This window comes from Leiobunum rupestre, chromosome 4 (genome assembly GCF_980474605.1).
Source record: "Leiobunum rupestre chromosome 4, qqLeiRupe1.1.hap1, whole genome shotgun sequence".
In the NCBI taxonomy this organism is placed as follows: Eukaryota; Metazoa; Arthropoda; class Arachnida; order Opiliones; family Sclerosomatidae; genus Leiobunum; species Leiobunum rupestre.
The window spans coordinates 44,334,744-44,478,922 of record NC_143387.1 but is presented as its reverse complement, the minus strand read 5'-3'; the positions used below and the strand labels follow the sequence as shown (position 1 = coordinate 44,478,922).

At 38.4% G+C, this 144,179-nt stretch overlaps 2 protein-coding genes across 6 annotated transcripts; one reads left to right on the top strand and one right to left on the bottom strand.

Annotated features, from left to right (window-relative positions):
* The first annotated feature begins 55,508 nt into the window (after positions 1 to 55,508).
* Positions 55,509 to 62,245, top strand: LOC149947945 (uncharacterized). The gene is made up of 3 exons (XM_090171858.1): positions 55,509 to 55,775; positions 56,569 to 58,051; positions 62,092 to 62,245. Exons 1-2 carry the CDS (start codon positions 55,746 to 55,748, stop codon positions 57,724 to 57,726), a joined length of 1,188 nt encoding a protein of 395 aa, XP_090027984.1. The 5' UTR covers positions 55,509 to 55,745; the 3' UTR covers positions 57,727 to 58,051; positions 62,092 to 62,245.
* An 11,790-nt stretch (positions 62,246 to 74,035) lies between these two features.
* Positions 74,036 to 139,297, bottom strand: bt (projectin protein bent). Of its 5 annotated transcripts, none has more exons than XM_090172319.1 (115): positions 139,198 to 139,297; positions 129,748 to 130,089; positions 128,786 to 128,807; positions 115,209 to 115,371; positions 112,217 to 112,358; positions 112,007 to 112,142; positions 111,754 to 111,938; positions 111,664 to 111,682; positions 111,290 to 111,500; positions 110,901 to 111,218; positions 110,739 to 110,829; positions 110,029 to 110,340; positions 109,426 to 109,957; positions 109,094 to 109,142; positions 108,831 to 108,907; positions 108,584 to 108,750; positions 106,741 to 107,096; positions 106,569 to 106,678; positions 106,131 to 106,486; positions 105,911 to 106,044; positions 105,133 to 105,228; positions 104,361 to 104,462; positions 103,317 to 103,587; positions 103,122 to 103,261; positions 102,921 to 103,062; positions 102,720 to 102,861; positions 102,525 to 102,649; positions 102,180 to 102,449; positions 102,017 to 102,103; positions 101,729 to 101,935; positions 101,361 to 101,663; positions 101,138 to 101,295; positions 100,930 to 101,074; positions 100,714 to 100,858; positions 100,516 to 100,652; positions 100,130 to 100,435; positions 99,763 to 100,065; positions 99,110 to 99,694; positions 98,736 to 99,038; positions 98,529 to 98,653; positions 98,309 to 98,465; positions 97,936 to 98,241; positions 97,565 to 97,867; positions 97,212 to 97,493; positions 96,571 to 96,876; positions 96,190 to 96,492; positions 95,544 to 96,125; positions 95,180 to 95,482; positions 94,818 to 95,099; positions 94,141 to 94,743; positions 93,791 to 94,072; positions 93,427 to 93,726; positions 93,057 to 93,359; positions 92,708 to 92,989; positions 92,340 to 92,639; positions 91,918 to 92,220; positions 91,260 to 91,847; positions 90,894 to 91,193; positions 90,515 to 90,796; positions 90,143 to 90,448; positions 89,918 to 90,053; positions 89,690 to 89,856; positions 89,339 to 89,620; positions 88,974 to 89,270; positions 88,607 to 88,909; positions 88,237 to 88,518; positions 87,866 to 88,165; positions 87,498 to 87,800; positions 87,030 to 87,414; positions 86,764 to 86,969; positions 86,106 to 86,696; positions 85,936 to 86,043; positions 85,684 to 85,875; positions 85,318 to 85,620; positions 85,063 to 85,250; positions 84,130 to 84,829; positions 83,775 to 84,077; positions 83,589 to 83,707; positions 83,340 to 83,505; positions 83,124 to 83,266; positions 82,895 to 83,054; positions 82,645 to 82,833; positions 82,458 to 82,571; positions 82,284 to 82,388; positions 82,022 to 82,219; positions 81,676 to 81,960; positions 81,152 to 81,603; positions 80,947 to 81,076; positions 80,574 to 80,876; positions 80,390 to 80,501; positions 80,141 to 80,313; positions 79,789 to 80,076; positions 79,525 to 79,690; positions 79,322 to 79,443; positions 79,213 to 79,251; positions 79,063 to 79,128; positions 78,895 to 78,985; positions 78,627 to 78,830; positions 78,410 to 78,551; positions 77,809 to 78,008; positions 77,588 to 77,740; positions 77,392 to 77,518; positions 77,226 to 77,331; positions 77,031 to 77,148; positions 76,790 to 76,962; positions 76,659 to 76,704; positions 76,439 to 76,586; positions 76,188 to 76,365; positions 75,634 to 76,122; positions 75,424 to 75,566; positions 75,085 to 75,361; positions 74,818 to 75,015; positions 74,625 to 74,738; positions 74,313 to 74,563; positions 74,036 to 74,213 (listed from the first exon to the last, which is right to left on the bottom strand). In XM_090172319.1, the coding sequence occupies exons 2-114, from the start codon at positions 130,058 to 130,060 to the stop codon at positions 74,364 to 74,366; spliced, it is 25,941 nt and encodes an 8,646-aa protein (XP_090028445.1). In that variant the 5' UTR covers positions 130,061 to 130,089; positions 139,198 to 139,297; the 3' UTR covers positions 74,036 to 74,213; positions 74,313 to 74,363. The 5 variants fall into 5 exon arrangements, with proteins under 5 accessions (XP_090028445.1, XP_090028446.1, XP_090028447.1 ...); XM_090172320.1 differs by having other exon boundaries at positions 106,741 to 107,063; XM_090172321.1 differs by lacking the exon at positions 105,133 to 105,228.
* Between the last annotated feature and the right edge of the window lie 4,882 nt (positions 139,298 to 144,179).

Sequence of the window (144,179 nt, the reverse complement as noted above, 5' to 3'; positions counted from 1 at the left end):
CCCACCAAGATAGTTCCAAATGAAAATATAGACATTTACCTTCGTATACGATAATGGATATATGATGCATATTTTTTGGTTCATAACGGAAGTACGACCGACTTTAGGTTTAAATGTAGATTAAACAAGGTTTAAAATTAATTGTATTTAGCAATAACTTCATATGTGCTTCAAATAGGTTAACAAATAAGATAGGAGATAACGAGGAATCTTTTATTCAGTGATGTAGCTGACTACACCACTGGGGGGGGGGGGGGCGCCAAATTGGGAAAACAAAATTGAACATACAAGCGTACGTTTCCGGGGGAGCACGTGCCTACCTTTTAGAAATGAATCCCCCCAAAATAGTCAAATTGCTCCGTACGGAAATTTCCAGTGTCTATTTTCGTCGTGGATAATTGCGAAATAATTTCTCGATCGAATGACGTGTTTGAAATTTTGGGGTCGGTCCCCAAATGAGAGCAGGTTGGCGGGACGATCGGCTCGCGCGTCGACTCTGGATTGCGGTGATTTGTTTTGACCCTCGGTGTCACAAACAAAAACTATCCCTTCGGAATTCGGCTCGCAGTGTCTGGCTGGCAGCCATCATTTGCGCCAAACTCGTCTCGTCCGCGGGGGTTCTCTAATAACAGTGTTCGTTCGTGGCAATGACGCTCGTCTATCCGCGAGGATAGAATGGCATGCGCTAGAGACATTAAGACCATTAACGATAATAATTTCGGAGCCAGCGGCTACAAACCAATCGTATTAATGCGCGTGCAGTCTGGGGCACCGCGGACGGATACCAAATGATATACCCGCGCGCTCTTTAAGATATAATTTTATTTCCAGTTCCGCTCAAAGGGTCGAAGGTCATTTAAGTATCGCAATGACAAGCGGCCAAAACAATTTCCTCGCGAGGCTCTGGTTCCGCGGAATTTTAAACGCCGATTCTAAAAGTTTCATTCATCAGCCGTTGAAATCGAGTTACGAATATAATGAAAATAAGACTTTTAATTTAAATATGCATTCTGAAATGAAACGAAAACGTTAATTTCCGCGTAATTGCGGTAATAATACGCCAGTATACGAGTTCTTTGTTATTGTTAAGGGCGAATAGCTTCTGGATAAAATGGAAAGCGGCATTCGATGGAGTGACTTATGGACCACCGTGTTTCGCGTTTAGATTTTCCAACGACGGAACGAGTACTTAAGGTGCACCCCATTTCTGGGATCGCTAAACACGAGGGAATAAAAACTGTTTAAAAATATACGGTGTACGTCGAATTCCCAAGGCTGGGGCGAAGCTTATCCTCTCGCATGTGGACAACAAAAAAGCTAGACTCGTAAACGCGTAAAACGTTAAGTCGCGTCTTGGAAGTTTTCGCTGTTTAGCGAACGTAATTCCCCGAGCAATATATTGTTTTACGACGCGGATACCCTTAATTCCTGGCTCGATGCCGACGACAAATAATAGTCTAGCTCCAAATTGCGAGACTGATAGACATCTTACAACCAGAAAGGCAAAATATAAATTCACTCCGACTTGCCTTCTTGTCGGGCCTCAGTGTTAAAAACATTCAATAAAAAGTAGAAAAACATTATAAAAGTCGAATGGCTAAAAAATAAACTCTGGGTATTTTAGGATTCTATCTCGCGATTCCCCACTTCGCTTATTTTGTAACTGATGGCATTTTTTAGCCGAGCATTTATGGCTGACATTAATGTACTCGGACTGTTAAAGGAGCCAAGGACAGAAATTAACTGTCAAGTGTGCACCCTAAGATTAACAGCTGCCTTATAATCGCGCCAATCTGGTGGCGATCTTAACTCCCCCCGCGTTAGTCACTACAAGGGTTGCGGATTCCATCCGCTAAATCGTGGATTGCCCAAGTATTTAGTTGATGGCCACCTATTAGACTCAGGGCCCGGATTGACGTATTAGGCCTGCGGGGAATGCTCTTTGACGGGGAATCTTCAGCACGCTGAAAGTCTAGGCAATTTGCGAACTGTTTCAAAAATGAATTACATCGAATTTCTTCGAGGTTAAAGAATTGAGCTTGTTTTTATGGAAATTGGGTAGCCTCTCATTTTGAAAACTTAAAGTTCAGGATAGGTTAGAAGAAGTTGTAATCGAAGGCCCCCGCTGATTTATCAATATATATATTTCTGATGAAAAATATCACCATCTTGAGAGTTTCTAAAATTATTGCCTCGAGGAAAGATGATTTCTAAATAAGTACATTTCTCTACTCAGTGTAATTTTAACATTTTTTCATCCTCTGGCGAAGTAATAGACGCGGTAACTTTCCATCTTTGATGTGGCGTACAGCTGCAGCCAATGTAAGGTGTATTTTTCATTTTAATGTCCTGGATGGATACTTGATAAAAACTTGTGATACGCCTTTAGTCTACTTGAAAGGAATTTCAAAAAATCAACGAGAGATCTCGTATGATTAATTACAGCAGAATAGGCCCTTATATAAAACATCTTTCCTAAATCACCAAGTAGTAATAGATCCAGAACCTGCAAGTTATTTTTAATATAGTGTCAACTGTAAATAGAACGTTGTGTTTTTTCTAAGCCTTAATATATCGACAAAAAACTATACGTGATTAAAAGGAAACACTTCTTGCATACCTTAGAGGTTAAAAGTTTCCATTATTTCAACAAGCACTATATAAACAGTAACACGCGGGTCCTGGCTCTCGGAAATATTACTTCTTGGCAATTTCCTTGAAGATGTTTTATTGAAGCGTCTATTAGTTTGGGAATACGCGAAGTAAAACGCGTATCGCGTAAAAACACGTATGATGTGACACGGCGGCGTTCCGTCGTAGCGCGGACTATTTTTTGAGCCATGGTGATGGAATATCCTCGGCAGAGCGGGCTTGATGTCGAGAAAGAACGGCAATTCACCTCCGACCTTTCTTTAGTTTGAAGGGAGGGTTTGAGCTTCCCGCGTTGCTTCGACTTAATCTTGTTCGGAGATCTTTCGCACGCGCGCGTGTACCCGCTCGCTGGCTTTGAATGGAGGTTTCCCGTTTTGCAGAGTGGGCTACCGCGGACGTTCTTCCGTCTTCCGCGCTTCGTCGCTGTTACGAAATATGCCACTCTTCGTCGCTCGCATTTGATGCGGGAATGAAGCAATCGGATTCGCGGCGGGTGGGCATCTTCGCAATTAAATATCACGTTGAAATGAGCGGCCTTACCCTCAAACACGCCTTCGCCAATACTTGACGCGCCGAGCAACGAAGCTCAACGGTTGCCGTCGATCAACATGTTGGATGGGTTACCATTAGGCATTTCCATTATCGTATAGTCATATATCCCCGACCGCTCGAAGATAGATTTGAAAATGACTTTTTACGCGCCATATTCACTTGAACTCGCTTTATTAAGAAGGGTTGGCTACCTAATTAGCCAACCTCGATAACCGCTATAACCCGTCACCGCGTTATTGAAGTTTGTCGTGTGTATTTTACCCGTCTTAAATCGATTACAGGCCTAGGTTTGCTTCTGCCTGTCCCCCTTTAAAATAACTTGCCTGGAAAGCAAATACCCTGGTGGTGGGCCAACATGTTTAGCGGTTGGCCTACCACCAGGGTATTTGCTTTTCAGGCAAGTTATTTTAAAGGGGGACAGGCAGAAGCTAACCTAGACCTTTAAGTAACCATTTTCGCTATCAGAAAGACTACGAAAACAAATGATAAATGCAATTGGAATTTTGTTTCTATCTATAACCGGTAAGGAGTTACAATCATTTATATTTACTACTAACTGCAACACTAAGGTCGCGTCGTTTATAGGCTGGCGGAGACCACGCGGAGTTCGCTGTTGTACTTGTTGTTTTAAATTTCTCAGTGTCTTTCTGATGGCGAATCGTTTTTCGGCGACTAAACCTTACCTGTATGAGCTAAAACTCAGGGTTAGCCTTTCACTGACCAAATATTTTAAATTGTTCGTACGAATTTTCACATTCGTAAACGGGCCAATGTGAACCAATTATTTTTGAGGGCCTCAGTAATAACCTTATAGAACGATCTTCGTAATCCGGTACCAAGCGATCAAACCTCTTTTTAATGCGAGGAAAAAATTTCCAAGGTTTTCCGAAAGCCCTGTGGTCTACTCTTCATGAGCAATTACCATTTCCAAATAAAAGATAAGGGACCGGGATTTCGATAATTTCCAGATAGTTCTACGTGATTTTGTATCCCACTTGCGATTTCGTCCTAAAACGTTCGTATAAATCTTTTCGTTTTATTTCGGTGGATAAACCTATTACGGCTCTGCCCCCTCCGCCCCCACCCATAATAGTGGCCGATTCAATAGATGGGCACCATAACCTTTCCTCCAAATGTACGTATCCTGTTTCCTTTTCAGATTTTTTCGCGGTTTCACTTGGTTCTGAGAGATCACTTGATGGTATTAGGCTAATCATACAACTCCGGGTCTTTGTCTGTCCACTAGTGTTTCGATTAGCAGGAATTCTGCGGAATGATTCATTCGAAATAATCAAGAAGTACTGATCCTGCGTCAGTAAAGTGATCATTCTAACGTCACTGTTCAGAGGGTCATGGCCTTTGTTGTCTTGTAATCTTATTTATCTCTCGTACTAACATTGGACTTGGAAGATTTGCAAATTAACCATCAATGTTGATCTTCTTACGGTACTTTCATTGAGTGTTTGAAAATATTTTAAATTTGTTTCGGTGAACCTAAGGAAATTTCAAGGAAATGTAGCCACATTTAATGAAACCCGTGACCCTTTCGGAAATTTCAGGTACGCTCTAGACTATCTCAGCCTATACCTAAAGCTCGGAAAATATGCAGGGATCTCGTACGCGACTATTTGTTTAGTCCAAGAAGGCCACGCTAGTGTGGGTGCAGTCGCCGCTCTTCAGAGAAAAAAGGCCGGCACAGGAAATTAATAATGTTTCAAGAGTTCGGTGCGGTATGGGTCAAGTTAGCTGACCCTTTGCTTCATCTTTTTTTTTGGTGGCTCGCGCCACCTCCTCGTTTCCTCGCTAGCCGGCGCTGGGATCGTCCTCGGCACCCCCAAGAAATTACGAATTTTAATCAACTATCCGAAAACACATTTTTAAGGTAGTATATGAAACCGGAATTTGCCTCCCCTGCCTACCTTCGCGCGAGTTGAAGAGAAAATGTCTTGATGTTGGTATATAGAAGCGCCCGAAACACTTAGAGGCCACGGCGCTGGATGATCTAGTTATTGTACGCGGACGTAAGGGGCGCTGTTTTCGTTACTATTAACGATGAAGGGAAATTTAACCCTTGACTGTAGCCGCCATCATTTTTGATTCGCCATTTATCAGTAGACCCTTCCCTTTTCATTTCCAAAAGTTTTCCTTCATTTAGTTTATAAAATATTATACGCCGAGAGTTCGAAAATCAGAAATGATATCCCGTTTCTTTGATCCTTTCAACAATGGGATAAATGAGGCTACCGCGAATCGCCACGCGCCGGACTTTCCCCAAATTATTTTTGGACATTAGGTATTTTGGCTCAAAATGTCCCTTCTGAAAATGGACTAATTTCGTCGTAAGACTTTTATCTAATGAAAAACTTTTACCTCTTGGCGCGATAATCTCCTCCCCTCTCCCCTCCTTTCTCTGTTTTTTTTTTTTTTTATCTTTTACACACGGACCATCGCGGGCCTCTGGCAAGTCCGCCCCAAAAATTGACACCTATAAAACGCGGCATGTCGGTCGCCTGTAATTTCCTCACCTTAAATGACCACTTGCATTTTAAAATTTTCTCCGAGCACGTGCTTTATCCTATTATGGAGGCGCGCGTTTGGAAACTCGCAATTATTTCTTTGCCCGGCCAGAGCCGCGGATTCCGAAGCGTGGGTGGTTTTCGTTTCCTGGTGAAAATATACATTAGTCAGACGCGGAGAATTTGATCCATCTTTGAAGGCTGGGCTGACGCTGCCGCTGCCCATGCAAGAATATCGCGCTGGCCCCCGTCTCAAATCGTAACCTCTTTACAAATGAACAAACAAAATGGAATTAATTGCGAAAATGGATAAACCCGGTGATCTTAAACGACCTACATGTGGTCTGTAAATGCTAATGCGCCGCGCTAATATGTTTTGTTTATTTCTTACTCGTAAAATAATACGGGATGTTCGACTTTTACCAATTTCATTTCAGTTTAACTTTCTAAATAGGAATTATTAAAATACGGTTTTAGCTAATTTTGTCCATCTCTCAATCCCGAAATAAGCAACGACCTTTGATAATAACACTTACAAAAATTGTGGACTAATTTCAAAGGCTTATTTAGTAGAGCTTTGGTGGTTAGAACCACCCCCGAAATCGATCAAAAGGAATTTTTTTCCGTCACACAGAAAGTTACAAAAGGTTAAAGGCTTTGAATTAAGAAAGGGTTTAATAAACCCCAGCCGATATGAATACTGGATACGCCCCTGATCAAATCTGATTGAATCAAAATGATTTGATCCAACAGAATTGGATTCCAACTGGATGTGTTTCGATTGCAGTTGGATCCAAATTTGAACGTTGGCTTAGGTCATTTTCATTAGCCAGGAAAATTCAAAATTTAAATATCAATAAACCAGCCTGACTTTCAAGATTTATTTCTGAAACGTGTCTTTGTCGTCAAAGTCTTTCTGAGACTAAATGTTGGATTGGAAAGGTAGCTTTACTTCGATACGCTCTTATTCTTTATACTAACGAAATCTAACATATTACTTACGGACTATACGGAACCTAAGAATAATTTCGAGCGGGCCGCCTTTTTTTCTAATCTTTCTATTAACACATTATCGCGGGTGCCCTTTTGGAAAAACCTTGAATTTTCGTTCGGGACGTTGCTTTTTTCGACGTTTATTTCTTTTTCTAAAAAAATTAAAAGCAGCATTTAGAGAAAAGGTGTTCTCTCTCTATTTTTCAGTGTGTACGTGTGAAGGGGGAAATGGATGTTGGAAAGTCGATCTTGATTCTCCATTCTTCCAGGCGCCAGTTCTTGTCAAGTTTGTCTGAAGTAGTTTATTCTCAAATATATGGACGCGTGCGCGCGCGCTTTCGCAGTTCACTAAACTCCGAAAAGGAGTCCCTCTTTTTCTAATCTTTATCTACCCGTGTCTAGCTCGCACGGAGGGAGAAAAGGACCAAATTTTACAGATTTAATTAAAGAGATAAAAGTGTCTCCCTTATCGGGGACCTGTTCCATCCTGTTGCGCGGCGTGACTTTAAACCACAATCGGACACCCCAATGCCGCGAGACTGTAAAACACGCTCTCCCCTATTCGTTGAAATTTAATTCGTACAACATTGTTTTTGGGTATCCGATTAAATATTTTGCGAATAGTGATCAATTGGATCAGATCAAGTTAGGCAGATCGAAGACAGCAATTTCAACTTATGTTGAGGAATACTAATTCGGTGGAAACTAATAACCATAGAGTAATCCACTCACATAGAGTAGAAGGTTATCAGCGAAATTTGTTAACACTTTTGGTACGCAACGTCTTGTTTTCGAGGCGTGAAATAAACAAGTTGGCCTAAAGTTAATGTACAATATCTGGATAAAAAAAGTAAGTTTCTACTCTAAAAAGTTTAAAAACAACACCATTGCTCTGCGCAATTTATTTATTCACGTCTCGAAAACAAATTGGCCCGTTAGGTTTAATGTTTCACGCGCTTCCAAAGGGCATTCCACTATATGTGGGTGGTTTACTCTATGCTATTAACACGACTAGTGTTACACGTTCAGCTAGTGTTTGCGCGACTTCAAACTATTGTTGAAAAGTGTACCTAGAGCAAAAATACATACGCAAGAAACTATTGGTCAGTACTACACCTTTTGCGACGTAGCTTACTCTATTAGAAAGAAGTGCGGAAATCGGAACTGACACGTTTCTATGACGAAAATGTCGTATTTCAAAATCATCATATCACCTCTTCAAAGACGTTTTGCGTTTATAAAAGATTTGAACTATAAAGCTTGGCTATTAGTGAATTATTTAAAGTTAAAGAAATTATGTTATTTCCAACAAAATTTCTTTGCTTAAGATGTTCTCAAAAAAATTACACCAACATAAAGTTAAGCCATACATATAATTACACCGAAACTTCAGGAAAAAAATTAATCGCGTACTTCACCAGAAAAACGTCATTAAAAGTTGATTACACTTTCCAATCTATACTGTATCAAGAAAGAATTCAGGTGAGTAGAGAATATGTGACCACAACCAAGTTCGCATCGTGATTTCCGACAGAAACGCCACGTCTACCTAAATATCAACCATATATATATATATATATATACATATATCACCATACTCTGGTAATATACTAAAAGGTCTAAAATAAAGTAAAAACCAACAATTTCCAGTACACTACGTAAAACATTTAATTAAAAACAATGAAATATTCCGAGGAGAAAACATGGTTTTTAACCATTCTTCAACATCACTGATAGAAAAAACAAAACAGAACTCCTCTAAGCAAGTAAATACGAGGTTACCATAGAGCGAGACAATAGAGTCGAAATTATATCAATTTAGCGAAAGAGGGGGGTTAGATTCGTGATTTTCGGTCTTATTTTTCGAGCCGGGAACATCGTCGTTCGACCAGTTTTTGAGTATTTGGTAAGAATGGTCTCTCAGGGCGAAAACCCCCTTTTTAAAAAAGCGAAGTAGTGAATGAACGTAAGATGAATGAAAAAAAAAGGATTACTATTATAGTATATGAAAACCGTCGGAGAGCCGGTTTAACAATTTTTTTTCTTTCCCCATTTTTGTCGAATAATGTTTCGGGAGTGGTGTCGAATAACTCGAAGTCACGAGTAGCGCATTACTGCAATGCCGCTTCCTGCATCGGCCAAAAATGTGGGGGAGTTCAACTATCACTATAGATATTTAACGCGATACTATTACCGCTTGTCAATGACGTTTGTTAGCTGGAAAGAGACCCTTTTGAGACGTTTAAAAATAGGTTTTAGGTCGAATTGTCATTCTTACCTTTCATTCTTACCTTTCATTATTTTCTTACAGATCTTTAATTCATTCTCTCCCCTCTCGACTATTTCGTACGAAAAATTCCCATTTTTATCAAATGTGATAAAACAATTTTCAAAATAACTCAAACGCCCATAAATCCCTAATGGTACTATTTTTCTGTTTATGGCTCTTGTAAAAGATTATTTTTGATTGACTGACGATTTCCTATTGCTTTCTGTTGAATAAAGCAAGTATTTTCGCTTAGCTTTGTTCAACGGAACGCGAATAATATCGATCAAACACGAGCGTTGTGGGGTGGCGGAGTGGTTAGCACTTTCGTCTCGCATTAAGAGGAGCCGGGTTCGAACCCAGAATGTGGCACTGGGTGAAACCTCGGAACTACTCATCCTGCATGGAGTTTGAAAGTTATCTCTCCACTGGTTAAAGGGATTTTTCCCCTTCCATAAAAACTTGTTGAGATTAACGGTAATAGTTAGTGGCGTGAAGGGCTTGCCACCACCCTCCTACGCATTGTGACCCGGTCACCTGAATTAATTGCTTTAAAAGTCGCTTGATGACTTAGGCCTAAGCTGGTGCCTTGGGTATTAGCCTAGCTGATTATTATAGGCTTTTTTGATACTCATGTATCCAATGGACTCGAACAATTAAGGCATTATGGGTATAACCAACCAATAGAGATCTTCTAATTTAAAGAGGCTTTGTATTCGTCTTGTATATACATAGATATATACGAAAGCCCGCGTTAAATTTAATGAGGCGTGTACTTAAAAAGATGAGGGTCGGTTTCTATATATTATTTGCGTTCGCAATTAGAAAAGGCGACGGTAGAGCACCGCGAAACTCCCTAATTAATCACTTACGGGAATCGAAAGACGACAAAGCGGGGGGGGGTGAATTTGACCTTTAACTCTGGATGGGTGTGTGGTTTTAATGATTCGAGCGGGAATGCTGGGCGAAAATGGCGGCTACGTGTATATTATTATATTTTCCGGTTTGTGTTTTCTTCTTCTGTTCGTTCATATATATAGTTTGTGGAATGTGTTCAGTGTTTTAAACCAGTTTCGTTTCCGATTCGCGTGAGTCAATTTTGTGTACTGGCATTTCTTTCTTAACGACTCGCGGTTTTAAATTATAATTATAATTATAAACAGCCAACTACGGGGTTTACCAATTTTAAAGAAAATCTAACCCCAAAGGGTAAACTGAAAATTACAATGTACTTTTCATACAAAGATCCATTTCCTATACGATTAAAGCGATTTTAATTAAAGACTTGAAGCGTTATGGTAGGTTAACTGTATACAGAGATTTAATTCGAAGGCCAAGTGGTACTTTCTCAAATTACTGTAATTCATGGTTCAAAATGTTTGGCGCTCGGGGCTTTCACTCTAAATATTCCGATTACGAATCTTTTCATCTTTTGTGTAATTCATTTTTAATTAATTCTTAGATTTATTTCTGCAATAAAAATCGCTAAATCAATGTACATATATTAGATTATATGGCTAAATCGATGTCCATACATTAGTTTATAAGGCTAAGTTGATGTGCGCACATTATATTACAAGGCCAAATCAATGCTCGCACATTAGATTATAATGCCAAATCAATGTCCTTACAATAGATTAGAAGGCCAAATCAATGTCCATGATTATAAGGCCAAATCATACATTAGATTATAAGGTCAAATCAATGTTCATATACATTAGATTATAAGGTCAAATCAATGTTCATACATTAGATTATAAGGTCAAATCAATCTTCATACATTAGATTATAAGGTCAAATCAATGTTCATACATTAGATTATAAGGCCAAATCAGTGTTCATACATTAGAGTATAAGGCTAAATCAATGTTCACACATTAGATTAAAAGGTTAAATCAATGTTCATACATTAGATTATAAGGTCAAATCAATCTTCATACATTAGATTATAAGGTCAAATCAATGTTCATACATTAGATTATAAGGCCAAATCAGTGTTCATACATTAGAGTATAAGGCTAAATCAATGTTCACACATTAGATTAAAAGGTTAAATCAATGTTCATACATTAGATTATAGGGTGAAATCAGTGTTCATGCATTAGATTATAAGGCTAAAGAAATGTTCATACATTAGATTATAAGGCCAAATCAGTGTTCATACATTAGAGTATAAGGCTAAATCAATGTTCACACATTAGATTAAAAGGTTAAATCAATGTTCATACATTAGATTATAAGGTCAAATCAATCTTCATACATTAGATTATAAGGTCAAATCAATGTTCATACATTAGATTATAAGGCCAAATCAGTGTTCATACATTAGAGTATAAGGCTAAATCAATGTTCACACATTAGATTAAAAGGTTAAATCAATGTTCATACATTAGATTATAGGGCGAAATCAGTGTTCATGCATTAGATTATAAGGCTAAATAAATGTTCATACATTAGATTATAAGGCTAAATCCATGTTCATACATATATATATTAAATAAAAAATGCTTTTATCAAAGCAGTTGGAAGGTTGATTTAAGGGGTAGTTCGGATCTATGAAGGCACAGATATTGGAAATGTTTTAGAATTAAAGAGTTATTTTTCGGAATTATTTTAAAAAGCAAAATATATTTCTAAAATAATTTCCATCAAATTTTTCTCCCCTTTTATATATTTTAAAACCCTTTCCTTAAATTTGAGCCTTGAAACTGTAACAGTAAACTGAGAAAATTTTAAATTGTAAAGAGTACGCGTGTTTAGTTCAGAATTATGTATATTCTAATGGAAATATTTAAAATGAATTTTAAAATCGGCCGCCATGGATATAAAATAGGGCTGTGGGATAAAAAATTCGAAAGAAAAAGACATACTACGATCTGAGTTATGTTGCTTGATAAGGCACCATATTTTTGAAATGCTTATTTCTGGCATTGATTTTCAATGCTATAGATGCAGTACTTCCATATGCAGGGAATTTTTCCTTTTTCCGGAATTTTTCAACCTTTGAAAACGCTAAAAGGGAATAATGCAATTTAGGAGGGAAAACGGGGAAAACGATGGAAATTTAATAAAGGGTCATTATAAAAGTAATGAAAGTCACGATCTAAATATCTAAAGCAACTTTTGAGGATATTTTCATGGAAAATTATTCAAATGTAAGTAATTTTGTAATAAATAAAACCTTAAATTGGATTATTTTTAGAATTAATCTGAATATCTATATAAATTCGTATTAAGAGCGAGGGATACAAAATGGAAATTTCTAGGTCAAAAACGCGAAAAACGAGATTTTTTCATTTAATGAAATTATCGCAAGATTTAAATTTTAGATATCAAATGTGGAAGCCCTGTATAGACGTATGCTATCCTGTCGTAACTGGATTCTGCAGTTTTATGTTTCAAACTACTACTCGCTAAATATTTTAACCCTTAATTAATATGCTGTTTTATATGTTAAATTAAAATTTTGTATAAATACATATGAAATTAAACGGTCAAAGGAGTTTGCAACTTTCTATGTAAGCTAATTCTCTTAATGAATTTATAAAACAGACATGTACTAAATTGTATCTATTCAAGTGTGCACTTATTATTTTAAACTTTTGGTTTAAAGTAGAATTATACATCAGTATTTAAATTTGGCATGCATCGTGAAAAACTGAAGATCCTCACAAGTACCCGCTGGTAGTAAAAAAGAGACATTAGAGTTACATTAAAATGACCACATTTCCTTCTAGAAAGGCCTGATGAAATGTGTGCAGTTACACTGCAGTAGCCGGTTTGAATTGTTAAAGGGACTTTCAAGAAAGTCCTAGTTGAATATAAGTCATTCAATCGTAACTTTGGGTTCACAATGTACGGCAACTGAATTACGTATTTTAAATTGACTAGAGGGTCTCTTGAAAGTCTCTTTAATAAAAGAAAATTCATGACTTATCTTTTCTAAGCTAAAGGACAAGACACATGGCTCTCTTTGCACTTGCAGGCTCTCTCTATAGGTAGAGAATATCATCTGTTGATTGGGAAATTGAGGCTCTATAGCTGCACCCAAATTTTCTGTTAACTTTAATAACTTTCTTGATTAAATTGATTGCAAATCTCTTTTATTGATGACTTTTTTACTAGTTTAGTTTCTATAATGAGTTTCAGCAATTTAAATGCTGTAATTTTACACGTAATCCTTTAAAATTTTAAATTTTCTCAGTTTACTGTTACAGTTTCAAGGCTCAAATTTAAGGAAAGGGTTTTAAAACATATAAAAGGGGAGAAAAAATTGATGGAAATTATTTTAGAAATATATTTTGCTTTTTAAAATAATTCCAAAAAATAACTCTTTAATTCTAAAACATTTCCAATATATGTGCCTTCATAGATCCGAACTACCCCTTAAATCAACCTTCCAGCTGCTTTGATAAAAGCATTTTTTATTTAATAGCTGTCCCTTTGCTCTGCCTCACAGGGCATATTTTGCCTAAAATGTATAATTGAAAATAAAACCCATAAGTTAGAAAATAAATAGGTTTTATTTTTAAATATATTTTGAACAGACATTATTATATTTTTGAATGTAATTTAATATATTGAATATTAACTTAAATATTTTACTTAACATTTTGAAATAATGATGATAATTGGTTATGTCAAATTGAGTTTTAATTTCCCATTAAGACTTAGATAACAAGATAATAGGTGTATAACTGGTTCTAGTAAGCAAGTGAAATATGCTAATTTTGGTAAAACTTTCACGTACGTACAGTACACAGACATTGTAAATGAAAATAGCCACAAAGGCAATTAATATGAAAATATGTTACATTAAAAAAATAAAAAAAATCTATCGCGCTTAGTGTAAGTAAGCACATTTATCAACAGTACTTGAATGGTGGGTCTCCAGTCCTGTTCTGGCTGTACTAACTTACAATGGTATGGCTCGTACACTACTGATCCTCAAATAACAATAATTTCAGTCTAATCACTCTTTAAGCTTTTGAATAATTAAGACGCCTTTACATAGAGGATTAAGTTTGAATGCCCAAAACGTTTATTGTTATGAAAAATTATTCAAATATTCACCATACTTCATTACTGTAATTAAAATTCCCTAAAATTATATACACAATTCTAGATGGATACACCTAAATCAAAATTCAATTATTAATTTTTTTTAACTCTGTAAAAAATCAGCTGGGTAAAAAAAAGTTATGGTAGAGATAAAACAAAATTAACTTTAAACTAAATTTCACTTTCCACAAAATTCTTTTTGGTACTACTAAATACGTTGTTTTTAACCTAGAATATATCTTGGATTAATAATAGAAGCTAAAGCTTAGCTTCTATTATTAATCCAAGAATATATGATCGGGTTCTACCGGCTAATTTTCCCTACGAAGCAAAGGTTAAATGTTAATTACTATTCAACTGCAAGTAAATTAATTACGATAATGATAATTTTTACTTAAAAAATACTTAATTACGTATAAATAATGAGATTTAAATAAAGTTCCCATAGGAAATGGTTTATTATTTCTTGAGTAAAGTGCGAAAAACAACGTTAACTCGAAGACGGACAAAATTTGATTTTTGCATTTTTCCGCGAAACTGGCTACGAGCTGATCAGTTGGCCTTCCATGTCAAAAATAGTACACTTACTCATTACAGTACGAAGCTTCTTATCTACCGTCGACTAACTTTCGTTAAAGGGAATATAACCTCAAGTCTTTTTTAAGGTTTTCTAATGTTTTTTATGTTAACAATTTTGGCGGGAAATAACTAACCAGTGCCAAAAATATTTGAAGCCATAGGAGGGAGCGGGAAATGGTCGAAGTGTTGGTGTTCCACACCAAAAAACCTGAGGTTATATTCCCTTTAAGTGAAGGGATTCTAATACGTTTCTCGCTGAAGTTGAAAGTAGCAACAAATCCGTATGGCTATCTCTGTACTGTACACCAGCGCTGATACATTAATATTCATTGTAGTACTTCCAGACAATAATTGTTGACAGTAAGAATAATCCCGCTAGGCATCCACAATACTGAATCTTGGGCATGAAAATCGCTTAAAATAAAGTCTTAAAATTTTTAGCGACCTGAATATTGATTCTCCTGCGCTTGGCTGTATTAATTTTAGCCATAGGAAATCGCGCTGACACCTTAAATAAGAATGGCCTACCGGCCATTCTTAATACAGTGTATATTAGATAAGCTTTTCTTAATTTTTTAGACCATTTTATTTCTACCGGATATTTTTGTATTTATAAAAATTCAAAATGTTTAATACTAGTTAATAATAAATAAATAATTATAACAATCAGCTAGGCTAATACCTAAGTCATCGAGCGACTTTTAATGCCATTAATTCAGGTGGCCAGGTTACAATGCGTAGGAGGTTGATGGCCAGCCCTTCATGCCGCGCGAGCCAACAGCTCCCTACACTAACTATTACCGTTAACCTCTACAAGTTTTATGGAAAGGGGGAACCCCTTTAACCTGTGGGGAGAGAGCTGGCAGAGTAGTTCCGAGTTATCACCCAGTGCCACAAGCTGGGACGTATCTCAATTTTCAATAAAATATCGGCTCCATAAAGAAAAAAATATTTAAAAAAACTTATAATTTGCGCGATGGCGGCTGGGTGTGTTGGTTTACGATCGCGGTTTACCTAAATAAGGCTTCCGTCCCTGTCTGGAAACTTCGAGCGAAAATATAAGTTCATCTCGAGAACAAATGATCAAATGATGTAAATCAAAGGCATCGGCGTCTTTAATCTTCCAAAAATAATAATAGCCGCGCAGCGTTGGCTCCGAGGTGTTACTTCGAATCTTCCAGCGCGGTCTACCTGGAACTAATTTGACCAATTTGCGGGGGCCATTTGCCCCTAAGAAGAGACCGAGGGTGGATTTCGCTGGTCTAAAAGGTCCCCTAAAAGGTCTAAAATGTCGCTAAACGTTTTCGGCGGGCCATTTATCGATACCGCCCTCAGTGGGCCTGACACCCCTCGAGACGCGTTCGGAATAAATTCCAAGTGGCTTTATAAAAATTCAAATTAAAGGGAATATTTATTTTTTTTATCCCTGCGCCCGTGAAAAATAGAATCGTTTTAAATTCGAATTTGAATTTAAATCACTGCTCTAAAATGTCCCGGCAATTTTCAAAAATTCTTATTTTCTTATATTTAACAACGAGTATATAAGGTCAGCCAATTTTCTCGTCAAATTTTTTCGAGTGTTTTCGTAAGTTGTCAAATTGCGTTGAAGCCGCAGTCCTACGCTTCGATTTTTTTCTCGTTAAATTGAAACGACGATCCCAAAATTATTGAAGATGAAGGAAACGCGAACGCGAACGGTAAATGACAGAAAATGCCTACGTAGGTAAACACGAACAATGTACCCATTCTGACAATAAGCAATCATTTGCGCTCCCCATATTTGCGGAATATATCGCCAGACGAGTGGACCACCTATGGAGATTCCGTATTTTCATCAACTCAACAACGCAAACTTTAGTCTCATACTTTTAGGCAATTGTTTGCATTTATGACCGTTGATGTCATTTTTTGTACATCGTAGCTTCGTGAAAACGAGTAAGGGGATACATATTTACATTTTTAAAAATATGATTTCATTTCATTTTGAATGACAACAGAGATATTTTCAACAGAAAAATAATTTTAATTTTTAAATTTGGAAAATGTTCTTCACGTGAAAAAATAAAAGTATGATAAGACACGAAATCGTTTACATAAATCGTTTGCTTCTTACCCATAATCAGAGGCGTAGTGAGGGGGCAGGGGGCATACGCTCCGGGCGCCGACGGCCAAAGAGGCGCCTAAAGTATTAAAGCGGATATTGGAAACTTGATTTTTTTTTAATATATCAATTAAATTAATATTATATTATTATTTATTTATTTTATGATTAGGTTTCGTTTAAAAACAAGAAATTTGATGGCGGGGGGGCGCAAATTTTGGAGTTTGGCCCTGGGCGCCAAATAACCTCACTACGCCACTGCCCATAATACTATAACATATTACATTTAAATATAACGAACTGATGAACCGATTATCCGATACATTTCATCAACCTTTGTAATTATTATTTTTGTAACTAATCTCTAGTACATTTCTTACAGCATCACAAAACTCGAAAATACATTTAAAAGTAATAGGCTAGACTTTTGAATAAAAAACAAAAGTTAAGTAAAATAATCACAATAAATTACTCAATTCAATTAGCAAACGGGCATTTGAGAAAATAGTGATTATACTTTCGCAGTCCGCAACTCGTTTCGTCACAAACACGAGGTGTTTTGTATACAAACTAAACACATTTCTCGTTACCGGTTTCGAAAATGTTTCTCCAACGAACGTGAAGCTGGAAAACACGAGCATCGGTGGCCGTAACTCTCATTTTCATTTCGAGGAAAATTTATCTTTGTAAAAATAAAGCCCAAATCGGCGAGTAAAGGAAACCAGCGGGATGTCTTTGAGTCCGCTCCGAACAGTTTCCGAATAAACTAGCCGCGCATGCTCAGTAAGGGGAAGGAAAAGATGGTGTTAAGGGTGGGAGGAGATGGCTTTGGTATCTAGTTATCTTTATTTTTACGGTTCCCCCCCAAATTCGCAGTCTACATCATTAAAATCGTATTTTACACCTCAGCGAGATGAAAAGGTGTCTGGCGTAGAGAGAAAAATAATAGACCTATAGACCATCTTTCTGGGATATCGCGCGTCAGCCAGGCTCGGATCCCGCTGCGACCGCGAAAGCCGTTGGCTTCGGCTACCTTCCGTTCGCTAATCTTACATATTTTCGCGGAGCGATAAGAATAGGCCGTATTATACAGGTACTCGCTCGCGTACGGAAAGAAGTGAGACTCGTTCTGAAATGAGAAATAATTGCGTAACAGATTGAGGTTAGTGGCTGCGAAAGTCAGTTGGGTGACCCAAATGAAGCTGAAACGCACTCTCTCGCCTCTACGTCGCTGGGGAATTCCGAGTTTGCAGAATGTTTGTACTCGATTTAGACACGGATACTCGCTCGCTATTTAGACAGAACTATTTGTAAACGGATTTGTTTCGTATCTTACACGTACGTCCTGCTTCGATAAACTACCACTAAATCCCTAAATCGTATCCTATTTAAAGCGCGCGGATTCTACCTGAGCTAATTTTAACCCCAGTTAAGTATGAAAAAGAGCACCGTGTTACCGTCCGCGTACGTTTTAAATATTTTTAAACTAATTTAGGATTTATTCGTGAAAAAATTGTGGATTGAAATTATTTTCTAAATTTGACTTTCATCGAAAATTACAAACCGAAATATTTGATCCAATTACAATGAATTATATTCAACTTTATTATGATTTGAAATTGCCAAACAGGTCCATAATATTTTAAAAATTATTTCAATAAAAATATTTTTATTTTTATGGTTATTTCTAATCACGGGTATCCTTCTTTACAAACGTCTACATTTTAACTTTTCTATATTTGAAATTAATTTAAATTTGATTCTAATTTGTTTCAAATTTGGATATTGGATCGTGTCGTTTTCATACGTGACCAATAGAACCATAAGTGTATAATATTGTTACATATGTGTAGCAAAATTTTAATGAGAGCTATTCACAAAACAGACTCCATTACGGACTTCGTCGCCATTTTGCGTCCGCTTGCTCCCGCCTCGCTAGGGGGAGATTTTATTTTTGTGATGACGTCACTTCGTTACTAGCTCTCAGTAAAATATTCCCCAAAGTGACAAACTTATGGAACAATATTATAGACTTATGATATAACCATACATAATGACATAATTATGACGTTAAATTCTTCCAACGCATTTTAAAAAATGAGAGTCGGTTTGACCAATATTATTATTATCATTATTAATATTATTGTTTATTGTGCAAAAAAAATAATAATGTACATGTACATCATCGTAACATTTAATCAAGGCACAATAGGTGTTTCCATAAGATAAAACAATAAAAGAATTAAAGGTATAAAATGTTTTTCTCCGCGTTCACGAGCTTAATCTGTTTAGTACTTTATTGGTGCGCGCGTTTCGCACGTGGACTTCAAATTCCAAATGCTTTATCGGCTCGAGCGCTAGAAAAGTAGAAGAAAAAAACATTTACACGTGACCTCTCGTGTTTTATAGAAGCACCTTTTCGTTTTTACAGGTAGTAATTTTCGAACTAGAAACAAACACCTTTTCCCTCGTATTTATCACCATGAGTGACGAATTCCCTGCCATCGCACTGTGACAGACTTATGATATAACAAATAAGTAGGGGAATGAACTTCCTTATTTTTAGTGGAACCAGCTTTAACAGAAGCTAGAAGTGGTTGTCGCTAGTTACCTTAATAAACAAGATTTTTCGATTTAGTTCACACTCCCTTTAAGCTTTCCTAACCTTTGTTACTCGTTCATAAATGCGATACTACCTCCAATGTTAAAATAGCATTTGTTAAAAATAGCGGATTTTGTTACAAAGTTTTACGAAAGGACCTAATCGAAGAATAGACAGCGCTGTTGCATTTGAGCGTGCCATTTTTGCGTATCGCGTTGGATTTTATCCCACGAACAGAGCCTATAAATTACATTGGCGAGGAGCAAATCAGACAGAGCTAACCGTTGTTTTAACGTTATTTTTCACGCGTTCGGTAGGCTCATTCGTTGTCATCACTCACCCTGTCATTGAAATCGTCTGCGGGGTCAACTGGAGAAAGGGAGAAAAGGAAAGGTCAAAACGGGAGGTCAGGCGAGCGCGGCGTCCCGGTACCGCTCCCCCCAGGTACCAATTCCATTTTGAAACTAACTTCTCGCTTTTAGACGTAAGCTTCGCCACTTTGTCGTTGTTATTTGTAAGATCGCTTCTTAGAAAGACTTACGCTCGCTTAAGTTCTGTCTGTACGTTCAAGACAGTGCTTCATCGTAGTTTTCGGAATATTTTAGAAAATTAATATAATTATTTATAAATGCGAATTTAAAAAATAATATTTCATATACCGGGTGTTTCAAAAGGTTATGCAAAAATTTTAAGGAGTTGAGTAGTATGCCTATTTTTTCCCCCATTTTCCTACGATGAGTGAAATATATCTACAATATAGAAATTCAAATTGGGCGTGTTAAAGTTGTTCAGAGTCACTTGATTTAAAATTAAAGAACTATTTATCGTACAGCGTGACTCGCTGGTTCGTGTTTTAAAGCCATTGATAATATTTTTACAAATCGAGCAACTTTTTACTTTTCATTCTTACGAGAAAGAAAATACGTTAGTACTCGCCAGAATCAAAGCGTGGCAGTGAGTCATAGTCGGAGACATTATCCAGGATGTTTCAAAAGGTCATGCAAAAATTTTAAGGAGTTGTAGGGGGTGAGTTGAGAAGTGTGCCTGTTTTTGTCCCATTTTCCTACGATGAGTTAAAAGAGCGCCAGAGAGCTTCAAAGTGTGGCCAACTAGCCCCTGGAAGTAAGCTGCGACAAGCGCAAAACCAAGCAGCAGGGAAATCCGAACATTATTTAGGGTTTGGGTTCGTGTGATAGTTGAAAAAGGAATTTGTAAACAAATCGAGGTAACCAGCGTAAAAAAGTAAACTTAAACAGTATTTAAAGTTCCTGCTGCTTGGTTTTGCGCTTGTTGCAGCCTATTTCCAGGGGCTAGTAGGCCACACTTTGAAGCTCTCTGGTGCTCTTTTAACTCATCGTAGGAAAATGGGACAAAAACAGGCACACTTCTCAACTCACCCCCTACAACTCCTTAAAATTTTTGCATGACCTTTTGAAACATCCTGGATAATGTCTCCGACTATGACTCACTGCCACGCTTTGATTCTGGCGAGTACTAACGTATTTTCTTTCTCGTAAGAATGAAAAGTAAAAAGTTGCTCGATTTGTAAAAATATTATCAATGGCTTTAAAACACGAACCAGCGAGTCACGCTGTACGATAAATAGTTCTTTAATTTTAAATCAAGTGACTCTGAACAACTTTAACACGCCCAATTTGAATTTCTATATTGTAGATTGGCTTGATGTTAAGTCTCGTGCATAATCGTTTCGGAAATAGAAGGAACACTATTTGGTTTACTTTTTAGACTTTCAAAAATTCAAAGAACTATATTAAATAGTGTAAGGTTAAAAGCACGCGGGTTTTTTCCCGTAACTTACATTCTAATTTGCTTACGCGAATGGAGAGCGTAGTGAATGCGCATATTTATAGGATATATAAAAGAGCAATTGTGATATTTGAACTTTTATTCGAGCCACGGCTTAATCTAGAATCGATACCGAGTGTAATATATATCTCGGCGTAAGCGAAAAACTTACCTTTTCCAGGCTAATCAGCCACACATTCCAAGTGTACACGTATATTATTTCCTGGTGGAACCGAGTATTCTTTGCTTTTAGACAAATTGATATTTCGAGAATGATTGGATGGAGTTATTTCATTTTGGAAACACAGTCAAACGTTACTCACGGACAGGGTTGGCTTTTTTGAGAAAAAAAAATTAATCCAGTATGGTTTAAACCGGTTAACCCTATTAATAAAATATTCTCAATTTACTTATATCTAGCCCTCAATACTTCGAAAATGCTCAAATTGCCCGATTTCAAAATGACGTTTTTGCGCGTGACAGTACCTTTACATTGTGAGGTATAGCAGACTTATTTACCCGCTTTTATACCCTAACATGGCGGCGTATTTTCACGCGCAAAATGAATTTTAAGATCCCCTAATTGCTTATATCTAGCTCCCATACTTACGACAAAAAGTAAAGGTTAAGTTTTGGTTTTTTCAATAAATCTAATTCATTTCTCAATTTTTTTTAATAAAAAAAGTGGTTTTAACTATGGATTTTTTTGGTGGTTAAAACCAGGGTGGATTAATCCAGTCTGGCTGGTTCGTGCCAGCCCTGCTCAGTGCTCACGGAACACCTTGTTTCCTGTGGGCCAAAATGGACACAATATAAATAGTGGAAATAACCGTCAGTTGCTCCGTCTCACCTCTTGTTTTTCGCTCGCTTGGCACCAGGGAGATTTTTTAATAGGACAACCACGACCCCTGACCCGTGTTAAATCTAAGATAGCGATCTGTACGTGTGGGCTATTGAGCGATCTGTTGTAAAAATCAACGGGATCCCCTTCTTTTGAGGGGCCCGCGAGCGGTGCCAATTTTTCGCCCGTGTTACGTTCGCGGAAAAGACAAATTCGCCATTGGATCGCTTTCCGCTTCTTGGATTCGCTGGTCCATCTTCTTCAATGGATTGATTCGGATTTCGTGAGGAAAATAGTTTTAGATTGCTTTCTCTGAGCCCATCGCGCGAGCAATGAATGACGCTCGCAATTAATGATACCTCTGATGCGAATAAAGGTACGCGCGGGAAAGAAACTTGACTTTCTGACGTCGGTTTCTAATCACTATAAATCACTCGAGGAATCCGAGCGAATTCCTTCCTTTAGGACAAAATAAACGCGCGCTAGACTCATCTTTTGGTGCGCTTTAAATTTATATCTTTTGTATCGTTGCCATACTAATCAAAGCTGATATAAATTAGATTGGTTTAAATTTTCTTTTTACTCATACTCATTTTGCTTAAAAACTATCGGGTTAAAAATTAAGATTATCCTGTTAAAATTATTTAAGGTTATTTGAAAACCCTAAATATTATCGGGTTAAAAAAATTTAACATTATCTAGTGAAAAAAGTAAAGATTATCGGGTGAAAAAAAAAAGATTATCGGTTGAAAAATAAAAGATTATCGGTTGAAAAATAAAGATTATCGGGTGAAAGAAATAAAGATTATCGGGTGAAAAAAAAAGGTTATCGGGTGAAAAAATTAAACATTATCTAGTGAAAAAAATAAACATTATCTAGTCAAAAAAATAATGATTATGGTAAAAAATAAAGATTATCGGGTGAAAAATAAAGGTGATCGGGTGAAAATATTTTAAAATTATCTGCTGAAAAATATAAAAATTATCAAGTGAAAAATATAAAGATTACCAAGTGAAAAATTTAAACATTATCTAGTGAAAAAAATAAAGATTATCGGTTGAAAAATAGAGATTATCGGGTGAAAAAATAAAGGTTATCAGTTGAAAATATTTTAAAATTATCTGCTAAACAATTTAAAGATTATCAAGTGAAAAATTTAAACATTATCTAGTGAAAAAAATAAAGATTATCGGTTGAAAAATAAAGATTATCGGGTGAAAAAATAAAGGTTATCAGTTGAAAATATTTTTAAATTATCTGCTAAACAATATAAAGATTATCAAGTGAAAAATTTAAACATTATCTAGTGAAAAAAATAAAGATTATCGGGTGAAAAAATAAAGGTTATCAATTGAAAATATTTTTAAATTATCTGCTGAAAAATATAAAGATTATCAAGTGAAAAATTTAAACATTATCTAGTGAAAAAAATAAAGGTTATCGGGTGAAAGAAATAAAGATTATCGGGTGAAAAAATTTTAAAATTATCGGGAGAAAAATATAAAGATTATCTAGTGAAAAATATATTGTCAGGTGAAGAAAATTAAGATTATCATGGGACAACATTAGAGATTCAAGGGTGAAAAAATAAAGATTATCGGTTGAAAATATACCATGTACAAGCTTTTTCAATTTCGAAGCTTCAAATGCAGATTACGCAATTTCGAAAAGAACACATCCTGTAAGAGGCTCAATATTGGATATAATGACTAATGGTGGTATCGAAAATTATAGCGCTACACGCGAAGCTTTTGTTTTTGCAACCAAAAATTCTATTTATTATAAATTTCTCTGGAATATACAAAAATACTTTTAATATCGTAGAAGCTTCGCGACAGTCTCCGGCCTCTGGCCACGTGGCCACGTAAATCCTCGGTCGTTCATCGTCTAATAATCCTTTCTCATCAAAACTATCGGTTCCGATCCGAAGAGTAATCTCGCCAAAAGGCCCTGTCCTTTATTTTACGACCGTCTTGCTATAAATATTTTGGTGGCTGTATTTTTTTTTTGCCTCTTTCCACCCCACTTTCGCGGTATAATATATCTATCGGTATATATATATATATATATATATATATATATATATAAAACCTACAACGCTTTTTTGTCAACGTCAGAACTCTCCAATTCAGATACGAGCAAACTCAATCATGCTATAGACAATAGAGGCCTACCTGTGGTCTTTTGAAGGGGAAAATCATGTCTCGAGGGACCAATATACTCGTGTATTAGTGCATTAAGGAAAGATCCAATGAAAAGTTCCGTTCGCACTACGCCACACTTATCGAGTTGGCTAGAAACATTGCGGGATTATGAATTGGTCTACCGTATTTGCCTGTTCTTGATATTAAAGAGGAAAATAAAGTAAAACAATGGTAACTGGACTGATAATTATCATTGTTTTAGTTTAATCATAATTCAATCACGTATGGTGACTTTTTCTAAATGAGGAGAGTTGGTTTTAATAATTAATTATTTGTATATATATATATGTATATATATATATATATATATATATATGTATATTTTCAAAATTTACCCGAAGAAGAAATATTTGATAAATTTCGTGTTTGTGTTTTGCTTATATAAGAAGGAATAATGCGGCTGAAGCCGGCTTCGTTCCATTGTCTCAAAAACGAAGCGCCTTATATGCTTTCTCTCTCCATTGTGCCGCTGGCCGGTCTGGCGTCCCCCGTAAATCCACCTTTCCCTTAAAGCACGATGACAAACGACTGGATTCTCCGTTAATGACCTCTCATCAAGCGCTCTTCTCCGGACGACCCCACCCAAAACATCCGTGATTGATTCTCGGCTCACCTCCGCGGCTCGCAGCGCCTCCTTTGGGGACCATTTACAAATTAACCACGTTGTTTTACGAGACAGAAGGAGCCCCAAACGCGGCCCCCAGCCCAGCGTCCTCCCCGCAGCCTTCACTCTCCTCCCCCTTTGATGACCATTTTTTGACCCTAAAAATGGCCGCGACGTTTTGATGTTATTGTGTATAGACTCGAAGCTGTTTTAGCGGCTCTAGAAAGTTACCAATGCGGACATATTTCAGTGTTTTCTCTTTTCACTTTTATGGTGATATAGCCTATGCTATTTATAATTTGTATATAACTACCTTTCGTTTGCTCCACGAAGGTTGCGGTAAACGACTAAAGTTAAGACCGAAATAAAATAGAACTTAAAGGGAATATAACCTCAGATGTTTTGGTGTGGAACGACAACACTTTTCCATTTCCCGCTCCCTCCTATGGCTTCAGATATTTATGGCGCTGCTTAGTGATTTCCCGCCTAAATTGTTAACATAAAAACATAAAAAAAACCTTAAAAAAGACTTGAGGTTATATTCCCTTTAAACCAAGACTATATTTATTTATACTCAGCCTTTCTCAAAATTTCCCTCAACGTCCGTTAGTTTGCCTTCCCTTAAAAATCAACGAAATCGAGCCTTTATCTCGTTATTTCAATGAAACTTACGTCTATCTATCTATCTATATTTATTTTCCTTTTGGGGTACAAATCCGTTTTATATCACGGAGGAAACCATTATACAATGGATTCGCAGGAATTTACATTTTTTAAAGCGAAGTAATAAAAACATAATAGTTCATCACTTAAAGTCATAAGGTAACCAGAAGCAGTAAATATATATAATACAATAACATATTTACAAAATTATTTACAAAAAGAGTTAAGGCTCTACATACATCCCAGCACTACATTAGTTTTTCTTTTTTAAACGTAAGCCATCCCATCGGCCGAGAATTCGTTTCGTCACCGTAAGATCCTGGGGACCCGCACAACCATCACCTAAGCCAAGCAGAAAAGCCACCCAATCTTCTGATTTGACCAGTTCATCCGAGTAAACATAATCGCGTCTCACTGGATCGAATCTCGGACAATCGACGAGAATGTGAGGGACTATGGTTTGCGCTTGTTGCAGCCTACTTCCAGGTGCTAGTAGGTCACACTTTGAAGCTCTCTGGCGCTCTTTTAACTCATAGTAGAAAAATGGGGAAAAAACCGGCATACCCTTCAACTCACCCCCTACAACTCCTTAAAATTTACGCGTAACCTTTTGAAACACCCTGTATAAATAAATAAACACTTACTTAAACTAAGCAACATTTTTTTATACAAATATATCTGTTTTGAATATGAATATCTCTTCAAAAATTTATCCGCAAATTTCAATAATAAGTTGGAATGCTAAAATATCAACTGCCGAAAGTATCTGCAACGTTTGCAGTGTTAAAATAATCAAGACGACAGCCCCCTGGTTTGACAAAAGTAATAGTAATTGTAAAACCGAGTTTACTGTTTTATCTTAAAAAAAATTATTTCCAAATTGTAAAAAACCTTTCTAGAATTATCGAAAATTTTGTCTCAGTTATTCTCATTAAACGACACGGTAATGATGTAAAAAAACAGCCGTACATTTTTAAGTACGTAAATCTCAACTAATGTTCTGGAACATACGAAATAAATCATAGCGTATTTGGCGTACCGTGTAAACGAGAAAATACATTTTTGAAAGGCGATTTCGTCTCAAGATTTCTTTGAATGGACGAACAATGGTTCATTGATAGATATGACGGAATACCTTTAATACATTACCCTGGTATTGAATAAGCGAAACCCCCTCCCTCCGCTTGGTGGCGTCTCTTCTCGACTATCATGGCCTATCACGGATGTTCGCAGCCCTTCGATTTGACCCACTGTCCCCGTATCAGGGAAGATCGGTACCGACTCGAACGCCTACGTGAATCGCCGAATTGCGGGTCTCATTCTCTGGGGCTCTCGCCGCCAGTGCCATCAGCCTCGCGGACAGAAGAGAAAGTCTCCCCTCTCGGAGGGCGCGGATATTGACATAGAAAACGCTGAGGGGAGATTTGTCAGAAGTGACATTCCAAGATTTCCATCCATAGCCAATAAGGGGAGGGTGGAAATTTAATCAACGTTCTGATTCATTTTCTTTTTCTTTTCAATCTGGCTTCGAAATGAAAAAAAGGTAAAGAAAACCATCGTTCATCATCTTTCCGCGCTCGATCGTCATTTTGACATCGTGGTTCTCCATTCCCCGGGTCGTTCTGTTCCCCCGGAAACCTCCGGTCGACGCTACCAGAGGTCGTGGCTCCAGTTTTGGCGCTCACTTAACAACGTTTCTATTTTTCCGAGTTCCCGCGTGACCGTTCTCGGGAAGACAATTGTAGTTACAGTTTTATGGAATTTTGCAAATCGATCACGTTAAATTCCTCGACCATCGATTATATTGAAATTAATAATTATAATCAGCTCTCTAGTCTTAAACCCTAGGCACCACCTAAGGCCTAAGTCATCAAGCGACTTTTAAAGCCATTAATTCAGGTGGCCGGGTTACAAAATGACGATCTTATCGGTAAAACCAAAAGGTGGGTGATTGAAAACAGATGTATTTCGTAAGTATCATTTCAGAAATCTTTACCAATGACTTTTGGTAATATTATACGGAATTATCAACAACCGTTCATGCGCAGTATTAGAATTGGAAAAATTTCACACTGAAATACATGTCGTTAACGGAAGTACGATGTTTATGGTGGATCATCAAATCTCAAATTTTTTCCACCAGATGTAACCGAAACTAATGTTGACTGGCGCTAGTTACGTTAAAAACAAGTCGTAGCACGTTTTTAGCAGACAATGTTTAGACTTAGTGTCCACTCCCTGTACATCATTCGCAGTTAGACCCTTTTTTCAAGTCTTTTTTAGTCCAGACCAAGCTGGTAAAATAACGCGTTTTAACAAACAGCAGGCAGGCAGTCTGCGAACGGTCTCGTCTCTCGATTGCTGTTTGATGTTTTTTACCTTACTTGGAAGTTGGCACACTCGGTGATGTATGACTATCCTGGCAACTGACGGGCCGCGGATGAGTGTACCTTTATGGTCGGGCGGGGGGTGAAAAGAACCTTTTTTCAAAAAGTGACAAGTCTGCATTCTCTCCGATCGAGCTGGCTAAATGGGGGAAAAACACAAAGGGCTTCCAGTCGGGGCCGAAGCTCGAGCACCGCGGCTGATACAGGCATACGAGGCCTGTCTCTAAGCCTACGGTCGAAGAGAAAGGAGAGGATTCATCGGCGGTAGGCTGCTGGGACGTAAACGCGCGTGGCTGGCCACGGAAACGGGTAATTAATGAGCCAGTGATGAATGGGACGACGTCCACGGCGTTGCGAATTAAAAAGTAGGGAGACATCGCGTCAAAAAATCAGGATGAAGCCAGGCTCCGGTCCTAGTTATACGAACGGGAACCGGTCCCGCGATATTGTTATTACTTTTTAAACGAGGCAGGGGTGTTCATCTATTCTAGAAATCACACGCGCGGTCCTCGCTGAAAAAGACGAACATCCGAAAGGGTCGATCTCGGGGTCACCTCGTTTTCGACAAGAAATGTAATTTGAAATTGCATTGAATGGTTGCGAGTTTCACGTCCGTGGCTGCTTTGAAAAAATGAATTAACTAGCGACTCCCACTTGTTTTGGATGTCTTCCAGGAACGAATGTCATTACAAATAATAGAACGCTCGCCTTTTACGCGTTGCGCGAATTCAATTTCGATCGGAGGCAAAATCAAGTATTCGAGATTAAAAAAAAACTTTCTCTCAATTCATCAAGAGAATGTCAAATTAATTGTTAAATAGCGGGCCTATATGCGTCATGAATTCGCTACGTAAATTGAATTTTCCCCATCCATATTAGGAAAATACAACCATACCATATTTTGGCGATGATCACGAATGAGAAATTGCTAAAATGAAGCGGGAGCAAATGGTTAAAGATTGAGCTCTTATAATTATTATTGTTCAAGATTTTTAAAAGGAGCTTTTCTAATTTCAATACCCAATATTAGGATCAAACATAAATGTTCACGTTGTTGAGTATTTCTTTTCGCAATTTTAAATCTAGAGTAATTTTTTTAAACTAAATAATTGCTCTTCCCGGTGGCGTATTGTTAGAGGTGAGAAATAGTGACACCTTTCGGTTCTATTCAAAGGATCACCAGGTCCTTCTTTAACTCGAACGCGCTGTTTACGCGTTTGTCCACAATAGCTTTTCTTGTCATTGATAAACTAGCCAAGGGAATTCTCTTCACGCGTGGCGCCCTCTGGCAAGATGGCACGCTGGCGTGACGCGTGCGCTCGAGCGACCAAACAAGTCACGCGACCGCAACGCGTCCGCTGTCAACGGTCTGCACGCGCCACTAGCTCCACGCGACCCTTTTACCACTCGTCAATGATGCCGATTGTTACCTCCCACGCTTGGCTTAGTTTTGTACACAACACTTAAACAACGTCTCTTACAAACGCTAATAAATTTTATTTTCTTATACGCTTCTGGACGTACGCAATTCTTTTTTATTTTAATTTTGCGATATAGAACGCAAATTTATCAAGTGATGGGAGATTTTCAGTGTCAGCACCAGGATTTTAAGAGGTGTATGGTTGAGCTTTATTAGGACCCGTCTGACCTTGGCCACGTACTCTAGCCTCGCCTCGGGGCCCCTGCCTTTTGGAAAGTTCCGGGCCCTTAGGCTTAAGCCTATCAGTGTTCCGAGGTGGAAAATGGCAGGTGGACAATAGTGTGGGAAATAGTGGAAAATTCCGGCCAAAAGTGGGCAATAAATATTTTTACCACAGAAAATTATAAAATAATAATAAAACATTATTTTAATAGAGAAATTTCAGATTTGGGCTACTGAAGGCAAATATATATGCATAGGAATGGTCAGATACTGAATAACATTAGTAAATAATTAATTATAACATTGTAGTTCGAGGTAAACTACGACATTTTTACAATAAACTTCTTAAAAATTTAATTCCAATTACTTTTTGAAGCTTTGAAATGCAATTTTTCTTTATTAGCCACTATTTGACACTTTTTGCCAATTTTCCACTATTTGACACTTTTTGCCAATTTTCCACTATTTGCCACTGGCCTGGACTTTTCTCCAAAAAGGTGGCTTTTTAGGAACACTGAAGCCTATTCAGTCTATTGGTTAATCCGAAACTGGGTGAAGGCTATTATTTTTCTCAAAATTAGGCTTCATTTTGAAATTTTATAAATTTTACCGAATGTGAAATGGCCTTGCTTGATGTCCCACATATTAACTAAAATGTATTTGTGGGCACTACCACTGGAGATTTTTAGATTACACTGACATTTTTTCGTAGTTTCACTCTTCTTTGATATATTTAACCTTTCCATCTGGTTTTTTTACTACTTAATAACTCGTGTTTTTTATTATTTAGATTATTTCAAACATACATTTCTTCAAACGAATAAATGGAGTATATTAGATTTGGTATACCTCGTTAAGTTATTTTTTAACCTTGTAGTTTAGCGCGAGTGCATTTTAGGCACCAGAAATGAATGCGTCAGATAAGGAAGTATCAGCGTGGACACGCGAGGTTAACCAACGGTCAAGCAGATTCGTCCGAAAACACTTAACGGACACGGACTGTTAAAGCTAGTCAGGCCTGCTGAGTCTTCTTCTTCTCGCGCGGAGTACTTAAGGTCCCTGATGTCGCGCAGGATGCCGTATCGTTTTCTCGCTACTGATCCTTATCGGTCGGAAGCCGTGCTCGTGTAACCGCAGTACCGGTTGCATCCACAAATTGGAATTCGTTCTAGGAACGACAACAAAATTAATTATAAATAGTACGATTTTATTCGTGATTCATAACACAAACGCGAGACGGTAGTGATTCAAAGATTAGCCAACTATAAAGCGTAGTGGACAGTTGAAATAAAATACAATAGTCGAGAGAAACAATGTTAACATTCAAAATGATAACATTTATTGAAAAATTTATAACTTTAGCGTACTTTCTGATTGCGAGGCAAATTAGTCAAACAAAACTATCGGTCATATTTTGGGAATATTCCACTCACGTATGTTCGAACTATAGCAACTGACAATAAGTGACACCCTAAAAATGATGGTGTTGTTTTCGCGTCGAGACTCTGACGTATAATATTACTGGCAAACTAATTTGAGCAACGGCATTTCCGTCAACGAACGATGATTAAACCTCAATTGGAAATCGTTTTGCTTTGAAGGTCGTTTAGGGTCAAGCGAGTTCTTCTTGTTTCTCTCGACTATAGCCTACATGAAAGGAACGTTTTTTTCTCCCTTCGCGTAACAATTACTCTGGCCAATGTGAGGGGGAGTCGATCTCAAGCGAAATATTCTTATTTCTTGACAGCCGTCCAATTTTCTAATCTAGCTCGCGAGCATTCGTAACCTTTTCCCTTCCTAATTTTCTGGGTAACTATCTGTTGGTCTTTTTTTTGCGCCCACCTATTTTCCCATGCAGGTAATTTCCTCTAACAATTTACTTCTCTAAATTTTTAAAGTCATAGCCCGATAATTCGTTTTAAAAATAGCACCGACAATGAGTTTACGATTTTGGTGATTGGGAATTGTACACTTAGCGTATTAACTTCAACTTGGTTTCATTACCAATATTAAATGCGTGGATTTATTTTTGTTTGGATTAAGATAATACTAAGGCTCGCTTATACCTGTTTTTAAGAAACATATACAATTAATTTTATTTTTTAACTGTTTACAAAGCATTAGTAAACAAATTTAGTTCTTGTAGTGCAGATAAATTACTTTAATTTTTGCAATTATAGAATCATCTGTACCCAATAGTTCCATAGTTTAATTTATGCTAAATACGCTGTTAAATCAACTTTGCTTATATGGAATTTTTATATATCACACTGAAAAATCGGGCTACCATCAATATACTTTCTTTGGACTACCAAAGCCACGAGTAAACAGGCATCGGATGTCCTACAATGTTTGGGATGTATGGTAGCCTAAAGGTCGCTGGTTCGATTTCTATTCGTTGTGAACTGATTTTTTTTCAGTCACTCTGATACTTTAACATACTTAATTCCATCCTAGGTTAAAGAAATTTCCTATTGTAATAAATCACGCGCTTTAAAAATACCTTTCTCGTGTACCGTAATATTGCTTATAAGAAAAACCGTCCTGAAAATCCTTCTCTCGTGTACCGTAATATAGCTCATAAGAAAAACCGTCCTGAAAATACTTCTCTCGTGTTCCGTAATATTGCTTATAAGAAAACCCGTCCTGAAAATACCTCTCTCGTGTACCGTAATATTGCTTATAAGAAAACCCGTCCTGAAAATACCTCTCTCGTGTACCGTAATATTACTTGTAAGAAAAACCGTTCTGAAAATACTTCTCTCGTGTTCCGTAATATTGCTTATAAGAAAACCCGTCCTGAAAATACCTCTCTCGTGTACCGTAATATTACTTGTAAGAAAAACCGTTCTGAAAATCCTTCTCTCGTACCGTAATATAGCTTATAAGAAAAACCGTCCTGAAAATACTTCTCTCGTGTTCCGTAATATTGCTTATAAGAAAACCCGTCCTGAAAATACCTCTCTCGTGTACCGTAATATTACTTGTAAGAAAAACCGTCCTGAAAATACTTCTCTCGTGTTCCGTAATATTGCTTATAAGAAAACCCGTCCTGAAAATACCTCTCTCGTGTACCGTAATATTACTTGTAAGAAAAACCGTTCTGAAAATCCTTCTCTCGTACCGTAATATAGCTTATAAGAAAAACCGTCCTGAAAATACTTCTCTCGTGTTCCGTAATATTGCTTATAAGAAAACCCGTCCTGAAAATACCTCTCTCGTGTACCGTAATATTACTTGTAAGAAAAACCGTCCTGAAAATACTTCTCTCGTGTTCCGTAATATTGCTTATAAGAAAACCCGTCCTGAAAATACCTCTCTCGTGTACCGTAATATTACTTGTAAGAAAAACCGTTCTGAAAATCCTTCTCTCGTACCGTAATATAGCTTATAAGAAAAACCGTCCTGAAAATACTTCTCTCGTGTTCCGTAATATTGCTTATAAGAAAACCCGTCCTGAAAATACCTCTCTCGTGTACCGTAATATTGCTTATAAGAAAAACCGTTCTGATAATACCTCTCTCGTGTACCGTAATATTTCTTAAAAGAAAAACCGTTCTGAAAATAATGCCCTTATGTTAAACAGAGAGAACCTTCGGTGAAAAATATTTGAGCGAGCACGTCAGCTGGTATAAGCGAGGGAATACTTCTTGAGAAACTAGCTCGCAATAAATACTCAAGTTGGTAATTGGCAAAAGAAGCCGAGTGGTTTAATTACTAGGGCATAAATGAGTTGTTAGGAAAAACCCTTTTTTCTTCAGTCCTGTACCAAGGAGGCTTTTCTCTTCGATGACGTTAACCCACATTGAAACCTAAAGCGGCGAACGAACGAAGGAATGACGAACGTCCTCGATTCCACAAAAGATTCGATTCGCGGAAAGGAATCAATCTAGGCCACGAAAAGAGCCGACGCGAAGTTTTAAAAGAGATCTCTTCGATTGACCAATCGAATGAAGGGAAATTTCGAGAGACACTCTTTTCAAAAAATAAAATAAAGAAAATGGAAAAAAAATTAAAGGCCGCGCGGTATCGCTGACACCTTACAGTCTCTATTCAACACCTTTTGAAAAGGTTAAACGAAGCTTAGCGAAGATTTTTCAAGACATTTCTTCAGAGTGTTAGAACGCCGGGAAGAAACGAGTCCGCGCGCAACTGAACACGAGCATTCATCCCCAAAGTATACGACATATCGTCGTCGAAAAATTCAATGGATTTCGAAAGTCCGTTTCTGTTCCACTAATAGGAAGTTTTTTTGAAGAGTTGTTGTTATTTTGACGCCGTTTCGAAATGGACGCCTGTATATCTTTCCATTGATTCAATATTACATTGCGAGCTGGTGTTTTTCATTATGTTAAATGAAAGAGTTTTGCGGTCGAGGGGAGACGGGTCGTCGAAACTATTTCACAAACGTGTCTATCTGCTGTGTAATTACCATGTTTTTTCAATTACGCACTTCCTTGTTCTCCCTTTATATTTTGCGTTGTTGGAACTTTTTTCGTACGTAGTTTACCAGAAAAAAAATGACCAACTGCGGATCTGATACCTAATATATTGCTTAATCGAAATAAATCACGTGTATTATTGTTTGCGGAAGTAGAGAAATATGAGCAGGCTATTCCGGCCAGCTCTGGGAACATCATGGTTCTGTTCTATTGAAAATGCGTAGAAAATACCCATTACCAAAACAGCGAACGTCAGCTTATATATGGTACTGGTGAATTAATGTAACATTTAATCTTTTTCTCGATTAAAATGACAAGACTCTAACGGGTATTTCGATGTTATAAATTAATTCCCGCGGTTGTATTGGCTTATTTTTCAATTTTTTGTTATCAAAAACAAAGGTGTTTGTTTCTGGAATATAAGAAATAAATATTTGATAAAGGAAATCTGTTACAAGTGTCCTCCTTATGTAATCGTACAGAGTGATGCGGGTTCGAGGTTCACTGATCCTCCTGGCTGGGCTACGCCTATTTATTTATTTGAAACTCCGCGGATTGCAAAAACAGGCATTGTGTCCTTGTTCCCCCGCATACACTATGGGTTCCCTATTCGAGATTAAATCCGTAATAGGCTCTTCCATATTTATGGCATTTCAAGCGGAGCCTTTCCAGAGAAAGATCTATCGGCCATAACCTAGCAGGATTTTCGCGTTTGTATAATCTTTTCTCGGACTGTTTACGAGAGAATCAAATCTCAAAGGTCAAAAGGAGCTTTCTTTAGTTTTAACGGTTTTTTTCTCTTTCTGTTATCGACGCCGCTTTTGATGTATATCGAGGTAAATGGCGCGTCCGTACTTTCGTGTACACCGCGAGACGAGCAATCTAGTCGGAACAGATCCATCTTTCGTTTCTTTTATGTTCGTAAAACATTTTTCTCAATGGACTCCGTCGGAGATGTACAATCGTAAACGAACTGTGGGTGCCGAGCGCGCTTACGGCACGCAGTCCGCGCCACCTGCCGATATCGAAGGCAGACTCGAAGACCTACCTCATTTCGGCCTCTCTCTCCGCCTTCTTCCTTTCCAGGAACGCGTTCTTCTACGATGAAGCGGTGAGAGGTCATCGTTAGAGGTCAGCCGCGCCGTAGTTAAGTCTATAAGGGGCCGAAAGACGGGATCGTGTCACGGGTCAGAGCCGTGGAAAACCGACCCCCAAACGTACGAGTTAAGCTCGACTCCCACTCCACGAGAATAGCATCCTTTGCCGGAGCGTTCTTATTATCTATCTTCCCCCTGTCGAGTTTACCTATTCCTTATCAAAATGTTTTTCAACTCTCATCCTTTAGAGTACTCGTGACTTCTTAATGTAAAGAATCGATTACGGATGGTTCGTAACTCGAAAGGTCTTTACACCATTTATACTTCTTCTTCTCACGTCTGGTTTAGACTCGCTATTTTGCCTTTCCAGAAAGTCCGTTAATAATAGACCCGTAGGATGGAGCTCTGGACCCTAAACATCCACGTCTGTAGAAAATAATATTTCGAGATTCTACAAGCGACAAATTTCAAAATTTCAGTTATTTTTAATTAGTATCAACGGCCAAAACGTTACCTTGGATGTAATGAGTCAAGATACAGAATAAAATATCTCAGAAAAACCACTTTCTGTCAATTCTGAATTGTGCGCCCCATAATTGAAAACATTATTTGTTATATCTTATAAAGTAATTTATTGCCACCAGTTTTATTATATTACCGAAATGTTGAAGAATGTGATATTAAACTTAAAACAAAATTCGTATTTGTCAATTTGTTCTGTTAGAAAATTAAAATGCATTTTTGTTTACAATGGAATAGTTTATCCCAAATTCCCGTAAGATAACTGAAATCTAAGTAGTACTCGTCCTTATTTGACTAGTAAAGTCCCCAAAATATACAATTTTAGCCCGGAATTTCGAGTCGTAAGTAATATTCCTGATATTTACACGCAAAGAGCTTTATTTTTTCATATTACACGTAACATGGAAGAATTCGCGAACTTGACGTTTGTAGTTTGAGATTCTGGACACGTCCGGTCCTTCGAGAGCCCCAGCCTCTTGGCCGCTTACAAAGCCTTTGAATAATTACCTATTTTATTGAAACCCCTTATTTCGTCCAAAAATATTATCGTTGCGTTAATCATTTTAAGACCGTAATTACTGGCATCCCTGGCTAACGAATTAATCTCTGGCAAAACGTGCCTAATTAAGTCGAACATGGAGGATAACGCTCCGAACCGGCAGTTTCACTATTAGGGCAATTATACGAGTTAGGAAAAAACCGCGCGTTCATTATCTGTATCCATAAAGCTTGTAATACATCGAAGAGTGTTGGTAGGCTTATTACGAGAGTGTATAGCGGAGAGTGCGGGTGCGTTGGGTGTAGCTCAGTTTTTCTCCGGGGTAATAGGGGATCCCATCAGCTTCGATCTCGGTTGCCAACAAAAAAATCTACACAGGAAATGGGATACTTTCAGCCAAAGGGCGGACGACGATTTTGGACGAAATATTCTTTCACTTATATTTTTTTAAAGCGTTTCTTTTCAATTTTTTTTTATAAGCGTATAGTCGAAGTAATTTTTAACTCCGTGTCTTAAGTTGGGTAAGTACCTAACTTAAGACTCGGAGTTTTTCGACGTTGAAAGAGCGTTGCTCTCGGCGACACGTCATTGACGGCTGAGGGCCACTTTGACTATATCATTCGGGACTGATGGCCTACAAAAATTGCAATGACGGCGGAGCGAGGCCTTTCTTCCACCCCCACCACGTTTTCCGTTCTTTTTCAAAAAAAGAAAATAAAAAAATGAAATAGGATAATTTTCCATCTTTTTGTTCGTTTTTTCTTCTTCTTCTTTAGCTTAAGGGGATGTTGGCATGAAATGAATGACAGTGGGAAACAATAGAAACGCGTAGGATGATCTCGAAAAGCCAGTGAAATAGAAAATATTTTCTATAAACGGAGATAAAAAGTCAATGCCTCGTTTAGTGAGCTAGCGGTAATTAGGGTTTTTAAGGTTGAAAAGCGGGTTGAATAATTCCACACGGGCGTTTGGCACTTTTAGAGATATCTAAAGCCCACGACGCTTTCATTTGGATTTCCATGGCTCTTCCAATAATCGAAGCGGAAGATGATGCTTAGTCGCTTTAGTTTTCACGATAATTCCAACTCCGTAAATGGTTACCTAGCGTTCGTTATCAATCAATTTTGCGGAAAACAGAGCGCGCCTCGTTTCGAGGCGAGCTCTGTTTTCCGCAGAATACCTCGTACTTGATGGCTCGACCTTGATCAGAAATGCGGTACACCTCGGATTCCAAGCTACCAAACCGTAAAATTATTGACTCGACGTATGAACGCGTTGTAACCTAACAATATGGGAAGATTTTGAAGGAACTTTTATTTTGGAAAGAACAACGAACCTTCGCGGCCTAAATTAAGATTTGTTTTGGCGACATTATAGATTTGAATACTATTAAAACTTAACGTTGTTTGTTAATTTTCACGTCTTGTATTCGAAAACCGGATACTCTTTGCAATTTCTTTATTTCGGGGTAAGATAGGCCCCCTAAATTAAATTAAAAAAAAAATGAAATCCTTGGCTCCTTACGGGGTCATTCTTCGTAAACTAGAGTATAACCGTTTCCGCGTGTAGTACCTCCTTTATTCCGAAGTGCTTAATTAAAGAAAATTAAAGGTTTATCTATCTCACGGCGAGGAGCACCGCCCGTGTTTACTTTGCCACTCTATTGAGCGGAAGAGAAGACACCAAAGCAGGACGGATTAATTATAGGCCGTGTCATTACTCGGGACACACCTGGCTAACTAAAAGCGCTCCGTATATTCGACCGGTACTCTTCCGAAGCTGATGACGTATGACTCGCGACCGTCCAATCGGAAACACAATAGACGAGCCCCCCTCCTACGGCAAGAATAGCCGCAACCGGTCTTGGCATATCCGCGATCTAACCACGCTGTGTCTTTATCTTTCGCCGAAGAAGATGCCGCTAAGGATTTCAATGATCGAAGAGCTCGTCAGTCCTTTTTTTATTCTTTTTTTCCCCTATTGTAGATCGCGCGAGCCTTCACAGAACCCCCCCCCCCCACGGCCCCCTTTTCCTCCTCGAGACGTTCTTTAATCTTCCAGCACGAGCAACATGCGCCGGCACGTGTCCACGAGGCCAGGAACTCTGCACGCGACAGCGAGCAACCGGAACTGATGGTTTCTTCAACTGGTGGCAGTCGAACTCCGTACCTCTTCGCTGGCCTCCAGGACGCCAAATGCCAGATCATTCCTCGCTGCAGTCTTTCTCCGCCAGGGGACGTATCATCCCGCGACCTCCAAAGGGTTCTTTGGGAGCAGTTCGAGTGTGACAACGTCGACGTATTCTATGGAAAAGTACAATGCAACCTAAAAAATTCAAGATTTATTATCACCTCTACTCCATCGTCTGGAACGCCTTATTGGCGTATAAATTTTCCAAGAACGACCGCGGCTTTTGGTTGCCTGATAAGGCTTCACTCACGCGTCCAATAGTGTGGAGGCGCAAAAGGGGGGAGAGACTGTCCTATCAATTTCATTTATATATTTTTTCTTGGCACTCGAACGACCAAGAACTATGGGCTCGTTGCGCGATAAAGTCGTAAGCTTTTTCTTCCCATTTCACGCCAATTTATAATAAGGTTAGAGACATATACTGTTGAAGTTCGCCTCAATGGGGTCTCGCGTTATTGTCGCCGTTAAGCGTCGGAGAAGAGCTTTTTTTCGGATCAGAGGTTAATGGTTTCTGAAACAAATCTCGTTGTTTACGCGTCGGATCTGCATGGCGGTATAGAATGCTGACCCAACCTCGGAGCCAACACCGCCAGGGCACCGTTCGCTACTTTTACTTATTTTTACGTTATACGTTCAACTAGAGCTAGGGGAAACGGATAAAATAACCTCAAAAAAATTAATTAATCATAAAAAATTCGATTAACTGTTTATTTATGGATATTGTTCGCGACTATTATGCAACAAATAAGTTTTTATTCGGATAATTTTCGGATCTGGATATAAAAGAAATGAACGGAAAATTTCTTATCCGAACGCCAAGCCCTACGTTCAATTCCGAGCACGTTGATAATAGTTATTGTAACTGTATAAAATTAATTAATCATACGTTATATTAATATTAGATTAAGTATACGGTTCGCTCCAGGCAAAACAATTAACGTGTAAAAAAAACCTTGGCATAATTAGGATTTAAACAAGCGCACGATTTACAAGTACAGCGCTAATTACTCGAGCCACGCGGCGTCTTACGTAACATCCGCAATAACCCTCAACCGCGAAGACGTCTCTTCCGAGAATTGAGTTAGAAAAACAGAGGCTGGTTTTTCCAGCTTCGTCGAAAAGAGAAAAAAAAGTACCGCACGCGCGTCCAATATTCATTCTTAACTTCTCAACCCCAGTACATCGTGAAATTACTATTTATAGCTATATGTCTCGCGATTTTCCCTTCGTTCTTCGACGATGAATTGAAGACCTTTATCTTCACTATCCAGTTCAGTTGACCCCGATGTAGGCTCGCGCTCCGGGGTCAGGTCGCACGCGCTCCTAAAGCGTTTCGTCGTGACCCATTACGGAAGAAACTTGTTTCTCGCCAAAGAGAGGAGAAAAACTTGGAAGGCCTATCGTTCACGCGATGATTTTTTTCAACTTCAGCCCAGGGATAGCTTTACAATTTCCATAAAGGGATTTTACCTTTATCTCGTTTTTTTCCCTACCTTTCCAAATTAGGGGGGAATAGGGAAAGAAAATATCACGAACCACCTTTTTTATGGATGTAAGTTTTGTAAAAAGTGATAAATCAATATAGCTGGTATCACTTGACAGTTTACTATGTAAATCAGATAAAACGTATTCAAATAATTTGCATTGGCATTTTCATTGTTTTGGGTAAACATTATGAATTTTTACCATTTGCTTCAAAGGTACATTTCACGTTCATTTTAATTAATATTTATGTATTAATTAATTTATGAGTGGAAGAGTGGAATGTTTCTTTCGGTCTGAAGGTAAGCGGACATTAGAAATGAGCGCTTTAATTAGTAAAAGATGTAACCAGATAAGAGCGGAACTATCTTTTTCACTCTTAAATTATCGATGAAATCTTACCTGTCGTTATGTTTGATTGTTTTTTTTGCGAATAAATATAAGTTAGTTTTCTACGTTCAGTGAGCTGTTCAATGAGACGAGCAGAATGCATTGTTTTTATTTAAACTAAGTTGTAATAAAATTTAAATTGGGTGAATAACAATAATTTTAGAAAATGGAGTGAGAAAAAGATGAGATATATAACATTAAAACGTTTCATCTGAGTGAATATGAGAGCTTTGAAGCCACATATATCAGGTTAACATGAGCTGCGAATGGATTTTGACAAAATGCCTAGTATAGGTAGATGATTGTACGGATAACTTAAGTACATAAAGTTTGAAATCGCTTAAATCCCTAGGGTTTGCGTTATATATAAGTGGAAATATTGCAAAATTAAACTATACATGAGACACTTTTGGAATTAAATATGAGTAGGTTAATGTATAGATTATCATAAATATATAGTTTTAGACGGCTGAAACAATTTATGAAATATTGAATACCAACACTAAAGCTTGGATGGTTAATAGGTTCTATTATCATATTACGCGGAGTCTTTGACCCATTAAGTATGGTTAAATCCTGCAATTTTTTAAATAATCTATAATATTATACTAAAAGTATTTTTATATTAAAATTCCAAAACGAAACACACTCTATTTAAAAAAAATAGCAGCGTCTCAAATGTTGGTCCACGACTCGAAGTACAAGAGACGCCACAATCTTTACAAGACAGCATGCTACCGGGTCAGAAGTAGCAGAGTGCGAGTGAAGGTGAGCCGCGAAATAACCCACTCTCTTATTATTATTATAGTTTAAAAGTCCCCCAGTTCCCCTCCACCACATTTTTGGGGTCACGACCCCAATGATTCACGAGCTCCAGGTCCTCTCCGCCCCTGTTTCGGGGTGAAAGAAGTAGAGCCATCTCAATATTTTTAAGTCCACCTTCGCGCGCGTTGGAAATACTTGAAAATCATAGCGATCTGACAAGTGTTTTGAATGTTCTGTGCTTTGGGCGTTAACGACCTTTTTCTAAAAACGGACCCCTACTCGCTATATACCTACCAAAAACCGCCAAAAATATTTTACTTATTACTTTGGTAGCAGTGGCTGTCTTTTGCAATTCAACGACAGTTCTGTGTTTAACTCGTATTGTGATCGCGTTTAAAAATATTATTTCCGCAACATTCCTATTCGATGAATTCCAGGGTCGTAATTGTTACGTTGTCAACTTCTACGCAGCTCATTTCGGAATCGGCTTTTTTTTTTAAAGTAATACAAAAAACTGAATATAACAAGAATTTACTTAATTTGAAACTTCTGTCGAAACACTTCCCGTTCTTGACTTGACTCGAGTTGTTTACAATGGCATTCGTTGAATTTATTATAGCTACGGACACGAGTGTAGAAGACAGAAATAGATTATTATCGCCATTATTATATTGTAAATTTCGATTGTAAGCTTTTCTTTTAACCAAAACGCGATTTCAATTCCAATGTAGGCACGCTTTCTTTTGCTGGCCTCGCGAAAGACGCTACTTGTTTCGGACCTATTTTCGCCGCGCGGGGCAAAACTGGATAAGAAATATGAGCGTAAGTTATGAAAACTTTGGAATCCATATTCCGAGAGAGGAAAAGGCGCGAAGGGAACGCTAGATGTCACGAGCTGACAAATTAATACTCCGCTGGAGGGGGCACCCCACGTGCGCCTTCTCTCTCTTTTTATCAAGTACAAAAGGGTTGAAGAAATTAGAAAATTTTCAAGTCGAGAATGGATTAGCAAGGTAAAAGACCTCGTCTTCTAACGACTGGCTCGCGGTCCCTCCAGAATGTTTTTACTACTCCATTTCCTGTGGGTGTAACTCGAATGCGTTTTTAAATAGAAAACTATTTGCGCTTTGTGGCGAATATCTGTTTTAACGTGACACGCCGACAGAAATTGTGCGAAACTCGCTCCCAATGAGCTTGCGTATTGCCACCCGATACTACCGACTGATGGGGTAGTTTTAGTCGATGTTCTACCGTTGACTTCAAACGGATATCTTTGACCTCAAATATTTCATGTTACAGATTATTATACGATTACTATTTGTTACGTTAATTTGTAATCCACGAGTAGCTACACGTATATTACCATTGACTCCATATTACACGGTTGAGCCGTAGGATTTAAAATTCTAACTTCGCCATCAGCCTAGCAAATTTCCTTGTTTTATTACAAATTACATTCAAATCGATCGATGTTTAATATTTTCAACTAACACGTACATTTTCAAATGGGAGTGGGTGATAAATGATCAAAGTATAATTTTCGCTCGTGATAATGACTGGCTCACGCCACGCGAATATTATCTCAAATATTTCCAAAATCATAGATTCACTTACAAGGAGAGTATCCGAGATGTTTATTGCCGATTTTGTTCAAAGTTGGGCGTAATGTAGACCTATATGAGATATGAAATTTCCCAAAAGGAGACGTTGCACTATTCATTCGATTTGCCATGGCAACCGAAAATGTTTTGACCACTTAAGGGGGGAGACTACTGTGGCCATTGTCTACTTTCGCGCTATTTCAAGCTGAACTCTTTTTATTTTGTATTTTAACTTATAAAATTAATATTTAAGTGTAGAACAGCCTCTTGTTTAGTGACTAAAATAATTTTGACAATTTTAAATTTGAAAGAAATTAAGTTATTACGTTTTAATTCGGACCCCTAGAGCTAAACAAGTTAGGCAAGTGCCCAAACTACCCTTTAGTTAGAACCTTATATCTCGTTAACTATTAATATTATAATTATCAAAATTTTATTAAGCCCTAGAGGAAGGTTTAGCCTAATAAGAAAAATATAATTCAATGATCTAATTGTTAAAACAGAAACGTTTAGCTTGAACGAAAAAGAGGCTTTTACTGTATTCTTCCCCCTTAAAACCAAAAAATCTTCATTTAAAAAAGCATGGGATTTTCTCAGTTTCACAGAGCTCTACGAATTTTTTTTTAATTTTGAAAATCACGAAATGGGTAATTATGACCACATTTAGGTAAATTTCATCGAGTTTAGGTAAATTGGAACATTTTTGCGGTAAAATGGTAACACTTTTTTTGTAAAATAAGGATACAATCTTATTTTAAGTGGTCAAAAACATTTTTGGTTGCCATGGCAAATCGAATGGGTCGTGCAACGTCTCCTTTTGGGAAATTTCATATCTCATATATGTTTACATTACGCCCAACGTGGAACAAAATCGGCAATAAACACCCCGGGTACTCTCCTTTTTAGACTAATATGCTACGAAATTGTACCTCAAATAGTTCAGAAATTTCGGGCTTCGTCACAAAATTTCAAATTATTTTATATATCTTATATGATCTTATATAATGATCTTCTAATGAAATAAATAGTTTGGTTTTCGTCGGTGAAGTTGGTGCTGGTTTTCGCGCGGTCGCAGTTGGAGTCGGTCCAATATGAGCTTCATTTCAATTACGATTAACAAGTTAGATAAAGGTCCAAATTTTATAAATTTAGTCGCGTATAGCTTATCTATAAATATAAAATCTTTCGTTTGTTTGTTTGTTGTTCGTTATGCACAGCTTCAATTCTTACGCTATTTTGGCTTAACTTCGGATTTGGCATGGCATATTTTTAAGAAATATAATTAACGTTATCCCTTGATTTGCTGACTAGAAAATATAATTTCATTACTTTTATTTCTAAAACTGTGTGTCGTTATTTTATTACGCCCACTGGTACCAGTTTGCATATGGATTAGAAAATTTGCCTTATTCCATTTAATATTTAAATGTATCTAAAACAAATAGCGGAACGCCAGGTACCATAAATTTATTATTGTATTTTTATTTATTATTAACACGAAAACTTAGCGTAAAGATCTAATTATGGAAAATGAATCTGACTTATTTGAATTATATTTCATACGTTCCTTAGAATTTGTTGCTATGTGTAACCAGTGGGTGCTAGAGTTGTCTCTGGAACAAGTCTGATTAGCTAGACGGTTTTGGCTTTCGGGCGTTAGGTCTATCCTTTATTTTCGTTCTCTTTTCGTTGTAGGTGGTAATATTTGATAAATTTACAAGCACGTCCTATGTTATTTATCAAAACGTTATTGGATTTATGAGTACAGTAACTTGGTCTGAAATCTATTCGGCGTGTATGTGATGGGAGGCGGGCTAACTGGATTCATTTACTAAGACGCCATGGCAGTAAGTTACTGATGGCAAGACATCTCTCCGCGGTTTTAAATTTACGAAATATACGTAAAGAAAGAAATAGGTCTGCTAGAAAACCTCATTTTCTTTCGGATGGTGACGTGGGGGGAGTGCATTTGCTATTATCTTAGGCGTATATTCAGAGAAACCTTTCAAAGATTGAAAGGTATTATAATGTACTACGTGTTTCCGCGCGAGTTATTTGATACCCAACGCGTGCGAGTCTGGGTGGAAACGTCTAATTCGTCTGTCAGAAAGTATTTATAACCCGGGAAGATCTCTCTGTGTGAGTGTTTGGTGGCCTAGAATGATTTTGGAAAGAAAAATAATAGCGAGGATGCGCCACTCATTCGCAAGCTGCTGGTGGGACACTCTGTACGAGCGAAGTGTGTGTAGGAGTCGCGAACCAAAAATATAATTATAGCGTGAAATTCTAAATAGAATCGAAAAAAGGTCGAATACCTTCAATTAATATTAAATTGGGTACTGAGGTTGTCACGTTGTATCCAAACACTCACTCGAAACGCCCCTTTATTTGAGTACTTTATTGTGACGCGTGTATGGAGAACGTACCCTATCGCGTTAGTGGGTTTAGCTCAAATTTGGGGTGGACGACCAATTTCCAAGTGAAATTTGTAAAATATTTTAGATTTAGGAACTTTATGCAAAGAAATCAAAAATTAGAGTCACATAAAATTAACAGATTACAAAAAAATATGGTGCCATTTATTTTTCTAATATTCAAATGATAGTTTTTATCCAACATTTACTGATTAATTGTAATTTTGATATTGTTAATTGACATTTATCTATATCAATTACTTCATTGAATACATTTACAATTAAATTGAAAATCTAACTAACTGCGTAACTTAATATGGCGCGTAGTTGTCACCGGAACGAGGGATCCGACATTTGTACAAATCCCGTACACCTTAAGGAAATTGTTTTTATGAATCTGGAAATAAATTTGAAATCTCAGTGAAAATTCGTTTCAAAATCTCTAAATCAGCTTAAAAAAAAGGGAAACCAACACGAAAATTGCGCTCTGTTATCTCAAAACCAGTTTCTGATTTCTGAAATCAATTTGAGATTCAAAAACCCGAATGCAAAATTTGCAAATGTCGAAGCCCTCGAACTAGAAGCGGTAAACAACCATTTCCTCCGTAGACCAAGGACCAAGAATCTAAAGGGACTCGTTGCTCTGGCTAAAAAAAGGACACGTTAATAGATTCTTGGTCCATGCATAAATAGTGGCGAGATAATATTATCTGCCTCTTTCTGGAAATCCAACGGTTTATCGCTTTTGGTGAAAATGTCACTAGCTGTATGTTATGATTGGTACTAGTAATCGATGTGCGAGTGGTACTGAGGGAGGATGAGGTACGCGGCGCCCTCTATGTATGGGAAATGGAGGGAAAAAAGCACGCTTATTAAAGCAATTTGCGACGGCCCGCGAGAGAGCGGTGTTTTTTGTTTGCCCCGATAAGCGGTGTCAAGGCCACCAAAGAGACCCACAGTGGGGGCACCCGTGCTTTTGTAGAAAGGGGGCTTCAGTGGCGCGCCGTGATCTATGGGACGGTTCGGGGGGGGGGGGCGGAGAGATCGTGTGGGCGCGATTCCTGTTTCCGGCCTGAAATCGACGCCATTTCTTTCCGTCTCTCGTTTTCATCGACGAACCGACGATATTCCAGCTATACAACCGAAGGTGTTTGGCTTTGATGCGATGTAATCTAATAGCGCTGAAGGGCATTTCATTTTACTTGCACTTTTCAATTTAGATTTAAATTACGTTGTTTATTTTGGAAAATTGGAAGCTATAAGAAAAAATAAAATATAGTGGAAGAAGATTATTGAATATTAAATTCTAAATTGTCGAAAAGATGCGGAACAAATAGCTCAACAAAACTACCCATGTTTTTAAAGTGGATTTCACCTATACATTGACGATTTCTAAAATTTAGATATCAGTTTCCACAGTTACGATAGAAAATCGGGTAGAATACGCTTAATAGTCGAATAATTTTCCATCTAAACGCATTGTGGCGAAAGATGATTGTAAATGTGGAATGCCCTCTCTGTTATGTTGGCGATTCATCGTGGATTTGATTTCGTCTTCGCGACCTACCGCGCTGATGTAGACTGCGCCTCGATTACGCACGCTCGGCTTGAACGCGTTTCCAAATCAGTCTTTGATGTTGAATCAACACGGCTTTTCGCTTCGAGCGGGTCAGGATATAGAAGGAGAGAGGTGCCAAGCTTTCTACCGCGACTCGCAGCATTCTTTGACCCCCCTCAATTCTCCTTTTGAAAGTCGGATTCTTCAATTTCGTGCGTTTCCGCCGAGTCACTGCATCAACCGCTACGCGTAAAACGCGTACTCGAATATTTCTCTCGTTTGTTAGGTAAATACAAACCATTACGGGGTTCTCTTTAAGTGGTTCAAAGTGCGACACTAAAGCCTCGAAGTTCGGCTTTTCGCCACGACGTGTAAAGTAGTTTTAGTGGCCTAATGATAACTCGTCTTAAAAAGTCGACAATTAACGTTCATTTATGATTTTCGGAAATTCCGAGAAGGGTTCAATAACTTCGCTTTTAATTCGTTTCTTCCAAGAATCTCAAATAAATTATTACCATCCATTAATCTGTTATCAAACGTTTATACTAGACCTAATTTGCAATGTAAATTAGATAATGCAACTTTAATAAAAAATAAATAAATATTATCTATATATTTCGTATGATACTCGTGGTATTAATATTGTTCTCAATACCTACGACGTAAATTTCTTCGGAAAAACGCCAAACGACCTTCGGCATTACTGGCAAAAATCTCCACAAAAAACAGAAACAATATAATTCTCAAGATTTTAAATTTAATTGCGCGCCGCTCGTAACCTCTCGAAATTAAGCGCGTCGGTAAATTACAACTTCAACACTCCCAGATATAAGAACCGATATTATTATTAAATATAGGAATTATGAATCTAGTTTAACAGGAAATTCGGCGCCTCCCGTGACATTTATCAAAAAGGATAATTTTTATTATCTTCGTTATTTGTTTATGGTGTAAGGTAGAAACAACCCAAATTGTAATTAACCTTTATCTCGAAGAAATTAAGAATAAAAAAACGTCATGGTTAATAATTGGAACCAGCCCACGCGATCTCCTATAACTCTCTTATATTACACCGAATAGTATCATGTTTTTTCCTAGAAACTCAAAATCTTTGAAATTGACTTTGGTAAAATGCCTTTTTTTTCTTCTTTCGTCCGAACATCTGCGCGGGCTAAATCGTCGTTAAACGGCGCATTTTTCTTAATTACGCGAACGCTTCGGGGTAAAAAAAATAACTCTGTCCCACAAAAATGCGAAATATATTTCATTCGTCATGTAAAAGAAGAAAAGTGGTTAATTTTTCCTATTACAACAACTGAATATTTTAAACTCGTATAGTGTCACGAGATTACATAGGGTCTCTCCAACACTTCGCTATAAAGGTATGCGCTAAATACTTTTCGGCAGGAAAAGATAATTAGCTACAGGTTTCCACGGACAGATTCTCGGAACTGCTGGAAGGATCGTGTCTATATCTATATGGAAAAGTGTATTTTAGAGGTGGGCCCATTTCTAGACTTTTATGAATTTCATTAAAAGTCTCTCCGTTTTGAACGGGTAAATCACCCTTCTTTCGTTTGTACGAAAAAAGCTCTAGTTGTTGCGAAACAACACCAGTATCGCGGCCAATACGCTTATAATTTTCCCTCGAGATAATGGGAAAGTCTACGCATAATCCAGTTCCTTTTTGTCGAATTATTCTGTCGAGTTTTTTCTCTTTAAACGTTGGTTTGTAAATTAGATTCGGATTATTGAATTGTTAGGAAGAACGAACTTTTTGTCACGCCTGTTTCCTTAAATGAATTATTATACCTGTCTTTTCCTTGAATATTTTATCAACGAACTTTTGGATTTACTTTTGTATCTGGAAGTGTCGTTTTATGAAATCAAACTAAATAGTTACCTTTTCATAAAAGATACTAACTATGATAATCCACCGATTTGCGCAATTCGAGTTTTTTTTTATTCTGATCATTCCAAAATTCTAATACCAAAACCCAATTAAGAATGAACCGCCAATATCAATTTCGCTTACAGCGGGAAAACCTAATAACAATTGTTCGATACAACAGTGTTTATTAAAATATAGTTAACTCATAAGTCAATGAATAACTTTAAAGTGATTATCAATTTCTCATTTTTGCCCTCAGGTTTAATAAAAGCTGGATATAATTGATGCTAAAATTTAGGCAGACTATTGACTAATTTTCTTAGTTTCTGAACCATCTGAGCCGCTTAATTTAGTTCAAATACTCTGGAAAAATCTAACATCTCAACATTATTTACTATTTGGCTGAATTATTGAATTTTATAACAGAGAGTTTAAAAGTTAATATTATGATCATCGGAATGATTGTATGAGTACCAATCTAACCTTTTTTACTAGGTTGCTGAATAGACCATTCTATAAAATACTACTTATGTGGTTATTTACGTTTGTGTATAGAGAGACAGAAGGCTTGGCCTGATTTTTCACGAACCAGGGAGGCTCAAAAAAAGGATTCTCTGACAAACCTGCCAACCTAGTTGTCTGGATAACTAGGGGATTTTTGATCAAAATCCTACTCATTTAACGGTTATAGTTTTATACAAACCATTTTATATAGTCAATTAATTATAGCTCATTGATTTGGTAAATAGTTCAGTTATGGACCTACTATATTTTGTAATATACTATCTTCACGTAGGCTACCTTCAGAAATTCGAAATTCAACGCAATAAAATGTTCAGACGGTCCCAATATTATCTTCGAAATTTTAGGTAACAAAATTCGATTTGGGTACATTTGTTCGAATTTCATGCGTCCGAACGGTGGTACAAATGTCCGAATGATCATTTGTCCAAATGCCGGAAAACAGGATCGTATGTCCGAAAACGTATTTCATTTGCCCGAAAAATTTATCACAACGTTTGTTGGTGATTTAGTCGTTCAATTTATGTTAAATTTACTGGCGAATTTCATTTGTTCGAATAATCATTTGTCCGTTTTTTCAAACATTAGGAATTGGTTGTTTTTTTTTAAATATTGTTAATATAAGAAAATAGTAACATTAACGTGAACCTAACGTTACCTAACCTAATATATCCACAACATTCAACGCAATTCCCACTTACTAACAAACAACGATATTTACAATGTAGTTTTTTATTTTTTATTCTTGCACTAAAAAAAATTCGGACCAAAAAAACAGTAATAAGAAATACTAATTTAGCGACAGAATTCGGGCAAGTGATGCTACCGATTCGGACGAATGAAACAAACAAGTTGTCCAATTTGAACAATTGAAACATTTGTTATTTCGGCGGTTCGGACGAATGAAATTCGAACATTTGTTCCACCGTTCGGACGATTGAAATACCTACCCCAAAATTCAGTAATTCAGAAAAATAGTCAAAAACGTCGATTGGTTTTTAGATAGGATTTACAGTAAAATTCTGAACATTATTTTAATCTCCTATAACACGTTAAGTTTCTCGAAATTAATCGTAACCAAAAATGTTATTGGCGATATTTAAAACCTACCCAATAATAACGCGGAATTTTTAAATTAAACTTTACTTAAAACTAAAATTTTCCCTGATACGCCTTCCCTTCGGTTTTATTTAAAAGTTTACGGAGAATCAAAACAGTATTATCGAAATATCTCTCGCTATAAAATTTATAAGTAGCGGAAACAGTTTTTATTTTTCGCTTGAAAATGTCATTTTTTTAACGAATTCCTATGACGCGCCTGTCTCTCTAACGATCAGAGTCCGTTGACACACAAGTTCCTAAACAGTTATTTTTCGAGGATCTATGGTTCTTTAAACATCGGTAAGTCACCGAGCTCCGACCCCCCGTCCTCCGTTCGACGTAGAGTCGGAGGCTCGATTGATTCCGCCGACCGACCGACCATATTTCCCGTGCCACGTCGCGACACTTCAAACGGAGAAGCGTTGCTTTTCCAATTAGCCATAAAACGGCAAATCCAACGGTGAAATATCAACGAAATCATCTTAATCAAACCGGCGAAAAGATCTGCTTCTACGCTGCTATTTTTTTATTCAGCGTAATGTTTTCCCGTCCAGCGCTACAGATTTCTCTCGTTTGTCCGCGAGTTTTGTTCCCTGAACGTGAACGTCGTACGACTTATTACGTGTTCCGGTATAGTTCTACGGCGCTGCGAGTATTTTAGTGGATTTGTGTGAAGCCAAGGGTATTTCCGTTAGCGTCTGGGGAGGGGGGTGGAGGTCGCTTCCATTTTCATGGACGCCTCAACGAGTTGTGGATATTGCTGGCCATCTATGGAAAGTCTCTCCCCCCGCCCCCACCATCGCTGTTAATGCAGGTGCTGTTTGCACTTGACTTCCGTGGTATACTCACTCTGCTGATACCAGTTTTGAACGCTCATACATATCCTATTATTAAATTTGCTTACATTTTGGCAGAAGCTCTATGGCTAATTTAGTTTATATCTGTTTTAAAGTAAATATCTTTCTACATTAAATAGAAAAAGTAAAACCATTTATTATGGTATATGAACGAATGTTGCTTTAGGGTGCATTGATAATCTCTATTTGATAATTAAAAATTGAATTTATCCATTTGAATCAATATTTAAACATTTCAATCTCGATTTAGTCATTACAATCCAGATTTAATCATTTCAATCTCCATTTAGTCACATCAGTCATTTCAATCAAGATTTAGTCATTTCAATTTCGATTTAATCCATTCAATCTCCATTTAATCATTTCGAGGCGAGGGAATGCTGGCCGGTGGAGCTTTTGTAATTTGGAAAGTCAAGGGGGAAGACCTGGAGTTAACAAAATTATCACGATTTCAATCTCGATTTTATAATTTGTCACAATTTCATTATTGAATTCTCGATATTATCATTTCAGCCACAATTTCATTATTTAATTCTTGATATTATCATTTAAGTCACAATTTCATTATTGAATTCTCGATATTATTATTTCAGTCAAAATTTCATTCACTATTTAATTATTTAATTCTGGAAATTATCATTTCAGTCACCATTTCATTATTGAATTCTTGATATTATCATTTTAGTCACAATTTCATTATTGAATTATCGAAATTATCATTTCAGCCACAATTTCATTATTTAATTCTTGATATTATCATTTTAGTCACAATTTCATTATTTAATTCTTGATATTATCATTTTAGTCACAATTTCATTTTTGAATTCTCGAAATTATCATTTCAGCCACAATTTCATTATTTAATTCTTGATATTATCATTTCAGCCACAATTTCATTATTTAATTCTTGATATTATCATTTTAGTCACAATTTCATTATTTAATTCTTGATATTATCATTTTAGTCACAATTTCATTTTTGAATTCTCGAAATTATCATTTCAGCCACAATTTCATTATTTAATTCTTGATATTATCATTTCAGTCACCATTTCATTATTTAATTCTTGATATTATCATTTTAGTAACAATTTAATTTCTGAATTCTCGATATTATCATTTCAGCCACAATTTCATTATTTAATTCTTGATATTATCATTTAAGTCACAATTTCATTATTGAATTCTCGATATTATTATTTCAGTCAAAATTTCATTCACTATTTAATTATTTAATTCTGGAAATTATCATTTCAGTCACCATTTCATTATTGAATTCTTGATATTATCATTTTAGTCACAATTTCATTATTGAATTATCGAAATTATCATTTCAGCCACAATTTCATTATTTAATTCTTGATATTATCATTTTAGTCACAATTTCATTATTTAATTCTTGATATTATCATTTTAGTCACAATTTCATTTTTGAATTCTCGAAATTATCATTTCAGCCACAATTTCATTATTTAATTCTTGATATTATCATTTCAGCCACAATTTCATTATTTAATTCTTGATATTATCATTTTAGTCACAATTTCATTATTTAATTCTTGATATTATCATTTTAGTCACAATTTCATTTTTGAATTCTCGAAATTATCATTTCAGCCACAATTTCATTATTTAATTCTTGATATTATCATTTCAGTCACCATTTCATTATTTAATTCTTGATATTATCATTTTAGTAACAATTTAATTTCTGAATTCTCGATATTATCATTTCAGCCACAATTTCATTATTGAATTCTCGATATTATTATTTCAGTCAAAATTTCATTCACTATTTAATTATTTAATTCTGGAAATTATCATTTCAGTCACCATTTCATTATTGAATTCTTGATATTATCATTTTAGTCACAATTTCATTATTGAATTATCGAAATTATCATTTCAGCCACAATTTCATTATTTAATTCTTGATATTATCATTTTAGTCACAATTTCATTATTTAATTCTTGATATTATCATTTTAGTCACAATTTCATTTTTGAATTCTCGAAATTATCATTTCAGCCACAATTTCATTATTTAATTCTGGATATTATCATTTCAGCCACAATTTCATTATTTAATTCTTGATATTATCATTTTAGTCACAATTTCATTATTTAATTCTTGATATTATCATTTTAGTCACAATTTCATTTTTGAATTCTCGAAAATATCATTTCAGTCACAATTTCATTATCTAATTCTTGATATATTATAATTTTAGTCATAATTTCATTATTGAATTTTCGATATTATCATGTCAGTAAAAATTTCATTATTGAATTCTCGAAATTATCATTTCAGCCACAATTTAATTATTTAATTCTTGATATTATCATTTCAGCCACAATTTCATTTATTTAATTCTTGATATTATCATTTTAGTCACAATTTCATTATTTAATTTTTGATATTATCATTTTAGTTACAATTTCATTTTTGAATTCTCGAAATTATCATTTCAGTAACCATTTAATTATTGAATTCTTGATTTATTCATTTAATTATGATTTAAATAATTTAATAATTATTTAATTCATTTAATAATAATTTAATTCATTTAATAATAATTTAATCCATTTTTATAATAATTTAATCCCTTTAATCAAGATTCAAGTATTTTTATCAGGATTGAATCCAATTTAATATTTTGAGGGTGTCCTTATAATTATCATAGTCTATGAAACAGTACTCGGAGATACGAAAAATTAATAGCTAAAACTACAGAGTTTTCTGAAAATTCAACACTAATTTTGTAATGTGCAAGACTTGTACGGGATTTTGAGCTGAGCAACGATCTCACACATCACGTACTTCTCACTCAAGCAAAAAATCACCTAGTTGATTTGCATAGAAAAAAAAACACCGTTTACGGTTCAAATTACTGGGAAACATGAATGCCAATCTACACACAACAACAACTCTCAACAATGGGCCCAAAAACTATGTAAATTAACGATTTTGGAAAAACAGTTGCTAAATTATGAAGTTGTCTTTAATCGAATTTCAAAATTTCGAAAAGCCAACGCATTTCCTAATTTGGGGACCTTAAAATTCTAAGATCTGTTAAATTTGTTTAAATTAAATAACAATAAATGTATTCATCTGGCAAGTTCTTTTGATATCCAGAACCTTTACTTTATTGGCGTTGCAAATGGCGCGGTGGAGCGAGAACGCGATTGTGGTTGGTCTTCCAATTACGCGATGGAGATTTAAAAGTTAGGGCAATACCTTTATTTACTGTAGCAAAGATAGCTTTTTCAGTATTTTTCGGGTGTATTACGTGTATTTTATTGAATGGGATGCTCACTGTGGCGTTGGAATCTGGTCCGCCGCGTCGGAAGTCTGCGTTCCGCGTCGCCGCACCTAGTGCTCGCCAGTTTGTACTTCAACTCTCCACAATATTATAGAGACTACAGTATAGAACTGTGTGTTTTCCTACCTGTCAGTATCGGGAGTTTTTTTAATCCGACGAAATACCATTTACCTCTCCTAGACACTTCACTTTATTGATTTAACGTACCTTCGTTTCGAGAATCTGGCAGTCGCCGAAACTACTGCCTGACAAATTACAACCAATTCTTTCTTAAGTAGTGATTATTTTATTGTTACATTGGGATTATCACCCGTATCTCGGTTCGACTCTATGCTAAAGAATTGTTTAATTTTTATTTATTGATATTAAAACGTAATAAACAATTTTCTTTATCTTACGTAAATTTCTATAAAACATTTTAATATATTGTCGTTCGACTCCTAAAACGTCACTGACCAATCGAACTTAATTCTGTCTTAAAAATATTACTTTAATGGAGAAATTCGGAAATATTAAATATATAAAAAATATTGGTATTTTTAGTAGTTTATTTCTGAGTTATAAAGCTACATAATATATATTATTTATTTTTATAATATTATGATATTATAAAGGATATAAAAGTCGCTAGATGACTTGGGTATTTAAATAGCTGAATATATAACATGTAATAAATGATATATAAAATATAATCATAAAATAATTTAATTAATTCTAACTGATGATTATAGGAAATATTTGAAATATAACTTGAATCATAAAGATTTTTACATAAAATTATATTTTTAAATTTTCTAGTAATCATTAAAACCAAGTTAAACAAAATTATTAGAATAGTTTCCGCTAAATATAAACCACTCGCATTTCTGTTTATTTTCAAATTTATTAAAATTAAAAAAAAAATGTCAAAATATTTCGGGTGTAAATGTTGGGGAGATATTTTTGGTTTGAATTTACTTTTGGCCTAAAACCAATTTTTCAAGCTTCCGTTTTAGAGCAAACCATTTTACTATAACTTAGAACTTACTTGCGTCAGAAAATTGTGAATTTCCGCATCGAAATAGAGGTAGCGATTTATACGTTTGATAAATAACTAGAATAAGTTTTGTTAGGTAAACGTCTTTTGTACGTACTACGAAACACGAGAGAACGGCGCCGCTCCTCGGCGAAACGAGGAACTAGCGATGGCTTTATCGTGTGACGCGCTCGGAGGGAGTGCAACCTCCCGAATCCTCCCACACCGCGGCGCCACGTGACTCGGCTTACCTTCCATTCATTCCCTCTGGCGACGGTTTCTCGCCCCCCTCGGGACGCAACCCCGCCAATGGGGACTTACCTGAGCAGGTAGCGGGGCACAGGTGAAATCGACGGCGCACTAGCCATCGAGACTTTCATGGAACCGAACTTGGAACGGTCGAACACGATTGCGCGGAAACTCGTCTCTCGTCGCCCTTTTAGCTTTGATCTCTACTCGCCGGACGTCGCCTCGTCGCGTTGACCACTCGAGACCCTGGTCCGACGCTACTTGTTGATTTCTACCACCGGACGAACAGTCATTCCACTCCAGGAAGAGGACCCAAAAATTACTCTGGTCAACTGGCAAAAACTAGAGAGGTCGGGCATGACCTCTGCTATGACTGAATTTTCTGACGTAAGTACCCCAAATCAACTTATTTTTCCTATAACAAAATTCAAACCGAAGATTTCATCTTCTTCAGTCGTATCGAAGTAACTGATTTTTCAATACTGACTTAAGCCTACTTCAAACTTGTAACTAAATATAACTGCAGGGCATTAAATTATATTAGTGAATTTCCATATTGTTTGTACGCATTTATTTGTCATTTATTATTGGTAAATTAATATTATTTTGGGTATTTCGATAAAGTTTTAATATAATTATTTAATTATTGGTTTTTGGTGTAGTTTAAACTTCCGTTAGTTCCAGTGGTTTTATTGAAAGTTGCTGTGTTACGAAATGCGCAGCTGCTCGCCATTTCAGTGTAACAAGCGAAGTGTGTTTTTCGACATTTAATCCAGAAATATCGTTGGAAATATCGAAAACTTATTTAAAATATCAAGGTTGCGTCGAGGCTGCTGTCTGTTATCTCGGATTTGGATCTGTTGACTTTGCTCTCGCATTCCTTGAATCAATTGTTTATGGGTGCGGCATCACTTAAAGCGCGCTGCCGAGCGGCTAGAGCACCAGAATGTTAAGTAGAAGGCGAAATACACCGAACATTTCCCAAACATAAGTACGCGCTGCCTGGCCTTTATTTCAGGGGGAAAATCGTTTATGTCCCATTACGCTATAAAGAGTTGATACAACCGTAATTTCGCGCACTACGATTTAGGATCTAGTCAGGAATAAGCCGAACAATAAGCGTTTCGCGATTCAATGTTATCGTAACGCGATTAATTTAGTAACCGATTTATCGTTGCAGATGTGGCAAGATATTGAAAGCGTTCTCCTGAGTGACCCTGGTCCACCGTCGGACGGAAGCCAGCATCCAGGCGTGTCCTCCCCTCAGCACGGCTCCCTGCCTTCTTCGTCGCCATCTCAACATCAGCCGCCGTACATTCCGGGCCAACATCACGGGTCCTTATCTCCGTCTCACCATCAGCCCATCAACGGAAGTTGGCACGTAACAGTGGCGTCCAAGCCCCATCACCAACAAGAGGCGCACCCAGACTCGGTATCCGCACCCTCTTTAATCGGCTCGCAACAGCCTCAAATGAGCGGCGTCTCCCACGGAGGCGGAAGACTGAAGATCGACTACGAACAGAGCGCGGCGGCGCACGCTTCGCCATCCGCGCCGAACGATCTCGGATTAGGCGGCGCGGACGTCTCCGGGGGTACTCACTCTCAATACGGGGAATATTACATTCCACCGCCGCCCAATTCCAGCGAATCTTATTACGGCAGCGAATACGGCTACGGCCACTGCGACCCCGCGGCCACCCCTTACGGACCGCCGTACGGACAGATAAGTCAATGGCCGCCCTACGTTACGAACTGTCAAATGTCACCTCCGGCGTCCCCGGAAACGAGTCATCAAATTCCTCCGAACAATATGGAGATGTACTCGCAACATTACGGTCACCACGTGATGGGACATCCCTCAGGCGTCCCGCACGCCCAACACCTCAGGATGGTCACTCCGCCGTCGTCGCCCCACTTGGCTGAACTGTTAGCCAATCACGGACCGTACGCTCAGGGTGTTTGCGGACTCCCGAGTGGGGTAGTGACCGCGACCAGTAGGCCCGGGCCCGCCGTACCCCCGCCGGTTGGGAAACCCAGGAGAGGTCGAAGGAGCACGGGTCGCAAGAAGGTCACGATACACACCTGCTCGTACCCGGGATGCTCGAAAACGTACTCGAAGAGCTCCCACTTGAAGGCGCATCTGAGGACGCACACGGGGGAGAAACCCTACCAGTGCACGTGGAAGGGCTGCGGATGGAGATTCGCCCGTTCCGACGAACTGACGCGCCATTTCCGCAAACACACCGGCGATCGGCCTTTCCACTGTAGATTATGCGAGAGGGCGTTCAGTCGGTCCGACCACCTCGCCTTGCACATGAAGAGGCACGCCACAGTCTAGCGACGATGCCGTGTTCCGGACAATCTGTACATTGTAGAATATATATATATATACATAGTCGCCCCTAATTGTACATAAAAAAACACATTCAGAAAGAATCGGTTAAAGAAGAGTAGAAATATTTTAATAATAGTTCGAATACGGTAATTTCGTATTCGAAAACCAGGATGTTTATGAAGGATGGAAAGGCTTTATACGTCAAAGGCCGTGTCCAGAGGGAAAGCGGCCAGGAGTCATCCGTATGCCGCAAACGCCAGTCCATTCCAGCAGCGGGGAATCCAGATGAAGAGAAGAGAGCGTCGCTAAATCTGCCGCGATGTACCAGGTGAGTTTAATGATACGGCGTTGTAATAATGTCAGGCCCGGGGCTTCGAGGCGAATTATTCAAATAGGGTTTCGTGTCTACACGATGCCTTTCGCCGATTCCTAACATCGACCTCGAGGCGAACTACATTTATCCCCGATTACGAATCATTTATCTGACCAAAAATATATATTTTTTTGGTCTGGGTCCGATGGATTTATGTAAATTCCTAAAAAAGAAAGAAATACGGATGGATTTATAGACTCGGTCGAGAGAGAAAAAATCGGAAGATAAATAGCCCTCCCGTAAGTTCAACTCGACGCGAGATACAGTCGCTTCAAATAGATGTAATTTTAGGTTTCGCGGTTGTTTCGGTAAGATTTTACCATTTTATTGAAATTCAGACGTACGAATATAGTCGAGCTGGTTTTTCCTATTCAGAAATAACAGGGGCTGGTTTCTAGTGAATTTTCGTATTTGGTAATTTTTTAAATGATACGTTAGTCACATCCTAAGTAAGCCATTATTCGCGGTATTTTAGTAAAGACATTTTTAGGCACAATAGTGGTTCACAATTTTTCTGAACTTGCTGTTGCTTTACTCAGATTTTACTAGTAAAAACTACTTATAAATAATGATGAAATTACGTTGAATTACGATTAAAATTGTATTTTTACGGTTGAATCGAGAAGCGCTTGGTTAACAAATTAATATACATACGTAAAAAAAAATTAATAATAAGTATTAATAACTTCGAATTTAAATAGTTCTTACGGCTAATTATTAAGTTAATTTCTACAGCGTATTGTAATATTCGTAAACATATTTGGAGAATCGTATATAAACTGACAATGGCTATATAAATAGAAATAATAAAACAACCGGTAATTGGGATAGTCTTAAAAGCTTTCAAATTACAAATGCAATATAAAAACTTGTCGAAATTGTTTACGAGTAAATTGTTTAAACTATATACTTAAAAGAATTCGATCCGCTAATTGGCGTATTTAGAGAATTTGAATAAGCTAAGCCCCTTTTTCGAGGTAAAATGAGACGAACCTTTTTACAATGAGATCTAATCCTAAAGCCAACTTAAAGTAGGTCCTTCCATATAATTAGGCGGTTGTAAAACGTGAAACGTTCCCTTCAAAAAAAATGTATTCGGCGTAGTGGCCCTCTGCTCTTGATTTGCTGAAATGACGCAATTTTATCGGCTTCGATATAGAGACAAGCGCTTATAACGTTTCTTTGTTTAAGCGGCTTATTACAATAGGTAAACCCCTTTATCATAGCACGTAAATGGCCAACCTAATTTCGGAAATATCAATTATGAAGCAAAAATACGCCCGGAGAGCTTTGCTTGACCTAATGCTTTACAGCGAACTCGTATCGAAGGTTCTTTCGTTTCGCAAACTTTAATGCTAAAGGCAGTCTCGGTGTGGGTGGGTGGACGTTTTCGCTTTCAAATATTTTGCTCATGCCGTTAAGACGTTCAATGTATAATCAAGTAATTTAAGAGCGTATCGTAAAAAGACTCTTACCATCTTATGAAAATGTAAAATGATAATATTATAAATTATATCGTTCTTTTACAAAGCCTTTAACTTTAGTTAAAAATTTAATTCCATATTGAGCTTATACATTTTTCGAAATAAGGTTTTTAGTATACTTTTAACAAATAGAAATTTACAGAAATTGTAATATCCAAAATATAATCCATATTGTAAATTTAAATTATTTTTTCAAAATATATCACACCATAAGTAACATATGGGCTTGCCACCACCCTCCTACGCATTGTAACCCGGCCACCTGAATTAATGGCTTCAAAAGTCGCATGATGACTTAGGCCTAAGGTGGTGCCTTGGGTATTAGCCTAGCTGATTATTATTATTATTATTATATAGCCAATAAGGACGACAATTATTAAAAAAAATCTCCGAATAGATTTTAGTTTGGCGATAGTTTCGCAAAAGAGTTAAGGTGAAATCAAGGTTTAGTGTCGAAAGTAAGGTTATAGGTATGAAAGCTACTTAGAGTTTCGCTTAATTAATCGAATTATATTAATTATATAATTTGACTTAATAATTGACTTTACAAAAAACAGGTATTAATTGTCGAGGGAAAAATATTCATTACAAGATGAAAACTTTTTTATAGATTTAAAGTGTGGAAATGCGGCAAAAACGTTTCAAATGTCGCGTCTCGTTCGTGGCTATAAACTAGCCTCGTATATTTATTGTATAAAAACGGCGAAATTCGGAAGAACAGGTTTTGCACATTTTTGATATGAAAAATCAGCTCGAGGGCATAGTTGCCGCTGTAATGGGTTCTGATGGATATTGGCTGCGGCCCCGATCCACGCAGAGGCGGATTTAATTCTGGCCCTGGCCAGCGCAGCCTCAGAGACCAAGGAGATATATTATACGAGGGAAAAATGCTTTTTGATAGCTTATATCGCCTTTAATGTAGTCCTATAGTCTCGTTCGCGATAAAAAAAAACCCCGAAATCGAGTGAGTGTGTGGAAAATTACGTTGACGGATAGTTGGGGTCCCGTATCGCTTGACCCGACCGAAAACGATACTTTCAAATCGTTTTTTTCACAATAGCCTGAAAAATATATCCTAGCATATAATTAATTCTGACCGTTCACTTTTGATATCGCGAGCTTTCCTAATTTATGCACGCAACGCGATAAAAAGGTGAACATTTTATACACCTTAGCTAATATCTTGTTTGGGCAGATTTCGAACCTTTTAAGGTACCAACCTATAAGCGGGAATCGATTTAAAACAATGAAAAGATAAATATATATTTCGAAATGCTTAGGTATAGTAATCGAAAATATAGAATTACAATCGATGCGGTAGCTAGTGTCGAACATGCCGAGCTAAGTGTAAATAGTGAATGGACGAGAAAAATAACCCGATTATATAAAGTGAAGGCGAACACAATGTTGGTAATTCCCGTTTTCCTTTCCAAGCATTTTATCTACATTCGTGTTTAGCGATATAGCGTTAGACGGAGATTGTTATGCCTATAATTTATCAAACCAATCAGGTTTTCCGAAGCGCGTCTAATTTCAACATCCTCGGCGACAGAGTGTTTCGGCCAGCACTCGATGAAAGGGACCCCCTGTATATCTCATTATTCGCGGAGACCACGAGTAGGTATATATTCCCGAACGAACAACGGCGTGTTTTGTGAAATACCTGTTTACAAAACGAAACGGAATAAAAAAGGAACGCGTTCCCTTTCGCAACGCGTCAATAAGAGCCCTCGCGATTCATTGTTGCCCGCATTTTGTTCGACTGCTGGTCATTCCAATTATTCCTCGACGTCCGGCCTTGTCCCATATAATAACGGCCATAGCGAGAGCGAAAGTAATTGAACCATTGAAGAGCGACAATTCATTTTCGTACGGCCGCGCTTTCTGATGGATATTCTCGACGCAACGTCCTAAAAACCTTCCAGTTTCTAAAGGCGAGCTAGCACCCGTTCGCGTTGTTCGAAACGTCACAAAGTTATTAATTTTAAATCGAACCATTTAGAAAACGTCTCCCTATTTTATCCATCTGTCTTTTTCGAAAGCAAACCAGTTTCATTTGTTGGGAGCTAAAATGCTCGTGCCAATTCCGCTGGAATGTGGCTTTGAATTGCTTTGTCTACATTTTCCCGCTGCTCATTTTTTGCGTCGAAATTTCGAGAAAGGGGGAGGGATTTAATAAGAATGATTTCAATACGCGTTAAGTGAAAATAGCACCGTTATCATCCAATCCAACGTATTTCTTTCTCGCGCAAAATCGCAACCGATCACAATAGCCGCGTTCACACTAGACACTCTATTTTTAAATGGTTTTGAAATATAAAATTGAACATTTTCGTTGTCAACTGTATTAATAGCCATACGTTAAATATATTCGACAGCAAAATTTTACAATTCCATCTTTCGAAACCGTTTTAAAACGGTTCCACAAAGTGTCTAGTGTGTACGCGGCTTATTATATTTTGGGAATTAACTTAACAATTGGTTAAAATCATTTTATTTTTTTAATTTCAGGTTTGTGTTCATTTTACGGAGGTTTGTGTCAATTATATGGACTCTTTGAAGTTAGATTTTTAGACTATGATCAAAAAGGCCCTTTTACGAAACAAATTATTTATTGAAATATCAAAATACTTGAATATATCGTTGAAAATTTCGGCTGACTGAAGAAGACGATTATACCAACTCTATTGTACATTTGTGTAAATCATTGTTGCCCGTAAGTTAGTTTTTAAAAAAGTGTATACTTTATGTTTGTAAGTCTATTCGTTACGCTTATTCTGTACGATGAAGCCTCTTTAAAATGTCAATAAAACATTTTTGTTGCATTGAATGCACTCTCTCTCTCTCTTTCTCTCTCTCTCGCTCTCTCGCTGTTGAATTCCCAGAGTCAAGCTCACGCGCCGGTATTGTTAAATGGTCTTTCGGAGGGGAATTGCCGGTGGCGGCATCCTACGCGACTTTGGCGAAGCTTGAGTGGAATTAGCCATCCAAGGCCTTCGAAGCTATTTATCTTGGTTGCGGTCTATGGACGGAGCGAGGAAACTCAATTTTCGAGCCGACAGAAAAATTGAGAAATTTAATGGGGTTTTTGCGGAGATGAAAGCCCGCTAGTAATAGCTAACGGAGATTTAAAAAGCTCCTCGGTTTTAAACGAAACGCTTAAGCAGAAAAAAAAGGTTTTGGCGCGTTTATAGTTTAGTCTCGCGGACTACGTAACTCTTTCCCTTTTGTGGCAATTTCGCGAGAAATTTTAACTGATTATAGTTGAATGTTTAAAATATCGCCATAAGGTAGTTGTTTTTATAAGGTTTAAAACCTTGTAATATAGCTACGTAATTAGCAACGAATTAATTTGTTAAATTAAGTTTTTGTCAAAATGTTTCTCAAAGTTTTAAACATGGACAAACATTGAAAACTATTTAAAATGTATCGCAGATTTTTTTCAATACAAGTAAAAGCGAAATTAATATATTCGAAGGGGCGGCGATATTCTTAAACGAAAGTTTCCGTATTAGTAGTTGTAAAACTCCAAAAAAGTTCTTTAAATGTCTGATAAATATTTACTTTTGGCACTACCTGTTAAATTCATCACCATGTATTTCATCTTGCTAATAATGTCAAGCAATATTAAAATAAATATATTTTTGCGAATATTAGAATAGTGTATAATGAATGAAACCAAACGAAACCTAACCTAAACTAATCTAACCCAATTCAACCTAACTTAACCAACCATATTCAACCTAACCTAACCTAACCTAACCTAATTCAGACTAACCTAATTCCACTTAACCTAACCCAACCCCACCCTACCCAATTCAACTTAACCGAACCTAACCCAACCCAATTCAACCTAACTTAAACTAACCCAACCCAATTCTACCTAACCCAACCCAGACCAACCTAACCTAACCCAATCCAACCTAGACTAACCTAATCTTTTCCTTCATAAAATAATTAAAAGTAGTTTTCTTATAAATACTACCGCCGCACTGGAAGTTCGAATATCGCAAAAATGTGTAAGCGATTTAGATAACATTTTTCCTACATGTCCTGCACGTCAAATGTCAATTGCAGCTTCCCCGTCCATATTGGAAAATGAGCAGATGATAAAATAGCTCGATCGATTTCGATCAAATTAGCGTTGGACAATGTTTTTTGGAGAGTAGCACCTACTAATACGCCTTTCACTGAAAGTTTTGAGTATTTTTCCATATAAAAAAGCAAACAAAATATAAACTTATTGTTTAAATCAGTTACTTATTTTAAGTATTTGCGCTGTTATATTATAATATTATAATATCGTTTGAAATTCATAGAGAAAACATAAAGTATTTTTAGGTTTGTAGCTAGGAGGAAAACCCCTTGAATGCTTTCCCGAATTACACCAAAATGACAGAAGCATCGCCATCTATCGTTACAGCTACGCGAAATATTTCAATTTTATCATCCCATGAGAAGATGTGGCGATTTCATTAGTATTATTATTTTAGAAAAGATAATCTATGTTGATTAGAGATGTGTTAGTTTTTATATTTTAACTTATTAAATCGAAAATATATTTATTACAAATTTAAAGCAAAACCAGTAACAAATAATTTTAAAATGTAATTAAGGCTCTTACATTTAATTTTAGTTGAAGTACTGATAGAAAAAAAGTCATATACTTTTTTCTTGAAAAACAGTAGTACCCAAAAATTAAAATGTTTTAATTTAAAAATCGAAAGATTGTGAAATTTTCAATTCAAATGTCAACCATTAAAGTATTTAATTTAAAATATTTAATTTATATTTCGGCAGTTGATGCCTACAAACCGAAAAACGCTTAAATTATATCCTTCAGCCTATTCGCTAATATTTAATAATAGTGCAATATTGAATGGAGTTAAATAATTACTTGAACCAATGAAAGATAATGTAATAATAATAATAATCACCTAGGCTAATACACTTGGCACCGCCTTAGGCCCAAGTCATCTAGCGACTTATGATGCCTTTAAACAGGTGGCCGGGTTGCAATTCGTAGGAGGGTAGTGGCAAGCCCTTCATGCCACGCGAGCCAACAGCTCCCTACACTCACTATTACCGTTCCCCTCTACAAGTTTTTATGGAAAGGGGAAACCGAAGAGCTTGGCGAGCAACCCTTTTAAGTCAGGGTTGGCACAATTTTGCCAAGGGTGGAAAAAACTAGATTTTTCCACGGTTTTTTCAACCTATTGTTTTCCTGTTAAAAACCGTGTGGAAAATCTTACTTCCATGGTTTTTCCACCTCTAGTGGCCAAATTCAATAAAAAATAAATAATAAAAGCAGTATATTCTTCTATTCTATTCACTCTTCTTCTGGCCTTTTTTTCATTTCTCCGATTTGCAATGACCAAATTAGTCACTTAATAGATATATCAATGATTAATTTAGCATGAAAAGAGTTTTTTTCCACTTTTTTCTCGGTTTTTACCAGTTTTTCCCACATGTCAACCCTGCTTTAAGTGGGGAGCAAACTTGCAAACTCAACGCGGAAGGAGTTGTTCCGAGGTTTCACCCAGCTATACTGGTCAAAAGAAAACGTTTAAATCAAATTTCATATAATTTGGTCGATAAGTTATACTTTTTTTTGTAAGCGATCAATTTTCAAGAAGGCGTTTGTAAGGCAACATTGGAAGCTGGGGTGCATTTGGAAGATCCGTCATATAGTACAAAAATTCTTGATGATTGATCGTAATTAGTTGTTTTAATTTTTGGGATATTGGACCATCCGTTGCGACGACGGCGGCGAAAGCTAACGCGGGATATTAGGGTTTTTTTGTGAGGTTTCTAGGCCTGAAAACGGTAAAATACCCTTTACTATTACGGAAATATATGTGGGACTTGAATAAACCAATAATACCTAACTAATTGTAGTAAGCTCTAAAGAATTTGTTTGATTCACGAAAAATATAGACTAAATGATGACCTTTTTGTGTCAGTTATACATTTCTATATGTTGTACAAGTTTTGTTTGTCCATTTCAAAATCTAAAGTGATCATACTTATGGAATAAATGTAAATAGACAACATAATTGCGAAACTAAAAATAATACGTAACGCTTTTCCTCAATTCGAGATCAGGTTGCGCGAGATCGGCTGCCCTTAATAGATCCATGTTTAATTTATGAATCTTTGTGTATCCCACTTCTCCCTTGCTAATGGTATTCCTCGAACGAGCCTCGCGTAACGTTTACAGGCGGTCAAGAGCTCGAGCTTTGATGTAGCAGCATCGCGGATGAACATTTTCGATTTGTATTATAAGCGTGCCCACTCCATAAGATACAATCCCCCGCTCCTGCATCCATTAAATCCAATCCAGCTGCGACTATATAGTTACTCATTTTTACGCGTAATTTATTTCAACTATATACGATAATTAAGTAGTCTCGGATGAAGCTGACGACTTACAAAGTAAAAAGACTTAAAACACGATCACACCAGAGCTTAAAACCCAGTTTAAGTCGGCTTGAATGCCACTTTTGACCAATGAAATTGATAGGAACTTGGCATGATAACTATTTTCTAGCGATAGTGTCTTAATAGAACTCTTAACTTCGCTATAGCATAAGTAACATAATAACAATAAGTATGACAATTAACGAGATTTACAACCAAACTAATTTTCATAGCTATTGCGTAAATCAAGCCCTCTAGTGTCTAGAATATGCGAGACTTCCGCTAAACCGAAATATCTGGTTTCCGATAGATAGGCGGAATATTAGGCTAAAATGATAAAAATTAAAAAAGTTTTTCTCGGCGCCACGAGCTCATGTTTTTTATCACGGGTGATTCGCACGCTGGCTTCGAACCAACGCCAAAGCCCCTCGCGACTCCAGAATGTGCTCTCCGATATTAGACTTAAATTTTTATCAAAACGTAGTCATCCAAAACGGTAAGTCGCTAGTCCAAGTCACAGCTTGAAGAGAGTATCCGTACCGAAAGAAGGTTCGGTTAGAAAATTAGCATTAAAGCAATAGGAAGTGTCATACTTATTTGTTATATGTTACTTATGGCTATAGTTTATTTCTTTTAGAGTTTATTGAAAATAGCAATATTGCGGAATATGTTACAAATATTTTGAAAGATTTTGTTCGTTTAGTACTGTACAATACTGTATATCGCTCTTAACCCAACACGATGGTACTACACTGCACTCGTCTGAATATACTTTTTTTAAATTATCTAAAAGTCTTTTTTACATTACAAATTATTTCCAATTTAAACACTGCGGGTAAAATAATATTATTCATTGTCGAGATATTTTCTCCTTTATTTTATTCTGTTGTGATTTGAAAGAACTAGAAACGCGATTCTAAGCCTTAATTTTTTTATGATCGAAGGTTAATGTTGTTGCTCATCAATCATTATTTGACTAACCGAAGTTTTTGCGGAGGTCGTGTGTGTACTGATTTGCCTATTTTTCAAACATATCATTTTTCAATGTAGTCTGAGGTTAAATGATTTCCCCATTTGCGCGGTGAAGAAGAGCTGATATTTAAATTAAACTTTAATTAATTTTTAGAATTAAGCAACGCGGGATGTCAAATAAGGGACGATTTTTAGTCATAGGTGAAAGTTCAATTTATCACTCCATTTGTGTGTTTTTCGAAAATGCAGATGCCCCCCTCAACAGATTACGAAATCCTTAAAAGCGACACATCTCGAAACGTCCGAGAATCTGGGCTTTATTTTATTGTCCCCCCCCCCCCCTCCCCAACAGAGGGGGGAGGTAATGAGTTCCCCTTCCCCCTCCCCTCCCGAACGATCGAAACAAATGGGCAATAGTTTGTAAACGCGTTTCCTCTCCGTGTGACAAGCGGAGCCCCTCTTTTAAGCAAACACTGTCTTACAAATACGAGGAACAATTTCTGCGTATAAAAATCCTGGCACGTTGTTTTGACGTAGCTAAAATGAATTCTGAAGTTTAAATAAACATCGGCGATCTATCGACTAATCGATACGGTGGGGGGGGGAGGGCATTCTAACGTGTTAAAAGCGGTCAATGTTTCCCGACCGTGGCTCCCGAGAAAGAGATTCGTTCCCCCGCCTGTTATTCCGCTGACAGGAAAGTGTTAGTAATGGATCGCTTCTTTTTTCTATTTCATGTTTCGGCGAGAAGTAAATTGGGTAAAAATTCGTTGTCCATTTGCAGTTTATCGCTTAAACGCGCGCCAAAGAAAAGCTTTTAATATTTTCTCAATAAATATAGCTTTTCTTTTTATCACCAAAGAGTTACCGCGTAAACAGTCTCTTATTATTGAAAATGTAAATAATGCGATTTATAGATTTTTTTTCAAACATAAAACGCCGCGATAGATTGGTCTATTTTTATTTATTGAACTCTTTCTTTGGAAGATAAATATTAGTAAAAAAACATTTCAAAGTTTACTTTCTTAACGGAAAGTAAAAAACAATCATTATTTTTCCTACCATTGTTTGAAATCCTTTACCATTAAAAACTTTTATACCTACTGTAATTTAGTATAGTTTGAGCCTATTAACTGTAAAATTAACTGATATCACGAAACATAGTATAGTTTGAGCCTATTAACTGTAAAATTAACTGATATCACGAAACATCATTAACTACACCCGTTGCTTTGCTAATACATATCATGACGAATTGGTTAAGAGCAACTTTGCGAAACTGCGGCAAATAAGAGCGGGCATAGAAATTCGTAATCGGTTCATAAATCATGTAATTTCTACAAAGCAACGGCGCTTTTAACTCTTAAAAGATATATTTTGCGAACTGAGTAATCTTTCGCATGATGGATATCTGGTAAGCCTCCTACCAATTTCCTCTTTTGAATAGAGCCGTGGAATTTCAGCCCCGTTAGACATCGCAATCAAGACGCAACAAAGGGGCCTGTCGTCGTCGCCTGAACTTCTCGCGCGCTGCCTCCCCATTTCGGGGTTCTATTTAAAATTGAAGCGGTTGCCTCAATGGCGAACCTCTTTGTGTATCCGAATTTCGACCACTCGTAATATCCCGCCTTTTTTGGCTCCTGTCAGAGGACGATCAAGAGCTTTATTGAATGTCTGAATTGTCCCTTTGTTAACCGCGCGTCGAAAGTTGGCTTCTCTTTCAAGAAGAAACTCCGGCCAAAAGCCACGTGTTATTAAAATGAGTTACATTTTCATTACTAATTTTTTTATACGTAAGACTTTAAGTAAAAGTTGGTCGCATTTGCCTCATGTTTGGGGTTATATTTAGTGGGACAGTATTATAAATACCGTTGGCGTCCTATTCCTTTTCGTGTGCCTCTAAATTTACACATGAATGGTCGGTTGTTTAAAAAAACCATGTAACTTGGGATGATGAGTTTCACCCGATATAATCACGAATTTCATTTTTGGCCAAGATTGAGAAAGTAATTTAAGGCTAGCCCCCTTTAATAAGCCGATAGTGCCTCCGAGTAATTACAATTCCCCTCAACCTGTCACTTATCCAATTTCGTACGTAGAGCGGCACGGTGTGTTCTTTAGAAATAAATAAAAAAGCACAACAACGTGGGAGCTACCAGTTTGAACAAGCCATGACCGGCAACACTTGGTTGTTACTTAGTAGGCAGTATATTATCTTTGCAACTAAGTACAGCAAAGCAATATTCCATTTCCACAGGGCCGGATTAAGACGTTTGGGGTCCCCAGGCCCAGGCCCGTTTCTCTATATTGGCAGCTCTGCTACAGTTGTGAGAGACATGGTGGCCGCAGTTACCTTGGTTCTCGAAGCTTGGGTTTCGTCGAGGGTTTCGTGCGCTTCTTGGCTAATCCGGCCCTGCATTTCCTTCTATTATTCTCAGGGTTCATACAGCTCACATTTCCAGGTTTTCCCATTTATATTTAACTGGTTTTTCCAGGGGCAAGGGTACCTAGTGTCAGGGCCGTAACCAGGTGGGGGGGCGGTAGGGCCGTGCCCACCCTAAAACGTATGGTTGTATGTACAATTTTTTTTATTTGATTCCATTGCGTGCCCCCCCCCCCCTGAAATCCAATCCTGGTTACGGTGCTGCCTAGTGTTTTAAGATACCCTCAATAAAAACTTAAATGATACCTTATTAAGTTATTTAACTAAAGTAACTCTCAATGTCATTGCTAGCTTAACCAATTTTTTCATAGGGCTATTAGTTTCACGATTGACATATAAACTAAATCGGTTCCATTTTAAAGTCAAATCTATAATGCGAAAAACGTATTAATGTAAATTTGTACTCTTTATGGCAAACTTTCTGATCCCTCATAAATTTCCCAGGTTTTTACTAAAAAAATTGGAATTTCCCTGACTCTTCCGACCCTGATATTTCCAGGTTTCCAGGTCTGTATGAACGCTGATTTTCGTATTTTCTATACCGCTACCCGCGATTTTTGTATATAACTAAGGTAGCCTAAGTAAAAAATATATAAATAGAATATTGGTCCAATAAATGATTTATTACTATTTCACTGTATCAATGGTTGGTTTAAAATTTTCACTGATAAATGAGTATAGAAAGGTTTCACACTCATTTCATAATCAAAAGGGGAAAAGCACTCGGATAGTAGATCGAAAAATTCCTCCCGCGTGTCAACAGCTAACTCATCATCTAAAATAACTGCCAAGTGATAGCGAATGGAAATGGCGGTGACCACATTCTGGCGCGATACAAAGTTTATATTTTTGTAATCACTTAAATACCGATATTTCTATGAACAATTCAAAATAATGCGCAGTTTTATCTACGCTTGGTTTACTATGGTCAGCTAGCGCCGCTAGTTTGAACTCTGCCGCTTCGCGTAATACGAAAAGCGCGAAGTTCCTAATTAGGGCGTGGTTGTGTGACTGAGTTTGAAAACTATCGGGAGGGGGGGGGGGAGCACTGGATGAATACTCTTCACCTGCCACTAGCTGTTCGGAGCAACACTACTACCAACTTTTCTCCGTTTGACCCTGCTATAAAGTAGCTCGAAATTGTCCGAACTGTTCGGTGCATTTACTCACCAACTCTTTCTTATAGGCAGAAAATAAATATTGTGCTCAGACTGCTAATTTTAAAGTTTCCTTAAGACAAATGTTTTTTTAAATTCTACAAGTGACTGCAGTAACACGTAATCGGTTTAAATGGCTGTAAAATCATTCCTGGTGTTTTCTAAGACCGCTAATTATAATTTCGCTCATAGCCCGCTCGTAAAATCCCCAAATCACCCACTATGGTTGCTCACTTCCTCGGGGTATATCATCTTGAGTTGTAATGTATAAAAAAAGAATTCCGTAATAAGTGTGCGCGTGAAATGAGGGAACGCGGTTCAACCACCATTCCTCCTTTCGGATCCATTTCCAAGAGGGAGGTGCATTGCTGCGGGGAATCAGACGGTAATGTAGCTTGACACGAGGGGTCAAGGGCATCTCTCATCCTCGCCTACCTATCCTCGCTGCGCTGTCTGGGTTATTCCCCGCAGGTAGACGCCGTCTGTCGAGGTTTCATTTTAAGTTGGCCCAACGTTTTCTTTTTCATCTTACGCTATCTTTACGCGAGGGGTCCGCCGAAATCGAAAAGGGGGGCAGATTTCGCATTAGAAAAAAGATGCACGTGTCTAATTTAGAATAATCTCCCGGTTCAAAGGGCACGGGCGACTTTAGCCGATCTAAACTACAGGCTCTGATAATAGTGAGAAGTTACGATGATACGTCGCGTCTGCGGTTGATTTAGCTATAATCGAGTCGCTGTTGGTAACGGCTCGTAAAGTTTCATGAAAAACTGTAGCTCCAATATTATGATAAAATATGAGTCGTATCAGCGTAACTTCATTTACGAAATAAATTATGGTACTTTTTGGCTATTTTGATACATTATGTTTCGGAAACCAATAGGCTTATATAAAAAGGCCTTCCCAGTGGTATAAGAAGCGGGTTCACCGGCCCTCCACCAAGGTCGCTGGAAGCGGGCCAGGTCCCTTGGAAAATAATAATTCATGACCCCAAGAGAGTGGTCATTACTGGACATTTGCTTTACGTTTATGGGCATAAACTGAGAAGGAGGGTCGAAACACGGGCACCAAGACTCCTCGGGCCCCGGAAATTTGTACCAGTTTTCCCTTCTCTCGTCAGCAATGTCCATCACTGATCCAAACATGTGTTCAGTCCCGTATATCTTACACAAACGCGAAAGATCCCCCTTGAAATAATAATACATCGAAAATCGTAATGCTCGTTGCATTGTTTGGTAAGTGAGAACGTCAAGCCGTCTGCACTTGATATATCTTCCAGTAAAACGGACTTCGGTTTCTTTCTGATGGCTGAAGGGCAGTTGATGCGCGAGGGGGAATGCCAAGACTAAACCCTAATATACGGTTGGCCGTAGCGCGTAAAAATTATTAGGCTGGTATTAAATATTCCGCGGCTTAGTCCTAGTCAAAATGGACGAACGCTATGGCCACGCTGTCTCTTTTAAGCATGCACCATCGAGTTACCTTATCATTATCCGCACCGCGATGAGCGTTTCTTTCAGCCTGTCGAAATCGAATGGATGGCGAATAGTCAATGAATGACCTTTTGACTCGTTGAAATCATGGCTGCCGTTTTCAGCCGTACGTACTGCTATCCGTTTCCCGCATTTCTCTCTTTCTCCGTCCGCGATGAGGCCCCGCTAAAGCGACGATTCTTATTATAGTAGACGGAACGAATCGCCTTTTATCAGCTTAATTTTAGAACCGATTAAAAATTTCCGAGAGACGGCTTTCATCCACGCTTTAATGTCATTCGGACAAAGAAACGTTCTGTACGCGCACGTACAGAGTGCAATTTTTAACGGCTCTCCTAAATCCTTTGCGGATCTCGTGTCTCAATACCCTCGAGCACCGCGATTTATAATGTTCCCTGAAGTCCAGGAAGATTAAGATCGTCAAATAGTATTAAATACTAGTACAAGTTTATCAATTGGAAAGGGTGTCCGTAAATTTCGGGGGTATTGTATTTCTCACTAATGTTATAAATTGATGTACTCAATTTGGATACGATTGTACAGATATACTAGACCAGCGGTTCCCAAAAGGTGTTAAGCGGAACCCAGGGGTTCCGTGGAAGGGTCACAGGGGTTCCGAGAATTCGCAGCACGGTTATCTTTGTTTGTGTCAAGAGTCTTTTAAGGTGGTGGAGCCTAAGGTGGTGCCATGGGTATCATAGCTGATTATTATAGTTATAGTTATAAGTAAAAAATATGTGTTGGGGTTCCACCAGAATTAGGTGGATAATTTAGGGTTCCATAGCAATAAAAATGGGAACCACTGCACTAGTCTACTAGACATAGTAATTACCCAACAGATTTACGCTATTGTCTACATTTAGTTGCTACCTCGAGTATTTAACCATGGTCTTAAAATAGACCCTTACGAAAGTGGTGGATCAAATTAAGTTTTAAAATTATAACGAAAATTTAGCAAATCGAAATTTACAATTCAATGAAAATTGATTAAATACATCTTTTTTCATTTCATAAATATTATTTGATTAATTGCATTCAAACTGGATGGTCATAATTCCAATTCGATTCTAACGAAATACAGGGTACCCGATGGAGCTTTTGGTTCAATTGTCCAATGACGACTTCATCTCAAAATATGACCGCCGTATTGTCTATTTCTATGGAACGCCATCCAGGTCAAAATTATAAATAAAAAAAAAACAAACTGTAGGGAAAAATATAAATTTGGCAAAAAGAATATTTATGTTGAGAAAAATTATAAATTTGGCCATTTTGCCCAAAAAATATTTTCGCTGCCACCCCAACCCCATTCTTGCTAATCAAACTGGGCCTACTACTCTGCGACCTAGCCATACAACACAAAATATTTTTTCTCAACACAAAATATTTTATCTCAACACAAATTTTTTTTTCTCAATACAAAATATTTTTCTCAACGCAAAATTTTTTTCTCAACACAAAATATTTTTATTTTTTAATTTTGAAATGAAAGGCGTTAAAAATAATGATTTTTGCATTGAAATATAAAAAATATCGATATTTTCTATTTTTATTGCAAAATGTGTGGAAAAAGTCCATATTTTTTTATTTATAATTTTGAACTGGATGGCGTTCCATATATTTATGCCTTATTGTTTTGTGGGCCTAGCGTTAGAGTTCATGATCATTTGAGAAGAATGCGAGTATAGTTTGGAAAGAAATAAGACGAGTCGATGTTAAGGTAAACGTCACATGGACTTTATTGAATGATCCCTAAATAATCCCCCCTTGACGCAAAAGAACGATAAAATCTAAAATTTTGGAATTCGAAGTCCAATTTACACGTAGCCACTCAAACACGCAAAAAATGAAAGCACCCTGATTTTTTTCTTGAGCGTGAACAAATAAAAATTTCAACTAATTTATTCGCTATAGACGCGGATAAAATCGGTAAATGAGAAATAAAATAAAGAAAATTTTCCAATTAGATGTTTTTATACACAAATTTCGTTGACTGATAGAAGGCGGAGAATGTTTACGTTCATATATCCAAAGACGCTAAAATTTATCGAAAGGGTAAAGGAGCTCAATATAAACAATAGTCTGTACACAGCGAAATATTTTATCTTCCCATAGGAATTTAGCTGCCACGTACGGCGCAGGCTGCCCCTAAAACCGTTAAATTATAATTACTTCAATTACGGCGTGTACAATGTTTAGCATTCTCGTACCAACGAAGATACGTTTTTCGGGATTTCGTGTACTTACCGATTAGAAGCTGACACCCATTCATTGTATAAAAGTTCATTGATGGTTAGATCACAGGTCCGATTCGGTGAAAACGTTCAACGCGAAGGTAGCGCTAATTTCTCCGGTGCTATCTACAGCTCTGGCTCCGTACTGACCAGCATCCGGGCTGGTTACGCTGGGTACGGTTAAAGTAAATTTCTTGCCATCTTGGCTGAACGTGTGGCGCGGACTGCCTTCGTCGATACGTTTTCCGTCTTTCAACCAATGAACTGAAAAACGAAATTTTCAGTTGGCTTTTCAGTTATCAATAAATTCGAGCGAAACACGTACCTGTTAGGGCATCCCTTTCCGTTTCGAGAGAAAACTTGGCCGGCTGCCCATCGAGAACGGACATTGATTTCGGGAAGATTATCAAGCCAGGTCCTTTAACAGGCTCTCCCGGTACTGTGAATCGAAACGAGACGATGATGATAAGTTATTTCCGCTACGTGGTTTTTAAATCTGTAATATACGAAAAGCGTACCAAGAACTACGAGCGTGCAACTGCTGAAGGCTTCCCCGACGTCATTGAAAGCTTCGCAGGTGTAAATGCCACTGTCTTCGGGGAAAATTTCTGGAATTATTAGTTGATAATTGTCTCCTTCGGTTTTGTATTGGAAGTCGTTGCTAGGCTTGATTTCTTTGTCGTTGTGTAGCCAGACAACGTCAAACTTGGAAGGTCCTGCGAAAGTCGTACAAAATAAGTAAGATTTGAAGCGATATTTTTCCTAATTCTGCTTATTAATTTTACCTTTAATTGTGCATTGGAGTGTAACAGCGTCGCCGTCCTTCACCATGGCACCGCTTAAGTGAGATATAATTCTAGGGGGCTTAATACCAGCTTTCGACGCGACTGCAGTCGATTCCATTGGAAGAATATTTAATTTGCATTTTGTGTTGTCGACACCCAAGGAATTCGTCGCTTTGCAGGCGTAATTTCCTTCGTCCTCCGGATAGACTTCTCCGATAGCGAGGGACGCGACTCCATTTTTGTATTTTAAGCTCATGATGTCCGACGAATGCAAAAGCTGCGGGGAATTGTTATTAAGATATATTGACGGAAAATTATAAAATATTAAAAAAAGTTCACCTCTCCATTCTTGAACCATTCCACTTGGGGTTCGGGATCGCCAGAGACGGTACATTTCAATTCCAGTCCTTCGCCGTCTTTGATTGTTAAATCTTTCAACTTTTGTGTAAACGACGGGGCAGTCATCTGAGAATCCTCAGGCACTGAAAACCGTAATACACGTTAGTAGGACGAAAAGACTGACTTAGTGCCTTGGCTATAGCGAATTACGGAAAAGTTCTTTCGTGGCACTCCTAGATCGAGCGGGGCTTGTCGAATCTCCTTTCTTTCCGTATGGTTTTTGTAACCTCTTCGATGAACCTGTGCTTACGCCTAACGTGGATCCCGAAGACGAGGTGGTCAGCTTCGAGGCAGCTCCGGTTAGCGTGCTGGAGGTGTAATCACTCTTTCTAGTCGACGAAGATGAATAATCGCTGCTCTTCTTTGTAGTCGACGAGAAGTCTGACTTCTTTGAGCTGCTGTACGAGTCGTTCGCCGTCTTGGAAGAGTAGGAATGAGACGACGATTTGTAGGATTGTTCGGACAGTTTTTGGCTACTAGACTTGTAATCGGAAGCCCGAGCACTGGAATAAGAGCTCGAGTAGTCGCGCTTGTAGTCTGAGAACGGCGCGGAAGTGTACGTTTTGGTCGGAGTACTGGCGGAGTAAGGTGTTGGCGTCATTACTATTGGAGAAGGTGTTGGTACTGGTCCCCGACGATCTGTTACGTAAAAACAATATTTTCATCGGTCATTCCAAATAGCGCAATCGTAAATGAAACATTACCCTCTATTATAACTGCGCAACTGGATTCCGCTTCGCCTAACTTGTTCTTGGCTTTGCATACGTAATTTCCAGCGTCACTCAAGTTGACCGACAATAATTCGCACGTAATCACTCCGTCGGCGTGTCCCATTGTGTAGTCGAATTTGCTCAATTCCTTTCCATCCTTAAACCACTTGATCTGAAATTATTTAAATTATGTATATGTGAAAAACATTCTAAACAAATATTTTAACTCTTTGTTTTTAACTAACCTCTGGCGTTGGCTTTCCAGTAAGGCAAGCCAACAATTTAACTCCTTGTTTCAGCTGGATAACACGCGGTCGAAGATGGAAAGAAAATAGTGGAGCGGAATCCGCTGGTTCTTCGTACTTCGTGTACTCAAGAGGCTTTTGTCGCTTCCTAGAACATATTTTTAATATTACTTACGAGCCTTAACGGCAGCTTTTACGTAAGATATAAAATATACCGTACCTAACTGGCTCATCCATCCTGAATTGTGGAATAACAACAGGCATTGCTAAATAGTTGTAATAAATAATTGTTACGACTGGTAATCGAATTGTAGAGCGAAATAAAATACGTTAGCCAAATCATTGGTATACCCTGAACATTGAGGAAGACCGGCTCTTCTCTGTAGCCGTATGTGTTCTCGGCACGAATAATGTATTCGCCCCTATCTTCACATTTGGATCTGTTTATGATGAAGAAATAGTCGTCATCTTGGTAACGTTTCATGTACTTAACACTCTGTCTCAATTCGCCTCGGTCACGATACCTCCAGAGAAAAAGCAGCGTTCGAATGTAATGTTACTTATTTGAATCGTGTTTAAATGGTCTACTTACCAACTAACAATAGCTGGAGCGGAAGCCACAACACGGCAGTAGAATTTAGCCGACTGTCCTTCGTAACAGAATGTGCTTTGTGGACGAATGACGAATCTCGGTGCCGCTTGGCGGCGATCTGATTTTCACACAGAAAATTTTGACGTTAATAATGTTAAAACCTATTCTTTCAATACCGCTTCTTAAATAACGCACCGAAATAGAAATCGTGAATTTTGTATTTCTCGATTTGGAGTTTTCGCAAGGAACTGTAATTGGCAATATGACCAATAGGTAGTAGGCAGGAGTCCCATGTGTCGCCCTTCAAGATAGTTGATTTACATTAATTTCTAAGCGAGTCAAAAAAGGTTTTATATCTTACGTATTTCGCCCTCATTCTGTCCCTGACGTTGATGTAACGTCTTGAAGGAATTGGCATTGTGGAAGCTTGGCTAATGTCGCCCTTAAGCCATGGGTGCTCAAGGCATTCGTGAGCAGTCATACGTTTCCTGCGGTAGAATATCAGATATATATAAAACATTGTACAACAGTACCAGGTGGTCTATCTGTAAACGTACTCTTTAATGCGGGTAAGGAGTTTTCGGATGAAGTCCTTTCCATTGTCAGAAACATTAGCGAAAGCTTCTTCATCGAAGTCCCAGTCACAAGCTTTAACGTTCTTTAACGTTTCAATGTCATTATCGCCAGCAAATGGAGACAAACCGCTCAATCTATATTTGTTCGGGATTTATTGATAAATTAAAGACGTTTCACGTAGTGATTGGTCACTTTATCTTACAGAACGTATGCTAAAACACCAACGGCCCACATGTCGGTGTAAAAACCAACTGGTTCCCTTTCCACGATTTCTGGAGCAGCAAACTCGGCTGTTCCGGTGGAAATCTTCACGACTTCATTTGGATCGAGTTTCGTCGCCAACCCAAAGTCGATGACCTTGATGTTGTTACCCGTCTTTGTCTGGCACATGATGTTTTCTGGCTGTAAGGAAATAATTTTATTTTTAAAAAACGTCTTTTGTGTTTGACTATCGCCTTCCAAAAAGGAGAAAATACATAACTCCTACTAAAGTGAAACAAAAACTAATTATTTAGCACAGCTTATCAATTTATTTGTCAAACCTTCACTAAATCAGATTGAAGACCTTCACTACATTAGATTGGAGACCTTCACTACAGTAGATTTGACACCTTCACTAAATGAGCTTAGACACCTTTACTAAATTAGATTGGAGACCTTCACTAAATGAGATTTTAAAACCCTCACAATATTATATTTTAAAACCTTCATTAAATTAGATTTTTAAACTTAATTAAATCAGATTATCAAATAGTTTCGTATCGTTAATGTTTAGAAGTCGATAATAAATTAAATTAAGTTACCTTGAGGTCGAGGTGGATGATATTCTTTTCATGCATATGTTTAACACCCTCGCATATCTGTCTCATGTAATTAATAACCTCAGCTTCGGACATTTTGTAATCCTCGGCCGTAATTCTCTCGAATAACTCGCCGCCAGACATGCTATAATAAAATCGCGGTTCCATAATTAGCGAATGGCTTTTAAGTCCAAATGTTAGTCGTAATTTGGAAACTTACAACTCGTAGATGAGAACCATTTCGTCGTCGTCTTCGAAAGCGTCGTGCAATCTAATTAGTTTGTTATGATGCAATTGGTTCATGATGTCGATTTCCTTTTTGATCACAGATTTCTCAATGGGATGGGACACGGGAATGAATTTCGCGGCAAATATGTTTCCTGTTTTCTTCTCGCGACACCTGTGCACTACACCAAAGGCTCCCCTATCGAGATTAGAGAAAAAATTGTAAACGCGCATGGTGGGGGTTTATTTCTAACGTAACGTACGTTCCGATTTCTTCTAATATGTCGTAGAAGTCGTATACGCTAGAGGACTTAATATCTACCGCCGATGGCAAGTACTTGTCGATGTCAAAAACTGCAATTTTATAAACAAAATGTGATATGTAGTAGCTTTCTCTTTTATTCTCGGAGAAATTATGTTTCTCAACTTACCGAATTGGTCATAATTGTTCACCTTGCCTTCTGGTTTTCCCCTGATTTTTCTTCCGTAAGCGTCAACTGTAAATTATGTTAACTCGCTTGTACCCTTCATAGATAACGCATAGCACGCGCAGATATTTTAATCTAAAAAGCATATCTTACCCATGTAATTTCGTTTCTTGGCTTGTTCCTTACGAGAAGCTATACGAAAGAGGTTTGATAGTAAATGTTTACTACAGTAAAAGTTATATTTGTAGTCGTAAATTTTTACCTTTAGTTTGTATTACGCTCGAAGGCTCACTAGGTTCGCTTCTACCGTAAACATTTTCAGCGTGAACCCTGAACTCGTAATCTTTGCTTGGATTGAGGCCGGTGACCATGTGAGTCAAGAATCTGAATACATAAATCGATAAGTAAGTGATTTCGAAAAATAGTCGTGAGTTATCCATTATCTGTTTGACTTATTGTTCATACCTGGTATTACCACATCGTACCCAAGTTGACATAGGAAGTTCACGTTTTTCAATCATGTAGTTCGTAATGTGACTTCCTCCATCCCATAAGGGAGCTTTCCAGGATAGAGTGACATTGTCCTCTCCGATATTTTCCACAGTTGGGAACCTTGGAGGGTCAGGCTTATCTGTAAATATGAACCAAAAATATCGTTTACGAGATAATATACTAAATTGAAGTCATGGCCGGCCAAAATAAAATCCTCGAACAAAGGTTTTTACGTACCACTAATTTGAATCTTGATGATGGCGGAATCAACTCCAAGTTCGTTTTCAGCTACCAGCCTGTATGGTCCGCTATCAGTCTTGGAGACATCGCGTAAAGTAAGAATGGCGTGTCTGTCTCCGACTTGAACGTCGAAATGTCCTCCACTTTCAATCTCTTCACCTTCCCTCGACCAAATTAACTTCGGTTTCGGGAAGCCCGTGAATGGGATCTTTACCACGACGTTTTCACCTTTTTCGAAGCAAGCCATGTCTCGGAATCTTGGAGGTACGTTAATATGTGGCGCGGCTAATGTTTAATAAGATTTTAATAAAATAACGTAAACAGCGTTTGGTTCTATATATGTACGCACTTTTAATGTTGAGTTGAGCTCTTGACGTCCTAGAACCACCCTTATTGGAAGCGCGACAGACGTATTCGTCGGCGTCCTCTCCGTATGTTTCGGAAATCGACAGCGTGTACGTGTCTCCATCCCGAAGCATGGTGTATTTGCCACCATCGAAGAGTTCCCTCATTCCCTTATACCTATCAAATTTTAAAGAGCATAAATTTTGAGATTGCACTACCATGATCAAAGGTAATGTGAAACGAAAGTCATTACCAAACAATATTCGGTTTCGGGTTTCCTGTGACAGTGCAAATGAACTGAGCGCTTTTGTTCTCCACCGCAACCACATTTTTCAATGGAACGACAAATTCCGGTGGAATGGAAGCTAAATTTAGTTGTTATGGTAAGTCGTGGTAGTTGAATACAAAATTTCCAATTCATTACTGAAGAGCCTTACCATTAGGATCCTTAATCTTCACCGAGGTTGAGTTCTGCGAAGCCGGGCTCAAACCAGCTTCGTTTTGCGCGAACACCCTAAACTCGTATTGACGATCTTCGATCAAGTTGGAGATATTGATTTGCGGCGTTATGCATATGTGAGTGTTAACTCGTTGCCAAGCCTGCGCTGCAGATTCCCTCTTCTCTATCCAATAACCTTGGATTCTGCTTCCACCGTCCGATGCTGGTTTGTCCCATTGTAAGTTCACAAAGTCACCACCGACTTCCGTGACGGCTGGTACTCCAGGTGCAGATGGTGGATCTATTACGAAGACGTTCGCCATTAATTCGAATAGTGCGTGACAAGTATTTTTGAAAACACTATTAATTACCAAATGGCAATTTGGCTATGATGGGATTGAGTCCTTCTAATGGCAAGCTTTGTCCATTTTCATTCACGGCCATTACTCTAAACAGATATTCTCCGTTCTCGTTCAAGCCTTGCACGTTGAAAGTTGTATCCTTTTTTTAAAAACAATATTTGTATTAATTTCTTGCTAAATGATAGTGAAATTCAAATTTGGTTCTTATACACACCCTGCAATAGCTGCTCGCAACTATCCATTGGTTGTGGCTAGTCTCTCTTCGTTCCAGAATATAGTGGGATATTTTACTGCCGCCATCGTACAAAGGTGGGTGCCACGAAACGAGTGCGGTGTGTTTAGTGATATCGGTGACATCCAGAGGGCCTTGTGGTGGGCCAGGTAAGCCGGTTACGGTGAGCGTAAATGTCGCGTCTGCGCTTCCACTGCTGTTACTAACAACAATTTTGTATTTGCCCTCGTCAGTCTTCAAAACCTCTCTTAAGAATATGATGGCGTATTCGTCAAACACGGTGCATTTCATGCGTTCGCTCTCGCTGACTTCCAAGCCTTCTTTGAAAAGGGCCACCTCGAATGGAGCCGTTCCTCCGAAGTGGATTTTAATTTTTCCGTTCTCGTGTTCTGGGAATGACACTTCATTGGGACATCTGTCAATTCTCGGAGGCGCTAAAGAAGATAAAATAAATTTGTTACAAACTTGAAATTAAATTTGAAAGCGCGCTTCGTGGCTTGACGAACCTCCGACCGTAAGTTTTCCGGTACAACGGTCTGATCCCAAGGCGTTGCTAACTTCGCAACAGTATTCGCCTTCATCCGTGTCCCAAACGTCATTTATGATCAGTTGATAAATTCCATCATTGGCTACGGCTCTCAATCGACCACCGGGATGGACTTCCCTTCCGTTCTTCAACCACCTAGCTTCCGGTAGAGGTTTGCCAATGGCTTCACATTCCAACGTGCAAATCTTGTGCAGATTGGTATTTTTGTTGAAAAGGCGACGTACGAATTCTGGTTTAACTCCATCTGATTATATGGAAAAAATTTAATTAGTCGATTTAAATATATTTATTAAATTTAACTATACCTGGTATTTCAGTGACTTTTACGGGCGTAGTAGTCATGCACGGCTCGCTGTTGCCAGCGGCATTGATAGCGAATACTCGGAACTCGTACTCGTGATTCTCGGTTAAACTTATAGCTGTGTAATCGCAATCAATGACTTGATAGTCGTTGCATTTAATCCATAAAGGACTTCCTTTTTCGCGTCTTTCAATTAAGTAACCTACGATGAAAAAGACAATATTTATAGAGAGACAATCTTACATAAACTATTAATTTGATTGTACCAATTATTTTGCTGCCACCATCTGATCTTGGTTTTTCCCATTTGAGATCCACGTAGCTCTTTCCAACCTTCCCCACGTGTACGTTTTGTGGTGGAGTAGGAACGTCTAGAAATTTATAGTTGGTTGAAATATATTGTCAATTTTACAATCTAAAAAGGCAGAAAAATATCTCACTGAATTTGGGTTTAAGTTTGAACGAAGCAGTTGGTTGACTTGGGTTGCTGAAACCGGCGGCATTCTTAGCCTTGACGCGGAATTCGTATTCCTTGTTTTGTTGAAGTTGATTTACTGCAAGATCATATAAATGTCCGAAGTTAATTTTGAGCAATGTACTTCGGAGTCCACTAAAAAAGAAGCTTACCAGTAAACTGCGTTTCTTTCAGCAAAAAGTCATTGGCTATCTTCCATTTGCCATCAGTTGGTTCGCGATACTCAAGTTGGTATCCCTGAATCTTCGATCCACCGTCTTTTAACGGGCGCTCCCACGTTAAACTGACACTGGTCGTGTCCCAGTCAACAATATTTGGTTTATCCGGAGCATCTGGAACATCTGTTGACAAAAAAAACGAGTGTTAGTTTTAAGCACGAGCTATTGCATTTCTCGGGCGTACTGAATGGGAATTTGGCCGTAATAGGTTTCTCGGTGTCGAGTGGTTCACCAACGCCGTATTGATTTTCAGCGCGGACTCGGAAGTGATATCTTTTATTTGGTTCCAAACCAATGACGTCGTAGTGACACCCTCTGACAAATCCAGCAAGTTTGTGCCAAATCTATTAAATATCACAAAAAAACCACGAGTTTAATATGAATTTAGTTACTACATTTTGAGCCGTAAATACCTTCGTTGATGGATCTTGCTTTTCAACAACGTAATTAGTAATTGGGCTTCCACCATCGTCCGCTGGTGGCTTCCAAGAGAGTGAGCACGTTTCTGGTGTAATGTCGCTTGCATCTAATGGACCTTGTGGTGGGCCAGGTTTGTCTACAGAAATGGTATCGTAGTGCCATTAGAAATTATTTTTCATAATTCAAAGAATGGGAAGCATGCCTCTTACCAACGACGGTGACTTTGCATGAAACAGAATCGGAACCGTGAGGGTTTTTGAGAGTCAATGTGTACTTTCCAGAATCTCCGCGTTTGGCGCATTTGTTTTTGTAAATTGTGAAAGCTACGTTGACTTCCGAATAGATCCTATTGTCCTTCGTGGTGTCCTTTCCATTCTGATAATTTATAATTATTATTATAATTAAAACGGGTGCAGCGTTTTTAAATCTGTTTCTAGACATGTTAGAGGTATACTTACGACAGTCCATGAAGCTGTCGGAATGGGGCTTCCATTGAATGGAACTCGGATGGTGAACTCTTCACCCGCTAGTACAGTAATGTCTCGCAATGATAAGTTGGGATCAATTTTCGGTGCCGCTGTAATGAAAGCTTTTATTATACTGATTGCTCTTTTTTATGTTTATCCATTTATATATGACTTTACATGGAGGATGCCTGGCAAATATTCCATCTGAAGCTTCGCTAAACGGACCATTTCCAGCAGCATTAACCGCGCACACGCGGAATTCATATTGGCTGTTTTCTTGCAAACCACCCACTCTGTACGTGAGATCTGGAATAGTAGCTTGAGAAGCTCGAGTCCATTTGCTGTCTCCAGGTTTCCTTTTTTCCAAGATGTAACCAACGATTGGACTTCCACCATCGTTTCTTGGCTTCGTCCAAGATAGAGTTATAGAGTCTTCCGACGTTTCAATTGATTTTGGAATACCAGGAGCACCGGGTGTATCTATAAAGGAACCGATTAGTTCAAAAAAAAATTGTTCAATCGTTATATTTACCGAATGGAAGTTTAGCTGTGATGGCTTCGTCGGTTTGTACAGGCTCTCCAGTTCCGTATTGATTTTCGGCCATGACTCGGAAGTCGTAGGATCTACCAATAGTTAGATTTCGTACCCTGCAAGCTGTTCCGGTAACGAAACTGCTCACTCTGGACCATGTCTGGCTACCCACTTCGCGTTTCTCAACTAAGTAATTGGAAATATCGGCACCACCGTTATCCTTGGGTGCTAACCACTTCAATGTGAGAGAGTCGCCTTCGATTTCTTCACCGCGTAGATTTTCTGGTGGACCGGGTTTATCCAAAACGGTGACTTTGCAATACGCGGTGTCGAATCCAGATTTGTTTTTCAAAAAGATCTTATATTGAGCAGTGTCCGATCGTTTTGAGTCCGTAACGGCTAAAACAGCCTGCGTGTCTCCGAGTTTGGTAAAATACCTGGAGTCGGCATCACCCAAATCAATATCGTTCTTTGACCAAATAGCCGTTGGTTTTGGGAAGGCTGTGAACGAAACTGAAATGCTAAATTCCTGACCCGCTTTTACCGTTATGTCCTTCAAATCTCCCAGGTTTATTCTTGGTTTATCTGGTTGATCTTCAACCAAGACCATTGGGCAAGGTTTGCTTGGCTCACTTTCTCCGATGTCATTGACGGCAATGACCCTGAATTCGTATTCTTGCCCCTCCGCCAAGTTAGGAACCTAAACGGGGTTCATACGTGGTTCCATAATTTGGTTGACAAATTATAAACCGACCAAAACGAGATAGCGCCACCTGAGAGTGCATTCAGAAAGCTCACGAGATAAATGGAATCCGTTCAGTGTTATTATTCATTAAAAACTAATACAAATTATACTATGATCCATCATTTATGGCGATAAGTATTTGAAGGTGGCACTATCGCGGGTAAGTCGGTAATTTATAAATAGCTTACGGTAAATTTGGTGTCTGGATGGGGGAAAGAATTAACAATATCCCAATCTTTGCCACCTTTGGGCCTCTTTTCAATAAGATAACCGAGAATCTTGCTTCCACCATCGCTGATTGGTTTATTCCAGGATAAAGAAACTGAGTTCTTAGTGATCTTATCCACACGTGGCATATCTGGTGCCTTTGGTGCGACTATAAGAATTTAAACATTTTTGCGTTAATATATTTCTCCGTACTATTCAATATCGTCGCTATTTACATTTCTTGTCTTTGGCTGTGACTGGCGCACACGGCCTGCTCGGTTTTCCAGGACCACCTTCGTTGACGGCCAAGACTCTAAATTCGTAGGTCTGTCCTTCGGTAAGGTTAGGCACGGTGAATTCTGTAGCCGGTATGGGTACTGTATTGACTTTCTGCCAGTCCGGAGATCCTTTGGCCCGTTGTTCAACAATGTAACCCTTAATTGGTCTTCCACCATCAGAAGTGGGTGGTTGCCAGTTAAGAGAAATAAAGCTAGGACCGTAATCCGCAACTTTGGGCTGCGAAGGCGCGTCGGGTGTTTCTAAAAGATTTTTTAATTTCAGGGTTTCGTTCTACTATGAAGGTAGGATTTTGAAACATTTACCGAATGGATTCTTGGCAGTAACTGGTTTTCCTTCCAACGGTTCACTAATTCCGTACATATTCTCGGCTCGAACGCGGAATTTATATTGTTTTCCCTCTTCCAAGCCCTTGACTACGAACGTCGTGCCAGGGCAGTAGCCTCCTGCTGGAAGCCACCTTTCCGTTCCAATTTCGCATTTCTCTACCAGATAACCTAAAGCGCAATGTCCAATTTAATAGACTGAAAGAATGTTTAGAGTTAATAGTAACTTACCCGTGATATCAGCCCCTCCATCATCTTCTGGTTTGTTCCATTTCAAAGTAATAGCGGAGCTAGTAATTTCAGGGTATTCCAATGGTCCTCTTGGTGGACCGGGTTTGTCTAGAAAATATTTTCTTAGATTAGTTTTTTTCTTCTTCAAGAGAAATTGAATTTGGTCTTACCGTAAACCAAAACGGTTATATCCGCTGAATCTTCTCCGTAGGGATTCTTCGCGGTTATGGTGTATTTTCCACTATCAGACCTGGCGGACGTGGGAATAGTTAGGTTAGCTACGTCATCGTTTGTGTCTGCTGTTATTCTGTTGGTGAGAGGTAGTGGTTTGCCGTTAATTCCCCAAGAGACTGTCGGTGCTGGTGCTCCCGTAATTGGAATGTTGATATGCAAAGGATCACCGGCGCGAACTCTGATGCTCTTTCCGTGCAGACCATCCAAATGCAGTCTAGGCTTTTCTTTCATCGGTTTAGCGGCGATTGGTTTAGACGCTTGACTAGGCTCACTGGGACCGGCGGCGTTTCGGGCAACAACCCTATATTCGTAATTGTGACCGCCTGTGACGGTGTCGTCATTGTAGTCCAATCCTTTCACGGGTGCTCTGTTGAGTCGGACCCATCGGTTCGATTTGGTGTCTCGTCTCTCGATATCGTACCCTTGAATTGGTGATCCACCGTCTGAATTTGGTGGTGACCATCTTATCTTAATGAAGTCTCTATCGTGGTCCACGGCTTCCGGTTGACCAGGTTTACCGGGAACGTCTTTAAGTGGTTATAATATTAATAATAACGTATTTAGTATGCTTAATTATTATATTTATGGACATACTGTAAGGTGCTTTGGCTGTTACGGGCTTAGTTGTGGTAAGAGGATCGGATTGTCCTTGAGCATTTTCTGCCCTAACTCGGAATTCGTACTCGGTACCTTCAATCAGTTTGGGTACGGTACAGCTAGTTTCCCTTGGGGATATGTTAGTTACAGCTGGAACCCAGACGCCACCGTGAGTCTTGTCGCGTTTTTCGACCACGTAACCACTACGAAATATTGTTATTAAATCGCAAATTTAATCATAAAGTAATTACTTTCTGACTTACGTAATATCACTGCCTCCAGAGTCTTTGGGTGGTTTCCATGACAATTTGACGTTGTCTTTGTCAACACCATCGACATTCAATGGACCCTCCGGTGCAGCGGGCTTATCTAGAATGATGACTTGCAAAGTACCAGTGTCTTTTCCACTATCATTTTCAATAGTAAGCGTGTACGGTCCGCTGTCACTTCGTTTAGGCCCGACAATGTTGACAATGGTGTAGTCGTCAAACGCCGAAATAGTAAGCCTCGTGTCAGACTTGAGATCTTTTCCGTTCAAAGTCCATTTCACGGATGGTGGTGGGGCGCCGATGAATTTAATTTCGGAATTAAGAGTCTGACCACTCTTCACTCTTAGCTCTTTCATTGGTGTTATAATCTTTGGAGCCACTATTATTAAAAAAAAATATGTAAGCGTAACGTGTTTTAACTAATTTTATATTTTATATCTATTTGAAATAAATAAAACCTACAGAATCTAGGCTTGGCGGTAACAAAGTCCGATGGAGCGCTTGGTTCGCTTTCTCCGCCTTTGTTAACAGCGATTACTCTAAATTCGTAGTCAGTTCCTTCTATTAGATTCGGTGCTCTTCCTTTAGATTCTGTAGCTGGGACCTCCGCGGCTTTAGTCCAAATTGGAGAACCACGTTCTCTCTTTTGTATGATATAACCAGTAATTGGGCTGCCACCAGTGTCTTTTGGGGGTGTCCATTCCAAATCTACGTGATCCTTATCCCAGTCAACCACCTTCGGTTTGCCTGGAGCACTTGCAGCCTCTGTTATAAAATGATAAATGTCATTTCAATAGTTCTTTTGTACGTAAGCCGCTTTAGATATTTACCGAATGGGTTTTTCGCAACTATTGTCTCAGTTCCCTCTAGTGGTTCCGAATTTCCCATCTCGTTGACCGCAATCACGCGGAATTGATAAGATTTCTTATGAACCAGTTTAGTAACTTTGAAGGTCAGAACGGGAGAGGTTCCAGCCTCAGTCCACGTTCCTCTTGATGTGTCCATTTTCTCAATGATATAATGTTTAATAGGACATCCACCGTCATCCTTTGGCACTTTAAACGTGACAACAGCAGATTCTTTCGTTACCTCCGATATAACTAACGGTCCTTCGGGAGGCGATGGCCGATCTAGGTTTTCAACGTCATATTTTAAGAAATTGTTCGAAAAACATTTTTATTTCTATTTAAATGATAATTACCCATTACGATGACGTTGGCAGAAGCAGCGGCTTTACCCGAATCATTTTCCAGGGTAAGGACGTATTTACCAGAGTCGCTTCTTACGGATGAAGTTATGTCCAATATTGTTTGCCTAGCAGTGTTAGAAATTTCTCTGCGTTTATCAGATTGCACTGTTTTGTCGTTGATGCTCCAAGTAATTCTAGGAGCTGGTTCTCCTTTAATCGGAATAGTGTAATTGATGGGCCTTCCAGCTTTGACTCGGATATCGTGTAAAGCTGTTCTGTCCAGTGATGGTTCCACTGTAATCGTAAGAAGTAGAAAATTATAAGTCGCATTTTAAGCCAGTTTATATAGTATATATATATATATTGTAAAGATAGAACGTACAGAATTTGGGTCTAACGGTGAAGGCTTTCGATGGGTCACTTGGTTCACTGGGTCCTCCCTTGTTTACGGCGACGACTCTGAATTCGTATTCTTCGCCGTCTTTCAAATCCGGCACAGTAGCCTTTGTGGATTCTCCTGGTACTCTAGCCGCTTCTTCCCAAACGGAACTTCCCTTGGGTTTCTTTTCAATGATGTAAGTATTTACGGGTGCACCACCGTCTTTTCTCGGTGCTTTCCATTCGAGAACAACGTGATCCTTATCGTAATCCACAACTTCCGGAGTTCCAGGCTTGTCTGGCTGATCTATATTTCAAACAGTTAGCAATCATATACAAAAACCCACTATGCGTAATTTTAATAACTTTACCGAATGGATTTTTGGCGACAATAGAGTCTTTTAATGTGCAATAAGCAGAATCTCCTTCGCGATTAACAGCTTTAACGCGGAAATAATATTCGTGGTGTTCAATAAGTCTATCAGCGTGTAAAGTGGTATTCAGTGTGTCATTAACAGCTGTCCATCTTCCAGTATCGACGTCTCTCTTTTCTACTGTATAATGAGTAATGTCGCTTCCGCCGTCGTCCTTTGGTGGCCTCCAAGACACGGTGCAACCATCTTTTGTTATGTCAGTAACTTTAAGACCTTCCGGTGGCGATGGTACGTCTAAAAGAAACAACGTGAATTACAAAAATGATATTTTACCGGCAACTACTTAGTGAGAGAATATTTACCTAAAACGGTAACAGTAACTTTAGCCGTATCGGTTCCGTTAGGATTTGTCGCGGTAAGTTGCAAAGTTCCACTGTCGGGTCTGGTAGCGTTTTTCAATGTGATTTTGGTCCTGTATTCAATGGGAGTGGTAGTCCAACGAAGTCCTACTTCAATCGGATTACCGTTCAAAGTCCACTTCTTAGTTGCCGGTGGTTCACCACTAACTGGTACGTCCAATTCGAAACCTTTTCCCGCTTTAATACGAATGTCGTGCATAGCGTTTCGATCAATTCTAGGTGCCACTATTAAAAATAGAGAATTTAAAAATTGGTGGATATTTAAAAACGGTTTAGTATAAAGATTTGACGTACTGTTCTTCGGTCTGGCGCGATGGGGCGGAGTTCCGTCACTTGGAACGCCTTGGCCGCCCTTGTTAACGGCGCGAACGCGGAATTCGTATTCGTTTCCTTCGACCAAATCTGGAATCTTAGCTTTGGTTTCGTCCCCGGGCACTTCCAGACATGGGGTCCAGTCGGGGCTAAAATGGTTATTTAGAATTTAAGTATTTTCGGACGTTATCGGGTAAAGTATTAACTTACGTATATTTATCTTTCTTTTCAATGACGTAGCCAGTAATTGGAGACCCACCATCGCTGGCCGGTGGTTTCCATTTAAGTTTCACGTAATCCTTGTCGTAGTCTTCAATTTCAGGAGTACCCGGCTTACCAGGTTCGTCTGATAATTTTCCGTACAAAATTAATTTGTATTTGTATTAGTATTAGTTTTGTATTGATAATCCGTGCAAATAGATAATTTCTACGTACCAAATGGATTCTTCGCGACAATAGCGCGATCCGCTTCCAGTGGTTCGGATTCTCCTTGTCGATTTGCCGCTTTAACTCTGAATTTGTATTGTTTTCCTGGCTGGAGACCCTTGACCTTCATGCTAGTCTCCGGGCCTATCGTCTCACCGACAGGGGTCCAAACACCAGTAGCGGGATCCATTTTCTCCACAACGTAATGATCCAATGGCACTCCACCATCGTCTACTGGAGGGTTCCATTTTAATGTACATCCCTCGGCGTGTATATCGTCAACCTTCAGTGGTCCTCCGGGCGGTGAAGGTTTGTCTTAATAAAAAACAAATACTGAAGCGCGTTGAAACTTCCAACAATCGGCAATAATAGCAGATTTACCTATTACAATAACTTCAACCTCAGCTTCGTCTTTGCCATGATCATTGACAGCGGTGATTGTATACATGCCACTGTCGGATCGTTTGGCACTTCTAGCGTTTAATTTCGTATTGTAATCTACGTTTGTGATCTTAATGTGTTCACTGGAAGTTATTTTCTTTCCTTTTACCGCCCAAGTAATTGTCGGCGGTGGTTCACCAATGACATTGACGTCGAAGTTGAAAGATTGGTTTGCCTTAATTTTGATTTTCTGTAAGTTGGTTCTGTCAATTTTGGGTGCCACTGTAAATAAAAAATATTTATGTGGAAACCATGACGTATTGTCTGTCCTACTTAAGTTTATTTAGTACGATAAATACACATTCGTCAGTGGACTTACGTTTTCTTGGTTTAGTAATGACTGGTAGAGAAGCATCGCTTGGCTCACCAAGTCCGGCTTTATTAACGGCACGAACGCGGAATTCGTAAGGCTGATTGGCTGTGAGATTTGGCACTGTAGCTTTCGTTTCAGTAGCTGGAACTTCAACTCCTTTTTCCCAGTCACCGTATTTATCTTTCTTTTCAATAATGTACCCAGTGATTGGTGCTCCTCCGTCGCTTTCGGGCGCTGTCCATTTAAGATCAACATGATCTTTATCCCAGTCAGTTGCTTCGGGTTTTCCTGGTTTTCCAGGTTCGTCTAATACGTGACGAATTAAAACATTATGATCTCAAATTCTACATGAAAATTGGTTAAGTAACTCACCGAAGGGATTTTTGGCAGTTATCGCTTTGTCAGTTTCAAGAGGACCTGACTCCCCTTCCTTGTTAACGGCCCTCACCCGGAATTTGTAATCTTTTCCTGGAGTGAGTCCAGTTACCTCCATTGCGGGCTCTTTTCCGGATGTTTTGCCTACTGGAACCCACACACCAGTTTCGGGATCCATTTTTTCGATTTCGTAATGATCGATGGGCAATCCACCATCGTCTTTCGGTCTTTTCCATTTCAGTTTGCAACCATCTTTGTGAACGTCCGACACTTCTAAAGGTCCCTCGGGGTTCGTGGGTTTATCGAGGACCGTGACTTGAACAGTGACGCTGTCTTTACCGGAACTGTTGCTAGCCGATACGGTATATTTTCCAGTGTCTTCACGGGTAACCCGGCGCACTGTGAATTTCGTGTTGTAGTCCACGTTTTCGATTGTTGTCCTGTCGTTGGACTTTAGAGTGTTGTCACTCATCGACCAGATAATGGTCGGTGGGGGTTCACCAATCACGTTAACGTCATATTTAACAATTTGACCAGCTTTGACAGTGATATCCCTAAGTGGTTTGCGGTCAATGAGTGGAGCCACTGTGGTACACACATGATGTTAGAATTTATACTAGACTATTCTTAATTAATTTAACAATTTAATACTCACAGAATCTAGGTTTTGCCACAACGGGCACAGAAGCCTGGCTGGGCTCACCAGGTCCGGCTTTGTTGCAGGCGATAACTCGGAATTCGTACTCCTTTCCTTCCGTTAAGAAAGGAGCCGTTCCTTTGCATTCAGTTCCTGGAACTTCGGTCGCTTTTTCCCAAACTGAACTTCCTTTTTCTTTCTTCTCAATGATGTAATGGGTTATAGGTGATCCACCATCGGATGATGGTGGAGTCCATTTCAAATCGACGTGGTCCCGATTCCAGTCAGTTGGTTCAGGCTTACCAGGTGCTTGAGGTGTAGCTGAAAGGTTTTCAAATAAGTTAATTTCTAAAAGCAATAGTGGGAAGCCTCCGAGTTTAATATCGGTCAATAAGCTACGACAATTCTAGAAATTGTTTTAAAGAAAAAGAGACGCTTACAAAAGGGATCTTTAGCCACCGTTGCGCCTAAGGTTTCAAGTGGTTCGGATTCTCCTTCTTTGTTCACGGCTTTCACTCTGAATTTGTAAGCTTTTCCAGGGGTTAGTCCAGTCACTTCCATTTCTGGGCCACGTGTTTTGCCAACAGGAACCCAAGCTCCGGTGTCAGGGTCCTGTTTTTCGACTATATAACCATCAAGTGGTTCACCACCGTCGTCTTTCGGCTTGTTCCATTTCAATTTGCATCCGTTCTTATTAACGTCAGACACTTCTAACGGTCCCTCTGGTGCTGAAGGTTTCGCTGTAAAATTTATTACATATTAGAATTAGTAGATATACGTTTCGTATAAAGTACCGAAGATTACTTACAAATTACTGTGACCTCCACATCGGCAGTATCTTCGCCAAACTTGTTAGTAGCGGTTATTTTGTATGTCCCGCTATCTTTGCGTTCTGCTTTTTCGCAAATAAGTTTGCTGTTGTAGGGAACGTTCTGTATCGTCAGAGTCGGTCTTTCAGTTACAGGTCTATCTTTCAAATGCCACGAGACAGACGGAGGTGGTTCACCGATAATCTTAACATCGAATGAAAATGCTTGTCCGGCCTTCACTGTAACTGCCCTTAAAGTCCTTCGATCAATCTTAGGTGCCACTTTAAAACAATTAAATGTATAATTTAGTATCTTGTAGAACGTCGAAACTTAACAAATTACACTTACATTTCCTGGGTTTACAAGTAACTGGTTTGGTAGCGTCACTTGGTTCACCAGGACCCGCAGCGTTAACCGCCTTAACCCTGAATTCGTAGGTCTCCCCTTGTTCCAAATCAGGAACCCTCGCTTCCGTTTCTTTACCATCAACTTGCAAAGCTTTTACCCAGCGTTGACTGCCCTTTTCTTTCTTTTCAATGATGTAACCTGTAACTGGAGCTCCTCCATCCTTGAATGGCGCTGTCCATTTCAAGTCGACGTGGTTTTTGTCCCAGTCCTTGACCTCTGGCGTACCTGGTTTTCCTGGTTCATCTGTAAGAAAAAAAACAATGTCAGATAAAAAATCGTAAAATTGTATACAGGCGCAAAGTTTACTTACCGAATGGATTTTTGGCCACTATTGGTTTTTCAGCCTCTAATGGATCAGATTCTCCTTCTGGGTTAACGGCTTTAACCCGGAACTTGTATTTCTTCCCTGGTTCCAAGTTTTTAACGTCTATTTCCGGTTTATCCGAACGGCCGCATGGAATCCATTTTCCGGTTTCTTGGTCTTGCTTTTCAACTTGATAGTATTCGATGGGTTGTCCTCCGTCATCTTTTGGCGGATTCCATTTGAGCTTGCACCCTTCAGCGTGTATATCTGAAACTTCCAAGGGACCCTCGGGAGACGCCGGCTTGTCTGTATGGAAATATTTTATTAGTAACGCAATTGATGTCTGTAGCTATATTATATTTTCAAGTACCTAATACTGTTATTTCAACTTCCGCTTCGTCGCTTCCCGAATTGTTTTCGGCTTTCAAGACATACTTTCCAGAATCTTTCCTCTCAACTTTGTGAATGACCAGTTTAATTTTGTAATCTTCGTTTTCGACGCTGTAGTGTCCACCGTCTTTGATAACGGTTCCATTAACAGACCACGTTTTCTTCGGCGGAGGTTCACCGATCACCTTTACGTCAAACTTAACGGACTGTCCGGCGTGAATTGTTATATCCTTAAGCGTCGTTCGGTCAATCTTGGGAGCCACTTTAATTATAGCAAAGGTTATAAGTAAAATAACTTTAGATTATATGAGTATAATTGAAATATCATACAGTGTCTGGCCTTAGCAACAATAACATCGCTGGAATCACTTGGTGTGCCAGGCCCGGCTTTGTTTACACCCCTCACTCGGAACTGATATTCCATTCCTTCAATGAGGTCAGGTACGCGAGCTTCGCATTTGTCTCCAATAATTTCAATTCCCTTTTGCCATTTTGTGCTGTATTTGTCTTTCTTCTCAATGATGTAACTAGTAATGGGAGCACCTCCGTCGCTACTTGGAGGAGCCCAGGTGAGATCAATGTGATGTTTGTCCCAATCTTTAGCGCTGGGCTTTCCTGGTTTTCCAGGCTCATCAAATGGATTCTTGGCCACGATTGGTAAATCGGTTTCCAGTGGCTCAGATTCGCCTTCGGGATTCACTGCCTTGACTCTAAATTTGTATTCTTTACCAGGAATCAAACCCGTGATTTCGGCTTCGGGTTCTTTAGTCGTCATAACAGGAACCCAGCGACCAGTGTCTGTGTCCATTTTCTCAATGAGATATTGTTGAATTGGTTCGCCACCATCGTCTTCTGGTTTGTCCCACTTAAGTTTGCAACCCTCAGCGTGAACGTCGCTGACCTCCAGTGGACCTTTCGGTTTACTTGGTTTACCTTTGAAAAGTGGTGTTTGGTTAATTATTATGTAGGTATTGATATTTTTAAAACCGGTGTAAATGATATCTTACTTAGAACTGTTATTTGAACAGACGCCTCATCAGTGCCAGAATCATTCTTGGCAATAATGGTATATTTTCCTGTGTCCTTTCGTTTAGCCTTTGTCAAAATAAACATTGTGTGATAATCTTCAGTTGAAATGCTAATTTTGTCACTGGTTTGAAGTTCTTTTTCATTATACTGCCAAGTAATTTTAGGCGCAGGCTCGCCTTTAACGTCAACGTCAAATTTGCATCCTTGTCCAGTTCGAATAATAACATCTTTCAGATTTGTACGATCAATGTATGGTGCCACTAAAATATGACGTAGATAATCAATTTTATGCCCCTACAAATGTTTTACTCTGGGTGTATTTTAGTGACTTAATACTTACGATGGCGAGGCTTAGCTACGACGGGCCTAGATGTGTCACTCGGCTCTCCGGGACCAGCCTTATTCACTGCAGAAACCCTGAATTCATATTCTTCTCCTTCTTCGACGTCAGTGACTGTTGCCATCGTTTTGTCTCCTGGCACTTCTTTTACCTTTTGCCATTTGTGCAAACCCTTCTTCCTCTTCTCGACAATGTATCCAGTAATAGGCGATCCACCATCGTTACTCGGTGGAGTCCATTTAATATCCACATGGTCTTTGTCCCAATCGGTAGGCTCAGGACGTCCAGGTTTACCGGGTTCGTCTAGAAGAGAATGTTCGCGGTTAAAATAATTTCAAAGGATGGAGTGATGTAGGGCATATACCAAATGGATTCTTGGCCAAAGTAGCTTTTTCAGTTTCAAGCTCGTCAGAATCTCCTTCTTTGTTGCAAGCGCGTACCCGGAATTTGTATTTTTTCCCTGGCGTCAGATTGGTGACTTCAAACTCTGGTTTGTGCGATCTGCCAGCAGGCACCCAAACTCCAGTATCTTCGTCCATCTTTTCAATCTCGTAACTTTCGATGGGGCTTCCACCGTCATCCGTGGGGGCTTTCCATTTGAGCGAACATCCTTCCTTGTGTACGCCGGAAACGTCTAATGGCCCTTCGGGTTTGCTTGGCTTTCCAAGTACCAGAACGTCGACAGTGGCCTCATCAGAGCCAGATGCGTTAGTAGCCGTTAATTTGTAAATGCCACTCTCTTTGCGAGTTGCTCGTAAAATATATAGCTTCGTGTTGTAATCTAAATTATCGACTCGTAATTCATCACCATTAACAATTTCTTTATCGGAGAATTTCCAAACGGTTGTTGGTGCTGGTTCTCCAATTACGTTTACATCGAAAGTAATGGCTTGACCAACCTTGACGGTAATGTTTTTTAGATTGGTTCGGTCAATACGAGGTTTGACTAAAATTTAAGGAAAAAACAATGAAGTACTAGAAAATTGGAATTTGGTAAATTCAATACTTACGATTTTTATGTTTGGCCAAATGCGGTAGCGTTGCTTCGCTGGGCTCACCTGGTCCGGCTTTATTTACCGCACGAACTCGGAACTCGTATTTATCACCCTCGTTCAACCCGGTAACCTTTCCTTGTGGCGTGCTACCTTGAATTTCAGCCGCAGGAACCCAGTCTTTACTGTATTTGTCTTTCTTTTCAATGATATATCCAGTAATTGGAGCACCACCGTCTTTCATTGGTGGTTCCCACTTTAGAAGTACAAAGTCCTTGTCGTAGTCTGCCACTTTCGGGATTCCCGGTGCGCCAGGTTGATCTAATTTTGTTCATAAAATTTACTAATTTGGTCCTTTATTACTTTAAGTGCCAAGTAATTGAGATAAAAATTTCATACCGTATGGATTTTTAGCCAAAGTAGATTTGTCAGTTTCCAAAGGCTCCGAGTCTCCTTCTTCGTTAACGGCTTTTACGCGGAAGTTGTACTTTTTGCCAGGTTCTAAACCAGTTACTTCCATTTCCGTGGCGTCCTTCGGTACCTTTCCTACCGGAACCCATTTACCAGTAGCCGCGTCCTGCTTCTCAACAACGTAGCCTTCAAGTGGTAGGCCACCATCGTCCTTGGGTTTATTCCATTGGAGTTTGCAGCCTTTGGCGTGAACATCGGTCACTTCTAGCGGACCTTCGGGTCTCGCCGGTTTGTCTATAAGTCAGTAAACAAATTTCCAGAATTTAGTTGGATCTGCTATAAATATTGAGCCGAGCTAGTGAGTATTCCTATTCTTGGCTCCCGTAGAATTTAAACTAAATTGGCTAAATATTTCCTAGGTTATTACATATGAAATCCCAAAATGGTGTTGGATTTCAATTAAAAACAATAAGTATCACCTACTGGTTGTAAAAAATAAACACCAGCAATTTCAGAAAAATCAGCTTACACTAGTGACAGTTATAACGTTTATATTACTAACTCACTAAAAGTGATTTTACAGCTTTCTAGTTGAACAGTACTTATATTTAGACGCAAGAAAATCATACCTAAAACGGTAATTTCTACGGTGGCTTCATCTACACCTGATGTATTCTCGGCTTTTACAGTGTAGACCCCAGTTTGTCTGCGTTTCATGTTTCTTATCTTAATGTTAGATTTGTACTCTGGATTCTCTATGGTGATATCGTTCTTGCTTTCTAGTTCAGCACCCTTGAAGATCCATGAGACCTTCGGCGGAGGCTCACCAGACACTTCAACATCGTATTTTGCCGTTTGTCCCGCTCTTATCGTAATTGGCTGCAAGTTTTCGCGATTTATTGAAGGTTTCACTATAAAATAATACGTTGGATTAACAAAACTTTCCTTCAAAAAAGAATTCCGTTATAAACAAAATACTGACAGTAACGCTCTTTGGCAATATGCGGTTTCGTAGATTCACTAGGAGCGCCAGGACCAGCCTTGTTAACCGCTCGAACTCGGAATTGGTATTGTTGCCCTTTAACTAAATCGGGCACCGTGGCTTCCGGTTTCGAACTGTTCGTTTCCAGACATTTCTCCCATTCACCACCGAAACGTTCTTTCTTCTCGATGATGTAACCAGAAATGGGTGCTCCACCGTCCTTCTTGGGTGGTGTCCATTTAAGGTCAACTCGTTTCTCATCCCAGTCGGCAATTTCTGGCGTGCCTGGCGCATCTGGTTCATCTGTTGGCGCATTAATAATGTTATTACCAATAACCTATTTCAATATAAACTGGGGCGAAAGTACTAACCATAGGGATTCTTAGCTATGATGGGTTTGTCCGTTACCAATGGCTCGGATTCACCCTCCGGGTTTACGGCTTTAACCCTGAACTGATATTCCTTTCCTGGTGTTAGGCCCGTGACTTGGAAGTCCTCTTTGTCTCTGTCTACTCGGCCAATAGGCACCCAGTTACCAGTGATGGGATCTAATTTCTCGACTTGGTAGTGAGAAATTGGCTTTCCGCCGTCATCGTCCGGTTTCTTCCATGCCAATTTGCAGCCTTTAGCGTTGACGTCTGTAACTTGGAGAGGTCCGTTCGGTCTAGACGGCGCGCCTGTTGATATTTCAAAATTTATCAGGAATTGCCGCATTTCCTTACACCATATTTTGGGTTACTGTACCTAAGACGACGATGTCAATCTCCGCTTCGTCACGACCATGTTCATTAACAGCTACGATTTTGTACATTCCAGAGTCTTTGCGTTTGGCGTCATTTATATTTAGTTTAGTATTATAATCAACGTTTATAACTTCAACGTTGTCTTTTGTTTCAACCAACTGAAATTGCGCCCGCGTGTTAGACCTCGCTCATTAAGCTAATCCTAAATATACAAATGTTACCTTCTCTTTTAACGTCCAAGTGATTTTCGGCGGAGGCTCGCCTCTTACGTTAACGTCCAGTTTTACCACCTTACCAACCTTTATCATGATAGAATCAAGGTTCGTACGGTCAATAAATGGTTTTACTGTAATATAAATAATGTTTTCGATTAGATCTAATAAATATAAGCATACAAATTTAGATCGTAATCGTAAGATTGTCCTTACATTTCCTGTGTTTCACAAGATGGTTTTTAGTGGGATCGCTGGGTTCGCTGTTACCGGCCTTGTTCACGGCGATCACTCTGAATTGTACTTCCTGGTTTTCTTTAAGATCCGTAACTTTCCCTTCACATTTTTCTCCGGTCACCTCAGAGGCGCGCTCCCAGTTAAATCCGAATTTCTCCTTCTTCTCAATAATGTATCTCGTAATAGGCGCTCCTCCATCGTTTTTCGGTTTCTCCCATTTGAGATCGACGCTGAAATTGTCCCAGTCAACCAACTCGGGTGTACCAGGCTTGGAGGGTTCATCTATTTGGAAGAAAATTTAGTCTTTTAGCAATATTATTACTAGTATAAATTATATATTTTTTTGTAATTACCGTATGGGTTCTTAGCAATAATTGGTTGCAGTGTTTCCAACGGTTCAGATTCGCCTTCTTCGTTAACAGCAGCGACCCTGAACAGATATTCTTTGCCTGGTGTGAGACCCGTAACCTCAAACTCGGGCTTGTCCGATTTTCCGCAGCGCGTCCATCGTCCAGTTTCTTTATCAAGTTTCTCAATTTCGTAACCTTGAATTGGAACTCCACCATCGTCCTTCGGCTTGGTCCATTTAAGCTTGCAGCCTTCTTTGTGAACGTCAGACACTTCGAGCGGCGCTTCTGGTCTCGAAGGTTTACCCAAAACGGTCAAGTCCACAGTAACGGTGTCTTTACCATTTCGATTGGTCGCGGTAATTGTATATAGCCCCGTATGCTTTCTTAACGCTTTGGTAATTGTGAAATCGGAATGATATTCTCTGTTTTCAATTTTGCGGTGCTCATCGTCGACGACTTTAACGCCTTCGCCCAAGGTCCATACGACGTCTGGCGGAGGCTCACCACGAATGTCCACCTCGAATTTGTGCGTACGTCCAGCTTTGATTATCACAGTCTTCAAATTGGTTCGGTCGATGTACGGTTTCACTAAAATACGAAAATTAGGTGAACCTTTCGTTATTAGTAAAATAGAAATAGGGAATAAGAACGCTTACAGTTCCTGTGTTTTACGACATGGTTTGGTGTCGGCTCACTCGGTTCACTTACGCCACCGATATTTACAGCCTTTACTCTGAATTGGCACACCATATTCTCTTTTAAACCAGTAACGGTGCCTTGGCACTGATTGTCTTCCGTTTTGGCAACTTCGGTCCATTCAACGCTGAATCTATCTTTCATTTCAATGATATAGTGTTGAATTGGTCTGCCACCGTCGCTTTCCGGCTTAGGCCATTTCAGATCAACCTTCGTATTGTCGTAGTCGTAGATTTCTGGTTTCCCTGGTTTACCAGGCTCGTCTGTACGAAAGGGAGTTGTTTGAATTTTCAAATATTAACAAATCTTCAGTCGCGATTGCGTTACCGTAGGGGTTCTTGGCCAAAATAGGGTGAGGAATTTCCAAAGCTTCGGACTCTCCCTCCTTGTTGACTGCTTTAACTCTGAATTTATACTTCTTTTTTGGAGTCAAGCCTTCAACCTTGGCTTTTGTCATGTTAGGTCCAACTTCGCCGCATGGAACCCAACGTCCTGTATCCATATCCATTTTCTCAAGGACGTATCCTTTGAGGTCTTGTCCTCCGGTGTCCTTTGGTTTCTTCCACGATATTGTGGCGTGTTCAGCATATACCTCTTCGACCTCCAATGGCCCGAGAGGGGGGGTTGGTTTGTCTGAAAATAAATTTTCCTTTAATCATAGAACAGCCAACCACCTTTCCAAATAGTTTTCGTGACAAATTGAATCGCGTTACCTAGTACGATAATATCACATTCGTCAGTACAAACGCCAGAGCTGTTAGTTAGCACCAAGGCCATCTTTCCGCTATCAGCTCTTACAACATTTTTAATTGAGATCATCGTGGTTTTCGTGGTATTTTCAATGATGGTTCTGAGTAATTGAAACCAAGGTGAAAATGCTATTCTTATGTTCAACTGAACTAAAAACTCACTTTTCGTTCGGTCTTATTTCATTGCCGTTTAGGGTCCATTTGACTTCCGGGGGTGGCTCTCCACCGAAGGTAATATCGAATTTGACAATTTGGTTCTTTTTAACGCACATGGACTTCACACCATCACCAATAATGTACGGTTTTACTAATGAAACACACATAGAGGTAAGAATTGCAAAATTAATAAATTTGTTAAGTTTCTAGTTAAGTTCTTACCGAATCGCGCTTTTACAATGACGGGTTTCGTTGGGTCACTGGGCTCACCAGGACCAGCTTTATTGAGCGCAATAACCCGAAATTCATATTGTACGCCTTCTTTGAGATTTCTGACTCTAGCTTTAGTTTGATCAGCAGGTATTTCCTGTGTAAAGTTATCGGCACATAAATAAACGTACACCCATAGTTAATGAGCAAATAATCATACCATAGCTTTGACCCATTCGCTTGAAAATTTGTCTTTGTATTCGACAATATATCCCTCAATGGGAGAACCGCCATCTTTTTCTGGCGCCACCCATTTAAGATCTACGCGATCTTTGTCCCAATCGGTTACTTCAACGTTGCCAGGCTTAGATGGCTCATCTGAAACGTGAGTTATTTACTCATAGTTGACCTTACCTTAGCAACGCGAGAGCGCGGATGCTTACCGTAAGGATCTTTGGCGAAAGTATTCTTCGGAGCTACTAAAGGTTCCGAGACGCCTTTTTGATTTACTGCTCGAACGCGGAACTTGTACTCCTTTTTGTGTACCAAGTCGGTAACGGCAAATTTAGTGTCTTCGCATTGAGCAACCTCGACCCAACCTCCTCGAACACCCAAATCTTGTCTCTCAACCAAGTAATGTTTCAGTGGCAATCCACCATTGTCTTTTGGTGGTTTCCAGGCCAGATTACAACGGTCTCTGAAGACGTCAGTGACTTCCAACGGACCTTCGGGAGGCGTTGGCACATCTGGGGTGAAACGTTAAGATTAGTTTACGGTAGTGAGTTTTTTTTGGTCAGTCGTAGACAGTTACCAATGACATTGGCATTGAGTGTGCATTTTCCCTCTCCTTGGGCGTTGCATAAGGCGAATTCGTACGCGCCGGATGTAACTCGAGCGGCTTTTTTGAATGTCAAAATCGCCATCTCGGGTTTGATCGCGATGTCGCATTCTTTATTACTGATGGCTTGTCCACCTTTGGTCAACTTCGCGGTAACGTCGGACTGTTTCGTTCCTCTGACTGTTTAAGTAAGGGCATTGAACAATTTAGAAGCAATCTTTTAACTCATTTTTTTAATATATTGGGCATAAGCTTACTTACCAACGTACGGGACTTCTATTATAAATGGCTTGCCAGCATCACCGACAAATTCAAATTTATCAAGTTTTATTTCCGGAACCTTTTCAGCTGTTAATTTTAATATAGATGTGTTAGTTATATACATTCGAACGGAATTAATTCATCTAAGGTGGCTGCATCTGACCTTCATTGACGGTAAATTTGCATTTGCATTTGATGTCTTTGCTCTCGATGTGATAGTCGCCCGTGTCGTCTATTTCTGACGAGTTGAAAATAAGGTGATGAACACCGTTTTCGAAACTTTTGACGTTAACGCGCAAATCGACTTTCACCGGTTGGCCATTCTTAAACCACAGAATCGGCGCTTTAGTATCGAGAAGTTCGACTTCCAAGATAACCTTTTCTCTTTCCAAGGCAGTAGTGTCCTTCAGTTTTTTGACGAACTTGTTCGCGGCTGTTCAAAAATAATGGTCGATTTGCGTAAGAAACCCAATTATCGGTAGACATATTTGCATTTTCTTCTACTCACGTTCCACGATGAGTTCACCAGTGCTGGATTCCGCGTTAGTTTTTACCGTATATTGCGCTTCGTCGGTGACTTTGGCGCCTTTAATGATTAAGCGCCTTTTGCGACCTTCGGAGACGATTTCGGTCCTAGTTCATATTTCGTACAAATTTAATGACAATTAGAAACTAACGAGTTTCGTGAGATTCTAGTTTATACCTTTTATCCGCTTTAACTTCTTTATCACCTTTGAACCATGTGACCTTGGCTTCCCATTCGTCTACTTCGCATTCGAAGGTTGCCGTCTCTTTTTCCAAGATTTTCATGCTCTTCAGTGGTTTGTTGAACGTAAACTTTTGATCTACCGATAATTAAAATTATAGCGTTTACTTTGACCATAGAAAAACGTCATCCGTTTACCAGTGATAGTCAGCTTAGTCGTTGTTTTTTCTTCGGGGCTAATTTTGCACGTATACTCGTCGGAATCCTCAATTGTGCAATCTAAGATCTTCAAAATCTTGCGACCCAAAGGATCTTGCTCGATGAGGAACCTATCGCTGGACTATAATAAATAAACTTTGAAATCTAAATCCAAATTTATCACTGCGGCCGTACACTAACCTCAATTTGTTTGCTTCCCTTGTACCATTTGACGGGTGCTTTATAGTGGTTAGTAGAGCATTCCAATACGGCTTCCTTCGTGCAGTATTGGGCGCTCTTGGGCGGTAGTTTCTTGACGAATTTGTAGACGGGATCAGGGTCTGAAAATAAGCTACATTAAAAAATCGGCCTTTCGTCAATTGACACTTTTCTTACCGTCAACTTCTAAAGGTGCCATTGATTGCGTATCCAAACACTGTACGATGTATCTACCCGTGTCGTCAGCCACGGGGTTTATGATCTCCAAAACGTGCAAATCGCCAGTGCTGCTCATATGAAACTTTTTGCCCAAGAATAGTTCTTGTTTGTTCTTGTACCACTTCGCCTTGATACCGGTTTTCGAGAAGACAGCCTCGAAGCGAACTTTTTTGTCTTTACCTTCTTTGGCTTTTTGGGGTTCCAAAGGTTTGATGAACATATCTGGTTTCTATTGGAAAAGTTTCGAATTTATTTTAGAAATTTGTTCTAATGACGGTTTAATTTGAAATGTTTACAAAGAGTTTTAGTTTTAAGCGTCTTTAGTAAATTAGAAGTATTCAAATCCAGGTAGTGAAACCATTTTAAGTGAAAACAGGGTAAATGGTTATTTGGTTTATGTCAGGGCGTGTGATACGTATATAGAACGGATCAATATAAATTTGACAAAACGCACAGCACATCAAACATTAAGCGCGTCTTGCCGAATCAAAGCCACGCTTTGAATTAGGTCGATACCAGAAACATTTTTTAAGCTGATGAGTAAAACCATCCGCGTAAGAGCCTGCCAGAAACAAATCAAAAACAAAGCTGCGGATAAATTTCAGATTGAGTGGGGGACAGTAAGATTGAGAAGAGGGTATTTGAGGGAGTGGGTGAAAATAAAAGCCAAAACCAAGTGCCGCCAAAGATATTCGAAACAGCGTTAATTGGTGGATAATCAAAAACGCAGAAGCTCGCCCATTTGTATATACGCCCACTATCTGAAGGATTTTGCTTGAAGCGCAGAACAGGGGTTCGACGATTTTAGGAAGAAACACCGCCACTTTAATCGCAATGACAAAGCGCAGTGCACATATTGGTACTCGAACGGTACACTGTCATTGCGACGTCGTACGGCGTTGTCTTTGCGAAGTGGAGCTCAAAACCAGAAGAGAAAAAGAAGCGGAAGGAAAGAGAGATAGAGCTTTTTGCCAGGTAGGATGTTTTGTAAAGAATGTAAACCTCATTTTCCCGGCTGACTCTTTGTAGGGTGGGCCAATCTGGGATAAGCTCAGCTAACGATTGACGCCGACTTCCGGAACCAGAACCTCGACGCTCTCCGTTCTACAACACAACACATTATAGGGACAAATGCTCAGACACACAAACGACACAGTGATCAGTAAGCCTACACGTAAAAAAATTCCAATTTAACAAAAAAAAACAAAAATAAATATACTAAAAATTGTAAAAGAAAAACTTTCCAAAAAATGTATATGTTACGAGTAACATATAGGTACAACGAGTAAAACGGAAAGACAGGATCATTAGGTAAGTGGTTCACAGTTATTAAACCAATTTACGTATTTGGGCTTTCAGGGTATTCCAGGTACGTAGTAATAAAAAAAGAAAAAGAAACGCGGTGGTATCCTCTTAACACCTTAAAAAAAGCCTAACTATAAACCAGACGAAACGAGTTTTTATAAGCTGTTATACTCGGAGCTCGGAAGACCCTGTCAGCCTAAATAAACACTATGTAGGTCTAATATTGCAGTATTATATTTTGCGGTTGGTTAAGAAAAGATCGAGTACCGCTACTACAGCTTGGTATCGTAGTGCGGAAAACCATCGGTCAGTTTCCGAACCAATGGCAAATAGCCCAAAAATTCTCATCAATTCTGAGTTGTTGTCCGCGTTGTGTATGTAACCAGTAACAATAACACTGTAGGTCTGGGAACGGTTTTAAGACAATAGACACGAGGACGAAGGTTGGGACAGACAACTCTGGTCGAACCTCGTCTTTGGGGACCTTCTGGAGAACTGGCCAATCGGGAATAACTTCAGCCAATGACAATCGACGAACACCAAGATAAGAGAAATCTTCGTCGTCCTGAACACCCGTTAAGCGTTTTCACAAATATTCACAATTTTTGACAAACAATAATCAGATTAACATTTCGTCCTATAAAATTTATTTCCGTATCCTTCGACATAAAGTCACTGTAGCTTGTATGGGTTATTAAAAGGGTAGTTTATGCGGATAGTCAGGGTCACTCAATCTATAGCAGCCATGATTTGTATTATTTTTCTTTCACTTTCGTAACAACCGGAATAAGGCAAATCGACCCTTTCATTGATTAGAAGGATTATTTGACTCTTAAAAACGATTGGGTGAGCGTAATATTACGCAATTTAAAAATGACGTAATTTTTACGGAATCACTTATTCCCGTTGTTACTTGATAAAATTAAAGATACGTATTATATAGACACTCAACGGACAATCTCAGAAATGAGACTTGTTACTGAACACAAACATATTTCTGCGTGTGAGAAATCACACATTACGTAAAACCAGTGAAATCTGTTACAGTGGTCTACCCTGAACGCATTAAGTAGTTAGATAATTTAATCTCGATCATTGTTGGTCGTAACCAATTAGCAAAGTAGCCATCACGGTTATAAATTAATATAAAAGATTCTAATCTTTATTAGCACGATCATTGCAGTACCGTGATCAGTGGATTACTCTCTTGATTAATAAGTTAAAAAGGAAATGAGAGCGAAGGTTACCTTTCCTCCTTTGAGAGCCGGCTTGCCGTCGTCTTCCGCTTTCTTCAGGTTGATGTCCAAATTCTGCTCCTTCTTTTTCCATTTGGCGTATTGCTTGTGTTTCAGCATAGCGCGGAAGTCCATACCACTCTCGTCTGTTATGTAATTTTTTTTAGATTTGTAGAACATTATCGATTCGCTAGTTGCTGAACTAAGAAAATGGGACTCAATCGTGTCTTACCACTGACGAAGACGGTGATCGTGACCGAATCCTCGCCGTGTTTGTTGGTGGCCACCACTTTATATTTTCCTTCGTCGGCTGACTTCGCTTTTCTGAAGCAGAGAGACACTTCATTCGTTTCTGTTTCGGTGACGATGGCGTATCGACCGCCTTCGTAAATTTCGGTGGCCCCCTTGAAGAATCTCACTGTCGGGACGGGATTACCCTCGATTCCGACAGTGATGACGCCAGTCTGTCCTTCGGTGGCCGTCACGTTATCTCCGTAGTCCACGATGGACGGTGGGCCCTCGGTGTCTTCTGGAATTGGCCGCAATGGTGTTGACGGCTTATCGGCTTTGTCGATTTCTTGAGAAACGCTATTAAAGAAAATGATAAAAGAAATATAATACTCGAACGGTATTGAAAATCTTTCGATAACATTTTGACGTTGTATTTTACCTATTTCGACGTATATCGACGCTAGATTTGCGTCTTCTGCCAACTTCGAGCATTTCACCAGGTCGCAAAAGTTTCTTCGCGCCAGTTTGGTCGTCAATAGCCATGCCTTTCTAAAATACGAAGCGGATAACGGTTATTACTTCTTTTCGATGTCAAATTAGTATAAACTAACCTCATCCGCCACGATGATGGAAGGTCTCCGAGATAAATTCGGTGTACCCGCGTCCAACATCGATCCTCTTCTGGAGCCCGCTGAATCGACGGAATCTTTCCTGGATGGCTCCGGAGTGGGTTCCTTGACGATGGGAACCGCGGGAATCGTGTCTTTCTCTTTCTTCTTTTTCGGTTCCTCCACCGATATTTTTGGTACTTCTTTCGGCGTTTCGACCTTTTTCGTCTCGACAGTTTCGGCTTTCTTGGCTTCGACCTTTTCGGCGGGTGTCTCTTCGGCCTTTTTCTTTTCTTTCTCACCGCCAGGCGCCGGCTTCAGCAATTCTTTCATAGATTTGAAATCATTTCCTTTTGGCGCTGATATTTGAAACATTGAACATTGAAACGTGTAAACATTTAATTAGTTTGTGATTATTTCTAAACTATTCAAAGACTGTGCATACGCCGTGCAAGTTGTGGTTCCCGCAATTCGATTGTGCTTGAAGTCCAAACCTGTTTTGTTATTGGTTTAGTTTGAAACATAAATCGTGTTCGGCTTTTGTTATACCGGTAACTGAGCTTGACTACTAATTACTAAACATTTATGACCAGCTAACTAATAACGTACAAATGTTTTACGCCTTTCTTTTAAGTGTGACTGTATACTAATAGCTAAAATATGGATCATTTTCAAATCCGAGTTAGTAAACCGTAAGTAAAATAATTTTAATTTTAATTAGTGTTATTTTAAAATAATCTACTATTACAAACAACTAACTGGAATTATGGAGAAAAAAAGCCATAACCTTTCTATCGTTACCGGTATCGCCAACTTTTCACGACAAATATTTTATCACAAACGCTGTTACTCAACGTCTGTCAGAAAACGTAAACAAATACGTTTTATACAAACATATTGACAGATTTGTTTTTTTCCAAAACAAAACAGTTTTTAAAACGATATTAAAAAACGTTTCAATAAAACGTTTTTCAACTAACGTTTTCAGAAAACAACGAAAGCTTCACACAAAAGCTTTCTTAAATTTCACAAACGACAGCTTCACACAAAAGCTCTCTTAAATTGGACAACGAAAGCTTAACACAAAAGCTCTCTTAATTTGAACCACGGAAGCTTAACACAAAAGCTTCCTTGAATTTAACAAAGAAAGCTTCACACAAAAGCTCTCTTAAATTTCACAAACGAAAGCTTCACACAAAAGCTCCCTTAAATTGAACTACGAAAGCTTCGCACAAAAGCTCCCTTAAATTGAACTACGAAAGCTTCACACCAAAGCTCTCTTAAATTGAACTACGAAAGCTTCACACAAAAGCTCTCTAAAATTGAACAACGAAAGCTTCACACAAAAGCTTCCTTGAATTTTAACACCACAAAGCTTCTCACAAAAGCTTTTCACAAAATTCACAATTTCATCAACGTTTTATTAGCAAAATAAAATTTCACAAACAGTTATCTTTTTAAAAATAGTTTCGGCAAATATTTTAGACAAGGAATTCAGATTAAATTTGGAATTATTTCAATAGTATGGTACATGCGTATTAATAACTTGGAATATTTAATACTTTTATAAAGGCTGAACTATTCATTGTTAAATTTAATTAATATTAATAATCATTTGTTAGTATTGCAAAATTACAATTTTATAAGTAGAAAATAGTAAAACTCGGTAGTAAATGAAAGATTAGTAGTTTAATTTAAAATTTGTACTTAAAATGTTCAGGAATGTTACGGTATATTTAATGGGATTTGATATCAAAGATCAAATGCTGCCCGTGATTAATAAAACATATAGACACAATGCATTTTTCCAGAAAACATTTCCCACACTTGACAATGAGAGCCTTACGGTTAACCGTCAGTTTCGCGGATGTTTCTTCTTCTCCGTATTCGTTGATGATTTTGCAAGTGTACGTTCCCGTGTGAGAAGTGCTTGTCTGCGATATTAACAGTTTCGCGAACTTCCCATCGAAAGTAATTGATATTTCTTTAGTCTCCTTGACCTCTCTTCTGGCTCTGTGACATAAATGTATTTTGTTTCATCACACAGCCTCGTTTTCCCTATCGCGAGATCTCTCATAAGCCCTTGGACTTACTTTGACCATTGAACGGTAGTCTTCGAGGTAGAGTCAATCTCGCAGATAAATTCCACACTTTTACCAGCGTCGACAGACTAAATACAACGAAATATAAGTGTTAAAAATGTAAATAGGGAAAACTTCAATTAAATTTACGTATTTAAATCGTAAGTCTCGAATGGTATTACGTTTGATATTGTTTCTTGTATAAGCGAGATTTCTAGACGTATATTTGTTCTAAACGTACGATTTCAGTGAATACGTAAACTCTTTATTGGTACCTTTGCCGTAAGTTTCGATAGAATCTTAGGCTTTTCTCCTTTCGGCTTTCTAAAATTGGTAGAGTAATTGAAATAAATATTTTAAATTTTTTTTCCATGATAAAATTAATGTAGAATTTACAAATAATAGGAAAAGATCCGCTACTTCATGGATTAAACTTAATTATTTTTAATCCATGAAGTAGCAGATCTTATACTATTATTTTTTAATTCTATTTGAAATAAAGATATAATAATAATAATAATAATAATAATAATAATAATAATAATAATAATAATAATAATAATAATATCTTTATATTCAACGGGTACTTTCCCGGATGGTCACTTACTCCGGTTCTTTCCCTTTTGGTGCTTCGGCTTTCTTCTCTGGTTCTTTCGGTTTGGCAGTTTCCTTGGGCTTCTCCGGTTCCTTAGGCTTGGCTTCTTCTTTTGGTTTTTCCGGTTCTTTCTTCTTCGCCGGTTCGGGTTCTTTCTTCTTCTCCGGTTCCGGTTCTTTCTTCTTTTCGGGCTCTTTTTTCTTCTCCGGCTCCTTCTTTTCGGGTTCCTTCTTTTTCTCGGGTTCTTCCTCGACCTCGACTTGAATGGGCGTGGAAGTAACCTCGCCTTTCTCGTTCTTGGCGATGAGCTTGTAGAAGCCCTTGTCCATGCCAGCCGGCTTCTCGATTTCTAAGGCGACCGCGTATTCGCCCTTCGAAACCTCCCTGATGTGCACGATGTGGCGAGAGTCTTGTTTGACCACGTTCGTTTCCTTGTACCACATGCACTCGGGTTTCGCGTTGGATTGAACGTGGCATTCGATAACAATCTTCTCGTGCCTTTCGCGTCGGACAATCCTCGGTCTCTCTTTGATCACTGGAGCCACTATAAGGATTCGGAGAAAGAACTTGTTAGTCGTGGTAAACGCGTTAAACTAATACGAAAGGAAAACTTGCGTTCAATGTTCAATGTGAGATTGGCATTGCTTTCGCCGGCTGAATTTTTGACGTTGCATTTATAAATTCCAGCATCCGCCAACTCAGGATCCTTGAGCTCCAGCCTGATTATGTACACGTCCTTTTCTTCCTTCACCGTTTGTTTGATCCTGGTCGTCTCTTTAATGACCGTGTTTTCCCGGTACCAAACAATGTTAGGTTTGGGCTTCGCTTTGACTTTGCATTCCATGATAATTCTCTTTCCTCCATCTTCGGGGATGATTTTTGGTTTCTCAACAAACGTAGGAGCATCACCTTCGGGTGCCTTCTCGCCTACGGACAAATTGAAACTATTATTACCGGTACCGAACGGTAAACCGAGACATCAGATTATGGCATTTCTATACCCCAGGTCCGCTAGGCACTACTGGGGTACCACCAATTATACAAATTGCTTTGTATTATAAAACAGATAGTGTCATCACGCGTCCCACTAATTTATTTTTATTTAAAGACGAAACCACAAACCGGAACGTACACAAACGTGTTGACAAAAAAACATATAATAAAAGTCAAAAAACGGCTATGTAAAGTTAAAATCGATAAAAAAAACCCCAGCAATCATCCTAGACAAATGTTCCCAAAGTTACTGGTTATAAAACCGAGACGAGGCTAATATTTTTTATGATTATTATATAGGCATCTGAATGAAATTACGAAAGCCATCTAACCTTCAATGTTGAGATTAAGGTTGGCGTTGATTTCGCCTTCTTCGTTTTTAATGTTGCACTTGTAAGTTCCGCCGTCTTCTTTTGAGGCATCCTGGCGAATGGAAAACAGAGTTAAATACTGACATTCTCGTACTCTTTGAATTTGATTAGTTCAACATTTACCTTAATTTCCAGCGTGACTATGTACTCTTCTTCACCCGCGGCGGTGACTTTGCTTTTGATACGATTGGTTTCTTTGACTATCGTCGTTCCGCGGTACCACGTAACTGTGGGTTTGGTCTCGGATTTTACCCGACACTCCATGACAATTAACGCCCCTCCCTCCTTTGGAATGATCTTTGGCTTTTGGATAAATGACGGTGGTTCTCCGTCCTTCTGAGAATCACCTCCTTGAAAGTTAAGCGCAATATTGGCGTTGCTTTCTCCTAAAGCGTTTACCGCGTTGCATCTGTAATTCCCACCATCCTCGGTGGTTGGGTCCTGAAGGAATTTCCACGCTTAGTTTATTTTATTTTTTTCAAAACCAATCGAGTGGCATCTAAGACACTGACCCTTATTTCCAAAGCGAGTAAGTAAGTTTCCTTTTTAATTTCTTTTTTCATGGTTTTTAGCCTATCGCCGTCTTTCAGCTGTTTGGTACCATGAAACCACGTTATTTCGGGGAAAGGGTGCGCTTCCAAGATACACTCCAGAATGAGACCTTCTTCCTCTTGTCTTATTGTAGGCTTCTTTGGAAACCTCGGCGCTTTACCTTCGGGAACTCTAAGGATAATCAAAAATCAAACGCTTTCAATAGGAATTTGAAATATTTTAGAATTAAGTCGATACAGCTATCTCACGAATGGCTACCGTCGGTAAACGACAGTGAACTAAATAACGCACTTCAACAAATAAAATATTGGTAAATTGTAAATTCACTACGTACTTGGGTTTCCCAGAGTCCCCTAAAATGAAAATAAGAAAAAGTTTAGAAGGGTAATTACGCGTGAAGGTTACCTAATTCGTTTCATTTTACCTTCGAAATTGAGGTTTATATTTGCGGAAGCTTCGCCATTTTTATTTTTAGCGACGGCTTTGTATTCCCCGCCGTCTCCAGCAGCTACGTTCGCTATCTCCAACGACACAATATGATTCACTTTATCAGAAACCAGGTTGTATTGGAAACGACCCGCGTTTTTGACTAAAGCTCCTTTGTGGAACCTAAACAACGAAAGAATGGTCGCGTTATTCCTTAGACTTTAATTTTTCTAACTAAATCGTTATTTCACCATTCTATGGTTGGTTTCGGATCGGCCACTAGACGGCATTCGAAAATAATTTTGTTGTTGTCGTCCGATTGTCGAATGATCGGTTTCTCTGTAAAAGTCGGTTTGGCTCCGTCGGCACCTACTGAAGCGTCGTCACCTAGGACAAAGAAATGTCACGTTAAAAATACGCGGAAGAGTTTTCATACGCGGGAAAACGTGTTTTTTGCTTACTGTCGAAATTTAAACTAATTGTGGCGTTGCTTTCCCCGAGTTCGTTTTTCGCCGTTACTTTGTACTTTCCGGCGTCCTCGACCGTCACATCTTTAATTTCCAGAACCGAATGGTACGAATTTCCATCCTTTTCCGCTGTCACCTTCAATTGAAAAAGGGACTATTAGTATAATCCCGATCGTGAAAATAATAATATAATGTGCTTTATAGCAACGTTCCTTATTAATATTGAATTCCCTCGGGCTTTAAACTCAATCACTGTGCGTTACCCGGATATGGTACGACCCAGAGGTGTTGCCTGAGGGGGCACAAGGGTCACATTTCCCCCCGAAACGTATGGTTTTCTTAACCTTATTTATCAATTGCTTCCCCCCCCCACCAAAATTCTGGATACGGCACTGGTATTAGGAAGCAACTAAGGATGACGCAAATTAGCCAAGCTCCGCGAATAACTAAAAAATAGGACAATTCTAATTGTTTGTATTATTTAATCATTATTTCGAATATACGAAAGTTGGCAAGGCCATTTTAGCTACTTAAGGTCACGCAAGTAGTTGAAAGGTTCAATCAGTGCCAGATTAAGGACTGGTAGTGGTTGTGCGCTTTCTCGGACCTCAAACTGGAAACATTCACGATCAATTCGCTACTTTATGAAATTCCTAGCCTCGTGGATTTTGATGAACGTAGAAGATGGATAAGTCATTGTATAGTTGTACATTGCGATACATAATCATAATGTATGTCAACATTCAAAGATTTGATTATTTTTCGTTTAAAAGCCCCATAATGTTTCTATAGATTTTTATTGTGTAGATTATTACGATATTATATTATATTACGTAAGGGGTACGAGATATATTGATGTCGTGTTTAAGCCATACTTTGAAGGACTAATTTTAGAAACTTCAGGGTACTTATCAGTGAGCTTTTTACGCGATGGAACTAAGTCTTTGAAACAGTCTTTGCCGTTGCGAAGCCTTTCTGACTAGCCGTAAAATATTATTGCTTGAGAAGAGCCTTAGCTCTACGATATTTTCAAGTATTGCATATTGTTTCTGTAAAGGCAATTTTAAGCTTCATCCCCGAATTCGACAGATATCATCTTGTAATGTAATTGAACTTTTTTTTTATATATTTACATATCCAACGGCAGTTTACGTAAGCTGATAGGAAAATATGTTGTTTAAAAATATGGCATTTGCCTAAAACCTTTTAAGCGGGGTGTAAATCGCGGTACGTGAGAGTTTTTAGCAAAAGGCGATCGGTGTGAAATATGTTTACATTAAGTTCTATCTATGGGGCCGTCCAATTTTAGCATTCACGCCGTTTCTTCTTAGTGCACCGTAACTACCGTTATCTCAGCGGGCTATTTTTAAACGCTTGTCGCTGAACTAAATGGAAGTAGAAATACTCTACCCAAGTCGCCTCTGAGTCTAGAAACCTAAAACGATACTTAGGTCTATTGAGTTACCGTTAATATTTTCACTATCAGACAGTAAGAAATTCCAAAAAATTGGAATTGGTGAGTAGCTGAATTCTATAATAATTTTGGTATTGCATTTTTATTTAACATGTCCCACGACATTTTAAAAAAGAGCGGGAAAATTCCTAACTAAACCAATGCCATTTGAGTACAAATAACAATTTTTGGCTCAGGCATTTTTTATTTTAATTCAGAAATTAACCTGTTTTACTAAAATATTAGTTATTAAAATGTTGACCGCCAGAGCCGACTTGCAATAAAATGTTTAAGACATATAATTTTAGTATTTATTAATTAAGTACACTTTTGTAAATTAAAAAAACGACATTCTATGTTTAAAAATTCTATGTACATTAATTTAAGCCTTTTTAACGAAACATAACCAGTTTTTCTAAAATACATGTAATTAAAATATTTACTGGGAGCAACACGACTGAAATTTACAAATTTCCATTACCCGGTGTGTTTTTATGTGTATTCCAGAAACGTGTTTCTAATCATTACAAGGGGCTTTTAATTGGATTTAACTAACCATTTTTATTTTAATAACCACAGGAAAGCACTATAAGTAATTGCCACCTAGGAGCAACAAACACAAGGAGAACGCAGCTAGCCTTTAACCACGCTAACGAAGGGTTGTGCACGAATTTCATTGGACGAGCGTCACGAGCCTTTACGGAGTTTCCCCTAGCGTCTAGCCAATGAAAAATGTACACAAGAAAATCCACGACTTTTGACGGGTTGCGTTCTCCTTGTGTGGGGTGTTGTGTTTGTTGCTCCTAGTTGCCAACAATCTCTAGGAAACTAATTGTATTAGAATATTAAGTCAACTTAAAAAATGCAATTATCATATTGGTACCTCATATAATTAATTAATGTTATATATTTTTGATACGTAGTTTGAAGTAACAATATACATGTAGATTTCCGGTTTTTCCGGGCCCACAAATGTTTTACGAAAAAACCTGTAGTGCATTGAGCTATGAAGAAAAATACTATGGCTTTGGATAGATCATCCTCACTAGCCATTCGATTAAACGGAACGACAATGTAAAACAGGTGATTGGATAGATACTTCGGAAATATTTATCAAAGTTCAAGATTGTTCCAGATTTATCTTGTCCCATTTCGATTATTATGTACCGAAAATGAATTAAGGTAAACAAGGAATATGTGGGCAACACACTGATTCCTGAAAAAAAAAACCTCCACTTATCCTCGTGTAATCAAAGAAGGCAAGACACTCCGTGAAGGCGGATAATATCTTCCGCGAATCATAAAAACAGATCGAGGCTGTAGTTGCAGCCACAATTTATCTGTTAAACTTAATTCATTCTTGACCATACTAATAGATAATAGAAGTTTTCATACAGGCGTAAAAGGTAGTTGTTAAAGCTGTAGTAATCATCCTTTGGATACCATAAAAATCGGTCACTTGTTATGACGTTCCGTTATAAACTCGAGGCAAGTAATTTCAATTTAGGAGACATATCTATGATCTAAACTCACCTTAAATCTTCCCTTCCCCTCAACCAAGTTATTGTTGTGAAACCAACAAATGACCGGCGTAGGGTCGGCCAAGATTCGGCACTCGAAGAGTAGCCTTCTACCGTCATCTTCCTGTCGGATCGACGGTTTCTTGGCAAACGTCGGCGCGATGCCATCAACTTGCCTGCAAACGATATACGCATTAAAATTATACTCTAATTGTAACTCTTTGGTTAGCGGGATACAATGGATGCAAAATATTTCTAGATAAATTTAATTCTGAATAATATTAAAAACATCACTGTCATAAAGCGTTAGACTAGGGCAAAAAACGGGTCATTACGACCATTTTAGGTTCACGTCATTGGCACCGCTATAAAACACCTTTTGGTAAGGGCTTAATCTTCCTAATATTTGCCTACAGTTAATTAGTTTTTAAATACATCAACTTTAAATTCTGGAGAACTGAATTTATGAATCTGGAGAAGTTGAACATAATCCAACTTTTGATGTATATTAGTTGCCAACAGGATCGTTAACTAATTTTATAAAATAAAGCGTAATTTTTTTATTTTATAAAAAAACGCCATTTTTCAAGTCAAATTAACGAGTTTGGTATTAAGAAACGCGGTTTGATATTTGAAGTGTAAGAAATTCCAAATTGTAACAATTTAAGGCATCGCTACGTTCCAATTCTTATTTACAAGTGGAAAAATGGTTGTTTAAACGAATGGTTCTTTGTCATATATGACGAGACAATTATTAGAGCTTTGAAGAAAGAAGGTATCACGAGCGAAAGATTTTTTGTTTATACGATGAGCTATTTTCGACCCTTTTGTTGAGCGGATGAGCCGGCCAGAAGGCATACTTGGCATAAAAATCCAATTGTTTTTACATTATTACGTAACTTAAGGCTTATATATTTGTACAAAGCATCACAGTTTGTGTACAGTATTTATCTACGCTAATTCGCGCAATGAAGCGATTCGGCTGTTTTCTTTGGGAACAGGCATCTTTCTTCGTCTAGTGATATTTTCTTTTCTCGAATCAGGAGAACTCATCTTTTCCCTCCTTCTCCTCCTGCCGGCTCATTTTATCTCAACAAAATTCAACAGTCGCGTACGTGGACAGCCTATATATTTCCACGAATATGACTCTTAACCGCTGCCAAAAAAAACTGGAGTTCCATAACGTAAACGTTTAATTTCTAAAAAAAAAGTATCCTATACTTTCTTAGAAACATTCCACGTCACTTTTCATAACGAGTCACGGTTTAAAATTTCTTAGGATAGTTGAAATTGTCCTTGCTACTGCAACTCACTATAGTCAATACACCACTTTTTGTTAACAAGGAAAACCTCTTAGCAAATGGAGAGGGTATTTGCAAACTAGTAGGAGTATATAGTTCCCAGGTGTTCGCGAAGATTATACCGGATTTAGATTTTGAGTTGCCTTAGGCTTCTCTTTCTTTCCAAAGAACCACCACTATCACCTAATAGAATTAAAATATCTATTAAGCAAATTAAGTACATAAAACTCGCAAAACAAATATTTTTGACAATTTTAAAATTAATTTAAATTGACGACATTCACCCTCGCAGTTCTTTCAAATTCGATTTATAGACAAATAAAAGTGTTAATGTTTCTTCAACGTCTATTGACAAAAGTACTGAAGCTTGGCGTATTCAACTGCCGTTTTGTTGTAATCATATTTTATTTCTAAAATGTTATTAAAAGTCCAGCCTTTACTAAGCAGCTACCTATCGTGAAATGGGGAAACTAAATTAGCGAGGGAAAACGTACCGCAGCTAATGAAAATTAGGTTAATTATTAGGCTCTAAACATTTGATCAGAGACTTTTGAATTTCCCCAACAAACCAATGAGGTGAAAACGAAACCAAACGGTACCCCCCCCCCCCTTTGAATTTAAATATTTTTAAATTTTAACGATGACGCGTATCCGATAGATTTCGTTTAAAATTGAATATTCCTAGCTTGATGAACTCGGGATATTGATACGTTGGTGTTCTGGTTCGCCCGATTTTATACATCCATCGTTAAAGCCCTATAGACCAGTTGCTCGAATCTTGAAGGCTATAGTGATAAACGGAACCTGTGTAAGTCCATCTCCGTCAAGGAAGACGCTTTTTCATTCATAGCTGGCGGACTTGGCCTTTTACCAGTTTCAGAAATCCGTAGCCTTCCAAGTAACTGGTTTACGGGGCTTCCATCCTTAAGGTATAAAGTTTCCAGCGACTTAAATGAAGAGGTTAGTTTTTTACGGGACCTTGCGAAGAAAGAAAGCTTAAGGTAAAGCGATCTCGTTTTGGCAAAAGCGTCGAGACCGCGACCCGAGTGCTTTTTACTTCTTTTTGGTCCATTTTTCGGGTGTGACAGACAGGAATGCCGCTGTACGGAACCTGGCTCGCGTAATTACTGCGCTTGTATTTAAATTATACCAGTTTCTGAATTTTTCCGAGGTTTGTTGGCAAAGATACCGTTGCGGAGAGCGAGCGCTACTTCGTGTTTTTTATTCCCGCATCCGCGAAGAATTCCAACCGTTTGTACGCGGAGGGGGGAGTGTACTGGAGAGCTATTTTTGTCCCGTCGTACGCGACTCTAGGACCATTCGCTTCTCCAGAAGTGGCCGTCAAAGTGTCACCGAAATTTTAAAATGAAATGAAAAGTAGGACGTAACCTTCGAAGCAATTAGCTTAGGACGCCAAAAGGTTTAAGCTTAGAATTGTCATAGTTTACATTGTTTCAATTGGATTTGCTTCTAGAAATTATTTGCTTCTATTATACAAGCAGGGGCGTATTAACCATTAGGCAAAGTAGGCACGTGCCTAGGGCGCCATTTTTCTAAGGACGCCAAAACTCTGATAAAGCCCCATGGTCCATATACTTGGCTTGCCCCTACTAAAAATAACGCCGAAAAGGTTTGGGGAAACTAAAATATATTTATTTATTTATTAAAAACCGATACGCCCCTCCTTAGCTGACCAATGCCTAGGGGCGCCAAATTTTTCTGTGCCTAAAGGCGCCGAAAGGGTTAATCCGCCCCTGTATATAAGAGAAATCGCAATTTTTTGGGATAACGTTTTGCGACTCGCGCTTGAAAATAGTTTCGGGCTGCCAAATTAAACTAACCACTTGGTTATTTTAATTTTATATTAAATCGTGATTATACGTAAATTATAAACATTAATAAAATTTTTAATGGCCGTGGGTGGAATTTTAAAAGTAATTTAATAAAAAGGAGGAATTGCAATGGCAGTTTTTTTTAAATAAAATTTTAATAATATTAATGGGTGTAGAGAGTCCAATAAATACGTTTTCGGCTCTTTACTTATAGGTAAATTAGTCTTTTTTATTAATTTTTCGAAATATCTGAATCGGCGAGGAAAATCGATACCTAAGAAGGTCGAACTGACAACGGTGTAGTTTCTCGAAAGTATCAAGAGCTCTTTACAAATGTACTGAGGACCTCTTACGCTTTGGTTAAGCATAATGGGTTTTTGCAAGGGCAGTTTAAGTATCAAACTTAGTGTATTCCATTTGGTCGCGCCACCCACGCTCAGGAATCAGCTATTCGAATCGGGATTTCTCCCCAGCTTTAAATTCATTAGCCGCCATCAGTGAACTCTCGCGTTTTAGCCGATAAGGCCGAAGAGAGCGTAAACGAGATGGACTGTCAACTTCTGGGATTGACAGAAAGACGGCTCGCGCGTTTCAACGGCGCGATGAACGTGCAGCCTGCTGGAAGAGATATTTTTTCCTGGCTCTATCACGGTCGGGAGCATCACCTTTTAAGTATCTCGAAAGAAGACGACGAACTATATCCACCCTCCCTCTTGCCAGCTCGACGATAGCGCTATCGCACGCTACGCTATATAGCTAAAATGGCTACGTTTCAAAAGAATATTTTTTCTGTAAACATAAAACATTGGGGGTTTAAGAGGAACAAAAGTTATTTCTGAGCTACGGTGCTGATAAATGGAGCTTCCTTTAAATCATTTTTAGAGCGGGGCGGTTTAAAAATAGGATTTCAAGTTCCCGCGACTGCCGTCGCTTCGGGGTAGACTAAAGTGGTTTTAGGCATAATGGGAGATACGTTTCGGGTCTTGAGAGGCAAATTCAAGGTGTCCGAATACGTCCTTTTTCGAAGAGAAACGTATCGAGCCATACTTTTTTAAGTTTCAAGTAGGAGCTTTCTATTGAAATATGATACGACACTAAGATTCATTATTTACGACCGTTATCATTTATACCCTTCGATACGAGTGTTTCAACCGCCTCGCGTTAATTATCTTAAAGGTGGGGCGTTTGGTTTATTCGTTGTAGGCGGGGTGCGACTCTGGGAAACCATCTTACCTCGATGGTTGCTGGTCGTTGCTAATCCTCTAGATAAATGTCTGTGAATGTTAACAAAAATATTCCTTATCGCATTCTTTTAAAATATTTATTTGAGGCTTTTGACCGTTGTATAAGGGGTAAAATCGGTCACGGCCCGTAGAAAGGTGTCCGTTTTAGGAAAAGACAAATGGGCAGTCCGAAGTTTCTAATCAGAGAATTGAACATGCTATTATTTTGAAACGTACGTTACGAAAGTCAAGAATATTTGTAAGATTAAAGTGGCGCGCTAATATATTACTGAGGGTAAAAAAGGCATTCGACAAAACGATCTTAATTACCCTTTGCCCATGTTTGGATTATCCCGTCACAGTGGCGGCGAAAGAAATTTCGAAATATTAATCCAAAGAAGAAGACGCTACAATGTATTCCTCAAACACCATGTCTTCTTCGCGACGATTCACAATTCACAAATATCTTCGCCCCGGATAACCTTTAATCCTTGCCGCGGGTGTCGCTGAGAAAACGAGCCCAGTGATCGGTCGGCTCAAGTGGTTTTCCAGCGAGCAAAAGCCACTCTTCCGGAGTCAACCGTTCCTGGAGTACTGCCGATACCGAGAGACCCGATTAATAGACAGAGCGATCCTCGCGGAAGCCCTCCGAGGAAAGCTGTGACGGAAGCCAAATATGGGGCAACTTCCTTCCCCCACGCCCCCCTCTCTTCTCTATCCTGATCCTCTCTCTCTCTCTCTCTCTCGCTCTAATCCCAACCACCCCCTCAAGTTTACTGAGTTCCTAAAATTACCCGCGACAGCCCCGCGCTTTCAACTCTTCTCCGGATTCTCGCTCCCTTCGGTGGTTTCTCGAGCCAACCTCGGAGTGGATTTGGGACATCTGCCTCCGCGGTTCGCGCTCCCGTGACTTTTGGAGCCTGTAACCGTTTATAATTATAGTTTCTGCGACTACGATCGAACGAATTGGCATTCTTTCGGAAATGATACATAATGTAACCACTGTTTTCGCCCCATTCAATTTATCGAAATGATTCATTGTGGGTTTATTTACGCTTATCATCTAGGTATTAATATTTCAGAGAGCTGCACCACACTATCTTCGAAATTTCGTAACTTCCCTAACGGCTTAAGTTCTTGGACTCTTTTTTCCCTATTCGCGTTTTCGCCCATGCCAGGGTATCACCGAAATACGACACTGATTCTACATTCGAAGAGTACGACGTTATCAGTAGTGAAGTGATCTCTGCCAAAAGTGTTTAATAAAAGAAATTGTCAAAAAAATAGTTTAGGAAAAAATATTCCTCTATTTAAGAAATCTCAAAATTATTAAAAATTCTGAATTTTTGTTTTTTATTTGAAGGTTAGCTGTAGTTCTTCGAGAAATGATTCGTATACGCGCACGGACAATCAGCTAGGTATGTCGATTTCCCGACGAGGGGATAGTGTTATTTTAATTGGGTCAAAAATAATGAAAAAGTCAGATTTATCTTTCTTTAAAATCCTCGGATATCCGCGGGACCGGCGTGTTTTCTTCAAACAACGAACACAGCGTCATTGTTCCTTCATTGTGATCCTCCTCGTTGGTTTAATTATAGTCGCCTTCGACCTACTAAATGCAAAACGACGCCAAGGACTCCGTTGTTTTAGTCATAGGTTGTTCTGGTAGAGGAGGCGGCAGCACCTGTTTCCCTCTCCTACCGCGAGATCAAAATAGCTTCGGGATTCACCGTGAAGAGATGTTTTTCTTATGCCCTTTTTTCTCTCAAAAGTCTTGTACCGCGCTTCGAAATTTTAAAGAAAGTACTTTTTTTTCGTATACTCAACGCTCTTCTTTCGCTACAGTGGCCTTGACTCTAGTTTAAAAAGAGTGCCGTACAAAGAGATGGATTGATATCTTTCCTTAATGAGCTAGTGAAATATCAAAAACGCTCTTTTATTTGGCAAATATCCTGTATTTTCCCGAATAATCTGAGTCTTAATTGTAGAGTGAGGCCTCAAGTCCAGGCCTGTGTATTGGGGGGGGGGGGGGGCGCAAGAGATGCTCAGGGCACCCAAATGAATACTTGAGCATCACCAACCCGACTGACCCAAAAAAAAAATCGATTGCTCAACTACCAACTAATATCATATAACATCGGTTACCTATATTTTTAATAAAATATTCTGTTTAAAAAATAACAAAATAAAGCCAATTTCGGTATAATTAAAAGTTTCCGGGAGTTAAAAATTACGATTTTTAGTATCAAGGCATTGGCGCCCCCAAACAAATTTGAGCGCCCCCGAGTTTTGGCGGCTGGCTACGGGCCTGCCACATTCGCCTAAGGGGCATCGCCAGGCCTCCGCCATTCTGCGCTATTATTTGGGGCTTTGAAAGAGCCTCCGTGGAATTTAAACTGCTCCAAACGCCCAAATCTATGTATTATTACAGAAGAAAATCATATTAGAAACCATTAAATGTAATTAAAACACTATTAAATTTGTATTTTACGTATAAATAGGTTAAAAGGTTAAAAAAATCCGCGTACGGTAAATGACCGGATGATAAGCGGCCAAATATAACTCGAGATGAAAATATTCATTTTAAAGACTCAATTTTGATAGAATCCATTTTAAAGACTCAATTTTGATATAGTCTAGACTGTATCAGATATCGAAGTTTATTTTCGAATACTTTTCCGTCACATCAATATAGATTAACCCGTTGAAATGAACAAGGCGGGAAAGCCACGTTATACTTTGAAATCTGCAATTCACTCAAATGTGAATTAATAGTTCTTTTTATAAAATAACGGGGCCTTCTGGTTTTAATGTCACCTAGGAGCAACAAACACAAGCAGAACGCAGCTAGCCTTTAAATACGCTAAGGCAGTGTTGTGTACAAATTTCATTGGACGAGCCTTTACGCTAAATGTTTTACGGAAAGGGGGAAGACAATATCCGAATTTTCCCCTTCCGACGGCAGCAGGCGCTAAAGCGTCTAACCAATGAAAATTGTACGCAAGAAAATCCATGACTTTTGATCGGTTGCGTTCTCCTTATGCGGGGTGTTGTGTTTGTAGCTCCTAGATGTCAGTCTCTTACTTTTACAAGTTTACGAGCGCGCGCTACAGTAGCGAGGAATATAGGTTTTTCTAGTGCACGTGCAAACCGCGCGTGCAAAGAATCTATCTATATTATAAAAACCGCTTCGTCGTCGTCGTCGTCGTTCGAGCTTTTGGTTAGTCAGTAAGGAAGGCGAAGGCGGGCCGGCGAGGAAAAAGCGACCCGCGGAACAGAGTGAAACCGAGACTGCCTTTGGCTTCGCTACTGAGGTGGTTCGACTATCTATTTTGAGCTTTTGGTTAGTCAGTAAGGAAGGCGAAGGCAAGCCGGCGAGGAAAAAACAACCCGCGGAACATAGGGAAAGCGAGACTGCCTTTGGCTTCGTTACTGAGGTGGTTAGACTATCTATTTTCTCAAAATCTGTCGTCCCTGAGAGTTGGGCCGTGTTTGTCCCAACACGCAATACACAAGAAATTTTCTCTCTGTTTCCACGGCAAATTTCGGAGGGGGGGGGGGGGGGAGGATAGTGTGGGGTAGTTTCAGAAGACCTGTTAGTTTCGGAAACGGGGAAGGGCGGGGGGTTTCGGGGTCGTTCCGATTTAAAAGTCCTGTGGCCTTTATACATTAGCCATTGGATACAGGGGGTTTAAAGGGGTACATGGGGGTTTGGTACGACTGCGAGTTTGAGTTATTTTTGCGGGGAAAAGGGTACCACGGTAATTATCACATGCGCAAAAGGGGGAGGGGTACCCCGGTAATTATCATATGGGAAAAAGGGGGAGGAAGGGCTTTACTGGGGTGGTTCTACTATGGGGAAAAGGGTACCACGGTAATTATCACATGGAAAAAAGGGGGAGGTGGGTACCACGGTAATTATCACATGGGAAAAAGGGGGAGGTGGGTACCACGGTAATTATAACATGAGAAAAAAGGGGATGAACGGTAATTATCAAATGGGAAAAAAGGGGAGGTATGGCCTTCCTGGGGTGGTTCTCCTTTGGGGAAAAGGGTACCATGGAAATTATCGCATGTGAAAGGGGGGGGGGCCTTACGGGGGGAGGTAGACTATGGGGTTAAGGGTACCATGGAAATTATCGCATGGAAAAAAGGAAGGGCGCCTTACTGCGGTGGTTCGACTATGGGGAAAAGAGTGCCACGGTAATTATCGCATGGGTAAAAGGGGTTGGGGGGGCGTACTGGGGTGGAGTGCCTCGAAACACACAACTAGCTGAGGGCCCACCTGTAAGGCGGGCTTCTCGGTTAGTATACTAATAAAGCTGTGCTGCGTCTTGTGATGTAAGAGCAATATATTATATTTTTTACTTTTATTATAGAAACATCTATTAAAACGTTACTTACTCTAAACTTCATAGTGTATTTTATGTTTTAGCGAAAAGCAATATTTTAGTTTTGAGTCCCTTAAAATAGTTAATTTAGGGTAACGCTCCGTCCATAAATTACGTAACGCGAGAAATCTACTTTTTCCCCTCGTAAAACAAAGAAACAATTGAAAGGAAATACACCCCTCAATTAAATAATGCAGAAAAAGTCGTGCTGTAAAACCGAGGGGTAAGACACTCTGCGAACTCGGTGTACACTGCCGTACCTTTGACAGTACTAAATGGAACTCGCGAACTCTTGAAAATATGTACCTTTAACAGTGCTAAATGCACGAACTCGGTGTACAGATTATCTGAATCTGTCTTATCCCTTGTGTAAAACAGTTTTAATGCATCACCGTGTTGCCAACGGGACATTTTAAAAAGGACATTGGGTCTTTTTTTCGCGCGTGATGACGCCAAAGCTTTTATGTATCCAACTTGAACCTTTCCCCTCTATTACAATAGCACCCTTAATTTTAAAACATTGAAAATTAAATTTAATATTAACATATTAAACTAAAGTTAAAAGGAACCACCTATGGACTGCATTGAAAAGGATGATAAAATTGACGAATAAGTAGATAAGTCCATAATGAAAAGGGATAATAAAGCTAAACCCTAAACAAATAGATCTTCGAGTGAATTATTAAATTAAAATAATAATAATAATAATTTAATTATTCACTCTAAGATCTATTTGATCCGAGTTTCGCGTTTTTGTTTGCTCGAAGACCTATCGGTACGAGCTATTAGTAAGTTTTTAAATTTCTTCAAATTTGTTTAGGGTTTAGCTTTATTATCCCTTTTCATTATGGACTTATCTACTTATTCGCCAATTTTATCATATTAAACTAAATATTATCAAGAATATTATAAATGATAATAACATGTAATTAAGGCTCCAATATTGAAGTTTGTTTTACATAACATTTTAGTGCTCCATCGTCTTCCCCAGGGTTGGCACTTTGTTTTAATAAAAATCAAATCAAATCGGATTTTTTTATTTTATTGAATTTATTGATTTTTATTTAAATAATGGCTCTTATCCTGCGTAATTAACGGATATTATACTTTTCTCAGTTAGTTGATCTTCAATTAAATGAAATCTCAATTAAATTAAATTACTATTTAATATTTTAGTTTGATTAGATTTGATATGTATTTAAATTTTTTAGGAACCTACTTTTTGCCATTTTTAATTCCTTTATTGAAATACTTTGTGTGATTAAATTTTTTTTAAATAACAAGATTCAAATCATGATTTCATGATTTAATTTGCGAGGGGCACCCTTTAGAGATACTGTTTGAAGATTTTGCGGATCAAGTAGTGGGGAATCGCCGGTGGAATCTCCGCCCGGCCTGCCAAGTTCTCTCGGAATATTAGTTTTTTCATCAAAGTAAAAAAGTAAATCCCGGTTCTTTTCGACTAACTTGACCGATAAGTTTGTCGCCAGTCATCTTGGCTAACTCCCAGTCATAAAAACTGAGAAATAGTAATTAAGATTCGTGACCTGATCCTAATTTAGCTGCTGAATATCAGTGATATGTATAGTTTCAAAATTAATCTATTGGAGATTATCTTCTCCAGGCACTTCGGTGCCAAGAGACGTATATGATCATTTCAGAAGCCATAATTCATTTTTCCGCGACTGATTTTTGTGCTCAGTGCAGTGAGCCGAATATCCCTCTTTGCGCTATTTCACACAGTGAGTTTTTGCCACGAAAATTCCGCTGTGCTATTTTTACGAAAGTGCTACGGTCGCCTCGCTTATTTTGCATAAAAAAAAATAAATAAACCGTCATATTTGTTCAATCCTTAACTCCGGGTTCCCTGAAGGTTTATGTAAAATTACTGTTAAATCCTATCCTTCAAGTAGCGATTATTTGACCTTGGCGCCATCTGTTTTCGAAAAAGATAACTATTCCCTAATGTTTTTAGTTATTTGCGTATCCAGATGGCGCTAGGTTCAAAAGACCCCAACGTTGAAGTAGCTGCGTTGGTATGCCAGCTAAATTCTCCCCCGATATTTCCTAAAAATATTGAAGTTATCATCTTCATTAATTTGAATAGGTTATTTTACGTTCTATCGCGACTGAATGTATTAAAATGGGTTCTTTCTTCGAGCGATGACTATCTTTCTCTATTAAATTTTAGGTTTTTAATTGCATTTCGTGACACGGAAACGATTTGGCCCTGATAATTTTGGGATTGAAACACAAACGAGAAGTTTGTTCCTCGATGTAGGCGAGGCGAAAATTCGCGTTTTATCGTAGGCGATAATTTCTCTCTGTACCGATGATATCGCCGTGTGACAGACAGCTTGACAGCATTCGCCGCCTTCCATTCTAATTTTAACTCGACTCTGATCCGCGCGGTGCTTTTTTTTTAATAGAATTGGTCGAATTCCATATTGCGCGCTTCTACGGATGCGCGTGTGTCTATAGTCTTATCTGCACTTGGCAATTCGGCCGGCATTCTATAAGTGGCAGCTTCAAACGAGGGTCCGTCTTCGCGGCTATTAATGGGACCGGCTAATTTGATAACGCCGTTAAATATAGCTCGTGTTTGTCTTCGGGTTTTCTATTTCTGAATGAACATTATTAAAATACCCTAAGCAGCCTACCATAAAATATCCATTATTTACAGCCTTCACGTTGGATCGCTCCAGAACGTTGTTGCTTTAAGACGCGCGTTGCGTAATACGTCAGAATGTTAACCAGCGCTATCTTTAAACGATGTTTATTGTATTTTTTTTTTTTTTAATAATCAGCTAGGCTAATACCCAAGGCACCACCTTAGGCCTAAGTCATCATGCGACTTTTGAAGCCCTTAATTCAGGTGGCCGGGTTACAATGCGTAGGAGGGTGGTGGCAAGCCCTGCATGCCACCAGATCGAGCCAACAGCTCCCTACACTAACTATTACCGTTAACCTAGACAAGTCTTAATCTGATCTTATTTTAATCTATATCTTTATGTTATAAATATCTTATAGTACCGTAAGTCTAGGAGAAACAAACGCAAGGAGAACGCAGCTAGCCTTTAAACACGCTAACGAAGGGTTGTGTACGAATTTCATTGGACGAGCGTCACGAGCCTTAACCCTGAACGTTTTACGGGCGGGGGAGAAGACAATTTCCGAATTTTCCCCTTCCGACGGCGGCAGGCGCTAAAGCGTCTAGCCAATGAAAAACGTACACAAAAAAATCCACGACTTTTGACGGGTTGCGTTCTCCTTGTGTGGGGTGTGGTGTTTGCTGCTCCTAGCGTAAGTTAATAATTATAATTATATCTTCCACGTGCTAAATTTTAACGGAGAGCTGATCTTAGAATTTTTTAGTTTGAAGTTTTGTATTTTTCGTTATTATGTCAACCCCACGTCATTCCACACATATGCCATCAGTAATTATTTCATTAAATTAACAGACTTACGGATTATAATTATAGCTGGATTCTGCCCAAATTATTTCATTGATTTTTGTATTCCTTTAAAGGGAGTATGAACTTCCATGTTTTTAGTGCAGCACATTTCTGCCTAGGTATTATTGGCGCTAGTTACGTTACAAAAAAAAATCGTAGCTCGTGTGGCGTAAAATGTTTAGATTTAGTTCCTACTGCCTTTAAGTTAGGTTAAAGATTTTTAGCAACTACGTAATTTAGTCTAGTAATTGTTACTTATAGAAAGCGTAGATCAAACATCTAACACTTGGAAGATGTCAGAATTTTTGAAAAACAAAAATGGAAAGTGATGGAGATACAAAGTTTGTTCGTTGGCGCACAAAGAGGACACTTTCATCGCGTAAAACAAGCGTTTCTATGAAAGCACGTATAAATTTAGAGAACGAATTTTGCCAGGTTGGCCATTTTTCTTCCTCCGCGAAGTTCTTTTTCTTATTCCGTAGCCATCTCAAACAGGTGTGCCTTTTCTACCAAGGTTTTGCTCCGCGGAGAAATATCTTAGTAACTCAATCGTGTTCATCTTGTTAAGATTAGGAATGACACAGGTTCCTATCCCGCACGAGGATCCGGATTTAGATTGTTGAAGGGCGGAGGGGGGACACGAGGTCCCACTGCCTTATAGACCCGGATAGTTCTGACGGCGTTCTTTCCACTCGCGACGGTGGGCCAAAAATAAAAATTAATTCACGACGACACGCTTTAATTTATGCTCATTTCACGGAATAGATGCTAATTTTAAACTCATTTGAATATACGAGTCATAGAATGGAGATCACTCTCTTCGAGAGACTGAGAGTTTTGGGAACTCCATTTTTCAGCGCGTGTTTTCGGAAGGCTGATGAAGCTGCAAATTTAAAATGGACGACTGCTGAGCTTCGCATATTTCAAAGTGAAATTAAGCGGGCTCAGTTTGTCACAAATATATTTTTTTCTTTCCAAAGGGTGATATAGCTAAAACAGGGATTCACCCAAATGTCTAGCTCTCTGAAATCTGTTAGAGCGAAACGTCTGAGATTTACGAGTCTAATTTTACTGCCAAATGTTTTGCTAAAGCGAGTACAAGCGCACCTACGGATTTCCATTTTCGCTCATTGTACATCAATATATCATCAAGATTGTATTCAGCCTAACAGAGAATCTGTTCGCTACTTGATCTTTGGGAGAAAAACCACGCCTCTTTAACCTCCCCTGTTCGGGTATTATAAAAACCGAGAATATAGTTGCAGCAAAATATTATCTGTTAACCTGAATACATTCTTGATTAATTAACAAATCTGTAGCCTAACCAGTTTGAAAAGCTCTGTAAATGTTTAATGATATATTATTATATAAAATTAAATTATACTTACAAATCGTGAGGTTCATCAGCCGCTATTGAAAACAAAATAATTTCAATTAATTAATTTGATTTGAAAGTTCTAAGGAATTGAAAAAATAAATTTAATACTGGGACATTTGGGCCCTCTTAAAGGCCACGCCTGGTGTTTAATTTTACTAATTCCATAATCCGATTAGCTGAATCGGTTATCACGAGGTACGAAAGAGGAGGAGCTACTGGATTTTTACACAGATTTTTCAAACGCCGGTGTGGCCCTTTAAGTAGAAATGGCGTAACTAATTGAATTCCTGGCTCTAAAGATTTTTTTCCCGGGAAAGTACTGGTATGCGAGCAGTCTTGTTCTTTCTCCTTCTCTCTACCTTGTTACGACCACACTATGCTTTACCAAATGTGATTACGTGACCTCATTTTAACCGTTCTCATTTAAATTAAAAAAATTATTCGTTATTTTCGTTATTAAAAAATTTTAATATCAGATTTATTTGGAACGGTATGCGCAGTTTGATTTCCAGTAGGCCATACATTTCCGGCAGGCCGCCTTTGAGAAATGCAACCAGCAAACACTTTCGAGCCTCATCGTTTAACTTTGGCTATTTCGCGGCACGAAGAGTGTAAAACAACATTTTTGGCACGGGTCGAGCCGTTGCTGACTCACGCGACTCGCGAAGATAGGTCATTCTCTTCGAGTCATTTGCCCCGATTATCCTCTAGGCTCAACCGCGGGTAGTTTCGGGGCTACTGACTTCTGGCTATTATAAATCGACTCGTTCTACTTCTGTCACGTCTGCAGTTGAAGAAAGCACGCTGTTTGGTCGCTTCTTCCTACTCACAAACTACCGATGTAAATGATTATCTTCACACAAGTTAACGACTTAACTGATTCGATGATAAATTTAAATTTATTGAAGTAACTAACGGATAATTTGAGTCAGCTTTTAATGAAAATTGGAAGTAAAAAAACTAAACACTCACGACTGAAGTTCAGGTTAATGGACGCTGAGACTTCTCCTTGAAGGTTGTTGGCTAAAACCTTGTATAACCCGGCGTCTGTCTCAAAGACGTCGTCTAGTTCCAAAGAAACGTTGTACTTGTTGGGCGCTATCTCGGTAACGATGATCTTCGTTCGCCTATCTTCCTCGACCTTTTCTTCCCCTCGGTACCAAGTGATGGAAGGCTTGGGGTTCGAGATCATTTGACACTCGAAGAGTAGCCGATTGCCATCGTCCAACTGACGAAGCTGCGGCTTCTTAGTAAACGTGGGGGCGACTTCTTCAGCCACCCCCATCTTGCACTCTTTAGCTGAAGTTTACGCGCCTGAAATGAAAATCAGACAAATATTTAAAAACTGGCTGCTCCTTTAAATATTCCAACACCAAAATTGGGAAAGTCTAGATTAGATTGCGATAGAAATATAGTGTGAATACTTGGGTTAATTATGCACTTGATAGGTGTGAAACATTTATTTTTCTATGTTCCTTAATAAGTATCGGCGTTTAATTAATGATAGAAGCGTGAACATATCTTCCAGTCTGAGAATCTAAACTAGGACGCGCATCCTTTATTTTCTTCTGCTTGGGCTTAAAACTCATTGTTTGGTTGTCTAGAGAATCCGCTGAAGATTGAAGATCTAGAAATTGTTTACGCCTCCATGGCCAACTAGACAGTTCAGTGATTCTCTTTTTGTTGAATAGACGTACCTTTTCGAGAGTACCACACGAATTGTATTTCTCGTTTACGATACATCAGATTAAACTATCTTTAAAAGTTTGGACTCGACTCCTATTAAATGTAACTAAGATATTCCCCGAAGCGTTTCACTGAGCGTGACGTCATTAACTTTGAGGATATCTTCCCAATAAAACCCGGTCCCGAAATAGAAATCGGTCTAGACACAGAAGGAATCTTTTTACGCCAATAAGGATTTCTGTCGGGTGCGGGCGGTGAGAGGCGGCAGCTGCTGGGAAGACGCCAATTTCGCCAAATGACATGTTTACCTCTACTTAGAAACTTTAGCATTCGTCCTTAAGACTAATGATCCGAGCAAATACTTGATTGAGTTCTACATATTTTGTTCAAGCATTTTAACAAAAATGTCACTGACATTTATAATGGTTAATAATTGAGATTTATTGGTTCAATGAACGACTGACCGGAGACCTGCGATTTCTATGGAGACAGGAGGCCTCGAGTCGTGATGGAGACTGAAGACCAGGAGACCGGAGGCCTCTAGTCACGATCATGCATCGGCGGCTCCGGTCTCCAGTCTCCGGCCTCCGAGACCGGAAACCTGCGATTTCTATGGAGACTGGAGGCGTCGAGACTGGAGCCTTCTAGTCGGGATGGAGACTGGAGGCTTGGAGATTGGAGACCTAGAGTCGCGTTGGAGACTGGAGGCTTGGAGACCGGAGGCCTCTAGTCACGATCATACATCGGCGGCTCCGGCCTCCAGTCTCCGGCCTCCGAGACCTGCGATTTCTATGGAGATTTGAGGCCTCTAGTCGGGATGGAGACTGGACGACCGGAGACTGGAGGTCCAACCTTCCAGTGAAGACTGGTGACTAAAATTGTTGCCGACCTATGATGTTGAGACGATTAGCGGGAACCATAGTCTAGTTTTCTACGTAACAATCGCGTCGGAATACCGTTAGTTTTAGAGAACCAATAAGATATCGCTCTGATTTGATTGACCTTTAAGGGGAGGAGCTTATTGGCAGACCGTGTCAGGAGAATTTGGAGAAACGCTAAACAATTGTCTCAACATAAATGAATACATTCTTGATTTTTAGCACGGGAGCAGAATCACGATAAAAAAAATACTACATTAGAATTCTTAAAGCTTCAAACAGCGAAATAATGTCAACATTTTCCTTGTTAAAGAATAAATATAATTTCGAATTTTAATAGAACGTTCGGTTAACGAAATAATTTTTAGAAATTCTACGTCCAGGAAGCTCTTCAACAAAGGAGTCTCTTTGAATGTGTTATTCCTTGTTATTTAGTTGAGCGTTAGTTTAAACTAGTGGAGGGCGTTTTCCCGGAGATGAGATTTCTGATACGAAGGCTCCGTGTCTTCCTTGGCTCTCTGTACCTTTCACTGTTTATTTATAAACTACAAACCGAGGGAGTGATGGAGCAAGGTTTAATCTATAACCAAGTTCTTTCTCCGAATAAAATGCCCACACCTTTGGCACATCTGGATAACCCACTTGGACCAAATGTATAGATTCCTTCGAGTTAATATAGCCTATTCTCATCTAAAGCTAACAAACTATACAGCTATACAGGGTGTTTTGATTTGATCACCCCAGGCATTTTTCTCAAAAACTATATATTTTGGAAATGTGAAATTTTCAGGATGTATACACTTGGGATAGATCTTTGCAATTTGTACATTTTCGTGGAATTTTTCACGGGTTTGGAAAAAAAACTTTCAATTAAAAAGTTGTAGAGCGTACTCTCAAACTTAAAATAAAGTTGGCTCGGTCGAAAAAGACCAACATTTCACGGAGATATTAGGTAAGGACCAAATCAAGTTCGTATTAGGAGCAATAATTTTCCAAGCGAATTACAATGATAATAATCACCGCTTGTTTTTTAAATTAAACATTTTTTTTATGATATTGAATTTTCCAAAAATAAATTTTAGGAATTACATTTTTTGAAGGAATTACACTCTACTATTCTTATAATAAATGAGGTTCGAGATTTCCACCATCCGCTGCTATACAGAAAAGGAAAACGTCGAGCGGTGTCCGATCTGGGGACCTAGGAAGCCATCGAAATGAACCATTCCTTCCAATACCGCTCCCAGGGACCTCGGTGTTAAGATACTGTACCACATCTCGTTGCCGGTGAGCTGGCGCTCCGTCATGCTGGAACCAAATGAGTGGTATATCGATCAAAGGTAACTCTTCCAACGCAACTGAAACTTCATTCTGAAGGAATGCTAGGTAGTTCTGCCCATTAAGCCAATTCGTTAAAAAAAAATGTTCAATAACGTGATCTCCTAGTAGACCAGCCCAGACTTTTAGGTTAAATTGGACCTGGTTGTGGTGAGGAAATCCCCAATGCGAATTTTCATTCTTGAAAAAGAGCACTCATCAGAAACGAGGAGCAAACAAAGAAAATCTTGATGTTCCTTGGTCATGGTACTGAACCAATTACAAAAATCCAATCTATCACCATCCTGGAGTGCTTGGTGAAGCGTGGTATCAAATGCAAGATAATTGTGGCGGTCAAATTCAAATGCATGCTCTTCTAATACTTGCTCGAGCGTAGGCATCAAAATATGCGAGCACTGTGTTTTCAATATTAATGTTGTGATGTATATGTCCACGAAATGTAGGATTAACGTGGCCGTCATTTTCTAAGTCACGAACAGCTATGAGAATAGTGTGGTGACCTGTTCGTTTGCTGGGATAGATCCTTCGAAATTACTGACTTACAACACGTGCTTTTCGATTACCTTAAACGAAATATAACTGGAACATCAAGGCGCGCTGTTCACGGGAATAACGAGGACTACTTTTTGACTAGAGTAAATTGCGAGAATGATTTTAAAATTAAAAAGGTTTAAATACTAAATGAAAAAAACCTTTTTACGAAACACAAGTGTCAAAAATGCTTTGTTAAATTCAGTAAACCTAATTAAACATTTTTGAAGACTACTTTTTTAACACTTTTTGTTGAAAAAGAAAGATCAGCTTTCGTTTTGATACGCTTAAGACTTACTTGAAGGAAGCTATTTCCACCTACTACGAACTTGTTTTTTGTCATGGCCTAATATCTCCGTAGAAAGTTGGCCTTTTTCAACCGTACCAACTTTATTTTAAGTTTGTGAGTACGCCCTACAACTTTTTCAATGAAAGTGTTCGTCAACCACCTAATAGTAAAAAAAAATTCCAAAACCGTTTAAAATAGCACGACTTTTCTGAAATGTACAAATTGCAAAGATCTCTTCTAAGGGTATACATCCTGAAAATTTCACATTTCCAGAATATATAGTTTTGAGAAAAATGCCTGGTTCCATCAAATCAAAACACCCTCTATTGATATACGTTTTATAATGAATGATATAGTTTAGCAATCTTCGTTTTAAAATTTATTCACTTTATTTATGATAATCTACAATTTAATATATAAATTTTTTATATAGTCGTAAAAGTGTTGCATTACGATAATATACAAGGTGTTTACTAAAAATGACCATATCAATATGAAATTCGTGTTAATTTAAAAGTGTTTAATATCAAAGAGGATAAGAATATGATGCTGTAGAAATAGTTTATTTATTATGAATTCGTGGAATGGCGAAAATGTCAATTAGAAGTTACTCATTATACCATCCATAACAAAAAAATTATCTTAAATTCTAAAATTAATTTTAAACTTACGCAACTCTAAATAATATTGATTATTTTTTAATATTGAATTGAGAAAGTAATACCAAAAGTTAAAAATTATCATCATGGATATTTTAAAAATATTTTAAAAATTGGATTTTGCAAAGGCAAAATGATGATTGAGAAAAGTTTTAATAATAATAGTAATTTTTAACACATATTTTCCTTAACACTTACAAATAATTATAATGAGTAAAATTTATAAATTTATAAATCCTAATCTTTCTTTTAACTGACTCAACAAAATGTTGGTCATTAGCATTGTAACCGAAAATCTGAATTTTAAAATTAGATTTGTGACCGTGATGTCTCAGGTCAACTATTCTGCCGAGTAAGTCCATGGTAACTTACGACCGGCTAAGAAAAATTATCCAATGTGAGCATTTGTTCAAATTCATTATCAGTTCACAAGCTGCACATATTTGTCTTTCACGCTCTTTTCAATACCGTTTCAGATAATGATTATCTCTAATATTTTCTCAAATCAAACGTGTTAGTTAATATCTTATTTCGCTCAATTTTCTAAAGAAAATGCATTCGTTTAATTTCTCATTGATTATAGCTAATGTAATAAATAGATAATCAAACAGCTCACCAAACATAGAAAACCAATTGCAGCTCTTTAAAATACCAAAATAATCCAACATTCGGAAAAAATCAACGTAAAAGAGAAGGTTTCATAGCCCAGAAAACCTGGTTTTTAGGGTAATTATCACACCTCTTTCCCGCTCATTTATCAAATCTGATATTTGGATTCTTGATCGCCTCACTCATTAATAGTTAAATATAGAATCAGCTCGGCTCTTCTCCGACTTTCTACTCGATAATTTGAAAATTTCTTCTTCCCCAAACGCTCCAATCCGTTCTAAAATGAGTGCGGCGTACCTATCACTGCAGTATTCATAATTTGTGAAATTTTCAGATCATTTACACAACAAATGGACCTAAATTAACCTAGCATAAATAGTCAACATGCCATATTTCAAGTCAAAGACATGATCTACAAATTATTATGTTAAAAATTGAATTCCAGGCAGGGCTACTCGAACATAACCATTGAAAGCTTCGAGGCCACCCACTCTCAATATATAACAAATTGTGTGTTTTGGAAGTCAAAATATGCCTTCGTTTCGGTACAAGATTTTATAACTAATTTGAAATTTGAAATGTTAGGCTTGGTTGTAAAATATTTTACTACAACGAACGCGCATCTTTCCAATGTACTGGAATTTTAGTTTCATAGTCCTAGTCGATAGCTACGCCGCAAAATTTTCGTTTTGAAAACGAAAACATTTGATAGAGTTGGCCGTTTTCGGTCTATCGAAATCTGGCAGCCTTGCCTGCCTTCCGGCCTGTATCTCCATACCGAAAATGGCCGACGATTACGCCGCCGAAAATATTTTACTAAACTGATCGGCGGCGTTTTTGACCGTTATTTTGAATTATCGACTATAAGACTATTGAGAAAACGGCTCTACCAGAACATTTCCATTATTTTGATATCACCTGATTGACCCGAAATATCACGGATCTCGGCTATATTTTTTTAAATTTTGTTTTAGTTACGTCCTAGCTAAAGTTATATTAACCACGTGATTTGAATCGCAGGAGCGTGTGATGTTTGGCCACCTGACCTGTAACGCGATAAAATGCCATGGCAGCCGTTTCAAGGCGAAGCATGCCTACGTTTCATACCTACGACGCCACGAGCAAACACCCTTATTTCTTACCCTAATTACCTCTTGTTGTGAACGTAGAGCAAGAGGTTCGTGAAGCCTTAACCACGATGCGTACAATATCAACTACTTTAAATATAAAATGGGTTTTGATTTAATTCGCATTATTTAAATTAATTCACGTATGTTTCCAAAATAAAGTCCGATGATGAAAAGACCATAGAAAATATAGAAATGGAATAGCAACTCCCGTTTTGACAAGACAATTAAATGTACCTAGAGGTTTTAAAGCTAGGTTTTTATGCGAGGTACTTTCGTCTAATGTATATTCAAATAGGGCGAAAACGGTCTACCGCTGGAAATTCTGGCTAATTTAATTGCATTTTAAATTGTTTTTGGTCCGAGTATTTCGTCAGTTTTATCATTACTTAAATTTTTTTACGGATTAGCTTTTTTACCCCCTTTTTATTATGGACTTTTCTACTTTTTCGCGTAATTTAACTGAAAAATTCTGACTAAGTTTTAAAATTGGGTCCATAGAAATAGCTCAGATAATTCAACTTGAAAGTGTTTTAATAACAATCTTCCATTAATGTAAAATATTTGGGATAGTCGCGTTTCTCCGAATGTCATTTGTCCATATTGTGTTGCAAATGTCCCAAATTAATTTGTCTGAATATAAAAAAATGTATCCTATTAGTTTCATTTGTCAAAATTTTTTGTTTTGTAAGTAAAAGTTTCAATTTAATTTAAATTCCTAGAGATTAGGTTTGGTTTCAACATAATTATATGTTATTTTTATATTCGCCTTGCCAAATATTTTTGTACATACATAGTGATGCATTAAAAAACGTAGTGCCAAAAGTTTATATTTTTCAGACATATGAAACTGCATTTCGAACATTTGAACCACTTTTTAAGAGTTCAGATAAATGATCATTTGAACATTTGAAACTGAATTTCAAACATTTGAACCACTCCTTAAGAGTTCGGACAAATGATCATTTGAACATTTGAAACTACATTTCGAACATTTGAACCCCTCTTTTAGAGTAAGGACAAATAAACATTTGGACATTTGAATCTGCATTTCGAACATTTGAACCACTCCTTTAGAGTTCAGACAAATGATCATTTGAACATTTGAAACTACATTTCGAACATTTGAATCAACCTTTTAGAGTTCGAACAAATGATCATTCGGATCATGATACCAATTCAAATTATTTCCCATTATGATGAAAATTAGATATTTTTTCAGTTTTTATATCCATTTTATTAATTTTAATTTCTCACCATTGCAATTTTCTGAATTTGGTAATTGTTGAGTGATAGTTGAGCTACCAAATTAATCAATTCATTTAAATGTTCACAATTTACCATTTCCTTTACAATTAAACTTATAGGGTCTCCTTTATACCCTCTACAGACAGGGTTTAAAAAACAAAAGTTAATTTTTAAACTGAGGCTAGTAACATTTAATTTACAGTTTCGTGTCTTCAAGTAAACCGAACTCTGGCAGTCTGAAGAGGGTGTAACCAGAAGTATATAATAAACCTCAAAGAAGAGACGTTTACTTCCATTTAAACTTCTGGCATTAGCCGTTACCTTTTAATATTTAAATATAAATGACAGGAGTCCAAATCCAAGAGCCGCTTTGGTTTTTCGTTGCCGTAAAACTATTTTGTCAAAAACCTTCAAGAATAATAAAAAGTAAACCTTAAAGCTTACGAAGGTCAATTTCTTTTCCGAAAATTTGGAAACGACATCTGTTTTTACCATTTATTACTAAAAGTTAGCTACGGCTGACAAAAATTTACAGCAGTTGTTGAAAAGACCGGCATCGTTTTAAGGCAAACATCGCGGCAGTTAAAAATTGAAAAAGACATTTTAAAAACCCTGGAGAAATTTGGCTAAGAACCGAAAATCATAATTCAGGAACCAATAAAGAATTTAGTCAAAAAACTTTTATTTTCCTGGGAAACTTCTAGCACACGTTATCGGGCCTCAGGGGTATTTTAGTCGAAAGCATTACTAATATAAAATTGAATAAAAGGCGAGAATATATTACTCAAAATAAACAACATTGTCGCGTAAATTGATTGAATAACGGGAAAAAATAACGTAACGCTACAGAAAAATTTGTGACAAAGACGCGAAACCTCTCTAGAGCACTGAATAAACCTAAAAAACCGTCGATTGTGCTTAAAAGCTCTCGGTTTAAGTTATTCGCGCTGGGCGAAATTAAAAATAGGGACTAAATAAATTGTCGCAAAGGCTAGACATAAACAGAAGCTAAAGGCGGCATATATTCGTCGCGCGATAATATTTATGGCCGGAGCAGCGCGTAAAACGAGAAATAGAGGCAGCGTCTCGAATGGCGCGTCCCCGAAATGAACCTTCGACAAAGCGGACGGCTTCCCCTTTCAGCCCCCGCCCTTCGAATGGCGGCCCACTAGATATATCACCTGGACTATATGTCACCTAGGAGGGGGTCCCGTTTCTTTGGAATAGAAGCAGGCGGGTCCTCTTACCTGTGCCCTTCGAACGAAGCTTCGGGAAAGCCGCGCTCCGGAGACCCGGTAGCTGCCTAAAAAAGACCCCCGTGCCGTTCGCTTCTCCCGACGACTCCGCTCAGAGGGCTCTGAGATCGGCACCCCAAAAATAAACACCCAACTCGGCAAAGACGAAGAATGCCAGATATTCGTCGGAGACGGGAAACTCAATCTGGGAGTTTGGCCCCGGCCTTATATGTCGAGGACTCACCCCTCGCGGAAGAGGAACGCTCTTCTCCCGGGATGTTGCCGCTCGAGACTGTTGCCGGCGTGGGCGCCTCCCTAGAACACACTCGAGGTAAACAACTAAGAAGCGAGCCTTAAACCCTCGAGCGCGAGCTCGGAAAGGCTTAAGATCCGATTGGAAATTCAATATGGGAGTCGCGATTATGTAATAACAATTGCCCGGGAGACTCGCAACCGGTCGACTCTCCGCAATTCTGTCCTACAATTTTTTTTTAATATTAAGACACCAATTTCTGCTTGCGTGGCGAACCGTGGGTTTTATTTTATTTTACGAGTACCATTAAATACATTCGGCGCGAAGACGGAAGTAGACATTAGACTAATTCGAAGTAGGCCTGATGTCCGGTATATCACTTTTAACAAACGGATAATTTTCTACTTTCTACGGCTCAAAACCATAACTATCCTTCGATTTAAATAGTCGTGTTTATATAAGAGTTTCCTGGTCGTCCACCCCCGTGTTTCTTATTGGCCTACGGGATATCAGGGATCTGGGTTAAGTCGGAAGCGACGGATGATGGGAAATAGTCGAAACCGACCTACCTCGAAAGATGTCACTCTCCGCTTCTTCGCAAACTTCTTTTCCCGGAGAACTCGAAGCGTGGCTCGTTGGAGGCTGCGCCGGGAGCTGTTGCCGCTTTCGGAATCGAAGCTCGTTTGAATCTTAGCCGCTCTTCCTATAGCCCGGAATAATTTGTTCTCGTCGGCAAAAAATAAATAACAAACGGAAGACGCTGCTCGTCTCGCCGAATGCTACTTTTGATAAAAGCAAATTCGCCTTTACATTTACGGGGGTGAACTTGCCGTTGCTATCGCGATCTGATCACTCCAGTTCATTCATGTCCGCTAAGGGTTAGCTGGATTCGCACCAAACTCGTAATGAGGGTATTCCGGGGGGCAGGTTACTATCATGATTATTAGGACACCCTCAAAAGAATAAATCTCAGATTAAATCTTGATTGGAGTTATTAGATCCTGATTGAAATGATTAAATCGTGATTGTAATGGTTAAATCGTGATTGTAATGGTTAAATCGTGATTGTAATGGTTAAATCGTGATTGTAATGGTTAAATCGTGATTGTAATGGTTAAATCGTGATTGTAATGGTTAAATCGTGATTGAAATAATTAAATCGTGATTGAAATGGTTAAATCGTGATTGAAATGAATAAATCGTGATTGAAATGATTAAATCGTGATTGAAATGAATAAATCGTGATTGAAATGATTAAATCGTGATTGAAATGGTTAAATCGTGATTTAAATGAATAAATCGTGATTGAAATGAATAAATCGTGATTGAAATGATTAAATCGTGATTGAAATGAATAAATCGTGATTGTAATGGTTAAATCGTGATTGAAATGAATAAATCGTGATTGAAATGAATTAATCGTGATTGAAATGATTAAATCGTGATTGTAATGGTTAAATCGTGATTGAAATGATTAGAATCGTTATTAAATTTTTAATCATGATTATTAGGACACACTAAGGCCTAGTGACCTTCCCCTCGGGGTATTCTTATCGCTAGAGTTGTTGGAAAATAAGGAGAAAATATTAACCTGTGAAAAAAGCAAAAATCGAAAACAATATTATACGGTAAAAAGTGTTGCTGTTAGGTTGAAATCCATCCTCTGAATTAATCTAGGTTCGAACATAAATGATAATAAATATTTTATTTCAAAATATGATATTTTTTACAGTGGCGTAAATAATGCCCCCGCGGGCCATGAAATACCCTTATATTGCCTAATGAATTTTAGCCCTATAGCATTGCTTTAAGTCACTCATTCTAGTTTACCTAAACTTCACGACAATTTTTGCTTCGATAGACAATTAAAAATTTATAAAATCTTTTTATTGGCGATATATTTTAAGTGTAAGAAACCTTCATTAACACAATCTCCGGTAGGCTTTTTGTATTTATATGTATAATAAAACATTTCATCAGATACTAACGAATTTTTGTAACACGTGAATATTCAAAGTTACACTAGACCAATGAAATGAGCTCTAAACTTCTACTCATGAATTGGAGGTAGCATGCTTGACGGAGATCGGCTTCGATTTCTAGTTTCCCTGTGAACTTTTTCAATACTATTATTTTGATTAAAAAAGTTTCATTGCTATAAAACTTTAGTTTAGGTCTTTTAAACCTACGATGAATAACATTTTGAGGTATCTTTAACTGTATTTAACTTCGAAAGTGCCGTTAATGCAAATTAATTAAATGAAAACTAAATCTTTGACAGTTTAAACTGGTTCTATGACTGTTTGAGTATATGCCAGAGTTGGTTTTGGAACAATCAGTATATAAGACAGTTTCGCCTTGGGTAATAATAATAATCAGCTGAGCTAATATCTAAGGCACCACCTTAGGTCCAAGTCATCTAGCGACTTTTAATCCGTTTAAATCAGGTGGCTGGGTCACATCAACTGTGTAGGAGGGAGGTGGCAAGCCCTTCGTGCCACGTGAGCATACAGCTCCCTACACTAACTATTACCGTTAACCTTAACAAGTTTTTTATGGAAAGGGGAAACTGAAAAACTCTTGCGAAATCCTCTTTAACCGAATTTTCACCCAGTGCCACAAGCTGAGATCGAATCCGGCTCCTCTTGCTGCGAGGTGAAAGTGTTAACTACTCTTCCAACCCAACTAAAAATTGTAGTACTAGTGCGACACTGAACGTCTTATCGTAGTGACACTCATTGAGTTGGGAATATTAATCTAGAGATCCAATCAAATCTGCTCCCCGCGAAACAAGTTTTTGAAAAATACGAATGTGCCGTCTGCTCTAAAATGACGAGCAAACGTTATCATATGACCCGTGGCGCCATCCATTATTTTGAAGAAAAAAAATATTTTTGCTTGAAAACGCGTCTTATTTGAACGAATCATTGAGAGATAGACGGCGCCACGGGTAGAATGATAACGTTTTCTCGTCATTTGGGACGCCGATGGGAGCAGACGACAGTATTCTTATTTTTAAAAACTTGTTTCGCGAAATACTGAAATCCGACGTTTCGATTGGACCTCTAGATTAATATTCCCAACTCAATGGTGACACTTTGAAGTAATATTTTCAGAACCCATTACTAAAAAATTTAACAATTTCGTTTAGCTACGATCCTAATTAGTAAACCTCTTCCAACCATTATGGTACATACGATGGGCACCCATAATTGAATCATCCTCTATATGTTAATGTAGCGGAAGAATATCCAGGAGAATTTCCAGATAGGAATTTGAGGCAGTTCACATTTATCTTGCAATGCCAACACAACGCAGCATTTGTGAAGTCAGCAGTTCTGATTGCACTGTTAGGAACTAAAGGTTATTAAATACATATGCGAATTTTACCAACAATACGACTTTACTGACACTTCAAAGGGCTTTGATGTTCACTCTCTGGCCTTTTAAACTAGATCTTTGATAATTTAAACATGGTATAATACTGTTAGAGTGGCTATAATTCTTGGTGAAAGTTGGTTAAAAGTCTAGTTTGATTTTAGGTAAAACCTTTGGCACGATATAGCTCAAAGGTAATCCATAGCAGCCTTAGCGTAGAAACGTTTCAGAAGTTGGAGAGGGTAAATAAACTTAAAACCTGGGTTATGCGGGCTAACTCCGCTTTGAAAACGTTTTGTAAAATCCAAAAACACCCCTAAACTTTTTTACCTTTTTTAACATACGTTTTGCTGTTTTTGCATGTAATGTGATCACTTTACCAAAATAGAATAGAATTAGAGTTTAAATTGATTATGGTATTATACACCCACTGTGAAAATTATAGGGCATTAAAACTGACGTTGGAGAAAGGGATAAACAGTGCCCAGATTTTGAAGGAAGCTCTCACAGTGGCGTTGTAGCTAATACTAAAGCCGTAGCGCGTGGGTACGTCTGTGGATTCCCATTGAACTTAAACCATACTGCACTTTTAATGCCCTTCAATTATTTGCATTAACTGACCAATAACGGTACTTGAAGTTTGCCCAAACATAAAGAAAAACGTCTACGTCTCAATTTTTAATTTCGGTTGAGTAGTTTTTTAAGTTACACGCTTTCAATTGATGGTGGCCATTATCCAAGATGGCGGAAAATTCTTGCGATAATATATAAGCCACTTATTGAACCAAAACCAAGCCTTTGAATAAAATGATAGCTACTCCAAAATGTTATCAAATTGCCATAACTCATCATATAATCATTCTATATGGATGTTTAATAGCTAGAAGCAAAGCTATTGCAGTAAGTGAAAAAATTACAACTGTTACAGTTTCTCGTTATGGAAGCAATTTGAAGAATTTTCGTAAGTCAAATAATATTTCATTGGTTACTTTAAAAGTTATTTAGTGTTGTGTTTATAAAAAATACATGACAAAACTTACGCATTCGAGATTCCCTGCTCCCTACGGTTATATATGTCAAATTTATTAGATCTAGCACTAGCCACCAGATGTAGCTAGCCAAGAAATAAAAAAGAATCGCACGAAAAATGACGAGATAACTTGTCCAGTAATAACGTGTACAAGTAAAAAGCTACTAAAGATCTCAATAAATAAATCAGGGTTGGCAAGTTTTAAACAAAATGTGTAAAACAAGTGTTTTATTATGTCCGGCTTTGATTTAATTGTTTAAATTGAACAATAACCTCTTCACTGTTTTTCATTAATATCTCCTACTATACTTATGAAATGTAGCTGAAAGCTATGACGACGTAGAGGGCTAATAAATATATAACTAGCCCGCCTTAAAATACTACTTTCTCTAAAAATGTATCCTTCTATCGATAAGTAAGTATGAAGAAGAGTTTAAAACGTGTTTTAAACAACGGTTTTTAAATGATTTTTTTACGTTTTTTTTAGTTTAAATTAAAAACCTTTTAAAACAACAAATTGTGTTTTAAACAATAAAAAACAGTGTTTTTGTTCTTTTTGAAAAAACACAGATTTTGCTAACCCTGCAATAAATATATAGTTATTTTATTTCTAAGTATAGTTTGCGACACTCAATTTTATAATTTTTCTATATTCTTAACTTCACCATTGATATCTTGGAACTTTAATTTATTTTTTCGTATATTTTCCTACCATCTTGACTTTTAAGTTTTCCCACATGCAGAAAGCATTCTCAGTACCCACTAGCAATTTTACTTCAAGACCTTTTATATTTGCTAAGCCCAAAGGTTTACCATTTGTGTCTTATTCTCACCAAGAATCTATCGATCTGTCCTTACCAACTATAAATTAAAAGTTTCTAGGACCAAGTGACTCAAGTGTTTATTTATTTTATTTTATTGGACGTGCTAGGAGCTAATAGCCTATTTTAATAGATCGTCATGACAAGGTGGGTAATAACAGGAGGGGACACTCGGTAATATTTTAGGGGACTGGCGCAACATTAGCCGGTTTAAAATGTTGTTGAAATATTTCTACATCTTTAATTGTCTTTAGCAACCTCTAAACAACTTCTATTAACTATGGTAAAATAGGTAAACAATATATTGTATTAAATTAGCAAA

Excerpts from the sequence above, each read along its gene's own strand:
- bt (XM_090172319.1), bottom strand. The coding sequence starts at position 130,060 with ATGGGGGTGGCTGAAGAAGTCGCCCCCACGTTTACTAAGAAGCCGCAG. Across the intron at positions 103,063-103,121 it reads AGGGAAGCAAACAAATTGAG|TCCAGCGATAGGTTCCTCAT; the intron begins GTTAGTGTACGG and ends TATTTATTATAG. Across the intron at positions 100,436-100,515 it reads ATGTGATATTATCGTACTAG|ACAAACCAACCCCCCCTCTC; the intron begins GTAACGCGATTC and ends ATTTATTTTCAG.
- LOC149947945 (XM_090171858.1), top strand. The coding sequence starts at position 55,746 with ATGACCTCTGCTATGACTGAATTTTCTGAC. Across the intron at positions 55,776-56,568 it reads CTATGACTGAATTTTCTGAC|ATGTGGCAAGATATTGAAAG; the intron begins GTAAGTACCCCA and ends TTATCGTTGCAG.